This window comes from Triturus cristatus, chromosome 12, assembly GCF_964204655.1.
Source record: "Triturus cristatus chromosome 12, aTriCri1.1, whole genome shotgun sequence".
Taxonomy (NCBI): Eukaryota; Metazoa; Chordata; class Amphibia; order Caudata; family Salamandridae; genus Triturus; species Triturus cristatus.
This window is the reverse complement of record NC_140595.1, coordinates 25,622,240-25,766,418: the sequence shown is the minus strand read 5'-3', so window position 1 is coordinate 25,766,418 and position 144,179 is coordinate 25,622,240. Positions and strand designations below refer to the sequence as shown.

General features: G+C 46.8%; 1 protein-coding gene across 3 annotated transcripts; it reads right to left on the bottom strand.

Annotated features, from left to right (window-relative positions):
* Positions 1 to 38,452: 38,452 nt before the first annotated feature.
* MEF2B (myocyte enhancer factor 2B) lies at positions 38,453 to 139,869 on the bottom strand. Of its 3 annotated transcripts, none has more exons than XM_085638257.1 (9): positions 139,584 to 139,869; positions 66,910 to 67,374; positions 64,136 to 64,339; positions 60,848 to 60,976; positions 52,654 to 52,822; positions 44,342 to 44,487; positions 42,790 to 42,904; positions 41,869 to 41,995; positions 38,453 to 40,931 (listed from the first exon to the last, which is right to left on the bottom strand). In XM_085638257.1, exons 2-9 carry the CDS (start codon positions 66,961 to 66,963, stop codon positions 40,601 to 40,603), a joined length of 1,275 nt encoding a protein of 424 aa, XP_085494383.1. In that variant the 5' UTR covers positions 66,964 to 67,374; positions 139,584 to 139,869; the 3' UTR covers positions 38,453 to 40,600. The 3 variants fall into 3 exon arrangements, with proteins under 3 accessions (XP_085494383.1, XP_085494385.1, XP_085494384.1); XM_085638259.1 differs by having other exon boundaries at positions 52,705 to 52,822; XM_085638258.1 differs by having other exon boundaries at positions 66,910 to 66,988.
* Between the last annotated feature and the right edge of the window lie 4,310 nt (positions 139,870 to 144,179).

Here is a 144,179-nt window from a genome sequence, read left to right as displayed (position 1 = left end):
CCACAAACATCACAGTCCCTCAAACACTAACCCCACACTCCACAAGCAACACACTCCCTCACACACAAACCCCACAAACATCACAAACGAACCCCACAAACATCACACTCCATCACACACGAACCCCACACTCCACAAGCAACTCATTCCCTCAGACACAACCGCACACTCCACAAACATCACATTCCCTCACATACAAACCCACGCTTCTCCACAAACAGCACACCCTCACAAACGAACCCCACACTCCACAAACATCACACTCATTCACATACAAACCCACACTCCACAAACACCACACTCCCTCATATACAACCCCGCACTCACCCACAAACACCAGTCTCCCTCTCGTGCAACCCCACACACATGACTCCCTCACATACTAACCCCTCACTCTACAAACATCACACTTCCTCAAATACACACCCACACTTCCACAAACACCATACTGCCTCATATACAATCACACACACATCACTCCCTCATATACTAACCTCACACTTCAAAAACATAACACTCCCTCAGATGCGAACCCCATATTCCACAAATATTACTCCCTCACATACAACCTCACACACCTCCACAAACATCACTCCCTCACATGCTAATCCTACACTCCTCAAACATCTCACTCCCTCACATACAAACCCATAAACACCACACTCCCTCACACACGAACCCCACACTCCAAAAAGATGACATTCCCTCACAAATAACCCCACAATTCACAAACATCACTACGTCACATACGAACCCCACACTCCACAAGCATCTCACATGCGAACCCCACACTTCACAAACATCACTCTCCCCCACATACGAACCACACACTCTACAAACATCTCACTCCCTCACAAACAAACCCACACTCCTCTACAAATATCACGCTTCCTCACACACAACCCCACACTCCTCCACAAACACCATGCTCCCTCACATACACAAACATATCAGTCTATCTCACCCTGGTCATATACACCCGACTCTCAGTCGCATGTACGCATAACGCGTTCTCACGGACACATACATGACGCACACCAAACTCTGCCTCGCATACAGCTTCTCACATACACACCAGAAACACTACACGCACACATAACTGTCTGTCACACACACCAGTCTTTCACGTTCACTCAAACCAAACTCTCTCGGTGCCACTGCTCTGCACCAACCCCAGGTCCCAGAGAGGCCCCCATTGGCTGGCACTTTTACAGGTGCTGCACGGACTGGCCCAGGGCACCCTTAAACCTTATACAAATCAGCAAATAGCCCCTGCATGGTGGACTTTGTTTCCAAACTTTTGACTGTAGCACGTGTCTGGAACTCAAAGAAAGTAATGGATCTGTTCACACATATAATACATTTCGGGATCGGGAAAATCTGGTCAGAGGAAGGAGCGTTCACCAATCACGGCGAATAACGCAAAACAGGTTTCAGATATTTCTGTCGCACCAGTAACAACGGAGGAGTAGGCCTGCTGTGACGTTTCACTTTTGAAAAAAAAAAAAAAATCTGTCTCTTGGATTACTCTTTTCGTGACTTGTGAAAGTAATGTGCCTTTTGTTTGCGCTGCGCCAACGTCCCGCTGACTACGACGTCATCTGCGCAAAACCCGAAACTTCTGCGACTATATGGCGAAGTCCTGTCCCCTTGCACCTTCCGTGTCCGGCTGCAAACACCACAGCCTCGCGCTGCGGAAATGATAAAAACCCCGCGAGGCCGGGGAGTTAAACCCCTCGGTGGGAAGTACCAATGTGTGTGCAACTTCCGGAAGTCCTGATTTCGTTTGACAAATGTGCAAGATTAAATGACAAATGTTTACAAATGTGTCATTTCAGTCCAAAAACCTGACCTGGATTTCTGGGGCCCGCTAATGCACTTGTTTCTATCGATCAGGAACTTGTAGGAGTGATGGAGGAAGTCCTTCGTTGATTTAAATATATGTATATTTCAATGTTGTTGATTTTCGATTATTCATTAGGGCTAAATGAGTAATAACGCATTTTAAACTGAGATTATGGTTTGGAATAATTCATCAAAATGACCACACGCTTCCCACCGAACACAGTTTACGGACAGGGCATTTCTGACAAGTAAAATCATTTCGAAATTTATTGCATTACCCCCTAGCTGTTTTATTTTCTCTGTGGTAATAACTATTTGTTTTGAAATAATTCATATGTGTCTGAGACAAACTTTTCACCCTCAAGAAAAAAAATGTTTGCGTTTACGATACGTTTTTGTCTTTCTTTAAAACAAATTGTTCCCATCCTCTAGGAAGAGGCGACATTATTTACTTTTCGTTTTGAACGTCATTAGAAAATCCCCTCCTCCTGGTTTCCGTCCCGAAAATTACACCCGCGCGTTTGTTATTTATTGTTCCAAGTCTGACTGGTTTTAAGTGCAAATGTGAACTTCACCCATTGTCTTTAATACAATGAGAGCCCCGCGTCTCCTTGTGTAAAGTGACGTTCTGGGTGATACAGCGCACTTTGCATGCTTTTTTCAGTATTGTTGTGCAAACATTAGTTTTAGACAGGCCAATATCTGTCTTCTGTTTACAAATGTCCGCTCTCATCTCGTCTGCTGAAAGCACAAGTGGGAAAAAATCAAGTGAGCTCTTTTTCACTACAGGAAAACGGTAGTTTATATATATACACACTCAGACACACAGAAACGTGTGTCTGAGGAAGGCACACAGCCGGGCTAATCTCCCACGCGCCTTCGCAATGAGCCTCATGCACTCACTATACGTAACGCACAGTTACTGGGGCGGGGGGGTCAATTCTCTACACGACTCCAGAAAGCACACAGGCCTTGCGGAAAAGAGGGACACATTCTGCTGCAGGGGTGTGTGTTTATCAGTGTGTGTGAGTGGAGTGTGTCTATCAGTGTGTTTGTATGTCAGTTTGTGAGATGAGTGTGTGTATCAGTGTGTGAGTGGATTGTGTGTCAGTGTGTGTGAGTGGAGTGTGTGTGTCAGTGTGTGTTTATCAGTGTGTGTGAGTGGAGTGTGTGTATCAGTGTTTGTGTCTATCGGTGTGTGTGAGTGGAGTATGTGAATCAGTGTGTGTGAGTGGAGTGTGTGTATCAGTGTGTGAGTGGAGTGTGTGTCAGTGTATGTGAGTGGAGTGTGTGTGTCTATCAGTGTGTGTGAGTGGAGTGTGTGTATCAGTGTGTGTGTATATCAGTGTTTGTCTATCAGTGTGTGTGAGTGGAGTGTGTGAATCAGTGTGTGTGAGTGGAGTGTGTGTATCAGTGTGTGAGTGGAGTGTGTGTAAGTGTATGTGAGTGGAGTGTGTGTGTCTATCAGTGTGTGTGAGTGGAGTGTGTTTATCAGTGTGTGTCTATCAGTGTTTGTGTCTATCAGTGTGTGTGAGTGGACTGTGTGAATCAGTGTGTGTGAGTGGAGTGTGTGTATCAGTGTGTGAGTGGAGTGTGTGTCAGTGTATGTGAGTGGAGTGTGTGTGTCTATCAGTGTTTGTCTATCAGTGTGTGTGTCTATCAGTGTTTGTCTATCAGTGTGTGTGAGTGGAGTGTGTGAATCAGTGTGTGTGAGTGGAGTGTGTGTATCAGTGTGTGAGTGGAGTGTGTGTAAGTGTATGTGAGTGGAGTGTGTGTGTCTATCAGTGTGTGTGAGTGGAGTGTGTTTATCAGTGTGTGTCTATCAGTGTTTGTGTCTATCAGTGTGTGTGAGTGGAGTGTGTGAATCAGTGTGTGTGAGTGGAGTGTGTGTATCAGTGTGTGAGTGGAGTGTGTGTCAGTGTATGTGAGTGGAGTGTGTGTGTCTATCAGTGTGTGTGAGTGGAGTGTGTGAATTAGTGTGTGTGAGTGGAGTGTGTGTGTATCATTGTGTTTGTGTGTATCAGTGTGTGTGTGTCTTGTTCTCGGATAAAGACAGTCTGTTCTGCTCGTTATCTCCTCACCCCCCCCCCCCTCCGCCTGAACGCCCCCCACCCCGCCCGGCGCGGGTCCAGCCAGAGCCCCATTTTCCCTTTTGACAAAGTGTGGGAATGCATTAGAAATGCAGACCTTGCACTTGGACAAAGGTGGTGGGGGGGGGGGGGGGGGGAGAGGGTGTTTCAGACGCAAATACACGCCATGTGCTGTCCGTCTGCGTGGAGCTGGGCGTGTGCGCATGTATGAGACCGTGTGTGTGTCTGTTCGCTCGTGTCTGGATGAGTGTTTGTGTGTGCCTGGATTTTGTCTGAGTTTTTGTGCGTTCCTGTTGTGTATGAATGGTTGCCTCATGATTTAGCAAAATGGAAATACCTTCTAAAGTAAACATTGTGTGTGAGTCCCCCTCCCCCCGAGATATGCATAGGGTGTGTTGTACGGGGTGCTTTAATCGGATGCGTCCTCGTTCTCCAGTGGCCACGGGGGCAGTGATATAATATTTCATAGTGATTCACTAAGCCTTGAGCTGAGAAGGTTCCAGTGTCACTGCCTGGCCCTCAGACACGGCTCCATCTTAGGGTCAGGCCTGAATCTCCCTCACAGCCCAGGAGAAGGGTCTGAAAGGCACATTTTGCCCCGCTGCCTGGGAAGAGCCCATTTCAGAAATAAAAGCAGCAAGCACCCTTTGAAGCCCCGCCCCCGACTCTGGCTCTCACTCCAGATGTACACCCCCAAACCCAGAGACATGCTGATTAGCATATATTCAAATGAGGCATGCTATAATGTATTCTATAAATCCTGCCAGCCGCCGCCCAATCATAGAGCCCCCCCCCCCCCCCCCCGCTTTCACTGTTTTTCCCTCTCTGCCTGGGGGGCATGTCTGACTCTTTCTGTCTCCAGAAATCCATTAGGGGCAGGAGCTGTTGTCTGTACCCCCCTGTATGGGGTGGCACCCCCCCCATACACCCCCTTGCCAGTCTGACGTATGCTCACAATAGTCATTTGGGGGCATGTTTACACCATCGCCCCCGCCTGTGGGGCGCTTGCCTGGGCACCAAAGGCTGCGTGTGCCTTCTGGGGTGGCAAGGGCGGGGGGGGGGGGGCACGCACGCCCCCTCACAGAGAGCCTCAGACGCCGCAGCCCCCGTCAGGAAGCTGAAATGGGAAGCCGCGGGTCTCTTATTGAGAAATCAGCGCCTAGAAGCCAATTTATTAAGGAGTTAGGTATGGGGGGGGGGGGGGGGGCGGTCAGGCTTCACCATCAATGTGACGTAGCTGCCTCGATGAGCACTGAACACAACTACTACTAGCACTATAAAAAACACCATCACAATAATAGTAACGTATGTAGAATACTCGAAAGAACATCAACTGCTACTTTGAAACAATAGAAACTAAACATTAATAACAACAACAAAACACTCCAAAAAGACAAGAGCAACAACCTCGATAATATTAACCCCACCACATAATAATGACAGGGACAACGCGGGGAAAATAACAACACCAAGTGGGAAAAAACAAAAGCAACAATAATAAAAACATCAGTCATAAGAATAACAACGAAAATACCAACAGCAACAATCACCACAACAATGATACGGACAATAATGAAAATAACAATACAGGCGACAATAATATATAATTATAATTACAACAATATTAACAACATCCACGACAAGAATAAATGATAGCATTAGGAATAATAACAGATTCAATAACATTAAACCAACAACTTGATAAAACCCCTTATAATGACAAGAACACAACACCAGCATCGAGACAGCATCAACAACATGAATAGGGATATACAACAATAACATAATTGCAATAAAACCATAACTTCAAAAACTCTATAAACAATCACAGTAAAATATGATTTTCATTTTTAAAATGTTACTCAGAATGTTTTGTTGTTAGTACTGTGGTATCCATAGCAATTTCAATTTCAAAACTTTATTCGACAGCTGTCATAAAAGCAAGTATACATCCTAACACAACACAATAAATACTACAGGCTAAAAATCATTATTTTTGTAAAAACTCATTAAACCATGAAGCTGTCGGTTACAAAGATTTAAAAATTTAAGCAATGATGAATTAAAACACTTCAAAAAAGGACATAATTATAAAAGTTAATCATACATTATTCGATGCCATAAAATTCATTGGCTAGCTTCTGAAGGCTTTAAAGTACGAGTACGTATAATCCAGGCCCACCCTAAAAATTTTGCGACAGCAATTGCCATACAGGGTGAGCAATCGGATTCAAGTATTCTTAAAGCCACTGTGTAACTACGTGTTCCCAAGTTTATGCACACTGGTTTTAGCCACTTACGACGAGGGCTAATATACAGGGGACATACGAACAACAGATGGCCTATATCCTCCGTCATATCTTTACAACAGTGACACTTGATATCCCGAATAGATAACCATTTGTGAGTGAATGCTTTTACAGGAAGAGTCCCAATTCTGAACTGGAAGTACAGTTTTCTATCAAAGGGCCTTTCTATGATATCCCAATTAGCCTCACAAGATGGTAGGGGTTTAATATCTAGGAAGCGATCCGTTAACTTTGGGTTTGAACCAGAACTATGGGCAGACATCAAAATCATGTCCCAGTACATTTGTTTAAAAGTTGACTTTGGAGGGAAGCTTGAGCCATTTGAGTCGACCCATAGGTGGTCTAGTTCCAGCTTTATTAACAAACCTCTAATTTCCTTATGCCATAAAATGGAGTGGAAACGATCTGCCCTTATAATATCCTTCAGGGCAGAAGCATAGTGGGCTAGTTCGGGAGTTGTCATGATCCTTCTCCAGTACAATAGGGGACGTAACCGTGCTAAATCCTCTATTTTTTTCCTGCCAAGATCATATGCAAGCGGAAGAGTGGGGGTGGTTTTGGGAACCCCAACTAGACAGCGTATAAACTTGTTCTCTGCCAATGTCAATTGTTTCAAGTTGGTAAAACCCCACAGTTCCGAACCATAAAGAGAGGCGCTTATGACCTTCATGTTGTAGATTTCAAGGGCAGGAATAATGGGCTTGGTTAGAGAAGATTTATATTTAGAAACAATTGCACCCGCCAGCTGGTGAAATTTTAAAACAGCCATATCAATGTGACTTTTCCAGCTCATGTTACACTGAAGAGATATTCCTAGATACGTGAATGCCTCAACCTGTTCTAATGGAATGCCATTGAAATTAATTACACCTTTAAATGTCTTCCGCTGATTCAGGGACATTAACTTGGTTTTGGAGGTATTTATCTCAAGTCCACGCATTTGACAGAAATCTCCAAACGCATTTAATGCCTTCTGGAGCCCAATCGGGGTCCTAGAAACTATCAGCGTGTCGTCAGCAAACATGAGGACCGGCACGCGAGCCCCTGCTAATACCGGGGCATCCTTGGGGGAACAACTAAGATGATCTACTATACCATTGATGTATAAAGAAAACAACGTGGGTGCCAAGACACACCCCTGTCTGACACCACGCTCGACAGGAAATGGATCTGTCACCTCACCCTGTGCCCCCCACCTAATTCTTGCGTAATTGTTCTCATGTAAGCGGACAAGAAGCGTTAGGAGTTCCGGCGCCATCCCTGCTTCAGCGAGAACCCTCCAAAGTTTGAAACGAGGGACTAAATCAAAAGCTGATTTTAGGTCTACAAAGACCGCATAAAGTGTCCCATTGGTCAAGGTCACGTTCCTCCAGTAAAGAGCTAGAAAATAAAAAACCTGATCCACAGAGCTGGTACAGGGTCGAAAACCAGCTTGATGGGGACAAAATATCGTTTTCTTCTATCCAAGATTGTAATTTATTTTGCACTAGACGACCTATAAGTTTTTGAGCTGAGTCTGTAAGACTGATAGGTCTATAATTACTAGGTTGTGATTTGTCACCCTTTTTAAAAACCGGAATTATTTCCGCACCTTTCCATGAGGTGGGGATAGGCGCACCCTTTGCCACAGAATTAGCTAGCCATTCAAAATATTGACACCAGGATAATCTATCACTTAGAAACACATCGGCTGGAATGCCATCCATTCCTGGGGCTCTACCCCCAGTCACGCAATCTAGTGCTAGGTTGACATCTTTAGTTGTAAATAACTGACTTTGATAAAGTGGGGGGAAGTGAACTCTCTCCTTCAGATGGGTTGCAGGCATATTGCGGTCTAAAAAAATCAACCCACTTGTGTTTGGCAACATTATTTTGGGGCGGTTGAGCTGACCCTCCTCTGTCCCACTTAACTATAGCCCAAAATTGTTTTTGATCTTTAGCTATACAAGCAGATTTCAGATCACGCCACTGATCCTCGTCCCACTGTTTTTTGGCCACTTTCTGAGTGTGCCTATATACCTCTCTGGCCTTTCTCACGCCTGAGATATTTCTGGATCTAAGTTCAGCACTAAGGTTCTGGCGAGCTGCTCTACAAGCTTTGTTATACCATCCCACCTCGGATATTTTTGTTTTATTAACCTTATCTGGTTTTATAGTCTTCGTAAAGAACCCTTGAAGTTTGATGAAGAAGTGGTTATGGACCTCAAGCATAATTTGGGGGAAATTTTGGTTGGCAGAATAAATGTTTATGTTGGCCACTTCATCTATAACCACTTTCTTAAGATCCTCCAACTTCTCTGAGTTCTCAATAAATCTGCCCCATCTAACGTGGCACATATTGTTCGAAGCTACAATATCCAAGGTAGTTATCCCTCCCCCTAATTTAGGTTCTCTAAACCCCTTAAATGCTTGGAACTCCATACAGAGAGGGTTGTGGTCACTTTCTACCCTAGTCTTTATGGTCATATCAATCAGCCTATGCCATTCTCTAATATCCACCAGAAAGTAATCTATGCGACTGGAGGACCTACCATTGTCAAATGTTTTTGCTCCCTGGCGATCAGACGGAGTACGCCCATTTACTGCTCTAAGCCCTCTCTCTAAACATAAGGCTTTGAGTTGGATGGCTACTGCTGACCATCTTTTAACTACAGGAAGTTCCAACTGGGGGACACCCCATTTACTGTCCTCCTCGGCAGCAAGAAATTGGTCCTCGTGTCCAAGTGGCTCAAATGTGGTATTGACATCACCTCCCACAATAATAGACAGCTGAGTTGGAAGTGCTTCCAGCTGGAGGTCAAGAGCACTGATTACCTCGGATGTTTGTCCCCCAGCCATCCCTCTAGCATAGATATTAAAAATTGCCACTCCATGGCCAGAGGCCCATGAAATAATCACTGCCAAAATGTCATTTGATAGAAAGTTATGTTGTTTAATTTTGCAGCATAGTGATTGGCGAATCCAAATTATCAAACCCCCTGATGGCCGACCTTTGTTTTTTTTAGTAGCGGGTACCTGAAAATTCAGGAACCCCAGACGATGGACGGGGACCAATGACCAGGATTCCTGAAGAAGGATGATGTCAAACTGGTCAATAAAGCTACACCATTCAGGGGATGTTAACTTGTTACCAATTCCGGCAAGGTTCCAAGAGAGAAAAGTCAACCCTATCTCAGCTACTGGGAGACAGGGAGGGTCTTGGGATGTTGATAAACTTTGAAACTCACCCTCCATCTCAGACTCATACTCAGCGTTAATAAGTGGACTGCCTAGTGGCTCTGTTATTGTTACCCCAGATCCTAAACTATCACATTTATCGAAAGAGTTAGAGCAGGTCAGTTGGACTAGATCGATACTCTCAAGCTGTCTCTCTAAGTGGTAAGATACTCCCCTCATTTCTGATCGGGGGATAAAATCAACATTCAGTGAAATAGAACTCTGTACTATAGGTACCCCCAGTCTATCAAATTTGGCTTTGTTCTTTTTCTCCAGTCTGACATCCCTTTCAAGTCAATCGCATTCATTCAAATCAGATAAGACCCCAAACCTATTTTCTAAGCTGATACCCCAATCGATACTTAAGTTACTCCTACAACATTTGTTAATGACAGGGATCCGTTTTAGTCTTAATCTTGACGGATTCACCTAACTTTTTCCCTTACCATAGAAATATTCTAGTGTTAGCGGAATTATAGCGGTACCCCTTCGTTGAGGGGGAAATATATTTGCCAAGACATTAGGGAGTACACCTGCATTAGAGAAATTAAGAACTATGCAGTCTCCCGCAAATTTATTCGGGTTGTTCCCTAACCATGCTACTCTTCTTGCCATAATAATTTCCCCTGCTAGTTGTTGTTCACCCCACGGAGACATCTTCATGTTTTTTATCATCCAATGCAACGATTTCCTAATCAGGGAGGATGTAGATTCCACTTTACCAGGCAACAGGGTAGGTGCATTAGCGAGGACTAATACGAGAGGGGAAGCCTCGACTATGCATTGAAATGAATCTCTCACTTGATGCAATACAGTAGGTCTTAATGAGGGATCTTCATTGACTGCATGCTGACCAACCTTACCTGCTATGAGTTGAGTGGGGGGAGAGCTTAATGTCACTATCGCTTCAGCCCCTACCCCACACCTAGGGTGCTCCACATTTAGTGCAGCTCTACTTGGCACCAGGGTTGATATGCTACCCACCTCCCTGTCCACCTCCCTATCCACCTCCTCCACTGTCTTATTTAGAAGATCACTCAGTCTTGATACCTCTGCCGTGAGTTGATCAATTTTAGCAACCAACGGTTTTATGATGCACTTGATCTTTGAGTCAATTATACTGGCTATTTTTGTATTATACTCTGCCTCATCCTCTTTCACTTTGTCACCTTGAGATCCGTCTACCTCGACCATGTCCAAACTTTTGGATGTAGTATATGTCTTCTTTCTGCCGGAACGTGGCCCACCATTTTTACCCTGGGCCTTTCTACATGCTCTGACCGCTCTAGGTACAGGCACAGGAATGTAAGCCGGGGACTTTTCTACTTCAATATCTACGTCTATGCCTGGATCTACGTCTACATCAACATTGGTTTGTAAGGTGACGACAGAAGACGCACTTTGTTCAAAGATGTCACTGGCTAGAACCTCAATGTCAGTAATGATGCTACTATTAACCTGCAATGAAGATGCTTGCGAGGATTCTGACAAAGATCTCATCGTAGGAGAAGTAGAGCGACCACTCAACCCCAATGACGCCCTTCTCTCATTGTTAATTTTACTTACAACCTGTACCAAATAATTGTCCATAGTGTTGGACACAGGGAGAACCTTTTGTTTAGACATACCCCGCAAATTAACTAGCTAATAGCACACTAGTACTCTATGCTATTTGTATCAACCGATATGTAACAAAATTGGATTAAGAGGCAAAAGTACTCAATGGATGACAATACCACAGGAGCTATATTGGGCTCCCGAATCGATCCTCACGGACAAACGTTAGGTAAAATAATCAATAACCTGGCCCAGCACAATCCCAGCCTGTCCCGGACTGTCACAGACTGTCCGCCCTTTGTCCGGGCTTCGTCCGGCGCCACCCGCGCGCGGTCCCGCGACGCGGGGGAAGGGCTGTGCTTAAGTGCGCCTCAGTGCGCGGAAGCGGCGTTGGCGGCTTTCCGGCCGCTAGGGAACCTGGGGGTTGTAGTCCCTATCCTCCTCTCTGCGGCCGCGTTGAAGGAAGCTGCGGCGGCGGGAGGGGGGAGTTGGCCCAGCGACCAGTGCAGGAGTAGAGAGCCTGTTTCACACAAATGTCTGCCCCTTCGGTAAGTCGGAGACACCCGCTCTGCCGGGGAAGTGCTGTGCTTAAGTGCGCCTCAGTGCGCGGAAGCGGCGTTGGCGGCTTTCCGGCCGCTAGGGAACCTGGGGGTTGTAGTCCCTATCCTCCTCTCTGCGGCCGCGTTGAAGGAAGCTGCGGCGGCGGGAGGGGGGAGTTGGCCCAGCGACCAGTGCAGGAGTAGAGAGCCTGTTTCACACCAATGTTTGCCCCTTCGGTAAGTCAGAGACACCCCATAGCATAGTATCCTGACTGTTGTTTTTATTGTGATTGTTGTTGCTGTGATGTTTTTATCTTAGGTTTGTCCGTACCGGTGACGTCAGTGATGCTGATCCGTCTCGTGGACAGCGCTTCCGTCAGCAGCCAGTGAATCTCTGCTCCGAAGAGTTGTTTTTGCAGGAAGTGGGGCTCATTTTGTTGACTTTGTCGATTCTGCAGCCACAAGGTGTAAACAAGCCTCCACAGCACGTGCTTTAACCCACGGAGCTATCGCCTCAGTCACAGAGGGACAACACCTTCCGCTTGAAAGCGGTGCGCCACGAAGAAGGGCCTGCAACCACATTACCACTAGTGACGCGCATTTTATCACCCCACATCAGGATGAAAGGCTGAGCTGGCATTTCAAACTCTGACCTAGAGGTCATACACACGTCATCTTCAGACCTGCGCTGGAGAGAGGCACTCTGAAAACATGGATGTTTTCAGGCCGGATTCAGGGCCGAACCTCAGAGGGTAAAACGAGATATTCCAATTAGAAGCCACCAAAAATCATTGCGAAAACTGCAGAGTATCGCACCTGCGTGGCGTCACTCGGCAGTGACGTCATACTCACGTCACGGTGCACGTCAGGCGAGCACAGTAATGCTGGTGGTGGTGTAGGCCCTGCTCCGAGTGACCCGGAGAGTGAACGGGCCCCCATCATTTTACCTACTCCACTGCCTGACCCTGGATATAACGAGGGGCTTCACCGTGGAAGCAGTGACCTATTACACTGCCTTTACACGTCACCCACCGTGCCATGGTGCAACGAAACTTGAGGGGCCCCACCTGCAAAGTACATGGAGTCTCCCCCCCCCCCCCCCCCCACCTTCCCGACTAAGTTAGGAGCCCTCAGGCCAGGGGCCTGTGCACAGTGCTGGGGGGGGGGAGAGCCTAGAGCATGCGGGATGTGGGGGCCAATGTAACGCCACAGGGACTGCGACCCTTAAGGCACTCGCCACGAAATGCGACTAAAGCTGACACTTTTTTAGGCCGCGCCTATCAGACCAATTGTGGAATCTCCTAAGACTTACAGTGGCACTTAGAGCCATCCCATTGCTTAGCACTGGTTGACTTTCTTGTCACTCTCATTTACTTGCTTCTTATTGGATGCTGATGGCTTGACTTCTGCAGCTTCAGTTTTTTATTTCCGGAACAAAGCGTTGTTACCTTACATTGGACTGGCTGGCTTGTATCTTTTCACTGCTCAATCCCCATGAGAGTGCATGTGTTTTCCAGCTTTTGCCAGCTTTCTCCCTCCTGTGCTCCTCTTCCTGACCTTCTCTCCTTTCCCTCTGCACACCTTGTTGCTCTCTCCCTCATGCCCTGCTTTGCACCTCCCTCCCCAATGCTTCCTCCACCCCTTGCTGTTTTAATTTTTTTTTGATGCACTGTTTTTGAAGGACCCTTCAGCTGCCGGTGCTCTGCTACATCAAAAGCAATTTAGTGCACTTAATATTACTTTTTTACGTACCAATCTTACTGGTGTATGCCATCTTGGATTAGTCAATTAAAAAATAGAAAAAAGGCGCGTGCATGCGCGGTGACACGTGCCCTCCTACAGAATGGTGTGACTGGCAACAGCACTGCACCATCGTGCCTTTTTTTTCTTTTTCTTTTTGCCCATGCTCGGGGCACGGGCAAGAAAAATTGTTTTTTTTACCTGATGATGCACAGCTTTGGCAACACCACTTAGTCCAAAAAATGACACACTGTTGGCTTTGCCAATGCTATTTTTGTATGAAATGCTCACCATTTTCTCTTGTTTAGAGATTATGGGGTGGCCTGTGGTTGATAAATTGTTACTCGAATAAGAATGTTTGTATACATTTTTAGCACAGAAATTCTGCATTTGTTTGCTTATATAATCTTGTAGGAAAACCTTGAAGCACTTGTAAATACTCTTGAAGTGATGGAGTTGTGTAATTACTGTTTTAAGTTTAGATTTGAAAGGTGAACTAAAATTGGCTTTTGCTAATTCTGACACCATCTTAATCTGTATTGACGTAAATATACAGGCCTCGCAGGTTACATGCGGGCCTGGTGGTAAATAGGATTGTCACTTCTGTAGCCGAACTACATTTCAGAAGCACCATATATGTGTGTGAAAAAAATAAATAAATGAAATAGCATGGAAGAACATTTTTTAAATTTGTATTTGGCATTATTTGAGGTTGGATGGACGGTAGTGGTAACGCTGGCGTATATTACTTTGGAGCCCACTGTAACTCTAGCTACAAAGAGAAATTCAGACCTCACTGCACACAGGTTTGCCCCTTCTTTTAACTCCACAAGTTACAAGCTGGTGACAAAATGAGTGCTAAATTCACTAAAGATTTAGGCAAAGAAGTAGCCAAAAGGTGCCTGATTGACTTATTGATATTAAAATATAAATGTTTTCATTTTGTTACACAAATTAATTATTTTCGCCAAGTAGACATTCTTCTTGTGTACAAATGTCAACAGTTAAGAGTGCTCACATAGCTTTCAGTCTGTGATGTCGGCTGTGAACTCACTGTGACCTTCTTCAGGACAGTAACTAGGGGTGGGGATAAATTCCGCTCCATCGGCAGAGTTGGGGACATTTTGGTCGCTTGGTGTTACGCAGAGTTCTGGACAAATTCCGCCAACCGTCACATGGAGGAGTTTTTTCTCACGCGATGCTCACCAACGGTAAATTGGCGATCGAGATTTGGCATCCCCAAGCGCAATTTTTGGTCACTAGGAGGGCAGCCTGTGAGATTACTCCAACACGATTGGTCGCTACCATTCACGGTCGAAAAGCTGCCGCTCGAGAAGGAAATGTACGCGAGCGGCAGGTAAATTGACTTGAGAAGCAGCGCCCTCTGGAGGGCTGCATGGTGCAGTTCACACTGATTTTTCAGTGTAGAATGAGCTCCCGGTGCTAAATCACAGTGCAAGAAGTGCAACGTGCCAATTTTTGCCCGTTCACAGAACTCCGCAGAACCTTGCAGAGTTTTCATATAACTCTGAGGAATTCCTCAGTGCAAACCTCTGCGTATTCCTCCGCCACTAACTGTAACCATCCAGAGTACCTCACCTGCATCCATAGTTCACAATGACTAGAAATTCATTACATTTAGTTAATCCGCTTTTATTCCCTCATCAAGAGACCCACCATGACTACATAGTTCACCAATGGCATCATCGTTAACATGAACAATGACGTCACATATGAAATATGAAGTCCAGGTGATCAGAATTAAGAAGGGCTGGGTTTCATCCACAGATAGAGTTTGATGCACACACCGTCGAGACGGAGGAGTTGGACTTTGAAGGGTTTGTGGAAAATGGCAAGGAAGGGTTCGGAGCCTCCTTTGCTCGGGCGAGCATTCCACAGGGACAGGCTTACAAGTAGCAGGACTTGTGCTTGGAGAGGACACAGGGTGCTGTAGGGATGAATAGTTGACTGAGGGTATTGTTACCGGTGGAACCTATTGTGAGAGATTTGGGGAACGGAAGCGGGTGATGTGGTATGATCTGCCTTAAAAGCTAATGCCTGATTTAGACTTTAGTGGATGGGTCACTCCGTCACAAACGTGACGGATATCCCGGCCGCCGTATTACAGGTGCCATAGGATATAATGTACTTGAAATACAGCGGACGGTATATCTGTCACGTTTGTGATGGAGTAACCCGCCACGGTCTAAATCAGGGCCTAAGTCTAGAAACTGAAGTAGTTTGCTGTGTTTGAATGACAGCCAGTCAAGTTGGCAACAGTTGCGAGAAGTTTGCATGTGTTACGGGAGGGTGAAGAGTCTGCCGAAGGGCTAGTATGGTTGTTGCATGATTAAAGCGTAATCTCCTCCAATGGTACCTGGTCAAGAGTGTTGGAGACCATAACTGACTAATTCCAGTGATTTCACGCGCTTGAGCCAGAACCATAACTCAGTTTTTAACTGTGTTTTAAGTCAATATCGTTTTTTTTTTGTGATGTTCTTATTTTCTCCCCCTTTGAAGGCCAAGCTATGCCGACAACAGCACGAAAAACAAAGAGACATCAAGAAGGCAACATGGTGGACGGTGCGAAGTGTGGCATGTGTTGTGCGCTTCGGAAAGCACAACTGGTGAATTTCAGTGGTTTTGAGTTTGAGGCAGAACCACAACTCAGTTTTTCAGTGTGTTTTTGTGTGTGATATCTATCTGTCTGTCTGTCTGAAAAAACAAAGGTTAGAGTGACTTTATAGACAGGTAAGGTAAGATCTTAACTGATGTAAAAACACACAAAAAACAATTTGCCATAAAAACCAAAGGTTAAAGTAACATTGTAGTTAGGTAACAGAATGAGCCAAGAACGCATCTTTATATCAGTAGCGGCTGTTATCCGATGAAAGTGGTGGGGCAGCATGGGGAGGGGGTCACACAATAACAATAAATACAAATATAAAAGACCCCTGCTGCTTGCTCACCACTCGCCGCCTCAGTGCTCTTCTCCTGCTATGCAAAGGCTCCCAGACTGCCAATCCAGACGCGGCTCTTGTGCTTGTAATACCAGCATAAGAGAAGCGCCGGGATTGGTCTGAGCGGGCTGAATTTGTGCTCACAGAGAGACTGGGAGCCTTTGCCTGCTGTTCTCTCTGCCCAGCAACGCAGCTCGAGTTGGAGAGATCTGATTGCGTATGCCAGTTTGGTCGTCCTAAGACAGCCGACCAAACAGGCATGCGCACTCAGCCGTGCTCACCACTCCTTCTTCAGTGCTCTTGTCAAGATAGCTCCACCCCTAAGACTCGATAAAATGATAACAAAATTGTTTAATTATCATTTTTATTTTTGTGTCTGCAGCTGCTGTCGGGGGCAACGTCATAACGGAGGAGCCGCCCCTGCCTTATACACACCAAAAACAACGACATTGGACATGTTCTGGTTTATTCAACTAACTACAACTTGCTCCGCCCTCATGCACTGCTTATGACGTCAAATCTTACATCACTCGTGATAAGTTAAATTACATCATTGATGACATCAATAAGGACATCTCAAAATACATTACTGATGCCATCACATTGCCACGATGCCCTGTTTTTCAGTTATTTTTAATCTCCCCAAAAAGTTAAAAAAATATAAAGAACTTTTAAAAAGGGGGTAGTTTTTAAAACTACCTTAATTGGTATAGAAATAGAAAAAAACCATCTTTTGTTTGTCATGTCAATCCCCAACTGTTCAGGTAGGTTGCTATGGACCTGTGTACAGAAGTAGTAATGTTAGATTTGCAAAAAAGGGGTTTCAATATGGGCATCGACTGTTTGGAAACCCAATAATATTTTTATAGCTGACCTATGTACTAAAATGACCATAGTTGTGTTAACTCTGTATATGATTTTATTTATGTGGAAAAAATGTATATGTGATTGAAGGAGTGGGAAAGTGTAGCATAAATTATGTTAATAAATTGAGCACGGCATGTGTGATTGTGACATTATGGTGATGAAACACCATTGTCTCAGGAAGGTATATGTGGATGATGTAAAACTCCACCAACCATCAGTAAAAAGAAACTGTCTAGCCGCAAGAATGCAGTAACCGCATTAGCAGTAAATGTGAATAGCGAGGCAACAAGTTCATCACACACCGGCAAATCCTGACCTCTGTTCTGTGCCCCACCCCGGAAACCCGGTGTGGTACAACTCACAACTACTACCTTGCACACAACTTCAGTGGAGCTACCCTGTATGATCGAGATGGCTGAAGTGCGACGTAAGGAACCTAAAAGTGTTTGTAAATGTATATGTTAATGCTGTGAAGTTGGTCGCTGGAAGGGTTTGAGGAGATTGGGAGGAAGAGCATATGTGCCATCACCTGTGACAAATACAGGTGATATTTCTTCAGATTGGCTTCCATTCTGAACGTAGTGCATCGGCTATACATTAAGCATGGGCGAAATTTCCATTAAATGTCATTTCGGTAATGCCTCATGGCTCTTGTTATGCAAAATTCCCAAAATTATGTAATTATGCCATTTCATGTTGTTATGCACCATTCACACTGAAAAGTTAGTGCAAACATATGGGAACAATGTAAACAAGCAGACCACAAGTGACTGCTGTTTCCTGCGCTTGTATTTTTTGCACTAACATTTTAGTGCAAAATGCATCATCACATCCAAAACTGACTCACTCTAAACTATAACACCAAATGACAGTTTTGCATGTAACATACTTATGTGTAATTCTGCATATTTTTTTCAAAAATGTTGCATTATTGGTGTAATTCCTCACTCAGTCAGACTCCCAATTATTAAAACAGAAACCTCATATACTTTTGGTAAAGTAACAAGTATCTAGTCGTTACTAGGTGTCCCTCACGAGTCAAATGCAAAAGTATTGAAATTATTACATCAAGCTGCAGTTCCACTAGTCGTTACTAGGTGTCCCTCACGAGTCAAATGCAAAAGCATTGAAACCCTTTCATGAAGCTGCAGTTCCACTAGTCATTACTAGGTGTCCCTCATGAGTCAAATGCAAAAGCACTTGACTTGAGGGACACCTAGCAATGACTAGTTTAACTGCAGCTTGATGTAATCATTTCAATTCTTTTGCATTTGACTCGTGAGGGACACCTAGTAACGACTAGTGGAACTGCAGCTCTTTGTAGAACTATTTTGATATTGGATACTATAATATTCACTGCCCACTGCTAATCTCGTCCCATAATGCTTTGCAGGGCCTTTGGTTGGGATTGTATTTTTGCCCATAACTGTGCTTGGGGTGGTCCTAAGAGGATGGGACCACCACTGAATCATTCGGAATGATATGCTCCTTGTGTTCAAGGCATCTGCCTGGTCCTCCCCCTAGGTTAGAGGGGACCCCAAAATCATCATCTCTCTCATTGCCTGATATTTTTTATTTACAAAGTTCCCTTTTGTGCATTGGTTATATGCTTATTAGCATGTAAAGTTGCGTTAACAAAGCATTTGTGGGTGCAGTTTAGTAGCTGATACCGCTAGGTGGAGGAAGGAGTTTAAGCCTGGCTACCCCTGAATTCTGTGTTTTAACGGAATGCTGCGAACAAATCTCCGCATTGCGCAGTCACGGTTCAGGCCATTTGGTGTTTGTTGTGTAGTAGAGAGTAATACGTGGGTATGTTTGAGATTCCATCCTCTACATGCGCATGTAGCCCCAGTGTGAGGTGTCATTACTCATCTAGGAGTCACTTTATGCCAAAATCCTGAACAAACAACCAAGGTGTATGAGGTGATAGAAGATATGGCCGTCACCTCTGCTTCCAACAGAGGCAGTGTATACGCCAGTGGAGCAAGCCCTGGCATTGACATGGCGACAAACTGGTGCACTCCGTGGGTATACACCTCTAGGCCTAAGAGCTTGAAAATGAAATTTGCAGTGTGAGAAGGGGGCGTGGCTTGGAGGGAGCAGGGCTGTATGCCGAGCACTACCTAAGTGGCCGGTCTGCCTCCATCCCCTGCGCCCATCGACCTTCTCCCCTTCTCAAAAAAACAAAAACAAAAGGCTGCTGCCGTTGTCCTGGGGTGTTTTCACATCGTTTAATGGACATTAACTGCTTACAGCCTCAAAAGACTAGCTGGAAATCCACTCTTCGCAGTGGCTTCCTGCTCACCTTGCCTGCCACTATGTGATACTGGCTCCTCGCGGGTGACCGGGTGAAGGGAGCTGATATTGTGTCACACACAGTGGCATTGTGTGAGTTGGCAGGACTGTATCTCCGTATCTGGTGCCAGTAACAAGAGTGGCTTGCCTGTGAGTAGCCTACATTGTCTAAGGGGTTTCCTTTTAGTGGACAGGGGCTTGCTGTACAATCCCAAAGTGCTCTATTAGGAGGTAGTGTTGTCGAGCAGCCTTAGGCGTAACGCAGAGGAGGGCAAGACATTCGCAAAATACACCCAATGATCAATTTCTAATTTCTAATTTAAAACTCTTGAACTCTGCGTTCTCTCTTTTCTTGCATACTAAGTAGTGCTTCGATCAAGGGGGCATGTAGTAAGGACTCCCTTAATACGTACATACATTGTTAAGTTAGCATAACCACGTTAGAAGTAAGAAAGCCATCTTGCTGCTTTTGCACACGACACTGCGTTCACATGTTATTGCTTAAACAAACTGCTGACTCGAGTTTTGCCTCACACGAGAGCAATCTGTTGTTACCATCCCGAGCTCTGCGCAGCGACCTTGGTCTGCACACGATGTGACAAACAGTCTGAGTTGTTAGACAATGCATGTTTTCCACTCTAGGTTGATCGACCCACTATTTAGTCATAACACACGAGCAGCTGCACATACCTGAAAGTTGGTGCTTTTAATATCACAGACATCATGTTTATTATTAAGACCGAAGACGAGCCTTCCTGCGAGAAGACTCCTGATGCTCCTGTGATGTGATTTCACTAAGCTGATCTTTGAGGTATGGGGTCCCGTATTCAAGCATAAGAGACCTTCTGTTAGTCTAATAATAATATTAGCTTCTTAGTAAAGGGAAGGTGGTAGTATCCACTGTCATTATAACATGATCACCCCTTTTATATTCTATGGAATTGTAACTATGTAGATGGTTTTGATTTTAATGATTTGTCTGCTTGTATTAGCAAAAGTACTGCATCTTAGGACACGTGGTCTATAAAAATAAACTCTTTTTATTTTCACCGTGTCTCTGTTGATTCTTGTTGTGGACTGATGTGAGAATAATATACGAACAGGTATTTCCGATTCCCACCATTCCTGAGTATTACCTTTCTTAACAGCTCCCTAGCGCAGGGAGTAGTGACCCCTACGCTCAAATCAGCCACCATAGTGCCCATCCTAAAAAAACCTGGCGCTGACCCATCCATCTCAGCCAACTACCGCCCCATCTCCCTGCTGCCCTACTTGGGCAAGGTGCTGGAACGTTATGTCACCACGGTACTCAGCACCCATGTAGAGGCCAATGGGGGATTGGCTTCCCGCCAGGCTGGCTTTCGACCTAGGCACTCGACTGAATCAGTCGTGGTATCAGTCCTGGACAACCTCAGGAAGGGTATGGATTATAACAAACACCAGGCCCTGGTACTCCTCGATCTCTCGGCCGCATTTGACACGGTAGACCACACCATCTTACTGTCCCGTGTCAAGGCGGCTGGAATTGAAGGAGCAGCCCTGGTGTGGCTTTCCTCCTTCCTGAGGGACCGCACTCAGGCGGTCCGGCTCGGAGATTTTACAACCATCCCACTCCCCGTCACGTGTGGTGTCCCCCAGGGTTCTTCCTTGTCCCCCCTACTATTCAATCTCTACATCTTCCCCCTCATCTTCGCTCTTCAACAGCTGGAGGTCACCGTGTTTAACTACGCGGATGACCTCCAGCTCATCTTTGATCTATCCTCTTCTCCCCTCTCTGTTTCCAGCTTCCAGTACACCATGACATTTATCAGGGACTGGATGAACCATAACCATCTCAAGTTGAATCCGGACAAAACCGAGTTGGTTCTTACCGGAGGTTCTTCCAGTCCCTGGAATTCTCTCTTCTGGCCCCCTACCCTTGGTCCTGCCCCCACTCCTTCTACCACGGTCAAAACTCTGGGGGTTAAAATGAATAATCAGCTTACCCTCCACTCTCAAATCAGCTCCGTAGTCTCCTCCTGCTTCCTCACTCTCCGAACTATCCGCACTGTCGCTCGCTTCTTCTCCCCCTAGACACTCAAAATGATCATGGCCGCTCTAGTCATATCACGACTGGACTACGCCAACGCCCTCTACAACGGCATACCAGCATACAGCCTAAGGAGGCTACAGGTGGTCCAAAACCAAGCCGCCCGACTGGTTTTTGGTCTCCCACGCTACCACCACTCCACACCCCTCCTCAGGGAGCTTCATTGGCTCCCGATAAAGGAACGTTCTCTGTTCAAAACCGCCTGCATGGTTTTCCAGGCTCGTCAAGGCACCGCACCTGCTTTCATCTCCTCACTAATAACAGAATATGTTCCCTCTAGACAACTTCGTTCCTCTTCCAAGTCCCTTCTCCAAATCCCACGCTTCAGACGTAAAAAGTGGGGTGGGTCCAACTTTTCCACCTTGGCCCCCACTTTCTGGAACTCCCTTCCAGACCACCTACGTGCGTCTACCCACTATCTATCCTTCCGTAAGGATCTAAAAACGTTTCTTTTTAATCAGGCATTCCCTGTGTAAACCCCCTCTCCGGCCCAATCCCGGGCTCCCTTCTGTCTCTGTAGCCAATCCCCTCCACTAGCGCCAAGAAACCGTTCGGTGCACGCTGCGCTTTATAAATGTTTTAAATTAGAAATTAAATTAGAATTCTTTAGTGTCCTCATCCATTGTCTTGGTTTTGGGATCAGAGGTGTCTACCTTTGTTAACCCTAACTTAGCCAGGATAGCCCCCAGCTTACCCAAAGTGGTTACCCACAACTTGAGTAACCCCACCACGACTAACAGGGTCAGGGGGCCTAGCTTGCTATTTGACGTGGGGTCAGACCACTATGCCAAGAACAGTGCAGCTATAACGACTAACACCCAGCAGAGGCCACTGACAGCTGTTAGTGCCCAGAACCACGCCTTTAGCTCTTCACTGGCAGTTGAAGGTGCTAACGTACAGGCTTCTGTGGGTTTAGGTTGCCTGTCTGCTGTTTTAGAGTAGGGTGTTACTACCTCCTGCAGCAAACGCCCTCCTTCCACTCTCTCCTCCGTTAGCTGAGGCCCCACCATCTCTTGCGTAACCGTTGCCTGGCAAGTCAGGATGTCTTGTGGGTCAGGCGGGGCTTCACCAGTGCCAACTGCGGAGTTCTCCACTGGTGGGGTGGAATCTACGTGGCTCACTGGAACTTTGGCTAAAATGTTCACACCTATCCTACTCTTTCTCTTTTTCCTCTGTTTTTGGGGCTTACTTGCACTAGCTGCAGGTTCAGCCCCCCAGAATCCTTGGGTGAGGACTGGCACTGGACCACTACCTCTTTTTGGCTCAAACCAACCTCTGGGTGGTCATTCCCAAGGAGACAATCAATCAAGGGGGAGGTCTTTCCTGAATACCACCTTTCTCCATCTAAGGGACCCAGCTATTTCTAGGAGCACTAAAGCTACAGGCCTAACAGTGACCTCCCAGGGGACAGTCCTTACTCTTTCAGTCTCACCTGGGACATACTGGTTTGAGAGCACCAACCTGTCATGCACCACAGTGTGACTGGCACAGGTATCTCTCAGGGCAGTGGCTGGGTTTCCATTCACCAGTAGGTGGTGGAAGTATCTACTCCCCTCTGGAATCTCCATCTCACCTTTTGGGCCCACTTTCCAGTTAAAGGCTAGGAGGACCTCCTCGTCTGGGGAATCATCCTCGAAAGCTACACTAGCAACCCCTAGAGGTGCACTAGTGGGTTTGTTTTTAGGATAGGGAGGGTCCTTGGCTAGATGCCCTGTCTGCTTACAGTTAAGGCACCAAACCGTCTTGGGGTCCCAGTTCCTACCCTGGTGCCCACTTTTGTTTTGTGAGGTGTCTTGGGCCCACCCACCTGGACAGATGTTTGGCGGCCTAAAGAGGACTCCTTACGTTTATCTCTGTCTTCAGAGCGGTCCACCTTCTTTTCTCGGGGTACTTTTTGGCCTCTTGGTCACCCCCACCATGCCTAGTTTTGGACACTCTGGTTCTTACCCAATGATCAGCCTTCTCCCCAGTCTCTTGGGGAGAGACTGGCCCCAGGTCCACCGGGTACTGATGCAACTTCTCATGAACACAATTACTTAACAGATGCTCTTTCATAATTAAATTATAAAGCCCATCATAGTCACGCACATTGTTACCTTTCAACCAACCACCCAGTGTTTTCACTGAAAAGTCTACAAAATCTATCCTGGTCTGGCTCTGTGTTTTCTGAATCTCCCTGAACGTGATCCTGTATTCCTCAGTGTTGAGTCCAAAGCCCTCAACATGCGTGTCCTTCATGAAGTCATAAGACTCGGCATCTGCCTCATTCAGTGTCAGGATCCTGTCCCTACACTTACCTGGGAACAGCTCCCAAAGAAGAGAGCTCCAATACTTCTTGTTCAGCTGTCTCAGTTTACAGGCCCTCTCAAAGGCTGGAAACCATATGGTGATATCATCACCCATTGAGTATTTTGGGACAATCCCTTTGGGGATTTTAGCGTCAAAACCTTTTTCCCTACTTATAATTTTTCTGCCCCCGGAGATGGGTCCTAGGCCCGCCTCAGCTCTTTCCTTTTCTGTGGCCAGGAGTTTAGCCTCTAATGCTATCCTCGTGTTTAGGTTCTGAAGATCTGCAGCTTCAGGGTCTATTTCTTCTGAGACGCTGCTAGGCGTGCTCTCGTTGATATTACTTTCTGTTGGATAGCTGCTGGAATCATCTACATCCTCCACTTCAGCATCTAAGTGGGAGGGGGGCTTCTCCATCAGCCATGGTCCTAGCATTTCCTGCAAGACACTTTTGCAGATGTGCTTTTGTGGGTCTAAGCCCCATGGTGAGGTTCCAGGCTTTGCAGAGTGTCTTAAGTCTGTGAAACGTAAGGTTCTTGTAGGGGTCCAGGTTGAGCTCCTGGGAAGAACCTGCTACATCAGCCATGTTTTTAATTTAGGTGTCATCTTTTTAGAAAAGTGACAAAAATGCTAAATACTCTCTAAAAGCTCTACTTTATTCAAAAGACTTTTATTTATTTATTTAATTTTAAAGAGTTTTACTGGGGGACTTAACCAAGGCCCTAAAGAGCTATTTTAAACAATTTAGAGAAATTTAAAATCAGATTTTTTTTTTTACCTAAAAACTATTTTGGGATTCCCTAGTGGAATCACTTATCAACCAAGTGGAACAGCAAATGTTGAGTGTTCTATCCCATCGCTGCCACCAATATAGGAAGCTGGCTCAAAAAGTTGATATACTGTGTAAAGAGTTCAGGGGACAGGGGCTTGCTATGCAATACCAAAGTGCTCTATTAGAGAGTAGTGTGGGTGAGCAGACTTAGGCCTAACACATAAGAGTGCAAGACATTTGCAAAATAAAAACAAGTATTAATAAATGACACACACAACTCGAGAGGAAGATCCACACCCATTAAAAAAAATATCAAGCGCCTCTATATATGTTTAGGCATCAGAGAAAAATCGTTCAGGTAAGTACCTTTTTAAATATAAATTGTTTTCACTTTAAAAAGTGGACACCTAGTGACATTTCTGAGTTCTGCAATGTTATCCTGTGGAAGAAAGAACAAGTTCTGCAAACAGGTGCAGTACAGCGACTTACAGGACTAACCTCCAGGAGTTAAGGTGAGTGGTGGGCACGGTCCAAGGCAGCACCAACAGTACACCACCAGCGGCACGGGGCGGTCCAGTGCAGGGTACAAAACAGCATCGGGAGCCAAATGCAGATCAGTGGGGATCGGACTCTGTAAAAAGAGGCTGCAGGCTCTGCCTAGGAAGCCAGTCGTGTTGAACCAGCAAGTGGGATCAGGCCTTGCGATGCTCAGGGATGGAAGGGGGGGGAGACACTGTTAGTCCTCTTCTCCAAGGCCCAGGAATTACAGGTGCAGGGGGGTCCTTAGGCTTCGGGTTAGCAGTCGCAGTCAAGTGGTTCGCATGCAGAGGATGCAGGCAATGTCAGGGAGTCCAGGAGTGAAACCATGATGGTCTCGAGCTTTGGAGGGCTGGGGAACCTGGTTGGCACCGGTGGCCAACTTCAACTTGGGCTGGAGGCGAATGGTGCAGTGGTGGCTTCAGTTGTCGGGTTTTGGGGATTCCGGAGGCCTCAGAATCTTCTCATTTGGAGTTTATTCGTAACAGGTCTGCTGCTCATGGGAGGTCTTGAGTCGTTTCAAAGTCAGGCAGTCCTAAGTCCCCGGAGTCAACAGCTGCAGGATGAGTCGTCTTTGGCAGGGCTGGGGCCAGGTCAGCTGCTTCTTCTCTTTTCTCTGCTTTCGCAGCTCTCCGGTGTCCTCTCTCTTCTTTGGTCATCAAGATGTACTTCTCTGATGCCAGGGCTCCCCTAAATACTGAATTTAGGGGTGTTAGGGGAGTGTGGGGTAGTAGCCAATGGGCTACTGACCCTCAGGTCACTAAGCCCCCTATATGACCGTTTCCTGTGGGAAGTGGGCATAACCCTATCCCACAATTCCTAAGTATGCCATCACACAGATGGCTACTTCTGAAAATTCACGTCCATCTCAGTGTAGCTCATCTTGGGGGTGATACTATCCTGGAGGTGGCACAACTACCTGACTAGTCAATTTTCCTGTCTGTCCAGGTGCCCAGAAGAGCTCTCGACAGGGGGGGGGGGACGTTCTTCCTCTCCTGTGGTGGGAGCCAGATTTGCATTCAAAGGACGGCAGCTTCTTTGAAGCTTTCTGGCCCAAGGAGGCTAATCAGCAGGTCATCCTGCGGGAGGGGGTGTTGCTGGTAGGTTTTAATGGGTCTGTGTGTGTATATTGGTAAATCCTACACTGATATTAGTGTGGGTTTACAAATATGAGATGATTGATATCAAACCAGTGTCCAGCACATGTTATTAATGGCTTCCCTGGTCACTTGTACTCGCACTAATAGGACTGACCAGTGCAGGGCCATATCTGCTCATGCAGGTATGCCCCCACATGTCATATTCAGCGCCCTGCCTTAGGGCTGTCATGTGTGCTGTATGAGTAACTAACAAAAATTATACACAGTGGAAGGGGGCAATACACACAGATGTGTGTGACATGTTGTGTTTTCACTTTTATCTGCACCAAGACATGCATTTAGCAATGGCAGTCTGCATGAGTTTGGTGAAGGGTCCCTTAGGGTGGCACAATTTGTTCTGCAGCCTTTAAGGCCCCTTTTTAGTACCTCGGGCCCTAGGTACCAGATTACCATTTACTAAGGACTTACAAAGGGTGCTAAAGGTTTTGCCAATTGTGGTAACATTTGTGCATTTTTTAGGGAAAGAGCACTGGTATTGGGGACCTGGTTAGAAGGAACTCAGTACACTTTAGTCAAAGTTGCATCAAGTACCAGGCAGAAAGTGTGGTGGCGTGGGTACTGCAACAAAAAACTGTTTCCAGCCCCCCTGGAAAGACCCAAGAGCCATAAAATGGTTTGCTGCCCGTACTGTGACATGGGAAAGTATGACCTGGGAGCGGACTGCAGCTGAATGAACCTCCTGCTCCCAGCATGCAACTCTGTCAAGGCTCGCTTCAGGGGAGAAACGATAGTTGCCCATCACTGTTTCTCTGAACATCCCAAATATCTTGGTATTTTGCCCATAACCCCTCTCTCTTTTCCTCAAATAAATCTTCCTCTAAATCAAGGGCAAAACTACAAATTAATTCACCGACAGAGTGAACCCAAAAAGGTTTTATGACATGTGGTTTCATTTCTTATGCAGGCAGCCTGCACGTGATTGGTTGATGTCACAATAGGTTTCTCCTGAAGATAAGTGGTAGAGTCCTGAGTCGTAACTCTCCCCACCCAGCTGGTTTGGTCCATGTATTGGAAGTTTTGTTGTAATACGTTTTTACATAAATAGCTTAGTATAAAACGAAAACAATAGCTTTAAAAAAAATTATAATAGACATATATATATATATTTTATTGTAAAAGCCTTTAAATAATACTTTCCAATTCTTTTCCTGGTTCTACCAGTGTCATTTGCTGCCTCGGTTTCTATGAAAGTGTGCAGCAGTACCGGTGATTGGCCAGGGGTGGTGCTCGACTTCAAGGTTTGGATGGAGTCCATTTGAGCCTGTTGTTCACTATTAGACCGGTCACAGAAATGGAAATGTATCCTGTAAACAACAAGTGTCCCACTCGTTTCTGGGTGTGTTTTTGTATTAGCATGCCCCTGCCTAAATCCCTTTTTAAATTTCCATGAACTGCAGCCTTTTTGTAGTACTTCCTGTTTTTCAGGCACCCCCGCTTGTCCTGTCCACATTTATTATAAAACGTGTATCGATTTATGCAGAGGTTATCACACAGAAAAGAAAGGAGCAGCGGCGCCCTCTGGCCAGAGGTCTGTGAGTTGCATGTTGTAGTTTGTGAGTAGTTCTACTGGAGGACGTCTTTACACACTTGAAAGTGCAGTTTGTGAACAAGGCCCAGGAACCTTATCTTGAGAGCGACAATTCAGGTTCGTTCTCCAGGAGCGCCAGGTGTTTACCTTCCTTCGACCAGTCCCTGCGGTTGTGTCTTTGCTGCTGGATGAAGTGTGTGGGGGGCGCTGGGTACCCGCCTCTGTCACATCCCTCTGAAGTGTCTTACAGCTGCTCCGCACTGTGTGTGAGGGACAGTAAGTGTTACCGAAACTGGTATTGCTACCGTGCGGGTGTTTGTGAGGTAGAAGGTGCTGTTGTACAGTGTGTGTGTGGTGGAACATGTTGCTGCTGTGCAGTGTGAGAGAGTGGGCGGAAGGGGTTCTTGCTGATGTGCGGGGCACAAAGTGTTCCTGTTGCTGTGCAGTGTGTGAGGGGTGGCAGGTGTAATTGCAGCTCTGCAGTGTCTGTGTGAAGGTCAGAAAGTTTGAGGGGTAGAAGGTGCTGTTGCTGCTGTGCAGTGTGTGTGTTTCTGACGGGGGAAAGTGTTACTGGTGTGCAGCGTGTGTTTCTGTGCAGAATGTATTTTTGTGAGAGAGGGAAGGTGCTGCTGGTGTGCAGTGTGTGAGAGTGGGCCAAGCTACACTTACTATTGAGCAGCGTGTGTGTGTGTGTGAGCAGGATGGAAGCTGTGTTTGTTGATGTTGTGTGTGTGTGTGAGTGCTATTGTTTCTTGCCGTACAGTATGTATAGGGGTGGAAGGAGTTACCACTGCTGTGTAGTGTCTGTGAGGGAGCCGGATGTTCTTTTGCTGCTGTGAAGGGGCAATGAGGGGGCTCAGTCCCCCCGCCCCCTCTGGACCCTGCCAGAGGGTGTTGAGGGGGATCTGCCCCCCACCCCATGGCCCCAGGACCCTGCCAGAGGGTGTTCTTGGAGATCTGTGCTGTGACAATGAGGGGGCTCTACCTGCCCCCAGGCCCCCAGGACCCTGCCAGAGGGTGTTGAGGGGGCTCAGCCCCCCATGGCCCCAGGACTCTGCCAGAGGGTGTTGAGCACGGGTCTGTGCAGTGACAGTGGGGGGGGCTCTGCCTGCCCCCAGCCCACGGGGACCCTGCCAGAGGGTGTTGCAGGGGCTCTGCCTGCCCCCCAGGACCCAGCCAGTGGGTGTTCCTGGGTCTGTGCAGTGACAGTGAGGGGGATCTGCCTGCCCCAGCCCCTTAGGACCCTGCCAGAGGGTGTTGAGGGGGCTCTGCACCCCAGGACCCTGCCAGAGGGTGTTGAGGGGGCTCAGCCTCCCATGGCCCCAGGACCTTGCCAGAGGGTGCTGAGGGGGCTCTGCCCCCCTGCACCCTGCCAGAGGGTGTTCCTGGGTCTGTGTAGTGACTGTGAGGGGGCTCTGCCTGCCCCAGCCCCTTAGGACCCTGCCAGAGGGTGTTGAGGGGGCTCCGCCTGCCCCCCAGGACCCAGCCAGTGGGTGTTCCTGGGTCTGTGCAGTGACAGTGAGGGGGCTCTGCCTGCCCCAGACCCTTAGGACCCTGCCAGAGGGTGTTGAGGGGGCTCTGCCTGGCCCCCGGGACCCTGCCAGAGGGTGTTCCTGGGTCTGTGCAGTGACTGTGAGGGGGCTCTGCCTGCCCCAGCCCCTTAGGACCCTGCCAGAGGGTGTTGAGGGGGCTCGGCCTGCCCCCCAGGACCCAGCCAGTGGGTGTTCCTGGGTCTGTGCAGTGACAGTGAGGGGGCTCTGCCTGCCCCAGCCCCTTAGGACCCTGCCAGAGGGTGTTCATGGGTCTGTGCAGTGACAGTGAGGGGGCTCTGCCTGTCCCAGACCCTTAGGACCCTGCCAGAGGCTGTTGAGGGGGCTCTGCCTGCCCCCCAGGACCCAGCCAGTGGGTGTTCCTGGGTCTGTGCAGTGACTGTGAGGGGGCTCTGCCTGCCCCAGCCCCTTTGGACCCTGCCAGAGGGTGTTGTGGGGGCTCTGCCTGCCCCCCAGGACTCAGCCAGTGGGTGTTCCTGGGTCTGTGCAGTGACAGTGAGGGGGCTCTGCCTGCCCCAGCCCCTTAGGACCCTGCCAGAGGGTGTTCATGGGTCTGTGCAGTGACAGTGAGGGGGCTCTGCCTGCCCCAGACCATTAGGACCCTGCCAGAGGGTGTTGACGGGGCTCTGCCTGCCCCCCAGGACCCAGCCAGTGGGTGTTCCTGGGTCTGTGCAGTGACAGTGAGGGGGCTCTGCCTGCCCCTGCCCCCCAGGACCCCGCCAGAGGGTGTTCCTGGGTCTGTGCAGTGACAGTGAGTGGGCTCTGCCTGCCCCAGCCCCCCAGGACCCCGCCAGAGGGTGTTGAGGGGGCTCTGCCCCCTGCACCCTTCCAGAGGGTGTTCCTGGGTCTGTGCAGTGACAGTGAGGGGGCTCTGCCTGCCCCCAGCCCACCAGGACTCTGCCAGAGGGTGTTGAGGGGGCTCTGCCCCCCTGCACCCTGTCAGAGGGTGTTCCTGGGTCTGTGCATTGACAGTGAGGGGGCTCTGCCTGCCCCAGCCCCTTAGGACCCTGCCAGAGGGTGTTGAGGGGGCTCTGCCTGCCCCAGCCCCCCAGGACCCCGCCAGAGGGTGTTCCTGGGTCTGTGCAGTGACAGTGAGGGGGCTCTGCCTGCCCCAGCCCCCCAGGACCACGCCAGAGGGTGTTGCGCGGGCTCTGCCACCCTGCACCCTGCCAGAGGGTGTTCCTGGGTCTGTGCAGTGACAGTGAGGGGGTTCTGCCTGCCCCCAGCCCACTAGGACCCTGCCAGAGGGTGTTGAGGATATATATATATAGAAAAGGGAGTATCACGGAAAAAATACGTACAATTATTCATAGAGAGAGCACATTTAATTACCCTTTCAAAATTATTAAATAATAATAGCATACATCTGGCATCATTTACAGTATATCACAAGGAAACAGGCGTTTATACAAAGAAAGATACAGACACATATATCACATACCATCAATACAATATATAACAACAAACAATTAACCCAAACAAAAACATTTTTATGAGAGTGTCCCCTTAAGAGGTATCAGGCGGACCACTCGGAGGTAGTCAAACTGAATAATGGGGAACACAAGCAATGTGGGCAAATATAACCCGAACTTTGTTAGATGTGTCCCAGCGGCAGTCTGTAAATCACTGAAACTCAAGTGACTCCTCCATTCAATATCTGTCGACGTGACCACGTTTCAGCCACAGTGAACTTCAGGCCTCTTCAGGACAGGGGTTAAATGGCAAATGTATCTTCCAAATTTAGATCCAAAAATAAGCTCACTCGCAATCGATGGGAGCGTTCTAGTAGAGACTTAATTGCGCTTCAAGATTTTGCCTACGGCAGTGATCGGGACACCGTTTCACCGACTGAATCGCGCTTCACCACTTTGCCTTCGACAATGATCAAAGCACCGTTTCACCAACAGATTCTAAAATAAGAATGGAGACAACTATTACGTGTGCTCCGTTTTTACCAAGCCTCTCTAAGGCGGTCTGTCCGGGGAGAGGGGGAGGCAGAGGGTGTTGAGGGTGTTGAGGGGGCTCTGCCCCCCTGCACCCTGTCAGAGGGTGTTCCTGGGTCTGTGCATTGACAGTGAGGGGGCTCTGCCTGCCCCCAGCCCACCAGGACCCCGCCAGAGGGTGTTCCTGGGTCTGTGCAGTGACAGTGAGGGGGCTCTGCCTGCCCCAGCCCCCCAGGACCCCGCCAGAGGGTGTTCCTGGGTCTGTGCAGTGACAGTGAGGGGGCTCTGCCTGCCCCCAGCCCACCAGGACCCTGCCAGAGGGTGTTGAGGGGGCTCTGCCCCCCATGGCCCCAGGACCCTGCCAGAGGGTGTTGAGGGGGCTCTGCCCCCCTGCACCCTGTCAGAGGGTGTTCCTGGGTCTGTGCATTGACAGTGAGGGGGCTCTGCCTGCCCCAGCCCCTTAGGACCCTGCCAGAGGGTGTTGAGGGGGCTCTGCCTGCCCCAGCCCCCCAGGACCCCGCCAGAGGGTGATGAGGGGGCTCAGCCTGCCCCAGCCCCTTAGGACCCTGCCAGAGGGTGTTGAGGGGGCTCTGCCCCCTGCACCCTGTCAGAGGGTGTTCCTGGGTCTGTGCATTGACAGTGAGGGGGCTCTGCCTGCCCCAGCCCCTTAGGACCCTGCCAGAGGGTGTTGAGGGGGCTCTGCCTGCCCCAGCCCCTTAGGACCCTGCCAGAGGGTGATGAGGGGGCTCAGCCTGCCCCAGCCCCTTAGGACCCTGCCAGAGGGTGTTGAGGGGGCTCTGCCCCCTGCACCCTGTCAGAGGGTGTTCCTGGGTCTGTGCATTGACAGTGAGGGGGCTCTGCCTGCCCCAGCCCCTTAGGACCCTGCCAGAGGGTGATGAGGGGGCTCAGCCTGCCCCAGCCCCTTAGGACCCTGCCAGAGGGTGTTGAGGGGGCTCTGCCTGCCCCAGCTCCATAGGACCATGCCAGAGGGTGATGAGGGGGCTCAGCCTGCCCCAGCCCCTTAGGACCCTGCCAGTGGGTGTTGAGGGAGCTCTTCCTGCCAGCCCCCCAGGACCCGGCCCGAAGGTGTTGGGGGGCCTCTGGCCCCCAGGCCCCTAAGGCCGCTGCCAGAGGGTGTTCTCTGGTCTGCCCCGTGTGTAAGGGTCCCTGGGTGGTCCCTCTCACCCCAGGGGTCTGTTGGAAGGTGTCTTTTCTGCAGTGCATGCGAGGGAGCAGTGAGGCGCGCCGCCTGCCATCACATGACGCTGCCAGCAATCACTGCCCCCGACCCTCCGGCTGACAGTCTAGACGCCCGGCCCGTCGCCATCCATCACCCAGCCCGCCTGTCACTGCAGCCACAAATTGTGGCGATCTACATTCGATGTCGTCTTGTCTTTGTAACATTATCTATTTTTTTTGTTGGTATGTGCTTGTCTTCTTTCAAGTACTGGCTGCAGCGACCGTCGGCCCCACAGGGACAGTCTCGGGGATGAAAGGGGGGGGGGGGGGGGGGCTGGACATGCTGGCGAGCTGGGAAAATGAAACTAGCTCTCGAGCACCTGTCCATGTGGACATGGTGAGGCGGCCGCAGCTATCACCCAGGGGCTCCTTATATGGTGAGGTTGTGAGCCCATAGCTAAAAATGCTGAATGTAGAACTACAAGTCCCACAAAGCAACATGCTCTTGTTTAAATAGAGAAGGTGACGCGTGAAATGTGTAACTTGGCAGCTATGAAGATCAGAGGTGTCACGCAGACCTGCCAGACCACCAGTCCAAGCTCACAGAAGCCCCCCTCCCCCAGCTGAAAATTAGGGGCACATCCATGGGCAGGCATGTTTCCTCTGGAGAATGCTGCTTGTCGATACTTGGTCTCAAGCAAGCGCTCGGACAATGCGTTACTCTAAAATAAGTGAAGCTTACATTTGTTAAAACCAGATATCTCTAAAAAATGGCCAGCCATCGCAGCCCGTGTGGGTTTAATCTGTGGGCGTGGCTGACATGCTTCATATTGTAGCGCCTTGAAAGATGACAAATAGAACATACATTTGTGCGCTATTCTGAATTAAAAAGAAAACACCTTTTGAGGTAGAGCGCGTCTCCACATTATTACCCCGACAAAACAGTTCAAACTCTGAACTTTCCATTTCTTAGTTGTGTTCAGGTGTGCATGGCCCATTGGTTCGGTAGCACCCAACCAAAACTACACCTCCCAGAATGCACTTGGTTCTTCAATTAAAGCCCACTACTGGGAATGAAGAGTCCTGGCTACATGGGGTCATTGGATAAATACACAAATTCACTGCCATGTGCAAGACGCCAGGGGTGTCCCCCCGCAGACTCTGCAAATACACAGCCCCCCCCCCCCCCCCCTTCTGCTCCCCAGAGAGAGGGCAGGAACGCAATCTGTAAACCAACGACTGCACGGGCGCACACCGCCACGCCCAAGACAGGGGGGCTCCGGTGTGTTTTACACCATTAGGTAAGATGTTTTTAAGTCAATTTATGTTTGAAGAGGATGTGGTCTGGGAGTAAAATTACCTACTTTGGAACCTACATTCTAATGAGCTGAAAATGGTTTGACTGGAAAAATCAATGAATTTTCCTTTGCTTAAAAAGTATCAAATGTAATAATAAACTGGAAAATATGAAATGCATTTATGTAGTTCAAAACATGTAAATGACGAGCACCAGCGTAGCGGCTGTGCTGGTAGAACAACTGTAAACAAGAAGTGGCAAAGCCAAGAGGTCTGGCCTTGGCAAGTGTACAATATTGTATTTTTCCCATTTTTTTTGCAGACATATACAGTGTACAATAAATAACGAAAACATCGGAAAACTAAAAATAAGTCCAGAAGCAGCCCAACCACATCACCCTAGCGCTGAAGTGCAGTGCTTTCCAAGAGTCTGTGTTCGAGATGAGGAACAACGCATTGCATATAATATATTTTCTCAACCGAAGACCAACATCTCTCAGAGCTGTTCAATAACCATGGCCACGTTCTGCCCTGTTCGGGACTCGTCACGATATACACGTGACCTACTTTCAGCCTCGTCACGCTCCTAAGCTCTCGAGGTGACTGGTTAGAAAAGCAGTCACATGTATGGGGGAAGGCTGGCAACCGTGGAAATACATCTTACGGCTATAGGAGCAGCGTTAAAGGCTTCCTGGCATGTCTGGGGTTAATTCAACAAATCCTTCTCAGTGACTTGCTTGTACTGTCTTGTCTATGTCTGTTGTCCAGATGGTGAATGCAAATTCACTATGCGAAGGTTTGCTGTTAATCTACAAATGATACCTAAGTTGTTATGCAGTAGTGTCCGCTGAGAGATTGCCAGTAACGCGTTGCATGTCGGTCTTGTAGTTTTACTTCTCCCACCCTGAATGAAGGCCTACAGGTACCAGGCTGCAAAGGGAGGAGGTAGCGGCCATAGAAGAACTGAAGAGTTCTAATTCAAGTGTTAGCGGGCGGTTCGAAGCGAGTTTGTGACACTATGTGCTTGTGCGAGAACACAGTACTTACCAAACATACATACAACACAATCTAAATTTGGGGCATTTTTCTCTCGTTCCTTGCCTGGTGTTTGTAATTAATTTCTTTTATTGTCATTTCTGGAGCTCGTTAATTTTTTTTATTATGTTTGTTTACATTTCATATACGTTGGCATGCAGGAAACATAGGGGCGGGAGAAACCATCAAGGGCTGTCTTGGTACACCTAGGGTCCACGGTACCCAGGAGTAGCCAATCACTGGCATGTATAAGGGGGGGGGGGGGGCTGAGGGGCACCAGTCCCGGTGCTGCTCGTGAGACGTCTGCAGACTCTCTCCCTGCCTGCCTAAACCAAGCAATAACTAACATCTGATCAGAGAATCAGCTGCTTTCCAGCAATTTGACATTAATGGAGAACCAGCGCCATCGCGTGCCCAAGTCATATATTACAAGACACTTTAAAAAAAAAACCTGGTTCATGTTATATTCTTGTAAAAATAATGTTTTCAGAAGATTTAAAGTTAAAATGGCGGCGATCCTTTATTTTTTACATATTATGCTTAACTTAATGATATAAAGTAATTTCTATTATAGGAAAAAATGAATAATAGAACTTTCTAGCTACCTTATTCTTATGAAGTAACGTTTAGTAGCTAGGACTGTGTAATGCTTTAGTGTTAAAAATGGATTTAAAGTACTCAATCATTTGCTTGATTTGGGTCTTGTTGTCAACTTATAGCAACTGAAAAGTGACCTACCACTGCCCACATCAAGAAACAAAGTGATGGATGGAATGCTTGAATTAATCTCAGTCAACGGTGGTCGTCGTGGCCGCTGCACGGCCAAGGGCCTGCTATGGCACGGCATTCCATGTGGCAGCATTTTTAATAACTTTCGATCTGTTTGAGCTAGAAACACATTTTTTTTGTGTTGAAACCTGCACATGGATTGTGTTGAAAGTGCAGCAAACCCATAATTATGTAAAAATGCTGCAGCGGCAGAATCATATAATCCCAGTCTCCCTGATTATTGAGCAGGGATTAACAAAACACCATAGACCGAAAGGTTAAAAATAATAACTCCCTTTGGAGATATTTCACATATGATTCACTCACGTATTTTCCACAAGCGACATGCACACAGTATTAGGTTAAAATTCCACTCGGGATGCTAAAGCACTTATTCAAAAAATATATATTTTAATTCACAATAACACAATATATTAAAAACATGTGCAAATGAACAATTACTATAAAAAAAATTCAAGACATATTAAAATCCACCTATATCACATTAATAGCACAATTGAACAAACTCGTTACACAGCAAGAGTTCCTGGAAAGGAATATGGCGAGACAGTTATATTTGTCTCGACACTGTTAATCCTGGAGCAATAGACCGCACAACCCAGAAGAATAAAAGTGTTTGTATTGCTGCTGTCTTTCCACAGATCTAACAAAGTTTTAAGCGTCGGCGCATTTCAGTGGCATAACATCAATCAAGCCACCTTCTTCAGGACAAAAGGTTTGGTTCATTCCTTTCCACAATTGAATGTTCCACACACCGGTGCAAAATCACTCAGTTGAATTTCATTCCATAAGGTTATTTTTCTTCCCTTATGACGATGCACCAAAAGTCTATCGTCTTATTCTCTGTGGGACTCCTTTTTGGTCCTACGTGTGCATTATCACTATTAAATTCGTGGTTCAGAAATGATCAAATCCACCCTGGTTTCAATCCACCCGATTTTTATGGTTAGTTCTGTTTCTGGAGCGCATATCCTTGGCTATTAGGCTCACAGGGTTCGCTTACTCCAGCGTCTTGTCTCCTTTGCGGTTCAGCGTCGACGCTTAAAACTTTGTTAGATCTGTGGAAAGACAGCAGTAATACAAACACTTTATTCTTCTGGATTGTGCGGTCTATTATTCCAGGATTAACAGTGTCAAGACAAATATACCTGTCTCACCATATTCTTTTCCAGGAACTCTTGCTGTGTAACAAGTTTGTTCAATTGTGCTATTAATGTGATATAGATGGATTTTAATATGTCTTGATTTTTTTTTTTAGTAATTGTTCATTTGCACGTTTTTAATATATTGTGTTATTGTGAATTAAAATATATATTTTTTGAATAAGTGCTTTTAGCATCCCGAGTGGAATTTTAACCTAATACTGTGTGCATGTCACTTGTGGAAAATACGTGAGTGAATCATATGTGAAATATCTCCAAAGGGAATGATTATTTTTAACCTTTCGGTCTATGGTGCTCTGTCCCTTTGGTACATAAGAGCCCCTCTCCTTGTTTTCAAGGTTAACAAAACATACATAGAGGATGAAAATAAAGCGCGATGTGGGACGGTGTCACTTTTCGCTGAAAGAGGTCTATTTTTATAAAGTTTATTTTCACACACTTGGGAGGTTTCAGTGGTTGGTGCCTGCATTAAAGAGAGCAAAGACATTTTTCTTAGTGCACTCAATATGCTTGATGGATTCAACTCTTCAATTTAATTCATGGTGTGCTATAGCTTCTGTTACACTGTGTCTGGCAGTGCCCTTAAGAATCCAAGAATGTGTGGGTCAGGAACTCCTTTTCCTTAGATGTGTGCACCTTTATCATGAAACATACAGTTTCTTCTCTTGGTGTAGATCAATGATTTTCACATAATTAAAAATAAAATAAACTCTTAAATGCTTTAAAGCATTTAAGAATTTTTTTGGGAATGTAAAATTGATTTGTGCTATTCATGTATTTGTTTTCAGACCCCTGAAGAAGGGTCAAATAAGACCCGAAATGCATTGGGTTTAGAAGAAACTGCTAATATGGAATATTTTCGCATCTGAGAACATAAGATGCTAGAACTGTAAAGGAATTTTATAAGAAAGAAAAATAAGAATAAAACTTTTTGTTGATCAAATACTTAAATGTATGTGAAAATCATTGATCTACACCAAGAGAAGAAACTGTATGTTTCATGATAAAGGTGTGCACATCTAAGGGAAAGGAGTCACTGACCCACACATTCTTGCATTAAAGAGAGGTCAGAAAGGGTGACCGTGGCAGATGTGCTGACTAATGCTCTGAGAGCAGCTCTGTCATTGTAAAGGCTTGTTTTACCAGCCCTGAAATAAAGATGAAGTATATTGTGACTTGCAGTTCTGCGTCCCAAGGCCTGTGAGTTTGTGAATTGCAGGCATTTCAACCACAAACCCATTTCGTTCATCAGGTCCTTGGTCTCTCTTACTCAGGCTAGATATAAAACTCCCAATAAGTAAATAAATAAACAAATATCAGTCTGACTGCAGCATTCTGAACTCTTTGCAGGCAGCCAATCATGCAGACTGAAAACCCTGAACGCAGAATGTTACACCCACAGCCTAGCAGCTTCAAATACCTGACAAGGCAGGCATTCCACCCCAAGCCAGAAGTACTCACATTCTTAATTCTAAATTAGCCATGCTGACTTAACCTTTGGACGTGTCATTTCAAGAGTGCACGTAGAGCTCAGTAGCAGGGACACAGCCCACAGAGCTATCTCACAACATGTATTATTCTATGTATTTCCAAGTAGCATCTGGACTCTTGGACAAAGGCACTGTCACCAATGCCCCTGTCGCTTATTTGCCTACAGCAAGACACAGATAAGCGTTTTAATTATTATTTTTTATCTGTTTTCAATAGAACGAACCGCACCTAAATCGGGCTCTGGGTCCTTGTACAATTTATACATAACAACAACAACAAAAAAAACGCACAGATATAAAAATACAGTAATAATAATAGAAGGTTAAAATGTGAAAAATCTGAAACAATTGTAAATATCAAGAAGCGGTCAGACTATAAAGACTTCCTCCTTCAATCAACCACCGCTAATCAGTTTGAATTTGAAGTGTACGAGGGCGGGAGCGTCTGGAATAGGGAACAACTTCCGGTCTATCTCAGGACAGGTATGCCCCTGATGTATAAGACATCTGGGTATTTTCTGAAGGGTGGCAACTCTGGAAGGCAGACGCACAAGTAACTGTCATAGCGATAGTGCGGTGGTCCCAGGATTAACTAGCTTCACCAGGGTTGAACCTGGGTTCACAAACCAGTCCTTCTTTCATGATTGGCACAGTAACCACTAAACCCTAACTCATCGTAGGGGGCTGTGTTCATTTAGTGAGAACTGAAACTTGTGACCTGCAAGTTACCTCTGCGGCACACGCTGAACCCACTGAGGTAACAAGACATCATAATATGGACTATGGGCCTTGGTCCAGCCAGTGTATATTTTTGCTGCACCAGGACAGGACTGGACAGGAGTGGAGGGGCTTGTTGTGCATTTTCTTTTTTGGCTTATCCACCCAGCATTTAGTTTCTCAGGCTCCATGGCAGCCTTGTTGCCTTCAGACACAGTCCTAAGCCACGAGGCATGAGAGGCCCTCACAGTTTTACACCCTTAATAAGTAAATTGCAGATGATAATGACACGCGGACGTTCCTCTTCCATTGGTCCCTTACTTTATCAACGTTCCACACCAACGGTGTCTGATTTTACCAATGTTCTGCTTCCAACGGTCCCAGATTTTTATCAATGTTCCACACCAACAGTCCCTCATTTTATCAAAGTTCAACTTCCACTGAATCATGATTTTATCAATGTTCCATACCAATGGTACCTGATTTTATCAAAATTCAACTTAATCGAACCCTGATTTTATGAATGTTCCATACCAATTCTACGTGATTTTCTCAGTGTTCCACCTCCAACGGTCCCTGATTTGATCAAAGTTCAACTTCCGCTGAATCCTGATTTTATCAATGTTCCATACCAATGGTACCTGATTTTGTCCGTGTTCCGCTTCCAACGGTCCCTGATTTTATCAATGCTCCACACCAAAGGTCCCTGATTTTATCAATGCTCCACACCAACGGCCCCTGATTTTATCAATGCTCCACACCAAAGGTCCCTGATTTTATCAATGCTCCACACCAACGGCCCCTGATTTTATCAATGCTCCACAATTACGGTCCCTGATTTTATCAATGCTCCACACCAAAGGTTCTTGATTTTTATCAACGTTCCACATCCATTGATCGCAGATTTTATTAACATTCCACACAAATGGTGCCTTGAATGCTCAATAATCCTGTTCAGGGCTGCTTTTAAACTTTAGTGCAGCAGCGATGCAGGAAAACAAAAACAAAGAAAAGACCAACATGTGTTGATTTATATAAAAGAAAAGTGTGCATTGGCCTTTAAGATCAGGCCCTGTATTTGAGTTAAGTCCTTTTATTGCTGCAGCTGTAGACACGTACGGTCTGGCCTGCACAGAGAATTTGGAACTGACCAGTGCCACTGAAAGGCCGGTGGGCTGGAGTGGAGTCGGTCACATAGCAAGATCAGACGAGGGAGGAAAGTGAGTGAAATAGGAAGACGGCGGTAAGAGTGGAGCAGGCATGCGGATTCAATGGATAAAATACAGTATACTTCTGGCTTTATATAGCACTTAATGTACGAATAGAGGAACTGGGGTAAAAGGAGTCAGTGATGTGCTGTAAATCACACAGGTTGGCAGTGGGTTTCAGACTATGGCCGCGGATTCTTTGTATTAAGGTCCATAAGAACAGCTCTCCGATTGGCTCCCTACTGTTGCTCTTTGTGGCAACACCACCTTCAGTTCCTGATTTGACAATTCAAGATGGCACAGCTGGAAACCAGATGAATAGTCCAATAAAAATAGTGCTGACCAGAACCTCCATACTTCTCTATCTATATACATATGTACAATGCGCTGGCCCACACCACTGTGCCCTCGTAACCACCATCTCAGACAGTCGGTGCCCACTATCTCTGCCAACCATTTTCTTGGGCCTGTGGGCGTCGGGCCCGCGGACCGACCCGCTCTTCGGTCAGCGGACGCGGCATCACCAATGGGTAGTGGTATGCCCTGGTGTACTCTTCGTGGGTGTCCAGGTCCACGGTGGTGCGTGGCTGGTCCGCGGTGGGTGAGAGCCGGCTCAGGGGAGGGTGAGGAGAGAGGGACGAGTGGCAGGCGAGTGACGGAGAGAGGCGCTCTGACTTGATGCTGACGCTGGGGTGGAGGTGCTGCTGGTATTGGGGAGGAGTGGCAGAAGCAATTGGGGATCCCTCGCTGCCCAGCAGCCTGCTGGGTAATCTGTAGAGAAATGTAAAGTAGGTCAAAGTTATACTCCTGTGACAAATGAACATCTCTTGTTCTCTCTGGTTGGGAGTCCACCCCCTGCGCTCTCTAACTCTCTTCCAATTCTGGAAGAACTCTTCTTGTGGAAATGTCTTCAGTCCTGAAGGTTAAACACATGAGACCTCTGCGGTGGTACTACTGAGTACAGACACCAGCAATATTCCGATAGAAAAATATCGAGGACAGAATATCGAAAGGCAAGTGCATTTAGGAAAGTATAAATTTACAATTCCTAACTTCACATCTACTTTGAACATTTATGTACTGTGTGGGCACAAGTATGTGGAGTTAGGTATAGAAAATCTAGAATGACTTACCTGTCAATATTTTTGTTCAATATTTTAGAGAGAAAGAGTGAGAGAGAGACATACATGAGAGATAGACAGAGAGAGTGGCTGTGGAAACTGAGCTGGGTAGTGAGAGAATGAGAGATGGAAAAGATAGAAATAGAGAAAGATGGCGAAGAGATACATTTGGATTCATTTTAAGGTTAACAGCAGTAGTTGTGCACCAGCTAGTCCCCTCACTACCAGTGTGATCTCTGCACACCTGAGCTTGGCAAGCACAACACATGGAGCAGCGGAGTGAGATGGGACTCATTCAACTGATGCAGTAGCCTCTGAGGATCCGCTACGGGCTGAGCGGTGCTTCAGGGCGGTGCACACGGCTTCAGGGAGCCTCATAAGCTAAGACTCACCTGTGGGCTGGAACATGACCCTAGGACCATAAAGCACAGCCATAGGCTCCCTTGGCAATAACAAGGTACCCCGAAGGCGCTATCAGACCCAAAAGGTACACAGAATGTTAACAAGACCAGAAAGTCCCCTCCCCCCCGCTCTGCTGAACACTATCAGGGCAGGAAGGCTGTCAAGGCACTACAAAGAATCTTTACCTGTGTGGCGTGAGCCCAAGGGAGGGCGCGGGATCATGTTGATGCTGCCAGGGTGCCAGTGCGTTGGACTGTGGGGGGACCACAGCCGGGTATCCAGAGGGAGTGGTAGAGTCCGGGTGTAAGTAGTCTGCAAGGGAAAAGGATATATGTCTGTGTGTTATGGCGAGTCGGGCCGAGCAGTGCCCTAAGGTACAGAACTCCCTCTGGTGTCCAGGAATAATCTCACATGCCTCTGCCAGCAGGGTTCTAGTATTATACCCTTATACAATTTTGCGGCTGCAGTGTTTTCTGCTTAACTATGGATTTACCGCTTTTGCACATATAACTTAATCTTCAGATTTTAACCAGAATAACATTTTCTAGTACTCAAACAGATCAAAAGTTACTAAAAATGCAGCGGCATGTGTTGCAGTGCAGTGGAAGGCCCTTTGCGAAGGTTGACTGGTCCCATATCTGTTGCTTATTGCTGTATTTAGCTTTTAAACTAGTACTAATGAGGTGAAACCTTTACTCAGACAGTAGTGAACTGTGTAATAATGACTAACTAATGAAGTGATACCATCACAAAATATGCCTGATTAAGCCGCATAATTAGCCTTTCTTGCCACATAAAAAGTCAAACCTGCCACATAACTTGGTCCTTCGTTTTTAACATAATTCCTTTGGCCCTGACTATGAGTTCAAACTTATTTAAACAAAGAAAAAAATAGAAGGAACACCAATAAAGGAAAAACACGGAGCGGGAGCTCACGTTCAACATTCATGCGAGCCAGGCATACTATGATAAGCACCAGTATGTTGTCACCCTGCTCACTGCCTTATTGAGAGGATCACGCTAGACCATCATAGAGTCATATAAAATGTGTTCGCCACACCTGCCCTTTGGACTTACCATGCATAGCTCCTGGAGGAGACACTCACCTGATAATCCTGTAGAAAAGTATGAATATCCACCCAACCCCATGCTCTGCAGGCTTCCACTTCCTGTTCCAACCACTGGACTTCCTGTCATCAGACCGGGGTACTGGGATCTCTGCTATAGACAGAGAAACATTTTACATAGGGCTTCATTTTTTTAAATATTGTTTTTATTCCTACCAAATAGAAAATGTAACAAAAGTGCATGTCTTTCCAAGACAATGAGATCAATTTCAAACTATCCACATCTAATAAGATAGCTGACAGGGTTTACAGCCTTTTTCCAAGTTCCGTAATCTATACTTTCTGAATCACCAGCACTACACATACTAAAGGCCCATTCCCTCCCTTTATGTGTCTGAGGTCTTGGCCTATGGTCCAATATCTTATAGGGCCATGATCCTGGATATTAACCAAGGGCTTCAGATTCTGGACACTCTCTCACATCATAAACAAGGTCATAGCTTCAATTATGGCATAATACTATGCCAAATCTGTGTATCACCTTTCTGATAAGACATGAGACTTAAGGGTGCTGATGAAAAATAATGTCAAATTTGTATATACGAAAGAGTGTAGTGATGCATTTGAACAAATCAAGACATATATTGTGAACTTCAATGTTTTGAAGCCCTATGACATGAGGGATCACACGATTATGGTTATCAGTGCCAGGGCCTATGATTTAGGAATGTTGCTAATGCAGGAAATGAGGCTAAGGAAAGGGTGGTGAACATTCAGAGGGGTGAAAAGCTGATAAAGTGTAACTGAAAATACATGCAATTCCAGTGGCATCAAAGGTAGGGAGACAAGCCATTGTGATGCAGGAGGGAGTGAAGAGTGAACTACAATAACTCTGTGAGGTGGGTTATAGACCTCATTGAAACAACAGAATGGTTAACACCAATCACAGTGGCCAAAAAAACAAATGGAGAGCTACATCTCTGCATTGATCTTAATCCACTAAACACAGAGGTTAATGTGGATACGTATTCCTTTCTGAACATCTTTAAAATGCTTTTGGTGGTAGCTGAGGCCAGGATTGTCACCCCTCTAGATTTGGCACTAGTCTATCACCATATTTATGTTTATGAAGATTCACAAAGCTTACTGTGTTCATTACCCCTATGGGGACTTCTACATATTCTAAATGCCTTTGGCCATGTCTCTATGACCTCTGTATTTCTAAAACCTTGGACATCCTTATTCAGCGTCCTCAAATGTGTAATATTCTTTCATGATGATGCACTCGTGTATGGGAAGAGGTGGGCTGAGCATATTAAGGGAGTAAGAAAGGTTGTAGGGAGGTTTGAGCAGAAGGGCTCACTCTTCCTCTCTTTTTTTTACTTTTTTTATCTTTCAATTTCTTTCACTCCTTCCTTTCTACCTCCCTCTCTCTTCCACTCATCCTTCTTTCCTTTTCTTTCTCAATAAATATATATATATATATATATTCTTTCTCCCTATTTCGCTCTTTTTCTCTCTCTTTCACAAGCACACACACACATGGTTTCAACTTGTTTGCAGGAGATGATCAACATATTGACCTACTTACTGCTGAAGTGAGGTTGGTCCGGGAGCCCGACAGGCTCCTGCTCAGGTCTACTTTGCTGCTGTCTGTCCCCAGGAAGAAAGGCGGTGAGCTCTTTGTGGGCAAGGAGCGGTTTAGGTTAGTTTGGGAGACTGCAGGATAACCAAGACCTGAAGAAAGAGCAGTAAACGTGTGAGAGAGGGAAGTGGTGATCCAAAGGGAGGTGGAACACTCTCACACCTGAGCTATTCTTAACACATAATGAGGGTTGTATAAACGCTTGTGAATTCCACGTGAAATGTAAACAGAACCTTGGCTACCTTGAGGGCTGCATGCTGGACAGGCACTTGGGCATGTTGATTACCATACATTTAGGGCCATATTACATAAACGTTTCACTAGTGCAAATAAGCAGAAGCAGAATTTGTGCTGCGTGTTGGGGAATGAAGCAAACCATGCATCCTACATAATGAAGTTTGCACAGCAGCAAAGCATCAAGCAAAATGAATTTCCTCTATTGTTGCTCTCTTTAAATGGTAATAATAAGCTATAAAGTTTGAAAAACAAAATGACGTATGGGTCAACATAATTTTATAAATATCTCATTATAAATGCAGAATCATCGTGCAAAATCACTTTACTTTATCAAACCGCTAATTCATAGATCTTTTTTCATTTTTTTTAAATTGCACTGTTTTTGCTTCCCGTGGGTCTCAATGGAAGGAACACAATTGCCCCCTTACTAAAGAGCTTATTTTACAGCACAAGAAATGAAGAAAGCTCATTTTCATTTTTCCAATGAGAAAAATGACACGGTTAGAGGCAAAGTTTGTTAGCTTAACTTTTATTAAATTAAAGGCAAGAACTCTGTACATCTGTTTAACCGATATTTTAAATAGTTTGTTCACGGACTCCAATTTCACAATTACAATCTTTGGTATAAACATATAATGTATGTAGGAGAGTAGGATCTGCACTTATGTTGCCCCCACTTTTTTTCTGATGTATACACTGGTTTCTGGCTATAGTCTGGCTGGGTCCCTGGTAATCAGGGCCCCAGTCTCTCTGTTCTCTCTAAACGACTTGGTGTGCATATTAGATGCACTAGTGATTGGATACTGTAGTACCTTATGAGCCCCTAGTATATGGTACCTTAGGTACCTAGGGTATAGGCACTTCACAGGCCTACCAGGGGCTGCAGCATGTATTATGCCACCCCTGGGAAGCAGACTCAATCTGACACCACAGGCCTGCTACTGCAGCCTGTGTGAGGCAGTGTTAGCACTCCTCACTGAGATATAGGTTTCTATATCTCACCATACACACACATATAAACCTATCAGTCACCCCTATGTCAGGCCCAATTAATCCTGAGGGCAGGGTGCGTGGTTTACAATCTGAGGGGGTGCCTCTGCGTGAGCAGGGCCCCTCTGCAGCTACCAGAGTCTATTCTCTATGGCTGTTTGTGGATGCGGTTAAACCATTGGGTTTGGTGTCAAACAACTTGGAATCATACCCCCACATCAGTCCATGATGTGGGAGCATGATCCCACCCTTCTAGAGGGGACGACATGTAAAACGATAGAAATCCTATAGAGCCCTGGCATCACAAAATGGATGCCACCAGCACAGACACTGGGCTGCCCTCCTGCTGCTGACTGAAACTCGCAGTGGAGGAAGCCCAACAAAAGGCATCCTGTCACAGGGAGATGTCACCACCTTCCAGACAGGATTTAGTGTATTGGGGCTGGGTGGGTGCACTCCTAGAGTGCTTTGAAGTCCTGCACTGGGGGAGCAGTAGGCTCCTCTGTGCATATGCCAGCTCAAACCGGTTAAGGGCTACCTGCCCCTGCTCTGGTGCAAAACTGGACAAAGGGAAGTGGGTGTAACCACCCCCTCCCCTGACCTTCCTAGAGGAGTGGTCATAGAGCTAGTCCTTCCCCTATCTTCACTATAAGATAGCAAGCTTTGCCATTGCAAATCAGATAACCCTGGATGATGCTCTACAAAGAAGAATCCTGGCCCTTCGACGTTCCACTACCTTTGGAAGACAGAAGAATCTCCCTTCGAGTCAAGGAGTGACCCCCCCTGCTTGGCAGGCACCAAAAACCTTATTCAACAGTTGCAAACTTTCCCGCTACCGCCGGAGTTTGAAGTCCCTGCTGCCCCGGAAGTGGATTACCTGACTTCTCGATGGCCATTGTGAGTCCCCAGCAAAGCTATGGCGAGTGGACCCCACAAGTGACGAGGAACAGCAATACCCGGGGACCATGAACTATTGTCGAGTGCAAACTCTTCATGATGTCCTATGGACTTGTGCATTGGACCATATGTGGCCCAAGCCTCCAACAGGTTTTGCAGTGAAAATCAGAGGCTTACCCCATCCCGAGTGACCGTGGGCTCCTGTGAAGCATTTCCTGAAGAGGCGCCCTTGTGATCACTTGCCCATTGGCTTGTGGGTCCCCCGAAGACTTTCTTATTGACTAAAAGGGCTCCGCTGGTTGCTCCAGGCCTGCCCTCACTTTCCCTTGCTGGGTGAGTCACTCCGATCTTGCTGCTCTGCACCATCGACTTTCTTCAGTCTACACAAGATTTGCAGTTGCCAAGGCTTGTTGGTGCCAATCTAGTTGCCGATACTGCCATCAGCTGCAGACGTCATGGAACACTCTGAATCCAGCTGCTGGTCATCCTCGATCTCTCCAGGACCTTGTGAGCGAAGAGTCAAAACACCATCAACAACCTGAAATCACCCGACATCTGTGGTCATCCATCTTCCTGGCCACCGGTCACTGGCATGACTTTGAACACTGTCCCTTCAATTTTCAGGTCTTCTGCATCTTGAATCCACCCTTGGATTCCAATGGACACTTCTTCAGTCGAGGCAAGCAGCAAGTCTTCTTTGGTGTCCATAGAAAACGCGGCCCGACACCAAAAGACACCTATGCACCCGGCTTCCCTGGGTGAGGTAACTCGTGCACTCCGGTGCCCTAGTGTGTGTTGGCTCTCGAAGTACTTACCTTGTACGTGGCTTGCTTGTAGACTTCCTCGAAGTACCCTAGAACTTTAAAAATCAAACCGCGACTTGCACCATTGTAATCAATAGGGAACCCACGTCTGTGTTCACATACTGCACGCGTGTCCCGTGGGCCTGTTACTTACCTGCTAACACTGCAGAAGTGAAGCCCCAGCGATTCCCCTGGTTCTAGGCCTTGTCATTTTGCAAGTCGACATCCTTATACCATTTTTTTAGTATATGGTCTGGTACGCCCCTAGGGCTCTAGCCTTATTTGTGCTTAATTTATTGTGAAACGTTGACATTTGAATGTGTATCTGGCTTCTAATCTCATAAAGAGATTAGTAGAGTGTGTCTAGAAATAAATACATATATATTTGATATATATACCTGTGTGGTGTCCTTTTATTTGGTAATTCAAGAGATTATAAGGTAAAACAAGCTGCTTTACATTCCTCTGAGACTTAGCCTGAAGGCTGCTCTCCACAGCTACCACTAGGATAGCTTTCTTTAAAAGGTAGTCTTAAACCTATCTACCATAAGAGTCCAATTGGACTGGTGCAAGGTGGCCACTATAACTAGTGACCAGCATATGCCAGGCCAACTTCTCACAATGTATTAGCAAAAATTGGGTTATATCATCATTTCCGTCATTTCTGAGGTTTAAATGAAAATAATGGTGTGAATTTGCATTATTTGAAACTTTGAGAAATGTCGCATAACACATTTCTTTTGAATAAGTAAAATTTCATCCAGGACTATTTACAACTTGTGTTCTATGTATTTGTGATTGACACACCCACTGGCCTCCCTGAAGCACCCCTCTTTTGAGATATTGACGATATTCCTGAATCCTGGTGGACTCAAGAGTGCAGATCACTCATCTCTCTAGGACTTTCGGACAAACTGGATGGTCAGGAATTCTCTTAAATTCTCTCCGCGGATCCAACTGCTTCTCCGGGAAACAGTTTGAGGAGCCGCGTCTCATGATTTTAATGTCGTTCCTGGAGCCTCCACGGCATTTGCACATTTTATTGTGCAAGGCAAGGAGATGGTTAATTGAAGTGAAAATAGTCACTTAGGAAGGTATTGAATAATATGTGGCTTGGGCAGAAAAGGGGCTGAAAACCTTTATCTGCCATCTCTATTAATAAATTCTAATACTCACAAAGTAGACCCTGAACTTACTGTCTAGTTGCCCACCGTGTGTGGTTAAGTGTTTGTACTTTCTGACCCCAAAGAGAGCTCCATTTGTCCAATGCCAGGGTTTGCTCGTGGCTGCATCCGCAGGGGTCTTGTTGGAATGGTCCTATTGGAGCCATAATAAGATTGATTTAGATATGGCAGGTCTCTGTCTGGAGTGGCACTGTGGGCAAAAAACAATGGACTGGAATGCGGCAGAGTATTTACCAGCGGCCGAGATTATGCCAGATATTCCATCCATCGTCTTTTTGTTTTCCTCCGTATCAGATGTGAGTGGCTCCAGCAAGGGACTTCTGACTACATTCTGGTACTTGTAGTCATACATTTACAATAAAAAAATTGGAAAAGCCTACACACAGCTCTACGCAATGACAATACAAGGACTAGATAAGCGCCTCACAGCGGGCATAGTACCACTCTAGGTCTCTAAAAATAATATAAAATTATAAAAAATATAAAATATATTCAAATAAGTGCCTTTTTTACATTCTGGATATTTATATGGACAACACATCAGAGCCTCCTCCCTTCTTGATTTCCGCGAGAAGCTGAAGACCTGTCTCTTTGTATAAGCACCTTGGGGACCACACACCTGCACACCTGCCCAAGCGCCTGGATACTCTCTCGGGTGATTAGTGCACTATATAAATCAACATAACATAATGTGTCAAAGGGCTATAAACTGCCCGTTTGCTTGCATCCTGGCGATATAAAGGATGTAAATACGTAAGACACTGGGCGTGGCTCCCTTTATCCCGCTAGGATGGAATCAGGAGCTGGTAAACCTGTAAACTCCAGCAGAGCCAGTAACCTGCGGCCAGGCCAGGTGTGCAGACGTAGAGCCAGGGATCGGGTTCCCGGTCTGTGAGAAGCACAGGGCGGGTTCCCAACGTGTTTTGATAAATCCCTAACAGATGGTATTCTCATGAGACACGCAAGGACTGATTGTGTTTTGATTCTACAGACATTACCCTTACACTGACATGCTTTAATGTCAAGGAGTGGGCTCGCGCTTCAACGAGAAGGGGTGGGGGGGGCACTAAAGATTATTGATATGGGGGGGTAGAGTGAAAGATGTTGAGCATCACTTAAAAAGGAAGCATCACTAAGAGCCCTTTATAAAAGGTGGGATTTACATAGCCCTGGAAGGGTCCTGGCAGGTGTGGATAAATGTGTGTTTGCTGCGCCGTCTCTGTCTACTGCGCATGCGCTGACGACCCTGCATTCTGTTGGTAATGGGAATGGAGCACGACCTTCACAAGGTGCCGTTTGTCTAAGTGCCCCTTGCAGTGCTTAATTAGTAAAAAGGAAGTGCCAGAGACCTCGTCAAGAGGCCACTGCAGCTTGCACCCCCATTGCCCCGGTCTGCGCTGACAATAACAACTACTAACCATGACGCTTCTTCCAGGGTGACAATTTTTACTCATCCGGGCCACCCAAAGCTCTACGAATGGCTTGGGCGGCTGGTCTTAGTCATTTTTAATGTATAAATAATTGTTAAACAACTGTTGTTGTGCTTATTTCAAAATCAGACAGACAGCGCCACCATGTGTTGTGGTGTCATAAGTACCAGTGCTGACATTTAAGTGGTGGTGCCGAGCACCAGAAACCACCAGCTCAAGTTAAGCACTGGCACCGTGTGCATGCCTTTTAAAATTAACCTCTGATGTGTGGTTGCCGCGCTTGCTCCTCAGAAGAAAAGTGCGGTTAAAACACTGATGTTTGTTGGAGATACTTTCTTTGGCCATCTTTTAGAGAGTAAAAGCAGAAGCAGGAATAAATAGAAGTGTTTCTCCCTTGCAGTCTGTAAAGGGGAACTTGGTCTACTTTCAAATGTCACCGCTGACCGCCTCCACTAGGCTGGTTAGACAGCTCATGAGGTTATTGCACCTGACACAGAGAGGGATAGAGGGGTGGGGGCAAAGATGCTGAGCGGCGGGTAGCAAAGTTGAGTAGGGAGGGGGTGGAGGGGCAACCGAGAAGCTGAAGAGGGTAGGTAAAAAAAAGTAGAAGAAAAGCCAAACAGCATAGGGAGCGGCGGAGTGGAAATGGGTGAGTGGGAGGGTAAGTGTGGGTAGGAGCACTGGAGAGAGCATAGGTGGGGGCAGGTGCGCAAGGAGGGGGGAGAGCACAAGGAAAAACATGCACTCGTCGAGTGCTGAGAAAAGATCAAAAAAAGTAGTTCTGTCATGTCTGGTGTGGAAATATTTTTCCCTGTGGACAAAACCTTTCCCCCAAACACCTGTCAATGTCAGGGACGTACCCACCTGTTCCCAATCTGGACAGAGATTTATTCCTGCCTTTGACAGGAGAACATCGCCAATATTTTTTGCAAAAATTCACAACCAGGCATTCCTGTCCTGTAACGTCCACTTCCTGTCCCTGGGATTAGTTAAGTACACACACAACTTCCGGTGAAGAATACCATTGTCGAACGTGAAACTAACTTTTCTCAATTGATAAAGACAGTTTGTATTTGTAAATACGGCTAGTCTGACTTACATATGTAAGTAGCTTTGGGTATCTGCCTCATAAAGTTACGGTTAGTTTCTTCAATGGTTTAGTAATTTGCTTTTTTTGTTTAAAGGAAATAACCTGTTTTAAAAAAAAGGAATTTACTGTATTGTGTCATGCAGTGTTCGTTCCTCTTTGTGTCACTTTTTCACATTTCTGTTTCTTTTATATTTGTACACTGCAAAGAAACCTTCGATTTAATTCACACTTTAAGAAGTGTTTGTAATCAAAATTAAAAGAAAGTGAGGGAAACTGTGTGGAAGTATATGTAATGTAATATAAAGTGGATTTGTAGAGCGCTGCTTGTCACCTGTGAGGGTATCCAGGCGCTAAAATAAAACGCCTACTTTAGACTAAAAGTTTGGATATTTACCATAAAAAGTGGAGAACTTAGAAGATGTCCTCTGTCCTCCCACCGTGTACAATGCTGAGGACTCCTAAGTGGCACACTACAAACAGAATGTTTTGTTTGAGCTTCACAGTAGCAATAATTGGTACTATAGTCGAGCATAATTATTTTACCAACCTTAAATAGGTGAGGCTAAGCACCTCTGGGGATTCGAACCCATGACCTCTTTCTCTACAATATGAATAGCGCACTGATTCAAAGATTTAGGCCCAGATGTACTAAGCCCTGGTTTCAAAATGCTGGTCTCAATTTGCAATCAGTGAAGTATTTTACGAACCGACCTATGTACTAATAGGTCAGTTCGCAAAATATTGAATTGTACTGAGCTTAAATTTGACCTATGTCATGAACATTGATGAGGTAGGTTGCAAATGGCGACCCACTACGACTGGCAGTCTCAGGGATGGTGGCCTGCTGGGGTCAGCAGACTGTGACTGTGATTGTTTTTAAATAAAGTCACTTTTTATTAATGCAGCCCATTTTCCTTAAAGGTAAACATGATGTGTGCACAAAAACACAGGAAAAGCTTGTCAAACATTTTTCAAGAGTATGTGTCATTAATGGAACGACTGTCCACTCTTTAAAATGTTTTTGTTAAAAGATGAAGGGATCCCTTTCTGTTTGCCAGTGGGTTCCCACTACCTTTATGTAGTCTGACATATGGTAATGTTTTGTGATTGGATTTCAGTCACAAAACCTAAATACATCCCATTTCAAATCGGTATTTGCAAGTGAGGCCCTAATTGCGCCCCTGCCATATACTGATTGGATATGTAGTTGCAAACAAACATGTTACAGAATTGCAGTTTGTGCTTGGTGCATACCAAAAGGCTTTTTTTCAATTGCAAACCGTAAGATTTTGCAAATTGGACCATTTGTGAACGCAAAAGACTTAGTACGTCTAGCCCTAAGTTACTTAATATGTAACTTTCATTGTTTTTCTTTTATATAAAAGTTAAAATCTATATTGTATCTTCAACACTAAGGACGTTTTTAGTTACACTAGAAATTTGGGTTTAAAATGATTTAATTTTTTCCTCCTTCATGGCAATGCTTTGTAAAAGTTCTGAATTTCAGATTCCTAAGCATAGGTTTCTACTTACAATGCTGCCACCTAGTGGTGAAGAGTGGAAATATCCTACAAACATGCACATGTATGTACACAAAAGTAGCTGGTTATATCAGAGGTTAATGCACCTGAGGGTGGGGACCCCGGGGGGTGTCGGGGTGGAAGAGGGGGTTTTGCACCTGTAGGTTTGTACTGGAGAGGAAGGCTTGAGTTCGGTGGGAGTCCACTGGGGGCAGCGTCGTTACCAGTCAGCGGGGCAGATGGGAAGGGGAGTCCGTGGCTGGGCAGTGAGCTTGGCTGAAAAAGAAAGATCTGGTTATCGAAAGGGTCACAGGGTACAGCTCCTCACTTTCAGAATGTTATAACTTACTGGACCTGATAGCTCCCAACCGAACCCACATCGAGTTTATGCACGAATTAGAGAGGTGGGTGAGCCACTTAAGGTCATAGTCAGACTCGAACCAGCTGCCCGGCTCTGGCTCATCCGAAGTACAATTGTACCTCAAGCCAAAGATGAGCCATGCTTTCAAGAGGCTTTTGCCTGCCACACACGCTCTGAACTCAGGCGCCAACAATTAAAACAAGCATTGGCATAGCCAATAGGTCTCGCCTTTGGGACCTTATAAGTGTTTAGTTAGTTGTGATTAAGTGCTTTGGGATGGGTGAAGCATGCAGGTGAAAGGGGGAGATTGAGAGCTTAACAGGAAAAGGGTGGGGATGAGATATGGCTTAAGGGCTACAACTGCCACTTTTGGAACCGGGTTGGAGTCCCGATGTTGGTTTAACACCCTGTGATCCTGGGCAAGTTACTTAATCTCCCTGCGCCTAAAGCAAAGTTAACGTGCCTTTGTATACTATAAGTGTTGATCTTGTAAAGCGCTCCAAATCCTTCCGGTTGAGTACAGGCTATATAAAAACTGAGAGAAAGTAGTAAACATCTCCAGAAAACGGACTGAAAACATAGAATAGTTTGATATACAGATGCCACTTGCCTTGAAACGCCGGCTCTCTAATTAGGTACTGATACCCGTATGTGACTTAGAATGAATGGGAAAGGAAAGACAGCATTAGAAATTGAAGAGAGAAAAGAGAAGAGAGTGAGGCAGGCATGGAGCAAGAGCGGGAAGAAAAGGGGAGAGGACAGAGAATGGTTGAGCGAGGAAGAGAGGAGACAGACGGGGGAAGGTGAGAATAAAAGAGAGAGGGAAAGGTGAGAATAAAAGAGAGAGTGAGACATAACAACAATTGATTGAAAAACGAGAAAAGGCCGAAAAGGAAGAAACCGTATAGAAATGTTTTAGTGACTTCTGAATCCGCTCACTGAACTACATTACACCGAAAGTGTGTTCTCGCAGGAAACAGGAGGTGGTTGTTACTTAGTAGAGCATGAGAGTGACCAAATCGAGAAGATTGCTCATCTCACACATGTGTAAGTGGCTTCTTCCTCTTCAGCTGATGCTGGGAGTCATCCGACAGCTACAGCAGAGGCTGAAGCCAGTCATGTTACGCGCATCTGACATCACGATACACTTTAGTGCGAACGCTTCTTCCCTGGTATGTCTTGTTCTTATTTAACAACGCGCACTTCTGCGTCAGGAAGGATGGTGCTATGTGCAGTAAAAGGTTATCTGCATTTGTGCACGCAGTTTTGGACGTAACATGACATTTGTCACACGCAGGCTCGAAATCCTCGCCCTGTGAGGTTAAGAATTTCGCTGACATCAGGGGCTTGGAGTGGAGACAGGCTGCTGCAGGGCAGGGTCTGCCCACAGAGCCTTTTCTAACTCCTGTTGGGGTTGCAAAAGGGCCTTTTTCACGACCCCCGTGTTTCAGGTACTATAAGAGGTTTGTAAATCTCGCGAGATTGGGTACTGCAGTTCAGTCAGGGAAGGACGCTATCTTACAACAGGCATTTAGGGTAACCGCCCAGACATAAGGCCAGTCCTGAAGAGCAGTGATGAACTCAAAAGGCAAAATAGCACTGGAACGTCATCCCCCGCGGGACATTAGACCGGCACAGAGGTGGCTACCAGACTTCCTCGAGTCCATGGGACTGGTGGACGGATGGAGGATACACAACCCAGATAGGACCCAATACACCTTCTTGTCAGGAGCCCATCGTAGTCTATCTCGTATCGATTATATTCTAGTCCTGGCAGTGCAGGCATTCAATATTCGGGAGATCCGCCACTTAGGCAGAGATATCTCGGACCACTCTCCGATCTGGATGAATGTGGTCCTGGGCCAAATGAGTGCTGGGAGAATTGCTCCCATTAATCCGTGGTATTTACGAAACCCTGAAGTTCGAAAGACAATAGCTCAAGCCACAGACCACTACTTCCAAGAAAATAGGGGACGGTAGAGTCAGCCCAAACATTATGGGAAGCCTACAAATCAGTTATCCGCGGGGAAGCCATATCCTTGATCGCGGGTAAGAAAAAAGACAAACAAAAAGACTTAGTGCGGGCGGAAGATGAAATACTTATATTGTAAGAAGGATTAGAGCAGTCAGTGACCCCTGAAAAATGACACCTCTTGAACTTAAAGCAAGATGAATTCAAAAGCATAGCAACAGATAGAGCCAGGGCACAGGGCAGGGAAACGCAGAGCAGAATTTATGAACATGGAGACAAGGCAGGGAAGTTAATCGCATGGCTGGATAGGAAGGAATGGGCTGCCTGTCTAGTACCAGAATTGCATGATGAGGGCACCGACCCTATAACCGACCCGCAGAAAACAGCCGACCGGTTTGCAGACTAGTACCAGACGGTATACCACACAAATGGGCAGTACACAGAAGAAGACAACAGTGCTCTGCTCTGTGATATCAGGCTCCCCACCCTCACAGACGAAAATCGTGAGTATCTTGAGTCCGCTTTCTCGAACGATGAGGTGGCACAGGCAATAAGGGAAGTACATTCGGGGAAGGCATCAGGTCCCAATGGCATACCAATCGAACTGTACAAACTGAGACCAGATAAAATAGCCCCATACCTCCATTCAATGTTTGTAGACAGCAGAGAAAAAAGGATACTACCTACTGATCAAAGGATCGCAAACATTGTTTTCATTCACAAAGAGGGTAAACCCAAAACCAGTGGTGCATCTTATAGACCGATATCACTGCTCTACGCAGAACCTAAGATCCTGGCAAAACTATTGGCTATACGCTTGATAAAAGTGATTGAAAGCCTACCAGTCAGGTTTCATGCCACATCGGAACACCGCCTTAAATCTACGCAGACTACATGGCGTTCTCGGCAGAGCAACAACTATCCTAGATCCAGCAATACTAGTATCGCTAGACGCCACTATGGCATTTGACATGGTAGAATGGCCATATCTCTTCGCTGTGCTTAACAAATTGAGATTCGGACCCACTTTCGTGAGCTGGGTCCGGCTGCTATATTCAAATCCCATGGCTCAAGTTGTCGTGAACAACCGCAAATCACCAGCTTTCCAACTAAGCCGTGGCACACGCCAGGGGTGTTCCCTATCGCTGCTTCTTTTTGCCTTAACCTTGGAGCCCCTGGCGGCTTTTATCCGCAGAGATCCAGTGATCCGCAGTATGCGTTGGTCCCTGGACTGGGAAGATAAGATATCACTTTATGCAGACGACATTCTGCTATATATCACCTCCCCGAGAGCCTCCTTAATATGCCTCCTGGACATCCTTGCAGTGTTTGGGAGATACTCCGGATTAACCATAAACTGGCCCAAGTCCGTGGTCTATGTCCTGCAGGGAGAACCACCCGTTCTCCCGAGGGGCTGCCCGATCCAGATAGTGTTGGATGGTTTCCACTATCTCAGCATTTTTATCACACTGAGTTCCGAGCTCCACTTCACCCACAACCTCTTACCACCGATACAGAGATTGAAAAGTGACATCAAAAACTGGAAGTCTCTGCCCCGTTCATTATTGGGTAAAGCCGTCCTTTTTAAAATGATGGCACTGCCCGCTTTCTATACGTCCTCCAGAATTCAATGGATCTAGTTCCCAAATCGTATTTTAAAGAAATAGAGAATCTCCAAAGAGACCTCTTATGGGATGGTAAACCCCAAATCGCCTTAACCAAGCTGACCCTCAACTGGTACGATGGGGGGCATCAGTCTCCCAGACATTAAAAAGTATTATTGGGCGACCCATCTAGTGGCTATAAACTAGGGGGTGTATGGCCATCCGGACGATCCTGGATATGCCATGGACAGATGGCTCCTCCCAGGGGGGATTACAGTAGAGCACTCTATTCTAGGCCCCGTAAATACCCCCTCACTGGGCCGACCGCACACTCGGTCCATGTATGGCATGTGGCTAACAAACAGCTGGGATAGGACCGTAGACTCACCCTGGCAACTCCACTGTGGAATTCCGAAAGGCTGGGAAATCTGTGGCAATCCAAGGGCTTTGATAAATGGGACCTTATTGGAATCTCCCAGATTAAAGATCCCTGGGTCAAAGATGAAATCCTTCCTTTTGCCTCCCTTCAACAGCAATATCGCCTGGCAAACACTGAGTATTATAGGTATCTTCAAATTCAACATTCCCTGCACTCTCACATTACCAGTAAGTCCCCCCTCCCGGATGCCTCCTCCTTGGAGGATAGACCGCTCGATGGCCACCTTCCCGAAAAAACCATCTACCTGATCTACAAAAAACGAATTAATAATATGGAAGACCTGCTCCAATCTCTTAAGGAGAAATGGATAAGGGACGGCTTAGAACTGGATGAGGAGGACTGGCGGGAGGCGGTCTCCTCACTGAGGGAGGTGGCAGTCCAGGCCAGACTACGCTTAGTACAACTCAAAATTCTACACAGTATTTACACCATAGGGCCGAGCTTGGTCCGTATGGGCAGGGCAGATAGTGGGTAGTGCAGACGTGGGTGTGGGGAGGTAGGTACTTTTATCCACATCATATGGGAATGTGCACACATACAACGTTATTGGCATGCCATACACCGCACTCTATGTGAGGTACTCGCCATCGACCTCCAGCCAGAAGCACGCAGGTGCCTCCTAAACATTTGGGAAGCGATGGACCTTACCTTCTACACTAAGCAATGGGCAACTCTGGCAGTTATGATCGTGAAAAGGAACATTGCACAAAACTGGGGGGCCCATCAACCGCCCACACTGGGAAAATGGGAGGAAGACATAGACTGGTGCATGTACCGGGAGGAAAAATCAGTTTATGTTGCCAGAGGGTGTCCCAGGAAATGGAATAGGGTATGGGGGCCTTGGAACCTTTACAGAGGGAATATTTGTACCCCACCGGCACCCCTGAATGAAAATGAGACTCTTGTAACCCCCTAATTGTCATTTACTGTTCATTGTAACTTGATTCCCTGTGACCTATGTCGGAAATCTGGAAGATATTTTGTCTCTTGCTCATGAGTCAATATGGTGAGTTATGTCGATGATGTTTAATAAAAAGAATTATTTAAAAAAAAAAAAAGCACTGGAAAATATTTTATAATCAGCCCCAAAATTCAGTGAGCGAATGTACCTACCGATCGAGCCTGATGCCCTCCAGTGGAATTAGGGGGGATTGCACCACACAAGAGGATTTGGAACAAGCGCGGCCGCGAAAGCTTTGCACAAAAGTGAAAGCTATCACAGGTCCCATATACGCATCATTCGCATTCACGAGTGATATTTTGTTCAGTAACTGTCCAACTGAACAGGATGCGGGTGCCAGTGTCATAACTTAAAATAACGCCCCCTCCCACCCCCGCAGAATGTGATAAGGGGGCCGAGTCTCGCATATGTCAGATATTCATTGGCCTTGGGGCAGGCGGGCAACTAGAGACAAATTTCGGGGGGGGGGGGCTGAAAAAGATTTCAGGGGGGGCTAATTCCTCCAGCCATCGGTAGAGTGGCTCTAAGATGGGGTGAAAGCACAACAAAAGCCTAATTAACAAGTAAATGGTCTTTTAAAGACCTGTGAAGGACTCGGGTGCGGCTGCAATTAGAGGGTCGCCAGCCCGTGAAGCTGTCTCAGCCGGGCTGACACACACGAAGGGGGGGGGGCCTGAAGTCCGGTGAGCCCAATGGGTGTTGCGCGCCTGCCTTGGGCTGAATGGGTGCCCCCATTTGAAGTGCCTCTGAGGACATCCGTGTTGACTGGGAGCACCACCCACCCTCTCACCTGCGAGCCTCTTCACGCTCATCCTGAGCCTCAAAGTGCGCAGTTAGGGGGGATTGCACCACACAAGAGGATTTGGAACAAGCTAATAAGACAAGCGCAGCCACGAGAAAGCTAAACGAACAAGCGTGGGAGCGATAATTGGAGATAGATGGCGCCGCTGCTGGCTTCCGCAAGGTGAACCCCATACATGCACGAGCGCTCATTGGAAACAGTGCAGTACATGCATGAGTTTCCGAAAAAGTCCTGAGTGATTCCAAGAGGCTTGAGCGCTGCGTTAGGCTTGACCTAAAAGGAGCGAGAAAGAAATACCCCTCTAGTGGCTGGACTGCACAATGCTTAATCAGAAAACCTGGGATTAATCCTGGCTTTCTCATTTGACCAAATTGTGTGATCCCAGGCCAATAGTTTATTTAGCATACCTCCTTGTTATTTGTTATCACACAAAAGAGCACCTTGAAATATGCAATCTCAGATGTACGCTGCACAAAGTCCTCTTGTGTTTGATTTATAAACTATAATGTTGATCGTGTATATTCTAGAATCGAGTCCACAAACAACATGCACAGGACAACTGACTTGACTCGTAGTTCACTAATGGCATTGTAGTCAAGGCAGGGGGCAGAATGTCTCTAACTCACCTAAAGAAATTGTCACCTTTAATAACTGCTTCTCAATGCAGTGATGTAATCTGATGTACTAAAGTGAAACACGTCTGTGTGCTACAGAAATACACTTTTTGGAATTTTGAAGAGACTTTATCATATGTATATATGACGTATGTTGCACGATTTACATTGCAAGCATTTTCAGTGCTCGGCTCGCGCATGCGCTCTTAGAGCCAAGTCAGACCCTAGGCTCAGCATTGTCTCAGTTCTACTCGTTCATTTGTTAACTTGGCCCCAATTAGTGAATTAACAAAGCTCCATTCTCCCCAACATACCTGTTATCTCCTGCCTCATTTAGAAGTGGAGGAAATGCTGTTTTTCCTATGGACAAGCCTACGCTGGCTCAGCCACAGGAAGCCCTTGACTGGTGCTACATCCACCACGGGTCGCCGGGTCACAGCAGCTAAAGCAGTGGTTAATTTGTAAAAAAATAAGTAATGGGGCTCTCGTCAAGAGGCAGCTTGCACCAGTCAATTTTTCCTGTTAGAGCTGCCCAAAATAAACAACTAACCATGAAAATTGGGAGAGGATGTAGCGTAATGGCCAGAGCTGCTGACTTTGGAGCTAGGGAACCAGTTTAGAGTCTTGGCTTGAGCTCAACATCCTGTGATTCTGGGCAAATCACTTAATCTCCCCGTAAATCAATGTGTCCTTAAATGGTGCTCATGAAAGTGCCGGTGTTGATGATTAAGTGCTGGTGCTGAGCACCGGAAACCACCGGCTCAAATTAAGCATGTTTAAGGTGGGGCTTCCGCTACTTATTTATCATGTCAAGGACTGCCATGCGATGCAAAAAGAAAGAAATGTCCCTAAGGCACAGGGAGAAAACTCCCTGGGAAGGGAAGGCTTTTTTGATAATCAGAAATAAACCCCAACTTTGGGGTTGTTTCTAAAAAAAACCCCAACAAATAGAAATGCAAAGTGCACCTCAAAATTGTGGGGGCTTGCTTCGAATAACATTTTGCGAAATGTGCTTCCGCCCCAATGGCTGACACAAAGTGATCTCTAGGCTGGACAGGTGGCTCTCCGCAAGCTGGGGGAGAGACCAAGCCTTCGCCGGCTAGGTGGCCATCTTCTAACACTAAATGATGCTCTAATTAACCCCTAATCTCTTGGCTGATACCATTAGGAAAATAGTAATAATTTAATGAGTTGAACAGCAAATGAGCTGCTCATGTGTGGGCCCAGATACATTTAGCAGATACAGTTCCCTCTAAAGTGCCTTTTCCACCCAAGAACCACCAGACCTCTTTGTCAATCTCTACCCAATAGGAGATTAAAGGGGAGTTTCCAGAAAACTAGACACTGTCCAGGTCTGGAGAATAGACTATTAGAACAGTGAAATAGTGTCCAGAAAACATACATTCTTTTAGCTTTTCCTAGGGTTTGATCACTTGCAATGTTGTGATTTCTTTGTGGCCTCCATAACAGGCCCCGTGCTTTGATTCCCCCCAAAAGACCAGTGCTTCTTGTGGGTGTAGCCGAAACATTTCAACTTCCTTGACTTACATCGAGCCGGTGGCGAGCCGTGGTTAGGTCCACCCCTTCGTTCAATTTCCGGAATTTCTCCAGGTGCTCTAGTCCCGCTTCTGCTTCCAGATCCGGGCTGTCAAGCCCCACCCCTTTCCGTTTGAGGGTCTGCAGGGAACGGAAACAAATCAGACTAAAGCAAGTGGAATGGTGATCTTTCCCCCAGAGAAACCTTCTACAACATTAGCATCCACCATACACATCTTAAAAAATGGGTGCAGCCAGTATAACATTTCCTGAAGTTCTCACATTATCTTAAGTCCTCCAAAAGCAATGCATTCTTTCAGTAATACATGTACAAAAATACTCTCTGTATAGAACTTAATATTGCTACGCAATGGCCTCCCAGGACCGGAAAACAAGCATCTTGGGGCCGGATTTGGGGTATCTCCCCTTATCAGCCAGGCTAGCTTGAATTCAGTGGCATATCGAGCACTGGACCCACGTCTGACATACCTTTCCCACTTAGGGTGACTATAGCAACACAAAAAGATGGACGGAATACGGAACATTGTCAAACATTCAACCCAGTCACAGATCTGATTAAAACCCTGGCTAGCCTGGCTGATGAGGGGTGATACCCCGAAACCTGCCCCAGGATACGGGCCATTGTGCCATACCTACAGTCCTATGCACATGGCCACTCCACCTGGCATCTTCTACATCCCTTCGCGGTGGGGTGGACTCTCGTTCTCAAACTATCTTTCCTGTGGTATCCCTTTTCTGTAGCAAACGTGACATTGCTCACAATATGTGAATGGTCATCACTATCCCTCGAGCTCTTCTCCTCGCTTTCGTCCTGCTGGGGAGAGGCTGGATCTAGATTCGGTATGAACTGGGCTTCTAGTTTCCCTGGCAATTGGGAGCCTCCTACCCTCGTTTGCTGCCTAGGTGTGCTCGCATGTTTTGGCTTTGGTTTTATTGGGGTGACCTTGGGGTAGCTTTTGGTGAGTGTGGAGGGGTTCCAACTTCAGGGTGCTCAAATCCCACTGTGGCTTCTTGTAGCTGGGGCCAAACTGAGGTGGCGTAGTGAGCAAAAGAACGATGGATTAAGCCAAGATCTCTTGACTGGGGGTAAGTAGTTGAAAAGTTTCAGCGCTCCGTCCATCATCTCCTTGTGTTTGCTTTGTTTGCCCTAAGTTGGCAGGGTATGCCCCGACATGTCCAGACATGGGTCCCTTGCTTAGTTTGCCATGGAGTCAAGCTAGCCTGGCTGATGAGGGGTGACGCCTCGTAACAGGTCCCAGGGTGCTTGTTTCCGGTCATGGTGGACCTGGCCTGGCAGTTCGGGCTGGACTGTTCTTATAGGAGCAGGGTCAAGACTGATTTGAATATGGCTGGGTCCAAACTGGGGTGGAATGGTGAGCAAAAATAAATGATGGATTAAACCCAGATATTTGTTACTGGGGTGAATGTTTGACAATGTTCAGCATTCCGTCCATCATCTTTTTGTGAACTTAATATTGTACACACACACAAAACAAAACTTGAGGTAACAACAGGGCCATGATGTAGCACAATCTTTAAAGTTTTGAGTGTATGTGAGTATACCTGTAAGTGATTTCAGTACGTGTGTTTATGCATGCCTTCATGCGTGTACATGAGCATACATGTTCCTGTGTGTGTTTACATTTCTGTGTTGTTGTCACCACCTGCATTTGCGTGCATGTATGAGCTTGTATATGTCTGTGTGGGTAGACTTTAGAACACATCCAGATGCATAGAGTGTAATATCTTATTTACCATCACTGTTTAGATTGGCACGGGGTCATGCCTCGTGACAGGCAGAGCCTTGGGTGGGTCATGATGTCCAGATCCTCCTTCAAAAATACCACTCTGCATATCTGCATATATGGGTCATGTCATGGCATTTGTTCCAGTGAAAACTAGGTTGCACAGTGCAGTAAAATCCCACAGAAGGTTTCCCCCCCCCCCGCGGTAAAGTTGTAATTTCATGGAATTGGACACTTAATGAATGTGTGGATGTGTATTTGGCCACGTTTATTGCCACTGCCATGGCATGAACAAATAAATAATGGAAGCGTGCACCAAAGCTTTTTAGATGTGAGCGGTTGTGTCAGAAAGATGTCCGGGGCCTCTTTGAATTCAGGATGATAAAAGAAATACCTAACATTGATATGTATAATTTGACTGAGAACTGCTTCCCTGTTATGCTCTAATCGGGGGTGGGCGAGGTCCAATTTACAGAACTTTCACCCACGGTGGCCAGCAGGGAAAGTTGCTGTGCTGCGTTGAGTGAAACGTAGAGAGCAGAAATGCTCCATATTTATAAAGATATGAAGCTTTTTAGCTCTGTCCTTGCTCTGGCACACTGTGTGCAACCTCGTGCCAATGCAGGCACCCGTGCATTGTGCTACAAGGCTTAACCTGCGTTACATCCAGGATATCTTGAGCACAAAAACAATCCTTAGAGGCATTGTCCTCTTTCTATGTGTGCCACAGACTGCAGCACATGTGGAAAGAGGAAATAAGTAGGAGAAATAAAGATTTGACTTCTTGTTAAGCCTCACTTGGGAAGGTGTAGCATTTTTACATGTTTTGACGCATTTCCAGGCATACAAGTCTTTGTAAATCTGGTACTGCGCCAAGATCCAGGTGTGGATGTGTGGGAACGCCCATCCTCCACCCATGGAACACTTCCCAAGTTGAAATGTAACGTAACGCAGCACAAGCAGCTGTCTTGTGTTACATTTCTTTACAAATCCAAGTAAAGCCCCTCAAATAAGGCCTTGTGTGGCTTTGTAAATATTACTGAAGCCTTTGCGTTGTCCTTGAGTTACCTTGTGTGACTTAAGAACAACACAAAAACTTCATAAATAAGCATGTCTTTGAGTGAAAACACATGTTCTTATGGCCAAAAGGAACCTGTTTTGCGTGTGAGTTACTGTAGATCACATTTCCTACCCAGAGCAGACAAATGCTGTTTTCGTCCATGTTATTGTCTTTTATAACCATTTGTTTTTATATCAGGACAGGTTTGCAGTCCCCAACCCACTACCTCCCTCCTTGCCTTTTTACCTGTACAGTAACCTGTTCCAAATTACCTGATCCCATATATCCTTTCCTACTGCACTAATATCTCCCCCCACTCCCACTTCCGACCGTCTGGTGGTATCCTTACAGTGCCACATTTCATTGTAAATCAGGGCGATTGCGTTGAGTTCAACGCGTCTTGGGTGTTGGTCACAGCGGGTACCATACCACATTCCTGATTGCGCATGCAGCATCATCCGACCGTACACCTACCTCCAGGATGTCCGAGTTGGTGCGGCTCTCGTGGGGCTCACTGTACTCTGTGTACTTGAGCAGCACTTTATCCATGTCGGTGCTGGCGTACTGGAAGAGCCGGCTGGTACTGTTGAAGATGATCAGCGCAATCTCACAGTCGCAGAGGACACTCAGCTCATACGCCTTCTTCATCAGCCCAAACTTTCTCTTGGTGAAGGTGACCTAAAAAAATAACACATCATGAAATCACCAGGAAGGGGCACACCTGGCCTGGAGCCTCACTCAATAATGACCCTAGGTAGAGGGGTGTCTGCCAGAGGGGTGACCGGGAATCCTGATTTTTGATAGTAAGAAGACACTGTGCCTCCTATAGCGTAACCGTGGTTGTCAAATGAACACAATTGTGTTGTGATAATTGGTCCTGAGGCAAGAAATTGCTGGTGGAAAAGAGGACACATTTGGTTCTCAGTAGAAGCAAAACAACCAAATATATTTAGGGTAACATATGACTATTTCTGTGTAATTATTCTTTCAGAGCAGTCCGATATGTGTGTGCGTATAGCGACCAGGTCTGTTCCCAATTGGGTTAGTCGTTTCTGGATTAAACGCTGCCAATCCATACAGTCATTCAAACCATATTTCATGGGATTCATTATGAAGATCCATTTTTGATATTTGGAGGGAGACATTCAGCTGAAACTCTCATCCCGATTGCTTAGGAAGATGCACTAATTAAATTCTATGTTATATCATCCTTGGTTTGTTGATTGTTTATCTGATACTATGCTCTGCAAATGGTTATACAATCTGTCTCAAATCCAGCTCCACTCCTCTCCACTCACCTTTGCATTAAATTAATTGAATACAAGTTCCTCCCGCTCCTTAAAACAACAACTGGAAGCACACCAGCTCTTAATAAACTTTGCGACCTTAGATTTGATGGGTTGAGGCTGCCTAAAGGTCCTTTTCAGGGCTCTGTCTGAGGAAACTATGGCTGAATGGTGGCCTTCTAGTCGTCAGTGGTTTGACTCTGAATGTCCTGTCCGTGGGCAAACTATTTGTAAATTTGATCACGCAGTGATTCCAAGGACTTTTAGATGATGCAGTTTTCCTTTATAGAATCAAAGATGAGCGGCAGTGGTGTGTCAAATTCAGCCCTTGAAGGCTAAAGCCAAGCCTGATTGTCGGAATAATCACTGGTGCATTTAATATTTAAATTCATGGTTGGTAAATTTGTCTAATGTGGATTCCTCTAGCTTTGTTGAGGCACTTAATGGATCCATGCTGGAGCCCGCCAGGTTTAGAACTTGACGTAGGACACAGCTCTCCTTGGTAAATAGCAGCTGATCGTCCCTTGGTCTTAAGCAGAGGTTGCATTTCAAGTTTGGACACTCTAGACTTATCAGAATTATCCTACTGCATGGTAATTCTAAAATGGACTGAGTGTATCACAGGGGGTGTGTAGTCACTTCTGAGGGAGTTTCCTTCCTAAAATGTAGGGAATCAGCGGACTCTGGCTTTCAATGTGTAGCGTAGAGCCTGGAACGCTCCTTTGGGGTGTACAACCAGGATATTAGCTTTTGAACTTCTTTTTCAATAAGTAGACAAAGTGCTTGAAAAATGATTTTCAAACTAATGATCTACAGCATTCCTGATAACTGAAGGGGCCATTTAGACATGTGAGTAAGTACCAATAAGAACTTAGATAAAAAAAATAGTTACAGAAGTTTTGTTTCTCCAAACTTAATAAAAATAAAATCATATTTTGTAAAGTTTAACTGGTATATATCACCTAAACTTTCAAACTTAGACCCTGGAAACAAGTATATGTATATTTTTTCAGAAAATGTCATGCATTTAAGACTATTTGTAATGTCATTCTTAAGTTACACCTGTTGGAAAGGGACATTTAGTAAATGAACCATATTGGTATGACCCAAGAACAGGATTAGATGTAATTTATGAGATTAAGTTATGTATAGTTTAGTATCTTGGGAAATCAATTTGTTTGACCCACCATGGCTGTCAGCTGCCATAAGTCTGATGGTGCAGTTTTCATTTTTATTTTATTTTTATATTGGGACTTTACATCTTATGGGACAGCTTGCTCGGTGATGAAGATTGTCCTCAGGAAACTTTTCAAAATTGGTTCAAATCTTTAATAGAATTGAAAAATTCAATAAGAGTGTCCCTTTTTTTCAATTGTCAGGATAAAATCTTGCAAGAATAGATTATGCAGGAAACAACTCAACAAATATTCAGTTTTAGCAGAAGAAGAGGCTTGCAATTTTTGTTTTCAGCAAAATTACTTTTCAAAATCTTTCTTGTAATCCTCCCTGACAGGTGAAATGTTGCAGCAGGGAGCAGCACTACTTTACCCTCTTAGGAGATTCCCAATGCTCAATTTGAGCCGGTGGTTTCCGGTGCTCGGCACTGGCACTTAATTGTCAATGCCGGTGTTTGTGACAGTCTGCCACAAGGTGGTGCTCTCTGGCTAATTTAGAGATGACCACAACAACAGTTAATTATTAATTTAAAATAAATGAAAATAACTATTTCCTGCTGCCTAAGCCATTCTTATTGCTTTGGGGGTCTGGAATAGTCCTAATTGTTACACGTGTAGGAGTGTGATGGTTACTAACTGTGTAACTGTGTTGTTACTATCATTGGCAGCATGGCGGGGGCAATGTGTGGTGCGAGCTGCAGTGGCCTCCTGACGGGAGCCCTGGCACTTATTTATTTATTTATTTACAAATTAAGCGCTGGAGATTGCTTGCATGAGGTCCTCTTACCTGGCGGTTGCGCTGGTCCAGAATTCGAGAAATCTGTATCTTTTTCCGCCCCATTTGGACGTCTTGTTTCAGATATCTTCTGAGAAAAGGGAAAGAAAGCCAGGGAGACAGAAAGAAAGAGATGCACACTTGTGGGGGGCATGAGCGATGGGCAGAGAGAGGGAATGAGAAAGTGGAAAGGAAATCTAAAATCTAAAGAAATCTAAAGAATGAGACTGAGGCAATAAAACGACCGGGAGGCAAGAGAGAACCAAACGAGACAGAGGTAGGTCAGAGAGGGGAAGAGAAAGGCATGGGGTGGGGAAAAGTGCAGAGAGAGAACCTGAGGCACAGAGAGACAAAGAGAGATAGATAAGGAGAGTGAGAGGAAATATGAGACAATGTTGTCACAGGATGTGACCGACAAGATCAGCAAACCGAGAAAGAGAGTGTAAGAGAGAGATGAACAGAGATGATAAAATAGACCTAGGCGTAAAAGGTATGAATTAATATGAGATCAAGAGGGGCAGAAAGGAGGAAATAAAGAGAGGGAAGGAAGGAGGGCGAGCGGGAGAGACAAAGAATGGGAGACAAAAAGAGAACAGAATGGGAGAGAGAGAGAAGGGAGACAGCGAGAGTAAAAGGAAAGAGAATGAGGGATGGAGAAAATAAGGTGTGAAGGGAGTGGAGGATGAGAAAGGCGGAGGTGATAGAGAGAGAGGAAGGAAGAGGTGCGCAGAAGATAATGAATAAAGGGGAAGCGGGAACATTAGAAAGAAAGAGGGTCAGAAAGAAGAGGACAAAGAAGAAAATGAAATGAGACGTTTTAAACACAGTGAGGTCTTCACATCAAGGCATTTTGGAGTGTCTCAAAGGGTGTTCCTGAAGTACACTTTTACATACTCCTGTAGCATTCTTTTAAACACTCCTACATACTTCTGTATGCACTCTTGCTTACTCCTATAGTACTCTGATGTACTCTTACATACTCCTGTAGTGCACTTTTACATATTCATACATACTTCTGTAGGTCTCTCTTATGCACTCTTACATGCCTTTTTGTAATGACCGTAAAACGGTTAAAACCGGTTTTAACTGGGAAAACTCTGGAACATCCGTTTACATTGAGTAGGAATAGATAGGATGCGCCTTGTTGACCTATACTAGCAGGGGGTCTTGGGTTGCATCTCGAAGGCAGGTTAGAGTCCATAAAGAGTACTCCTGTATACTACTGCCAATACCCCTGTATGCTACTACCCATACACCTGTATGCTACTGCCCATACTCCTGCATACTACTACCCATACCTCTGTATACTACTGCCCATACTTCTGTATACTACTGCCCATACTTCTGTATACTACTGCCCATACTTCTGTATACTACTGCCCAGACTGCTGTATACTACTGCCCAAACTCCTATACACTACTGCCCATACCTCTGTATACTACTTCAAATACCCCTGTATGCTACTGCCCACATTCCTGTATACTACTTCCCCTACCCCTGTATGCTACTGCCCATACTCATGTATACTACTGCCCATACCCCTGTATACTACTGCCCATACCCCTGTATACTACTACCCATGCCCCTGTATACTACTGCCCATTCCCCTGTATACTACTGCCCCATCTCATGTATTCTACTGCCCATGCCCCTGTATACTACTACACATGCCCCTGTACACTACTGCCCCTACCCCTGTATACTACTGCCCTACCCCTGTATGGTACTACCCATGCCCCTGAATACTTATGCCCATTCCCCTGTATACTACTACCCCTACTCATGTATACTACTGCCCGTACTCATGTATACTACTGCCCATGCCCCTGTATACTACTACCCATGCCCCTGTATACTACTGCCGATTCCCCTGTATACTACTGCCCATGCCCTTGTGTACTACTGCCCCTACTCATGTATACTACTGCCCATGCTCCTGTATACTACTGCCCTACCCCTGTATGCTACTACCCATGCCCCTGTGCACTACTGTCCCACCCCTGTATACTACTGCCCATGCCCCTGTATACTACTACCCATGCCCCTGTATACTAGTGCCCATTCCCCTGTATACTACTGCCCATTCCCCTGTATACTACTGCCCTACTCATGTATACTACTGCCCTACCCCTGTATGCTACTACCCATGCCCCTGAATACTACTGCCCATTCCCCTGTATACTACTACGCCTACTCATGTATACTACTACCCCTACTCATGTATACTACTGCCCCTACTCATGTATACGACTGCCCATGCCCCTGTATACTACTACCCATGCCCTGTATACCACTGCCCATTCCCCTGTATACTACTGCCCATTCCCCTGTATACTACTGCCCTACTCATGTATACTACTGCACTACCCCTGTATGCTACTACCCATGCCCCTGTATACTACTGCCCCTACCCCTGTATACTACAGTGCATACCCCTGTATACCACTGCCTATACCTCTGTATACTACAGTGCATACCCCTGTATACCACTGCCTATACCCCTGTATACTACAGTGTATACTCCTGTATTCTACTGCCTATACCCCTGTATACTACAGTGAATACCCCTGTATACCACTGCCTATACGCCTGTATACTACAGTGCATACTCCTGTATTCTTCTACCTATACCCCTGTATACTACAGTGCATACTCCTGTATACCACTGCCTATACCCCTGTATACTACAGTGCATACCCCTGTATTCTACTGTCCATAGTCATTGAGGGTCTTTGTGACTCAGTGTTATCGACTTCCATATGGAGACGCTTCGCGTGTGCACGGAGGTGCAGCGTTGTACAGTGGGAGTACATGCAGTGGAGAGGGAGGACGGATGTCCTGACACTAGGAGGAAGTAGCAGGAAGGCGGGGCTCCGACAGTCACACTGCACGATGGGATGATGCAGTGCAGAGGCCCGAACCGTGCACACTTCCAACAGCGGAGACTGGTGCCAGCCGCTATCCCCCTTTATGTGCTGCAGAACCCCGCACACCTGGAAAGAGGAAACAACGAGCAGAAATAAATACATTTCTCCTCGTTACGCCTCATTTGGGAAGGCGAACATTTTGACGCTATCCCAGGTTTACGGGATTTAGTAAATCTGGGATCGCATCAAAATCCATGTGTGGAGCATGGGACCGCCCATGCTCCACACATGCAGCGTCTTCTCAACGCAAGTAACACAAGGTAGCAATTTGTGCTGCTCTGGATTTACTAATCCACGCAGAGCCAGGCACGGCGACTTTGCGTGGGTTACTAAATCCCACTGAAGGGCTTGTGTTGTCTTGCGTCAACTTGCGTGAAGGAAGGGCAACGCAAGGCCTTTGTAAATATGGGCGTGGGAGTCCTGCACATTGTACACTTCCTGCTGCAGAGACTGGGTGCCTTACACACTGCAACATGCAGTGATGTCACCCGTGGGAGTCCTGCACATTGTACACTTCCTGCTGTAGAGACCGGGTGCCTTACTCACTGCGACATGCAGTGATGTCACCCGTGGGAGTCCTGCACATTGTACACTTCCTGCTGCAGAGACCGGGTGCCTTACTCACTGCGACATGCACTGTTGCAGCCTGCGAAGGCCCTGCACATTGTACTCTTCATGCATCTCAGAGACTGGGTGCCTTACTCACTGTGACATGCAGTGATGTCACCCGTGGGAGTCCTGCACATTGTACACTTCCTGCTGCAGAGACTGGGTGCCTTACTCACTGCGACATGCAGTGATGTCACCCGTGGGAGTCCTGCACATTGTACACTTCATGCATCTCAGAGACTGGGTGCCTTACACACTGCGACATGCAGTGATGTCACCCGTGGGAGTCCTGCACATTGTACACTTCCTGCTGCAGAGACTGGGTGCCTTACTCACTTCAACATGCAGTGATGTCACCCGTGAGAGTACCGCACATTGTACACTTCCTGCTGCAGAGACTGGGTGCCTTACTCACTGCGACATGCAGTGATGTCACCCGTGGGAGTCCTGCACATTGTACACTTCCTGCTGCAGAGACTGGGTGCCTTACTCACTGCGACATGCAGTGATGTCACCCGTGTGAGTCCTGCACATTGTACACTTCCTGCTGCAGAGACTGGGTACCTTACTCACTGCGACATGCAGTGATGTCACCCGTGGGAGTCCTGCACATTGTACACTTCCTGCTGCAGAGACTTGGTGCCTTACACACTGCAACATGCAGTGATGCAACCCGTGGGAGTCCTGCACATAATACACTTCCTGCTGCAGAGACTGGGTGCCTTACTCACCTCAACATGCAGTGATGTCATCAGTGGGAGTCCTGCACATTGTACACTTCATACATCTCAGAGACTGGGTGCCTTACTCACTGCGACATGCAGTGATGTCACCCGTGGGAGTCCTGCACATTGTACACTTCCTGCTGCAGAGACTGGGTGCCTTACTCACTGTGACATGCAGTGATGTCACCCGTGGGAGTCCTGCACATTGTACACTTCCTGCTGCAGAGACTGGGTGCCTTACTCACTGTGACATGCAGTGATGTCACCCGTGGGAGTCCTGCACATTGTACACTTCCTGCTGCAGAGACTGGGTGCCTTACTCACTGCGACATGCAGTGATGTCACCCGTGGGAGTCCTGCACATTGTACACTTCCTGCTGCAGAGACTGGGTGCCTTACTCACTGTGACATGCAGTGCTGTCACCCGTGAGAGTCCTGCACATTGTACACTTCCTGCTGCAGAGACTGGGTGCCTTACACACTGCAACATGCAGTGATGCAACCCGTGGGAGTCCTGCACATTGTACACTTCCTGCTGTAGAGACTGGGTGCCTTACTCATTGTGACATTGTCAAGAATTCCTGTCATGCGAGGGGAGGAAAACGGTAACCAGCGAAAACGGACTACATCTCCCAGGATGCTTAGCGGTTGAGAGGTTATGTAAACAGGAGAGCTGTTACATAACTCAAGGAAAACACGCCCTTATGTAAACAGGAGAGCTGTTACATAACTCAAGGAAAACACGCCCTTATGTAAACAGGAGAGCCGTTACATAACTCAAGGAAAACACGCCCTTATGTAAACAGGAGAGCTGTTACATAACTCAAGGAAAACACGCCCTTATGTAAACAGGAGAGCTGTTACATAACTCAAGGAAAACACGCCCTATAAAGGGAGGAACCGGGAGGTACAACGCTGTCGGATATTGTGTTTACACCGACGTACCTGCTTAGTGAAGAGCAGTGTTCCGGAGTGGTGCTCCAGTAAGGCAAGAACGGAGGTAGGTCGAGTCGTTACTCCCTGGGCCGTGTCTTGCCCCATCGTCACCTGTGAAGGACCCGGAAGCTCTACCGGATAACCATTGAGCTTCGCTTTTTGACTCGGCAGTGGCGCTTTTGCTGGTTGGAGTCGTAACTCCCAGCCCGACCAGAGATACAGGGACAGCCAGCTGTAACGCACACCAGGAGGTGTTTGCCGCGTTACAGACTCGGAAGTCCACAGGATCGATCGAGCGGCTGCTCTCGGTTCAGTCTTCTTTGCTTGTGATTGGGGTATCGGTGACGCATCACCAGGAGGTGACTCCGCGTCCCGGTGCAGTCTGAGGAAGAGGTTGAGCGGCTGCTCCCTTCAGGTAGAGACCCCGGCTGGGTGTTTCCCTGACTCCTCGATTCTCCCCAACACTCTTCGTGCCCCTCACAGCCTACCGATCCGATTGGCATTGTCGGCCATTTCATTTCTGCCCTCTGTTGGCATACGCCGGGATCGGCGTATATGCAGAGGACGGCTAGGACCATCCGTGCTGTGGGCTGGTAACGTACTTAGCCTGGAGGATTCCAGTGACTATAACCTTTGTTTATTCCTTGTATTATTTTTGCCTTCATTAAAATAACTAAACCTTCACAAGTGGTTGCGTTCTCATTATCGTGTCTGTTAAACGATCCTGAGACGTTCAGGGCGTTACAAAATATCCGACCTTAATAACACTAACTGTCTCCCGGTCGATAACAGACATGGCAACACTTGATGATGTGCTGGCTGCTTTAGCGACCGTGCAAGTTGAAGTGGCTGCCTCTAGGCAAGAAACAGCCGATGTAAAAGCCAGACTGGATGCTATCCAATTGGACCCGCTCACGCCCAGCACCTCCCTCACGAACCAGACCCCTGCGGTAGTAGTGGAAATGCCGGTAGCCGTCCCCTTGGCAACACCAGAGAGGTACAGTGGGGATCCTAACACAGTGCAGGTATTCCTCACACAAGTGGCGCTACATTTATCGTGCAAACCAAGGGCGTTCCCCACGAGTCAGGCTCGTGTGGCTTTCCTTATATCCTATTTGGCTGGAAATGCGGCACAATGGGCCGTACCTCTGGTGAGCAGGGACGACCCCATCTTATGTGATTGGGGTGCTTTTCGCGAGGAATTCCTGAAAGTCTTCGACAGAAGGGCTGACTCGTACACGGCGGACCGTGAAATGCTTGAGTTGAGACAGGGATCCAACGACCTGGTGCAGTATCTCAACGCGTTCCGAAGGCTGGTTGCGGAAACCAAGTGGCCTGTTGCTAAACAGACGGCGCTCTTCCATCACGGGCTGTGCGATGAGCTCAAGGACGCCGTGGCTCATATTGACCCACAACCCAAGACATGTGAGGGCCTTATCAACCTGGTATTACGGCTGGAACATAGGCTAAGTGAAAGAAAGGGGGATCATGGGAGAAAAGGAAACTCCCTTCCATCCTATGTGACAGTGGGAAGTCCTGAAACTTCCACCGCATCCAAGGGAGAACCCATGGACATCGGCGCAATACGAGTGAGCCTCACAGCCACGGAGAAAGAGTCACGCCGTAAACAAGGATTGTGCCTATATTATGGCAAAAAAGGCCACTACGTACGTGAATGCCCTGCCAAACCGAAGACGTCACGTTATCGGGCCAACCGGTCGGTAACAGCCGTGGTGGACGTACCGGCGGAAAACTAGAGGACTCCCAGACCAAAGAAGGGGCATCTCGGAGTCACTCATCCATCCCTTCACTTTCCAACTCGGTCACTAAGGGACAACGACACCTGTTTCTCACGGTGCACGTGGGAGTGCATGACCAGTGGATACCCGTTGTGGCCATGGTGGATTCAGGGGCCACTGGCATGTTTATGGACCACAACGAGGCATGCAGGCTAGGGCTAGTGCTTCTTCCCAAAGCTGTACCCGAAGACGTCTATGCTGTAGACGGAAGGCGATTGGTGACGGGGCCCATCGGGCAGCACACGGGGGTCCTTCCGATGAGATGTGGGAGGAACCATTTGGAACAAATCGATTTTAACATCATCCGAGCGCCCCAATATGGCGTCATATTGGGATTGCCGTGGCTACAGAAACACAACCCCTCTGTGGATTGGCCAACACATCGCATCGAACTGACGTCACCGTATTGCATCCTGCATTGTGGAATAAGAAAGGAATCCCTTGACGCAGATGAGAGCGGGAGTCAGGCGGTGGCTACAGCGGCAGAAAAAGATGTGTCTCTCCCCCAGGCTTATCACAGTTTTGAGGATGTATTTGATGAGGTGAAGGCGGAAGTGCTACCACCACATAGACAGTTTGACTGCCAGATCGACCTGGTGCCAGGGGCCAGCGTTCCCAGCGGCAGGCTGTATGCCCTGACGGAGCCTGAAAATGTGCATCTCCGGGGGTACCTGGATAAACTCCTCAAGCTAGGATTCATCCGCCCGTCCAAGTCTCCGGCCGCCTCGCCACTCTTCTTCATCCCGAAGGCTAATGGGGAGCTGAGAGCCTGTGTGGACTTTAGGGCATTGAATGCGATAACCGTAAAGAATCGGTACCCCTTGCCTCTCATCAGTGTACTTCTGGAACAGGTCAAGAAAGCTCGTATCTACACCAAGTTGGATTTGAAAGGGGCATACCATCTGGTGCGCATGAGGGACGGAGACGAGTGGAAGACCGCCTTTAAGACCAGGTTCGGCCTTTTTGAGTACCTCGTCATGACGTTCGGTCTGTGCAACGCCCCGGCAGCCTTTCAGTACTTTTTGAATGAGGTATTCAGAGAGGAGTTGGATATCTACGTGGTCGTATATATCGACGACATCCTCATCTATTCGTCCAGTGTGGAGGAGCACGTACACCACGTCAAAACTGTGCTCCAAAAGCTGAGGGAAAACATGCTGTTTTGTAAACTCAGCAAGTGTGACTTCCACGTCACATCCGTGGAATTCCTCGGAGTGATGCTGAGTCCAGAGGGACAGGAGATGGCAGAACGAAAGATCAAGGCGGTGAAAGAATGGCCGGTGCCCCAAAGCGTGAAGGACGTCCAAAGTTTCATTGGCTTCGCCAACTTTTACAGGCGGTTTATAGATGGATTTTCAGGATTGGTGGCCCCAATCACACAGCTACTGAGGAAGTCCAAGGAGTTTGTCTGGTCCCCTGAAGCGAACAAAGCCTTTGAGGCCCTGAAAAGCGCCTTTGGTAAGGCGCCGGTGTTGGCTCACCCCGATCCGGATCTCCCCTACGTGGTGGAAGCGGACGCATCGGATGTGGCGCTGGGGGCTATCTTGTCCCAACGCAACCACGACACAGGGGTGCTTCATCCCGTTGCGTACATGTCCCGCAAACTCAACGACGCCGAACGCAACTACCATATTGCGGAGAAGGAGCTTCTCGCAATCAAGGACGCCTTCACCGAATGGAGGCATTGGTTGATGGGGGCAAGACATGTGGTATCAGTGTACACGGACCATCGGAACCTACAGTTCATGACGGCCACAAGACACCTTTCTCCCAGACAGCTGCGGTGGATGATCTTCTTTGCGGGGTTCAACTTCCGCATCACATATCGGCCGGGGACGGAAAACCGGAAGGCGGACGCCCTGTCCCGTCAATCTGCAGTTAAGGAACCATTGCCTGCGACCGAGCATTCCATCATTTCCCCGAGGATGGTATTGGGGGTTATCCAACCGGATACTTTCCTGAGGGGAATAAAGAGAGGGATCAGGTCATTCGCATGGCGGAGGTGGCTCCTCAGTCACAGAGAATGGCAGCTGAAGGACGGGATACCCCTGAAGGGTAGGTGCCTATTGATACCCACGCCTAGGCTAAGGAAACAAGCATTCATCTGGTGCCATGACTCTCCATGCGCAGGTCATTTGGGCTTTGAAAAAACGGTGGCTAGCATGGGACGGCATTTCTGGTGGCCAACCATGAGAGTGGATGTCAGGAGGTGGGGACAGGAGTGTCCTACGTGTGCTACCATGAAGGCCGACCATGGCCGAACCCAAGGGCTCTTACATCCACTTCCGACCCCGGATAGACCATGGGATAGCATATCACTGGACTTCGTGGTGGGCCTACCGGTAGACCAGGGGATGACGGCAATACTGGTGGTGGTGGATTACTTGACGAAAATGGGGCACTTCATCCCCTGCAAGAGAGTCCCTACGGCCGGGGAATTGGCGTCACTACTCCTAAAGAATGTGGTACGACTGCATGGATTACCTGGGGTGATCGTGTCGGACCGGGGGTCGCAGTTTACTGCGCAATTCTGGAAGACTTGGTGCACTGCGCTGCATGTTAAGACCGCCCTCTCCACCAGCTACCACCCTCAAACGGACGGCCAAACCGAGCGCCTGAACCAAACGCTCAAACAGTATCTGCGATGTTTTGTGGACCAGGGCAGGGAAGAATGGGTCGACTTGCTATGGGTTGCAGAGATAGCTTATAACAACGCCACTCACAGCTCCACACAGGCATCTCCATTCTATAGCAACTATGGCCAACATCCCAGGTTCTTGCCATTTCTACATCCGTTCAGAGAGGACAGGATTCCCGCCACAGCGGACAGGGTGGCACACATAAAAGACACGTTGATGCGCTCAAGGGCTGTCCTAAAAGAGGCCAAGAGAAGATACAAGGCTGCGGCAGACAGGAAGAGAAGGCCCGGGCCACTGTACCGCACTGGAGACTACGTCTGGATATCCACAAGAAACATGAGGTTTCGAAAGAACAGTGTGTTCCATCCCAAGTACATGGGCCCCTATCGAATTACCAAGTGTATGGGTCCCGTGAACGTGAAGGTGTGCTTGCCCCAGTCATTGCGGATACACCCTGTCTTTCATGTATCATTGCTCAAACCAGCGCCCTCCAAGCCGTCTGGGACACCTAGGCCGGTAGGCGTGGAGTCGGAGGTGGAGTATGAAGTGTCAGGCATACGGGCGTCCAAATGGCGCAGGGGGAAGCTGTGGTACCTGGTTGCATGGAAAGGCTATGGCCCGGAGGAGCAGTCATGGGAACCGGCTGAAGGGGTTCATGCTCCGCGCTTGGTCTCCTTGTTCCATCGGCGTTTTCCTGCCAGCGCTGGACCCGTGGGGAGCCGCTGAGAGGGAGGATGTACTGTCAAGAATTCCTGTCATGCGAGGGGAGGAAAACGGTAACCAGCGAAAACGGACTACATCTCCCAGGATGCTTAGCGGTTGAGAGGTTATGTAAACAGGAGAGCTGTTACATAACTCAAGGAAAACACGCCCTTATGTAAACAGGAGAGCTGTTACATAACTCAAGGAAAACACGCCCTTATGTAAACAGGAGAGCTGTTACATAACTCAAGGAAAACACGCCCTTATGTAAACAGGAGAGCTGTTACATAACTCAAGGAAAACACGCCCTATAAAGGGAGGAACCGGGAGGTACAACGCTGTCGGATATTGTGTTTACACCGACGTACCTGCTTAGTGAAGAGCAGTGTTCCGGAGTGGTGCTCCAGTAAGGCAAGAACGGAGGTAGGTCGAGTCGTTACTCCCTGGGCCGTGTCTTGCCCCATCGTCACCTGTGAAGGACCCGGAAGCTCTACTGGATAACCATTGAGCTTCGCTTTTTGACTCGGCTGAGTCAAAGCGCAGTGGCGCTTTTGCTGGTTGGAGTCGTAACTCCCAGCCCGACCAGAGATACAGGGACTGCCAGCTGTAACGCACACCAGGAGGGGTTTGCCGCGTTACAGACTCGGAAGTCCACAGGATCGATCGAGCGGCTGCTCTCGGTTCAGTCTTCTTTGCTTGTGATTGGGGTATCGGTGACGCATCACCAGGAGGTGACTCCGCGTCCCGGTGCAGTCTGAGGAAGAGGTTGAGCGGCTGCTCCCTTCAGGTAGAGACCCCGGCTGGGTGTTTCCCTGACTCCTCGATTCTCCCCAACACTCTTCGTGCCCCTCACAGCCTACCGATTGGCATTGTCGGCCATTTCATTTCTGCCCTCTGTTGGCATACGCCGGGATCGGCGTATATGCAGAGGACGGCTAGGACCATCCGTGCTGTGGGCTGGTAACGTACTTAGCCTGGAGGATTCCAGTGACTATAACCTTTGTTTATTCCTTGTATTATTTTTGCCTTCATTAAAATAACTAAACCTTCACAAGTGGTTGCGTTCTCATTATCGTGTCTGTTAAACTATCCTGAGACGTTCCGGGCGTTACAGACATGCAGTGATGTCACCCGTGGGAGTCCTGCACATTGTACACTTCCTGCTGCAGAGACTGGGTGCCTTACTCACTGCGACATGCAGTGATGTCACCCGTGGGCGTCCTGCACATTGTACACTTCATACATCTCAGAGACTGGGTGCCTTACTCACTGCGACATGCAGTGATGTCACCCGTGGGAGTCCTGCACATTGTACACTTCCTGCTGCAGAGACTGGGTACCTTACTCACTGCGACATGCAGTGATGTCACCCGTGGGAGTCCTGCACATAGTACACTTCATACATCTCAGAGACTGGGTGCCTTACTCACTGCGACATGCAGTGATGTCACCCGTGGGAGTCCTGCACATTGTACACTTCCTGCTGCAGAGACTGGGTGCCTTACTCACTGCGACATGCAGTGATGTCACCCGTGGGCATCCTGCACATTGTACACTTCATACATCTCAGAGACTGTGTGCCTTACTCACTGCGACATGCAGTGATGTCACCCGTGGGAGTCCTGCACATTGTACACTTCCTGCTGCAGAGACTGGGTACCTTACTCACTGCGACATGCAGTGATGTCACCCGTGGGAGTCCTGCACATTGTACACTTCATACATCTCAGAGACTGGGTGCCTTACTCACTGCGACATGCAGTGATGTCACCCGTGGGAGTCCTGCACATTGTACACTTCCTGCTGCAGAGACTGGGTGCCTTACTCACTGTGACATGCAGTGATGTCACCCGTGGGAGTCCTGCACATTGTACACTTCCTGCTGCAGAGACTGGGTGCCTTACTCACTGCGACATGCAGTGATGTCACCCGTGGGAGTCCTGCACATTGTACACTTCCTGCTGCAGAGACTGGGTGCCTTACACACTGCGACATGCAGTGATGTCACCCGTTGGAGTCCTGCACATTGTACACTTCCTGCTGCAGAGACTGGGTGCCTTACACACTGCAACATGCAGTGATGCAACCCGTGGGAGTCCTGCACATAATACACTTCCTGCTGCAGAGACTGGGTGCCTTACTCACTTCAACATGCAGTGATGTCACCCGTGGGAGTCCTGCACATTGTACACTTCATACATCTCAGAGACTGGGTGCCTTACTCACTGCGACATGCAGTGATGTCACCCGTGGGAGTCCTGCACATTGTACACTTCCTGCTGCAGAGACTGGGTGCCTTACTCACTGTGACATGCAGTGATGTCACCCGTGGGAGTCCTGCACATTGTACACTTCCTGCTGCAGAGACTGGGTGCCTTACTCACTGCGACATGCAGTGATGTCACCCGTGGGAGTCCTGCACATTGTACACTTCCTGCTGCAGAGACTGGGTGCCTTACTCACTGTGACATGCAGTGATGTCACCCGTGAGAGTCCTGCACATTGTACACTTCCTGCTGCAGAGACTGGGTGCCTTACACACTGCAACATGCAGTGATGCAACCCGTGGGAGTCCTGCACATTGTACACTTCCTGCTGTAGAGACTGGGTGCCTTACTCACTGCGACATGCAGTGATATCACCCGTGGGAGTCCTGCACATTGTACACTTCCTGCTGCAGAGACTGGGTGCCTTACTCACTGCGACATGCAGTGATGTCACCCGTGGGCGTCCTGCACATTGTACACTTCATACATCTCAGAGACTGGGTGCCTTACTCACTGCGACATGCAGTGATGTCACCCGTGGGAGTCCTGCACATTGTACACTTCCTGCTGCAGAGACTGGGTACCTTACTCACTGCGACATGCAGTGATGTCACCCGTGGGAGTCCTGCACATTGTACACTTCATACATCTCAGAGACTGGGTGCCTTACTCACTGCGACATGCAGTGATGTCACCCGTGGGAGTCCTGCACATTGTACACTTCCTGCTGCAGAGACTGTGTGCCTTACTCACTGTGACATGCAGTGATGTCACCCGTGGGAGTCCTGCACATTGTACACTTCCTGCTGCAGAGACTGGGTGCCTTACTCACTGCGATATGCAGTGATGTCACCCGTGGGAATCCTGCACATTGTACACTTCCTGCTGCAGAGACTGGGTGCCTTACTCACTGCGACATGCAGTGATGTCACCCGTGAGAGTCCTGCACATTGTACACTTCCTGCTGCAGAGACTGGGTGCCTTACTCACTGTGACATGCAGTGATGTCACCCGTGGGAGTCCTGCACATTGTACACTTCCTGCTGCAGAGACTGGGTGCCTTACACACTGCAACATGCAGTGATGCAAACCGTGGGAGTCCTGCACATTGTACACTTCCTGCTGCAGAGACTGGGTGCCTTACACACTGCAACATGCAGTGATGCAACCCGTGGGAGTCCTGCACATTGTACACTTCCTGCTGCAGAGACTGGGTGCCTTACACACTGCAACATGCAGTGATGCAACCCGTGGGAGTCCTGCACATTGTACACTTCCTGTTGCAGAGACTGGGTGCCTTACTCACTGCGACATGCAGTGATGTCACCCGTGGGAGTCCTGCACATTGTACACTTCATACATCTCTGAGACTGGGTGCCTTACTCACTGCGACATGCAGTGATGTCACCCGTGGGAGTCCTGCACATTGTACACTTCCTGCTGCAGAGACTGGGTGCCTTACTCACTGCGATATGCAGTGATGTCACCCATGGGAATCCTGCACATTGTACACTTCCTGCTGCAGAGACTGGGTGCCTTACTCACTGCGACATGCAGTGATGTCACCCGTGGGAGTCCTGCACATTGTACACTTCCTGCTGCAGAGACTGGGTGCCTTACTCACTGTGACATGCAGTGATGCCACCCGTGGGAGTCCTGCACATTGTACACTTCCTGCTGCAGAGACTGGGTGCCTTACACACTGCAACATGCAGTGATGCAACCCGTGGGAGTCCTGCACATTGTACACTTCCTGCTGCAGAGACTGGGTGCCTTACACACTGCAACATGCAGTGATGTCACCCGTGGGAGTCCTGCACATTGTACACTTCCTGCTGCAGAGACTGGGTGCCTTACTCACTTCAACATGCAGTGATGTCACCCGTGGGAGTCATGCACATTGTACACTTCCTGCTGCAGAGACTGGGTACCTTACTCACTGCGACATGCAGTAATGTCACCCGTGGGAGTCCTGCACATTGTACACTTCACACATCTCAGAGACTGGGTGCCTTACTCACTGCGACATGCAGTGATGTCACCCGTGGGAGTCCTGCACATTGTGCACTTCCTGCTGCAGAGACTGGGTGCCTTACTCACTGTGACATGCAGTGATGTCACCCGTGGGAGTCCTGCACATTGTACACTTCCTGCTGCAGAGACTGGGTGCCTTACTCACTGCGATATGCAGTGATGTCACCCGTGGGAATCCTGCACATTGTACACTTCCTGCTGCAGAGACTGGGTGCCTTACTCACTGCGACATGCAGTGATGTCACCCGTGGGAGTCCTGCACATTGTACACTTCCTGCTGCAGAGACTGGGTGCCTTACTCACTGTGACATGCAGTGATGTCACCCGTGGGAGTCCTGCACATTGTACACTTCCTGCTGCAGAGATTGGGTGCCTTACACACTGCAACATGCAGTGATGCAACCCGTGGGAGTCCTGCACATTGTACACTTCCTGCTGCAGAGACTGGGTGCCTTACTCACTGCGACATGCAGTGATGTCACCCGTGGGAGTCCTGCACATTGTACACTTCCTGCTGCAGAGACTGGGTGCCTTACTCACTGTGACATGCAGTGATGTCACCCGTGGGAATCCTGCACATTGTACACTTCCTGCTGCAGAGACTGGGTGCCTTACTCACTGTGACATGCAGTGATGTCACCCGTGGGAGTCCTGCACATTGTACACTTCCTGCTGCAGAGACTGGGTGCCTTACTCACTGTGACATGCAGTGATGTCACCCGTGGGAGTCCTGCACATTGTACACTTCATGCATCTCAGAGACTGGGTGCCTTATTAATTGTGACATGCAGTGATGTCACCCGTGGGAGTCCTGCACATTGTACACTTCATGCATTTCAGAGACTGGGTGCCTTACTCACTGAGACATGCAGTGATGTCACCCGTGGGAGTCCTGCACATAATACACTTCATGCTGCAGAGACTGGGTACCTTACTCACTACGGTATGCAGTGATGTCACCCGTGGGAGTCCTGCACATTGTACACTTCCTGCTGCAGAGATTGGGTGCCTTACACACTGCAACATGCAGTGATGCAACCCGTGGGAGTCCTGCACATTGTACACTTCCTGCTGCAGAGACTGGGTGCCTTACTCACTGCGACATGCAGTGATGTCACCCGTGGGAGTCCTGCACATTGTACACTTCCTGCTGCAGAGACTGGGTGCCTTACTCACTGTGACATGCAGTGATGTCACCCGTGGGAATCCTGCACATTGTACACTTCCTGCTGCAGAGACTGGGTGCCTTACTCACTGTGACATGCAGTGATGTCACCCGTGGGAGTCCTGCACATTGTACACTTCATGCATCTCAGAGACTGGGTGCCTTATTAATTGTGACATGCAGTGATGTCACCCGTGGGAGTCCTGCACATTGTACACTTCATGCATTTCAGAGACTGGGTGCCTTACTCACTGAGACATGCAGTGATGTCACCCGTGGGAGTCCTGCACATAATACACTTCATGCTGCAGAGACTGGGTACCTTACTCACTTCAACATGCAGTGATGTCACCCGTGGGAGTCCTGCACATTGTACACTTCATACATCTCAGAGACTGGGCGCCTTACTCACTGCGACATGCAGTGATGTCACCCGTGGGAGTCCTGCACATTGTACACTTCCTGCTGCAGAGACTGGGTGCCTTACTCACTGTGACATGCAGTGATGTCACCCGTGGGAATCCTGCACATTGTACACTTCCTGCTGCAGAGACTGGGTGCCTTACTCACTGTGACATGCAGTGATGTCACCCGTGGGAGTCCTGCACATTGTACACTTCATGCATCTCAGAGACTGGGTGCCTTATTAATTGTGACATGCAGTGATGTCACCCGTGGGAGTCCTGCACATTGTACACTTCATGCATTTCAGAGACTGGGTGTCTTACTCACTGAGACATGCCGTGATGTCACCCGTGGGAGTCCTGCACATTGTACACTTCCTGCTGCAGAGACTGGGTGCCTTACTCACTGCGACATGCAGTGATGTCACCCGTGGGAGTCCTGCACATTGTACACTTCATGCATTTCAGAGACTGGGTGCCTTACTCACTGAGACATGCAGTGATGTCACCCGTGGGAGTCCTGCACATAATACACTTCATGCTGCAGAGACTGGGTGCCTTACTCACTGCGACATGCAGTGATGTCACCCGTGAGAGTCCTGCACATTGTACACTTCATGCTGCAGAGACTGGGTGCCTTACTCACTGCGACATGCAGTGATGTCACCTGTGGGAGTCCTGCACATTGTACACTTCCTGCTGTAGAGACTGGGTGCCTTACTCATTGCGACATGCAGTGATGTCACCCGTGAGAGTACCGCACATTGTACACTTCATGCTGCAGAGACTGGGTGCCTTACTCACTGCGACATGCAGTGATGTCACCCGTGGGAGTCCTGCACATTGTACACTTCCTGCTGCAGAGACTGGGTGCCTTACTCACTGCGACATGCAGTGATGTCACCCGTGGGAGTCCTGCACATTGTACACTTCCTGCATCTCAGAGACTGGGTGCCTTACACTCTTATAACGGCGCAGCATGGGGGCATTCAGCACAGGACTGGTGAGGGGTGGGTCACGGTAGGCAATATTGGTTGTACCTCTCAACTGTGCACAGGGAGGTGTAGGAAACGGGGCTTTTGTTGCAGTTACCCTCCCACTTTTTGCCCCCTTTTTAGCTCCTAGGTGCTGATTTTAGACTCTGACAGTGCACGGGGCCTGCTCACCAGGCCTCAGCGCCATCGCTCCTTCCCCAAAACAAGCTGTTGCCTTATTGTGCTGTGATTGGCCAGGAACTTTAGCGCCCCTGTACGTTCCTGGTAAATGGTACCACAGATACCGAGCGCATGAGTGCTACAGAGAGTCACAAAGGGCAGTAAGGAACCCACACACACATTCCACACAGACTGGCATTGCAGGCTGCGCGACATGGCGAAAACCCTCTGAGAAAACATGACATGACCCGCTCCTGTGTGTCACGCCAAAGTCACTGCATGTAATATAATGTCACCCCCACAGCGGGCCTTGAGCCCTAAGGCAGGGTGATTTATATTTTATGTGAGGACATATCTGCATGAGCAGATATGCCCCGGTGATGTCGAGTTATTTTACTAGACATTGCAAGTGATCAAGGAAGCCATCTAAAGGCATGTACTGGGCACTGGTCAAACCAAGTGTCCGACCTACATAATGGCTTCACTGAAACATATGGTGTTTGGTATCAAACACCTGGTATTGATAAACCCACACTGGCTGCAGTGATGGATTTATTAATACACGCACCCAGAGGGTTCCTTAGGTGTTCCTTAGGGGTACCCCGTGAAACGTACCAGCCCTCGAGTGTGCTGGCTGACCAGTCCAGTCTGCACCGCAGACGAGTTTCTGGCCTCTAAGGGTGAGAGTCCAGAGAAAGTGGTCATAATGGGGCGTAGTTACCCCAGGGGTAAGTAGCCTAATGTAATCAGATTCCTGCCGACCTCAGAATAAGAAGGGCTAAAGCAACAGGAGTGAACCCATGGACCAAGCTGAGATCTGGGTGAAGTGGCTGGAGACAGTCCATTGCAAAAACAACAGTTGGTGGACAGAATGCAGAACAATGACCTACATTCACCTCAATACAGAAATCTGGGCCTGAATCCATCGTTTTTTTGCTCACCATGCCGTTCCAGTTTGAACCCAGCCATATGCAAATCAGTCTTGACTCTGTGCCTCATGGGTACAGTCCAGCCCGAACTGCCAAGCCAGGTCCTCCCTGGACTGGAAACAAGCATCCTAGGACCGGTTTCGGGTTTTCAGCCCTCATCAGTCAGGATAGCCTGACTCCAGTGGTATGGGGAGCATAGGACCCATGTCTGGGCATACCCGTCCCACTCGGGGTAACAAATGCAAAAACAACAGTTGATGGACAGAATGCATAACAATGTCATACATTCACCTCAGTACAGAGATCTGGGCCTGAATCCATAGTTTTTTTGCTCACCGTGCCATTCCAGTTTGAACCCAGCCATAATTGTGTGTCTTTTGGAGACAGTCAATGGCACCCGACGGTAACCTGCGGATCGGGGCTCCGACCCAGGTTTCCAGCTAGAGCCTTGCCTACACCCTGGCCCACTACGAACACTTATCACTATGCTCCCTCATCTCACGGTCTACTTTAACTTCGGGTAAGCCCGCCACCCCCCACCTTGCGCTCGGCTGACGCGCTTGCTTTCCGCTCTTGATTGCCACACTTGCATTTTGCCACTGACCCGGCTCCTCCTTGTTTAGGGGTCGCTTGTGAGAGCAATCACCCCTCTCCCATTGAGACCCAACGGGCTCCAACACACCTTGGACTGCCATATCCTGCTTGATCAACTCTCACCGATTCCTCGCAGCCCTTTCCCTCACACCCTTGGTGCCATCTCCGTTGGTCACAAGCCTCGCTTGTCCACCTACACTTTCCTCCTCATCCCTGATACCTACATCTCACCATGCCCAGCACCCTTCATTTGGTAACCTAGTCCTAATGAGGATCCTAATCTACATAGATCGAAACGTCGTCGACATCCCTGCATAACTTGTGGCGCAATATACTCCAGGCAAACACAAGGAGATGATGGAAGGAGCGCTGAGACTTTTCAGACACTCACCCCCAGTCACAGATCTGGGTTGAATCCATCATTGCTCTTTAGCTCACTTCGCCACCTCAGTTCAGACACAGCTATATGCAAATCAGTCTAGACCCTGTGCCGCATGGGAACAGTCCAGCCCAAACTGCCAAACCATGTCTTCCTTGGACTGGAAACCAGCATCCTGGGGCCAGTTTCTGGATAACAGCCCTCATCAGTCAGGCTAGATTGAATCCAGTGGCAAGGTGAGCAAGGGACCCACGTCTGGGCATGCCCTGCCAACTTAGGGCGAACAAAGCAAACACAAGGAGATGATGGACGGAGCGCTGAAACTTTTCAGACACTCACCCCCAGTCACAGATCTGGGTTGAATCCATCATCATTCTTTAGCTCACTTCGCCACCTCAGTTTAGACACAGCTATATGCAAATCAGTCTTGACCCTGTGCCTCATGGCAACAGTCCAGTCCGAACTGCCAAGCCATGTCTTCCTTGGACTGGAAACAAGCATCCTGGGACCGGTTTCGGGATAACAGCCCTCATCAGCCAGAATAGCTTGAATCCAGTGGCAAAGTGAGCAAGGGACTCACGTCTGGGCATACCCTGCCAACTTAGGTTGAACAAAACAAACACAAGGAGATGATGGACAGAGCCCTGAAACTTTTCACTCACCCCCAGTCACGGATCTGGGTTGAATCCATCATCGTTCTTTAGCTCACTTCGCCACCCCAGTTCAGACCCAGCTATATGCAAATCAGTCTAGACCCTGTGCCTCATGGGAACAGTCCATCCGATACTCTGGTTCCCTAAAATGCCTAACCTTTTATTAATTTATGTAAATACTTACCTGTGAACCTCAAGTACTCTATATTTATTGTCACATTTCCACTTGCGCCATATATCGCTGTTCACTTGTCACCTGCGCCGTCCACCTCGAGTGTCACGAGCACTTGTTTGCCCATAGTTCGTCGGGTTACTCACGTTTTTATTGCTTACAGTGCTGTAATAACTGTCGCCAATCTGCCGGTACCTTTTTAGTTCTTGTTCCCTCTTGTGTGTATTCAATATATGATGCCTTTGGCACATTTAACTAAACCATGAGTCTCCCTACCTTCCTTTCTTGCAATGTTTTGTGCATGCTTACCCACTAGTCGTGCATATCATACCAGTTGAGATATTGTTGCTTATATACTCTAAGAATAAGAAGGAAACAGAAGAGCCATGAGAAGCAAGGGCTGTGGAGAAGGAACTGACCTGGCGCCAACCCTGCCGGCCTGTCTGCTGTTCCCGCCAGGTTGCACTAAAGTTGTCTCGTCCTGCAGCTGCTGTGCCTCCAAAAGCTTGAGGGGGAGTGTCTGCCTTCAACAAAGTCCCAGGAACTCCTATGGAATAGTAGAGATGTTTCCCCGCACGCACTCCAAAAGAACTGTGAGGACTCTGGGCAGCCATAATCCAGAAACTACAAAGCATCACTGCCCCTGCGCCCCCTAGCTTGAGTTGAAGCGGGCCAACAGTGCTAGTGTGGTCCCCCGACCCTCCAGAGACAAAGCCCACAGTGGACTCACCTATGCTGCTCTGTGCAGACGCCCTTTACCGCGAGTGTCTTTGATGACAAAAACTCAACGCCTCAGAACACCTCTGCACCCAGCTGCCCTTTCCCTAGGAGAAGAGGACCAAAGGTCTCCCCACGTCCCCGAGCATCGTGAGACTTGAGCCCCCTTGTTAGTTGAGACTGACTGGTCGCCCAGTCCCAGCTTGTAGGCTCTTTGAAACTGGACCCCCCTCCCATAGGATACCAGTGGGCACCCATCGCCGGAAAGCACCTCTGCTCCCTGCCACCCCAATGCCGCCCGAGGTGACCTGTTGGTGCTGCCTTGGACCTTGCCCCATATGTACCTTAAGTCCAGGAGATTCGTCCCATAAGTCGCTGGTAGGTGCCTGTATGCAGTGTGTGTCTCTCCTCCATAGGACAACATTACTGCTTCAGAAATTGCCCTGTCGATGTTTTAGAACTATAAATATTCATAGCTTGAAAAGTACTTGCCTGATTCTGATGATCTTGGTATCCAAATTAATATAAAAGTATGTGTTATTTGTATAAATTGGTGTTGGATTTCTTTAATGAGTGTGTGTTTCACCTACTGCCTTTGTGTGGGTAATAAACGCTTAGCACTACCCTCTGATATGCCTCACTGCTCGCCCACACTACTGCAAAAGAGAGCATTTGGGGTGTCATTTGTGCCCCTGTCATTCCTTTGGGGTTTGCTTGGACTCCTTGCACAGTGTACCTCTTTTTGGTCCACTACATAAAGAGCCAGCTTCCTGCAGAAGGGGGAGCAAAATACTTTATCAAACTGCTCATCTGCCCCTTTACCCATCCGCTGCACCCCTTCAGTACACCCTGGACAGACTCTACAACTGCGCACCCAGCTTCTACAAGCAACGCACAGGTTCTGCCCAGGACCTACAATCCTATCATGTGTGCAAGGCTCTCGGTCTGTGTCCTGCAGCTATGTTTAGCACAGTTCTGTTTTTCAGATGGACTGTTCCCATGACCCCGCACCCTGCCTCCTTCCTGCAGATCCGCCCAGGCCTGGCACCGAGGGCTGCAAGCGCTGTGCCTCTCTGGTGGCGCGGCTGGGAGATGGGAAGGTTCCCAGCAGAAACCAGGAGGTCCCAGTGGGGACTGGAGGGCGCAGGGCGCATTCCACAGCGGTTCTATCTCTGGGTACCTGTGTCAAAGTATGTGCTCTTCTGTGTGTAACATGTATTTGTAAAGTGCACATTCACCCAGAAGGGTATCTTGGTACTGAATAACAGATGTTTGTTACCCAACTCAATGGTACTCATTTTATCGGCCTCAGAAGGATGAAAGGCTGAGTGAACCTGCCAGGATTGAACCTGTGACCATGAGGTTGAACACAGGCCCCCTCAGTGGACTCTTAAGACCACTAAGCCACCAGACCCCTTCCAGTGCCAATGTGTGCCCTTCAGTGTATGCCAGTGGCAGTGTGCCCGTCTGTGTGCACCAGTGGCATTGTGCGCCTTGCTAGGTGTACGGTGCCAGTGTGTTCCCTGCTATGTGTACGATGTCAGTGTGTGCCCGTCTGTGTGTACAAGTCCCAAAGAGTGCCCATCTGTATGTACCAGTGTCTGCCGTGCTGTGTGTACGGTGCCAGTGTGCACCCTTCTGTGGGGACCAGTGCCAGTCTGTCTATCGGTGTGTACCAGTGTCATTGTGTGCCAGCTATGTGTACCCTGCCATGTGTTCCAGTGCCAGTGTGTCCCCTTCTGTGGGTGCAATGTGTGCCTATCAACGGGTACCAGTGGCAGTGTGCTCTCTTCTGTGGGCACCAGCGCCAGAGAGTGCCCTTCTGTTTGTACCAGCGGCAGTGTGCCCTGCATATACCAGTGCCAGTGTGTGCCCTTCTGTGTATACCACTGGCAGTGTGCCCTTCTGTATGTGCCAGAGTGTGGCCTGCCATGTGTACAGTGCCAGTGTGCCCTGTGTGTACCAGTGGCAGTGTACGCCCTTCTGTGGGTATCAGTGGCGATGTGTGCCCTTCTGTGTGTACTAGTGGCAGTGTGCAGCCTTCTCTATGTACCAGTGGTAGTGTGCAACCTGCTGTGTCTGCCAGTGTGTGCCCTGCTATGTGTACAGTGCCAGTGCGTGCCCTACTGTGCATACCAGTACCAGTGTGTGTCCTTCTGTATGTACATGTAGCAGTGTGTGCCCTGCTATGTGTACAGTGACGGTGTGCCCTTCTGTGTGTATTACTGGCAGTGTGCGCCCTTCTGTATATACCAGTGTGTGCCCTGCTATGCATACGGTGCCAGTGTATCCTTCTGTGTTTACCAGTTACAGTGTGCCCCCTTCTGTGTATACCAGTGGCAGTGTGTGTGCCCTTCTGTGGGTACCAGTGGCAGTGTGTGTTGCCTTCTGTGGGTACCAGTGGCAGTGTGCCCTTCTGTGTGTACCAGTGCCAGTGTGTGCACTGCTCTGTATATGGGGCCAGTGCACACCCTTCTGTGGGTACCAGTGGCAATGTGGGCCCTTTTGTGTGTGCCAATGTGTGCCCTTCTGTATGTGCCAGTGTGGTCCCTGCTATGTGTACGGTGCCAGTGTGCCTGCTGTGGGTATCCAGTGGCAGTGTGCACCCTTCTGTGTGTATTACTGCCAGTGTGCACCCTTCTGTGTGTGCCAGTGTGTGCGATTCTGTATGTACCAGTGCCAGTGTGCGCCCTACTATGTGTACGGTGCCAGAGCGCCCTTCTGTGGTTACCAGTGGCAGTGTGCCTCCATCTGTGTGTACCAGTGCTAGTGTGTGCCCTTTTATGTTTACTACTGCTAGTGTGTGCCCTTATGTATGTACTAGTGGCAGTGTGCCCTTCTGTGTGTACCAGTGCCACTGTGTTCCATTCTGTATGTGCCAGTGTGTGCCCCGCTATGTGTACTGAGCTAGTGTGCTTTCTGTCGGTATCCAGTGGCAGTGTGCATCCTTCTGTGTGTACTACTGCCAGTGTGTGCCCTTCTGTGTGTGCCAGTGTGTGCCCAGCAACTCCCCAGCAGGGCTCACCAAACAAAGGTGCACGTGGTGCCTGTGGGAGGGGGAAGGCGGGTGGTGGCCCAGAGTGAGGTGGCAAAGGTAGTTCGGGAATTAGGAGCAAGTGGGTGGAGTGGTGCATGTTGATTGAGTGGAGGAGATGACTTGAGTGCAAATGGTGGGCATGGAAGGATGGAAAAGGTAGGTGTAAGTGGAGGAGGGGGTTTGGATGTTGAAACAGTTGAGTGGAATAGGTGGGTGGAGAAGGTGAGTTGAGTGGTGAAATGATTGAGTTGAGTGGAGGTTGATGGAGTGGTAGAGATGTACTCAAGCGGAGAAGAGGTGTTTGAGAGGAGGTGGTGGTTGAGTGGAAGAGGTGAGTGGAGTGGAGGAGTTGGGTAGAGTTGAGGATATGAGTTAAGTGTTTTTGTTGGTTGAGTGGAGATGGTGAGTGGAGAAGGGGGTGAAGTGGATTGTGCAGGTGGAGTAGTTCACGTTGGCTGAGTGGAGGAGGTGGGCAGAGTTGAGGATATGGGTGGAGTGCTGAGTGGGTGGGTAAAGGACGTGGGAGGAGTGGTGCATACTTGTTGAGTAGAAGAGATGAAGTGAGTGTGACCCGTAGGTGTAGCAGAGTGGAGATTGTGGCTTTAAGTAGAGGAGATGGGGTTGAGCGTGAACTGATTGAGTGTAGGCGGTTGATGGAGTGGTGGAGATGAGGTTAGGTGGAGAAGAGGTGTTTGCGTGGAGGAGGTGAGTTACATGTAGGAGAGTTGGGTGGTGGAGAGTTGAGTGGAGGAGGAGAGTGGATTGGTTGTGGTCGTGTAAGAGGAGGTCGTTTGGTGGAAGGGGTAGGTTGACTGGAAGAGGTGTGAGTTTGCCTTTTGGATGATGTCTACTGTTGCGGTGGATTTTTCTGGCAGAGTGGAGTTCTAATCTCAAGGTTGTCTGCAGATGTGGTTTTGTGGCTGCTTTTTTGTGGGTTGGTCTTGAGGTTGAGTTTTGATGTGGTTGAGTGTTTGAATGGGAATGTCTGGTGGATGAATGGGCGGCGGCCTTCCAGTTAGATGAAGAAACAGAATTTAGGGTGGTGTCAATAGCATCAGATGCCCCAGGTCAGGAATGAGGTGCCTGGCAGTGGTGTTGTGGTACCCTAGTATCTTTGATGCTGATGACACATCTGGAGTAAGTTGGCAGAGCCTGAAGTAGCCTACCACTAATGCCTTCAACGTAGATGTAAAGTGCTCCCTTCTCTCTTCCGCGCGGACAATTGAAGGTGAGAGGATGTTCCATCTCTTAGGTCCCAGGGGGTAAAGAGTGTGAAAACAGCAGGTATGTTTGCAAACTGAGTAAGAGCGGCGGATGCGGAGGGGAGGGCACACCTAGCGTCCTCGTACTAACCGCAATACCTCATGGAGACCTGGTCTGCTGACTGCCTCCTGACGTCAGCAAATACACAAGGCAGGCAATTACAGGTGCCTGAAGGAGGGGAGCAGGTGGGTCCGCCGGGCTCCTGGGGGTTGCAGGTATCCCTCCCCCAATGCCCCCCCCCCCCAAGAGCTGCCTTGATTTTTCATTCTTTGATGCTAATTAACCCTTTCCGGCAGGATATAATCCTTACCCTCAGGGCTGCAGCACTGTAAATGCACTGCTTATGACCTCACAATATTTATACCAATAAATAACAACAACCTAAAAGTGAACTGTAATTAAAGAGCGCGTAATCGAACTAATTAATGATATTACATTCATAGTCGTCTCTGTCATAGTGGTACGGGTAATGTGATACGTAAACTCATTTGCAAGGTGATTTACATATTTGTAATTGCATCCGTTTCATTAAGGGTGAGGGCGTGAGCATTGCATCTCGCGTGTGAGTAATGGATTGTGCTCCTAACCATAAATTCACAATTTAATTTTTTTCCGTTTTAATTCGTAACCACTACTCTAACTGTGGATTTTTTTTCGGGTGAATTTCTCAGGTTTAAAAAAAAAAAACAAGCTAGATGCTATTACAAAAATTAACCATAACGTCACTTTAACCTTTGTTTTTGTCATTTAATATATACTAATGCCAGACCTAAAAACGGTGTCTGCAGTGACGGCGTGCCGGTGTGGATGCACAGATCTCCTGGCCATGGAGAGGGTTTCTGCAACTATGCCACCCTCATTGGTGTGTCGCAACTTTTTGAACACCGCTCCATTCCCTGCTCTGGGTGCTGGGTAAGCCGCCGTCTGTGGAATTATCCACCAGTGGCAAGCGGAGGATTTTGAACTTTGACTTTGACTACTATATATTAATACCGTACAAGAATGGGGTTTTTCATAAACAGGAAGAAAATGGCGCACCACTTATATATACGTGATTCAAAAAGTAAGAAAACAGTTAAGTATGGTGCTAACAGGGAGGGGAAGACTACTATATATTAATAGCCACCTTTTAGGTTGTTTCCGTAAAATACCGATACATTTTTTTGCATAAAAACATCCTTGGCATCAATATGATTTTCCATTTTCTTTGCTGATATTCGCTTCACGGACATGAGGAAAGCCCAATTATGCTTTCTTCATAAGCGAATGCCCCCCCCCCCCCTTTACCATATTAACTTTGAAGCTTTTAAATACGCCAGTCATAGTAGCTTTTTATTGTTCCTTGTTTAGACAGCTTCTTTTTTGTTTTCAGCTTATTTTCACTTCACAATACACTGATTTTCTTTAAATGTAGACATTTAGTAGGCACTGTAAAGAATTTATTCTACATGAGAGACCCTACTTTTCTCCTTCTTCAGAAATATTTTATGTTTTGGCTCATGTTCAACACATTGTAAAATGTGTCAGGACTTTAGGGCCACTGTTTCACAAAGCATTGCTAACAAAGTTTGGAACACACCAATAATCAAATATATTTAAATAACTAGACACATTTCTAATCTGGGCAGGGGTATAATCACTGATCAATATTACATCTGACCTATTATGAGAGGGTAGCCTGAAAAAAGGAGGTGAAACCCCTGCAGCCGATGCCTCTTACAGGGAAATTGTATATCCCCTCCCTGTTGTTTTGTGCACCAGTCTCACCACAGCCCCCCTCTGTCCAGGTAAAGCCCTTTCCTGAACGCAGGCCCTGACCAGAGTTTGTACAGAAGTCTGTCTACCCCTACCCTCTCAGAGTTGGCCCATGCAAGAAGCGCGCGGCTTGCATCAGCCGCCAGGTACGCGTCCTCCCAGGGCAGCTCATTACAAGCCCCGGAAGCGGAGGAGCAGCGCACCTTGCAGAAGGGTCTCACCTTGGCTAGTCGTCACAGGCCCATAGGCCTGGCTCCCTAGGGACACGCACAGCTGTCTGCCTCCCCACAGGGAACCAGCCGCCTGGTCCATTCCTAACGAGCTAAAGGAGGCCCTCGCGACCATACCACGTAGGTAGGATCAGGGCGGAGAGAGATTGCGAATTCACAATTTACACTGGATCCCTGGGCTGCCACCAGCTCTCTGTGTGCCCCTGGACATGTTGTGTGTCCGCCTGTCGGACAACTCGCCAAGTAAAAGTGACCTCACACTGTTACCAAAACTGCTCTAGGAGGAAAAACGTTCTACAGGCAACCGGGACATGTTAATTTGGCAACACGCCAACTCTAAAAGAGCTGACATGACTGCAGAATTTAAGGTCTAGCAAAGGATGGGCAGCACAATTCCATGTCAACAACTACTCCCTCACACCCTGCAGTCAATCATTTTTATTTAAATGAACTAATTATCACCTCACAACCTCTAAGAAAAACAAACTATTTCAAGTGAGTTCCCTCAGAATCTGATCTCTTTGTAAGAGCCATTCCTGGAAAGCTGCTGTAAAGTGCACCTAAAAACCAATCCCCAGCAAACATCACCATAATCAATTGTTCCCTTGATAAGGACTTAATTCCTAAACCTTTTAAATGGTCATAGTTAGACCACGATTAAGGATGTCCACGTGGGGATAAAAGTCGTACCCAATATTAGCCAGAAGTGGGAAAAATTTGAATTCAGATGGAATTGGTGAAATTCATGATTTTTCAAGATCATGAAATTTCAACAATGGTTTTTTTTACTCCACCGCATATTCCACGGTTATCAGAGCAGAGAGAGTAGCAGAGGCTCCACTGGCAGAGAGGACTTACTCCACACGCAAAGCAAGCCTACAACACAGCCAGACCTCATGTCGCGTTTGATGCAGTGAAGCTTGCGCATCTACTCGAGCTGTACTACTCATTCATCTATTCATGACCAACTACTCATGCATGCGTCTACTCATGCTACTTCATAAACTACTCCTGTATCTGCTAACTTCGTAGTTTAGAAAAGAGAGAGAATGAGACTACACAGGGAGAGAGGGCTTACCCAACACTTTGGAGCGAGACTACAGCCCAGCCGGGACACTCCTCAGTCTTTTTGTAGTGTCTGAAACAACATGGTATACTACTCATGCATCTACTCATGACATCTTACTAATATGTATTCTCCTGATAAATTACTCCTGCAACTACTAACGGCATACAGCTCTTTCCTCACTATGCATTCTTCCACTCATGACAATCTATTTATGCACCTTCTCCTGATAGGGTACTTATGACATGCTGCCCTTGCCTACTCATGAAATGCTACTCATGCGTCTGTTTATGACACACTTTTCCTGCGTCTACTCATAAAATGTGATTCATGCATGTTGGACCCGGCCCTTTTTTGCAAAGTTATGCCCAGACCTTTAGCCTTCCTCCTGTGTTTTTCTGAATTCGCTTTTGCTGGTTTTAGAACTCTGGGCACTTTACCACTGCTGACCAGTGCTAAAGTGAAAGTGCTCCCTGTGTAAATTGTATTGGTGATTAGTTTATCCATGACGGGCATATTTGATTTACTGGCAAGTCCCTAGTGGAGTGCACCAGTTGTGCCCAAGGCCTGTAAATCAAATGCTACTAGTCGACCTACAACTTAATGTGCCACCCACATTAGAAGCCCTGCAAACCTGCCTCAGACCTGCCTGCAGTGTCTGTGTGTGCACTTTTAACCTGCCATTTCGACCTGGCAAGCGCACTCACTTGCAAGGCCCAAACCGTCCTTTTTACTACATGTAAGTCACCACTAAGGTAGGCCCAAGACAGCTCCATGGGCAGGGTGTAGTGTATTTAAAAGGTAGGACATGTACTGTTGTGTTGTACATGTCCTGATAGTGAAATACTGATAATTGCGCTTTTCATCATTTTCGAAGACTATCTCTCTCATAGGGTAACAAGGGGATTGCCATAAAAAATCTTTTAAGTGTAATTTCCCATTGGGAGCAGAAAGAGATTTGGAGTTTGGGGTCTCTGAACTCACAATTTAAAAATGCATCTTTTGGTGAAGTTGGTTTTTAAATTGTGTGTCTGAAAATGTCACTTTCAGAAAGTTTGCACCAAACTAGCAACACCGCGACTCACACGGGACCCTTTCTTCCGGAGGATATGCTTTTGAATACACTTAGGAAAACATTTGGTTGAACACAGGCTCTTAATATTAATCATTTTGCGAATCACATCCGCTTAGGACTATGAAGTTTTGTCAGCTACTGGTTTTTGCTGACGGTTTGAATCAATGCCATTCCAGCAGTGCTTGGATATTGACGAGATACCCCTGACAAAGGGCTACTGTTATAGCCCGAAATGCATTGGGATATACCACACAGCTAGTCTCAAAAGAACAATAATATCCAAAAATGGAAAGGGATGTAAACAACATATAAAAAGACCATGTAAAGAAAAGACAAACAAAAACAAATCTCTACAACACAAACAATACAAAAATACAACTGGCACATATAAGTAACACTAATATACTAACAACCAAATGACAAAAAGAACCAGTAGCACAGTAGCATCATTCAGCAGTACAATATGATTAATAATACCGCAATACCATCAAAAGTGCAAATGTTGTCATCTTCCCACAATCTAAAAAACACACAACACATGTAAAATGTTTTGCATCACTGTGCAAATACAGCACATGACATTTATAACAAATCGACAAGACATCACATTAGGTGATGACCCCACCCATATTATTCAAACTGGATTCCCAAACATGATTCTTAATCGAAAGTGCTGTGTTATAAAAAAGAAGATTCATTGTGAAATTTATAACATCAAATGTTACACGTAATGATGTATTTAGTGGAGAGGTAAACTATGGAAACTGTAACATATTTCTCATAAGCGTCATTTAAATCATAGATATCCCATACTTTTTTAAATTGTTTTTATTTTTTTTAACTTACAAACAAAGAAACAGTGGATACACGATACATACTGGATGTCAGACATTTTCAATTGGTTTAGGGCAGAAAGTACAGCATTGATTTCCTCGAAAGAGAGCATAAGGTTAGAGTCAATTTTCATACATTTACAGTTAGTGGGTCATACATGGGTTATCCACGCCTATCCACAATAGGTCAGGGACTACAGTTTTCATGACACTCTCCCCGATCTCTCTGTTATCAAATCCGGTCCCTCCACCTCATCTCCCATTTCTAAGCCATGGTATTCTATCCATGGAGTTTAAATCTTTCGGAATTTTCGCGGGCATCCCCTTGCTTTATATGTTATTTTTTCCGCCACCATATATAGATCCAAGCAAGTTCTCCATTCCTTAAGGGTAGGGAGTTGGTGGACACCCCCGTACCGAGCTATATCTCTCTTAGCTGCCATGAGACCCAGATTGGCCAACATGAGTTTGTTACGCGGTAAGTCTACCTCTGTAGGGATTCCCAATAGGACATGGCTGGCTTCTAACTCAATTTGAGCTTCCAGTATGTTGTTTTATTCCCTCAGTATCTTGGTCCAGTATATTTTAATCAGGCTGCACTCCCATAGTGTGTGTATAAATGTGACGCGTTCTGTGTGGCATCTAAGACATTCCGGGGTGTCCGCTCTTCCCATGTTGTGTAGTCTGCTCTGTCAAAGTAAGTCCTGTGTAGGATTTTGTATTGGATAAGGCGCAGTCTTTGTTTTATTGCCACTTCGCGTGGTGCATAAGGGCGGCTTCCCAGTCAATGTCTTCCATTGGGCCTGTGGTGAGCTCTCATTTAGTTCTAAGCGGACCTCATTCGTCGGGCATGTTGTTAATCAGTGTTCTGTATGTCAACGAGATAGCACTGGTAGGAATCTTCTCCTGAAAAAGTCTGCCCCCTAAGGAGGAATATTCTGGCAGTTTCGCGGCATCCAGCCCCTCCGACCGCCAGGCATGTCGCAATTTAAGATGGGCGTAGGTTTGGGTGTCATGTAACGGATATGTAACTTCAAGTTTGCTGAAGGGCTCCAGAGTGCCTTTCTCTATGACGTCTCCCAGTTTGGAGATCCCATCAAATCCCTCTGTCTAAAGCCTCTCAGCTTTCCAATCTCAGATAATCTTGTTCCTTCCCATAATGGGGTCGCTCTCGTAGGTTTCATGTCCCACTTCATTTGCTTTTCAGCACTTTTCCATGCTTTCAGCACCCTCTGGGTGGGCAGTAAGAGTCGACTACTACCCTTACCTCCATCGATATAGTGTAGTTGTGTGTGGTCCCGGAACTGGAGTCTTTCCAGTATATATGTGGGATGGTCTCTTGCGACGTGGTTCCATTTATTAACTACAATGAGATGGGCCGCTCTATAGTAGTTTCTATTGTCGGGTAATGCCAAGCCCCCATTGTATGTGTTCCGCTGCAGCGTTTGCAACGCTATTCTTCGATGTGCCACATCCCACAGAAGTATACGTAGCTCATTATAGAGGGTTGCAAAAATGGTCTCTGGTATTTTACAATAGGTGTTTTTAACACATAAAGTAACTGGGGGAGTGTGACCATCTTTTACATAGCGGCTCTACCCATTATCGTCCGAGGGAGTTTCCTCCATCTCTTGACATCTTCTGAAAATTTAAAAGGACTCGTTTGATATTATGCACTAAGCTGGTTGCTACGTCAGTGGTGATATAGAGCCCAAGGTAATTGAACGTCTCCGGAGACATCCGCAAGCATCTCGGGTAATCAGGGGTTCTATGATGCCTCCCACTGGATATAAAGTGGATTTGCTCCAGTTAATAATATACCCTGCATTACGGCCATATACTTTAAATATTTGTAAGATTTTTGGGAGGGTCTGTAACATATAATAAAATATCGTCTGCATACAGGGATATGCGTTCCTCCTCTAAAAGTTTTGACCTATCTACAAAACCGCCCAGCCCCTGATGGGATCTAACGACACACGCCAGAGGTTCCAGTATCAGGGCAAACAGTACCGTGGATGAGGGATATCCTTTTTATTTTTTCCTCATTAGCCTCTGACCCCAGCAAACTGGTAATCTGCAGGTCTCCACTGTTACTCACTATGGAGAGGTAGGTTTCTAAAATTAGGAGTATTGCCATTTCGCCAACCTACCAGTGGTACATCTGCATCCGACCCGTTGCTAACCTCTTGCTATTTGTAAGAGGGTGGTCATGCTCTCTTCCGATTTAAAAAAAACCAGAGAGCAGAGTTGTGGACAGAATCCACCTCCAAACACTTTTACCTGTTGACCCAACGATACGGAGGGGGATCCGGCCATCTCGGTCAAGGAGCTTTCCGCGAGGCCTAATCATAGGACAAAGTATATGAAAAGGAATGATCTTTACCAATTTCATAGATGAAATAGGATTTTCATTATGCAGTATGTGCTGGATGCCATTTTAATAAACAGTCCCAAGTTGCTTTCTTTTTACTGTTTTTTAGTCTAGCTAAATCCATTATCGATGTTTTATATACTGATGAAAGCCATTCTGAATATATGGGAGGCGAAGCCTCTGCCCATTTTTTTGCATATTTCTCGTCTAGCCAGCAGAATTGCAAAGAAAAGAAAGCTCCTTGAGTGTCCAGTGATTTCCATTTGAATACCAAAGATTATTAGGCTAAGGGTGATGTGAACTGGCTGTTCTGAAATAGAAGACAGAGCGGAAGACACCTTTTGCCAGAATTCAAAAATGTCCGGACAAGACCAGAACATGTGTGTGTCTGGTACACTTTCCTTATTGCATTTTTTACATCTTGCTGGTGGATCATTAGACATCTTGGAGAGTCTGGCAGGGGACAAATGAGCTCTACGCGTTGTGAATTAATGATTTCTCCTCAGCCAAGCTGGCTTCACAACGGAAAACAGGATGTTGTATGAAATCTGCCATAAGTCAATATTATCCCCATCCACAGTCAGCTCATCCCATAATTCACCGGCTAATCTGAAATCTCCATCTATTGCACCCTCAATTGCCCAATAAAAAAAGGCTACCTCCTTCTTGCCAGCTGGCTTTTTGACCAGGAGTTCTTCAAGATCATTACCCAAACCGATCGGCTTTTTGTGATTCTGGGACCAACTTTTTAGCTGTATGTATTTAAATCTTGACATACCACCTTCGATTTTATCATTTAGAGTTGCCCAAGGCAGTAAAGAGCCATCTTCAGTTAAGTCTCCCCATGTTGTTAAGCCTGCTGATTTTAATGGTATGTCCAGCACATCTTTAAGGCAACTAGGAGACCCTGGGCTGTCCCACCACGGGGCTAATCTTGAATAATACTCCAGTCCCATTAATGTTTTTATTCTGGCCCACAGTTGGGCTGCTCCCCTCACTTTCTTGAAGAATTTTTTATCTCCGTATTTGAAGAGGAAGCCTTCTTGCGGGTGCCCCGATTGCTCAAGCATTGCTTTAAACATTTTCCCCCTATCCGAATCATCTGGGTGTTTTAACAGCATTCTTGCATAGGTTAATTGAAATGCCCACGCATAATACTGGATATCCGGGAGTGTGAGACCACCCTTTTCTCTTCTTCTTCTAAGTTTTTTCCAAGAGATCCTGGTTGCCTTGTAGGCCCATACGAATGAGTTTATAGCCTGCTGAAATTTGTCAATAAGTTGCTTGTCGAAATATAAAGGGATAGTGTTGAAGAGAAAAGTTACTTTTGGTAAAATAACCATTTTTATCAAATTTACTCTACCCAAGATGGTTAAGGGGAGATGAGCCCAAGATTTCATTTGATTTTGGCTCTCTTTAAGAATATTTGAAAGATCCACCTTTGCTATCTCCTCGATATTGGAGACAATTTTGACCCCCAAGTACCTCATGTCGTCATTAGTTTGGTGGGCACCCCTCGGCAGGTTCCACGTCATAATTCCTGTTTTTCCAGCATTAACGTCGTAGCCCGACACTCTGCCGAAGTCCTCTGCCAGCCTAATGACTTGAGGAAATGATGTATCCAAATCAGTTGACAAGATTAAAATGTCATCTGCATTCAGGGCTACCTTTCTCTCCCATGAGCCGCTCTTGAATGGTACTATAGTTTGTTCCTCCCTAATACTCTGAGCAAATGGCTCTATATACAGATCGAAAAGAAGGGGAAAGAGAGGGCAGCCCTGTCGTGTTCCTCTCTTAATACTAAAAGGCTTTGTCAGGTTACCATTAACTGCCAGCCTTGCAGACGGATCACTAAATAGAAGTTTTATAGTTCGACAAAACTTTGGGCCAAAATTGAATTTCTCCAGGACTGCAGAGAGATTATTCCAATTTACCCTATCGAATGCTTTTGTTGCGTCAAGGGTCATGGCCGCCAATGGAAGAACAAAACTAAACGAGAAATCAATCGCTCCTATCAGATCATGAGTAAGGTCAAAAAGATTTCTGCCCTTTAAGAACCCTTTCTGATCTAAGTTAAGGAGATCTCCAACAACTGCTCCTAATCTATCAGCCAGGATTCTAGTATAGACCTTATAGTCTGAATTAAGGAGCGAGATGGGTCTATAAGACCCGCAATCTATAGGGGATTTGCCTGGTTTCAAGATCAAGGTGATGTTTGCTTCTCCCCACGAAGAAGGTGGTTTAAACCCTTCTAAAATGACTTTATTAAAAAGTGTGGTCATATATGGAATTATGACTTCTCCCACTGATTTATAGACTTCTACAGGAAGACCATCCGGCCCTGCTGCTTTGCCAGTTTTACAAGCTGAGAGAGCCTTCCTAACTTCCTGCTGCGAAATTTCTGCCTCTAGATTTTGCCTCTTTGCAAATTCCAAAACTGGTACATGAATTGGACTTAACCAGTCTGTAGCTGCAGTTTTGTCTATACAGTTATCTTCATCATATAGTCCCTTAAAATACGTGTGGAAAGCATCTCCTATTTTATCCTCATTAGTTGTTATTGTATTAGAGTCTACATCTTGTATCTTCCAGGCTAATAATCTGCCAGCCCCTTCACCATATTCAAAATGTGCTAGTTTACTGACCGCCCATCTGCTGGAAATCCTCGCCTGAACTATACTTTCTAGACATACTTTGAGAGATTCTAGCTTATCAATATAATTTTGAATTAGCTCCTGATCTACTTCTTGGATTATATCCTTTACTACCTCTTTCATTTGATCCTCCAATTGTGAAATTTCCTCCCTATACTTCCTATTTTTATATGAGGTTCTGTTTGTAGCCAGTCCCCTCAAAAAGGCTTTTAGAGTGTCCCACACAACTATAATATCGGCAGAGCCAATATTAATATCTAAGAAAGATTTCATTTCTTGGGACAGAAAAGTAATACCCTCTATATCTAAAAGAATAGTTCAATCAAAAGACCAAACTCTTTGTTGGGGTTTCCTTATTAGATCCCATTCCATCCAAAGCTGCATGATCCGAAAGGCGAGGAGTCAGGTAGTCTATATCTTTGATATTACTTCTCAAATCATTACTGATTAAGATATAGTCTATCCTGGATTTGTGTCTATATTTTTTATTATAAAAATACACTCCCAATTGGGTACCAGACCTCTCCCTCCAGATATCAATTAGAGCATTTTGCTTCATCATAGATTTTATAAAGGCTCTAGATCTAGACGGAATATTAGCTCTACTATTTGGTGATTTGTCCCATTGCGGATTTAAAACTATATTAAAATCCCCAGCAAAAATCATTTTATCAGGGAATTCTAATAAATGTGAAAAAATAGTTTTTAATGTTGAGGGGTCGTCCTGATTAGGACCGTAATATCCGACTATAGTGAAAGGGGTGTTACCTACTAAGATCCTTGCTATGAGTCATCTGCCAATGGAGTCTGTCTTCGTGTCTTGAACGATAACATTGGCTTGTTTCTTGATTAATATAGCAACCCCCCTAACATTGGAGAGCTGACCAGAACAGAGACCGTGTTCCACCCACCTAAGCTTACAGCATATTTCAATAAATTCTTTTTTAATAAGGCGGGTTTCCTGCAGAATAATTATTTGTGCTGGTGAATCTCTCAAATATTGCAATATTCTTTCTCTTCTGCATCTGACTCTGAAGCCATTTATGTTCCAAGATAGACATTTCATCGTTTTAATGTCAACCTCTGCTCCCTCCCCAGTGCCACCTCCACCTCACCCCTTACGCCTGCCCCACCCCCCTTAGAGAACCCAACCCCTATTTACCTGGAGTCTCCAGATTTTGCCGGCCAGTAGCCTCTTCTCTGCCTTTCAGTTTATTATTTATTTATTGTTTGTATTTTTTTTGTGACAGTGCTTGTGTATATATATACTTATCAAATATAGGATTTAGTTCATAACATTTCAGCAAATACTTGACCGTAAAGAGACACTACTTAACTTATGGTGGGTGACTACCTACTATGCGTAATTCACCATAGTATGAGGGGAACTTATTTAAAGCTATCTAGCAGGTCGTCTGCCTCCTGCACTGTTCTTACATTGTGCATCTTGTTATTCAGCATGATCCTCAGTTGAGCTGGAAACTTGAGTTGGACCACTGTCCCCAATTTCCTGAAGTCTTCCATTCTCCTCCCCAACTCCCACTGGCGATCCAGAGTGGCACGCGAGAGATCAGACCCAATCTCAATGATGAAGTCTTTTGATTTCAAAGATTTTAATTTAAGAGCCGCCATTAGGATTTTTCAGTATCAGGGCAAACAGTACCGTGGATAAGGGACATCCTTGTCTAGTGCCCCTCTGAACAGGCCAGCTCGCCGAGGTCACCCCATTAACTCGGACTTTAGCCTCAGGTGCAGTATAAAGGAGTGTCAGCCATTCCAGAAATACTGGACCAAATCCAAATTTTTCAGGAGTGTGTCTCGTGAATGGCCAATGTACTGTATTGAATGCCTTTTCGGTGTCAAGTGAGAGGATCAAGTGCGGGCTGTCTCTGTCGTGAACCATATCCATCCAGTTAGCCAGCCCTCGTAAGTTGAAACATGTGGCTCGCTTAGGCATAAAGCCTGATTGGTCTCTGTGTATCAGAGGGGTAATGACCATCAAGAAGCGCATCGCCAGAATAGTGGCCAGTATCTTTGTTTCTGTATTGAGCAGTGATATGGGTCGATAGGACCCGCACTTCTCTGGAGGTATCCCTGCTTTGTGGATCACCACCACCGTTGCTGTTCAAAGATAATTTGAGAGTACCCCTTCCTCTTTCGACGCTTGGAACATATTTAGTAAATACAGGGCCAGCAGACGGCTGTTCTGTTTAAAGAATTCTCCAGGTAGCCCGTTAGGACCCGGGGTTTCCCCTGACTTTTGCCAGCCTATAGCCTCCATCACTTCCTCGAGGGTTAAATCTTCGTCTAACCTGACTCTCTCTTCTTGGCTATTTGTGCCTCGCTCGCCTGTGCTCTGGCTTTATAGAGTTCCACGTAGTACCGGGCGAAGGCCCCTGCGATATCCTTAGGTGTGGTGTGTGTTTGACCGCACTCTTGAATGGATGTCAACCATCTCGCCTCCATTTCTTTCCTACTCAACCATGCCAGGAGCTTCCCTGCTCTGTGTCCCGTCTCGTATAACCGGTGTTGGGTGCCCAGCTGGAGAGCTTTCGTCTCTTGAGTTACCAACGCCTGATATTCCCTTTTCATTATTTCTATTTGGTGATGTGTAAGGCTATTTATTATGGTTGTGCCGCTACTTTCCAAACGTAACCCTTTACATTCTAAGGCCTCTAACTCTTGGGTTTCTTTTTTTCGTGGACAATTATTGTTGCGCTCTATCTCTGATCACTGCCATGAATGCCTCCAATAAGGTGACCGCCGACTGCACTGAGCCTTCATTTTCGTTAAAGTATAGTTCTGCGTCTACCCGGATTTCCCCGGCAACCACCCGGCCTTGCAAGGCCCATGAGCTCAGTCTCCAGTTCACTCCCCTTTCCCTGCTTCTTCCTCCCACTTTTAATAAAAGCGGCAAATGGTCCAAAATGCCCCTTGCCAGATACTCCACCTTATCTATGTTCTCGATCTCCCCCGCTGGAGCGAAGAGGTAATCCAATCTAGAGAACACCCTGTGGGCCCCCGAGAAATAGGAATAGGCCCGCATGTCTGGATGGTGTCATCACCAAAAGTCAGTCAGCCCAAGGACGTCCTGAAATCTTGCCAAGTGCGTGGGTCCATGTGTCCCGAGGTGGACCTGTGTTCGGTCCGGGGGGGGGGGGGTCAAACACATTATTAAAATCTTTCCCTACAATGTGTGTGGCGGGTTCTGAGTGTACTAGTAGCTCAGACAGTTTGTCTAGTGTACGTTGCTGTAATCATGGGGGAGCAGAGACACTAATAAGCAAGAATTTATCACGATTCCAAATCCCCTGTACTGCCACATATGTCCTGCCGGGGTCTACCCATTGTTTGGTGACACGGAAAGGGGCGACTTCTTAATGAGAATCGCATATATCCCATACTTAATCCAAATTTGTACTGCTGAATGATGCTACTGGGTCTTTTTATCATTTGCTTGTTAGTATATAAGTGTTATTTAAATGTGCCAGTTGTATTTTTTGTATTGTTGTTTACAGCCCTGATGTAATTCAAAGATATCTATTTTGAATGAAATGCGTTGGCTGGAGGATTTATGTGCACTGATGGATTTTTTTGTGAAGAAGCATATATAATAAAATTAAAATAAAAAACAAGAAGGAATATTTATCAATACTGCCTTATTTGGAGGAGAACACGTCTACCAGTGCACCTTTCCATTTTTGGATATTACTATTTTTCTGTCGGACAGTAGTACAAACAACGGCTGATTTAGGAACTGCAGTGCACGGGACTTTGATTTGTTGAAACAAGGGGTGAGGTGCAGTGCTTACAGTTCGCCGTTGTGGTTTTGAAGCTTATGATTTTTTAATAGTCTCTAAAAAATGTCAAGACTAACTTCCATTAGGGTGGAGCCCCCTCATAGAGTGCAAAAAAAGCTTAATAAATCAGTTTACTCGGTTTTTAAGCTAGTATATTATTTTGAATCATATTGGAGTGCAACACAATATCCTTATCTCTAGTAGAAAGTTGACATTTTCTTGCTTAACCATTCTGTGCCACTGTTCGTCAGCAGAATACACGTCGGGGTTGGCTGACAGTTGGGCTCTTCTGCATTTACTCTAGACAGTTACATACATGAAGCTGAGGTGTGCCCTGAAAATCCCAATGGGCCATCACCAAGCTGATGGGCCTTCCTGAGCAAGAGTGGTGGGAGGAGCTGCACCTGACACCTGAAAAGGGCTGTGCCTGCCCTCACACCTAGCTGTCTCCACCCCCCAATAGTGTGCCTGGAGCCAGGACATGGAAATGCAAGGTTTTGTGCGCTATAAAGACTTTCCTTTGAAGTTGTCCTACTTAATATGCAGAAACTGGTATACATACTGGAACTGTGACACCATAACTTCAGAACACTTCTGGACTGAGGACATTCTGCCACCAGGAAGAAGAGCTAGAGAAGCTGTCAGGAGGGACTGCCACTTTGCTGTTTGTTTTGCTGTGTTGGCTTGCTGCTTCTGTCCTGGTAGTGAAAGGACTGGATTTTGCTTTCTCTATCTAACTATAACATGTGTGAAATCTATGTTTTTTTCAGTGAATTTGCAAGGTTTTTTAAATGCTAATTCCTAACTATAACGTATGTGAAACCTATGTTTTTTTTAGTGAATTTGTAAGGTTTTTTAAATGCTAATTTATGTATGTATTATTATATTTTTTATATATTTATTTTACAATAAACTACCTATGTATATAGTTATAGATTGACTGTATCCTTTAATATGGAATGGCTCAGCTCTTTTATTTGGAATTTGGATAAAGTTGAACAGCATAGTTAATATCTTCTATAAACTTATAAACAGTTTAAAATGATTTTTTTTTTTAAGGGTTTTTCACGGTGCGCGCACCGTGCGCGTACACCACGATTTTTTGAAAAAAAAAAATGTTTTTTCCACCCTTCGGGGTCCTTCAGGGATCCCCTGACAAAGGCTAGGGGGTCAGGAACTCTCTACCCTGCCCCCTTTTCACGTTCTCCACCTTTCTTTTTCACTGTCACACACAAAATGGCGTCCGACACTTCCTGATTTCGACCGATTGGAATGTTGACTGACATCTAACCACCAATCAGAATTACGCTCGCGGACATTAGGTGCGCGCACTGTGCGCGCACGGTGCGCGCATATAGATATTTATGTACTTTTAACTGCAATTTTCTCAGGAACTACTGAACAGATTGACACCATATATGCAAAAGACACATGCCTGACCTGAGGGCTACCTCTTTGCCAAATTTCATGTAATTGTGTTCAGCCGTTCGGGCTGTACCTTTGACTAAAGGTCCTATGGGAAAATGCATTGGGAAAACGCGTTTTGGGACCCCCCTTTTTTCTCAGCCCCCGCTTGACGAATCACCCCGAGACTTTCAGGGTAGGATCTGAGCGGAGTGCCCCATTAGTTTTCCCTTAGTTTTGAATCTTTCACGAAGATAAGTCAACCGGCGCCAAAGTTATTCAAAATAGAATTTTCAGATTTCCCATGGGAACTCGGTCCTAACTATAACTATCCCTGGCGGCCGCCTGTAGATATATATATATATATATTATATATGTATGTAAATATATATTTATATATATAAAACTGTAAATCTTGTAGAAGTTAGCTATATTCAAATCCTGCACACAGCGTGTCGGATTAAAAGATGTTTATTAGCAAGGTGTTTCAACCATGCCGGGTCTTCGTCACGGCCTGTTCCCTTTAAAAGAAACAGCTGTGATAAACATAAAGGAAATACTATGAATGAAAGGCAGGAGAGAATGCAAAAAATGCACACACACTGTTTGTCAAGATTTTCGAAAACAAAAATAAATGCAAATACATAATATGAAAAAATCATATTCAAATAATAGTCATCTGGATACCTGTTTAGAAAAACTTGTCTGCTATAATGTCAGCAGTGACATACAGCATACTAGCCACGTGGCTCCTTACAAACAACAGCTCCCTGTGTTATAAAATAAACAACTGCCATTGGACTAACATTTTGAGCATATTGAATCAGCAGCAATGAAAAGCCAAGTGGCTGATTTGACTGTTAGAACTCAGTTACATATTCAAAATTATCTAATTAGAATCATTAGACATCTCCAGTTGAAAAGCAAGACTTAAGAAATAGACCAAGTTTTGTGTCCTGCCAAAACTGATTTCTGACACCATACTCATACAGCAAGTGATACCCGAGAGTGTATATAAAAGCTAAATATATCTCAAAGAAATCGCACAGTTTCTCATTTCTATATGAGATTCCCTGAGATCTAATAGGGCATTCATTTAGTCCCATTTCTATGTCTGTGTCTATCTCACTTTTTCGTTCTGAAAATCTGGTCACTACCTACCGATGAAGATAAACTACTCCTGGTGTAAAGCCTGCACGACTGAGGTTCCAGAAGGGGTGGCGTGGAGGCGATGACGGTCACTTGGACGCACCAATATGTCTGGTCCGAACTGAGCAGTAGAGGCACTGCATGGACTGAACTTTATCTACAACTAAACATAGTGGTTTAGGGTTTGGAGCTTTCAACAGTGTGTGTCAAAAGATTCTCCCAGTCCTAAAAATATCAGACCCAAAAGGAGACCTCATCCGGTTCCACGTGTTAAACACCTGATTGCAGTTTATATTTTGTTTACAAAAAAAAAAAAAAATCACTACCGAACAACCAGGTTGTGACATATCAAAACAAGAAACCCCATTGGCTCTCATTGAAGCCCTGCGCTCCTACCAGGAAGCCACCCTCGTCTGCTCAACTCCTCAACCCAGAGCCCAGCTACAAAGAGAGGCCGGTCCCACCCAGTGCTGGCCCAAGGCTCTGGAAGGCTCTCAACCTCTCCTTGAGAGCACTGGAGGACTATTAGAGCAGAGCGGGTCTGCGAAGCCCTGTGGCGGTAAACCCACCTCTCCGCATGCGCCCCTGGTCAGTGGTGCAAGAATCACAAGTTAGTAGCAAAGTCCAGAAAACCAAGCCCATTGCACAAGTGTACACTAGTTGTGCGCACATAGGATTGCTGCTTTTGCTATAACCAGGGCCACTGGGAAAATGAAGGCTGGCTACATGTTCCTTGTAATTGTAGATTTACTACACTTGGCACCTATGCCAACCTCTGATGCATAATTTGCAGATCTCTGCAAAAACATGTTTCTAACTCAAATGGATCAAGGTTTACTTAAAAAGTGTGCCGCACATGAATCAGCGCACCGGCAGGCACTTTGTGATGGTTCACCGGGCATCTTTCAGTTATAGATTGGCACTTGTACTGAAAGTGTTAACTTGGTATAAACAAGCATTTGCAAATCAGTAGGTCCCGCATTAGTAAAAGTTAGAGCTATTGCTGTTGCAAATTATAATGTTTCTATTCCAGACCTGGCTCCGGTGACGTTGGAGAAGAAAGATGGCGGCACGAAGCAGTAATGCTTTACAACGAGCCGTGCATAACTAAAGAAATGTGTGCAGCCGTCACCTTTAAAGTTGTTCAAGATGAAGCACCATTATTAAAGTTAAAGCGCGGCATGGCAGGCTATTATAAAAGAAAAAAAAAAGAAAAATGTTTCAGCTATGTTTTTTGCAGCTGAAAGGTGCAGATAGTCACTCAGAATCGGTGTTACTGTCGGCTATGAGCTATGTGTGCGACCTGGCTCTGGTGACACCAGAGAAAAAAAGATGGTGGCAGGAAGCAATTTTGCTTTGTTTGTGGTGATTTTAGTTTCCGTTTCTAATTTTTATTTATTTATTTTTTTTACGGCGAGCCGCGCGCACCTATAAAAAGGCACGCAGCTGCCATAGTTAAAGTTTTTGAGGATGAAGCACCATTATTAAAGTTGAAGGGTAGCATGGTGCGGTGTTGGAAAAAAATTACATTGTAAAATTTTATGTAGGTGAGCGGCGCGGCATAAAAGAAATGTGCGCATCCGCCTTCTTAAATTTGAAGTGCAGTGTGTTATATTGTATACAAAATATAATATTTAAAGCGCTATGTTATGGCAAACGATATTTGTAAATAAAGCAGCCTCACAAGAGGTGCTGCCAACATATTTTAAGTTAAAGTGCATCATTGCAGACTCTTTATGTAAATATAAATCTGGCGAAAAAGCAAGATGTCCAAAGCAGCTGTACCCAAGGAAGGTGAGAGTGTGGTAAACAAAAAAAAGAGTGCTCCGACACTAGGACATACCATGACAAGTAGCACTACATGTAAGAGGGGCAGTCGTCATGGGAGTTTACAAAAGTAAACAAGCATTGGCATAGCCAATAGGTCTCGCCTTTGAGACCTTATAAGTGTTTAGCCAGGCAACAGTTGCATAACTAAATACTTATAAGGTCCCAAAAGCGAGACCTATTGACTATGCCAAGCGGCCGTGCAAGTGATTGCGATCAAACATCAGAGAGGCCGTGCGGCCGTGAAAGTACTCGCGTCAAGCGCGGCGCACGCGGCCGCGCACATGCACTGTAGCTCTAGGCTGGCCCGGTAGCATTTTTTGGAGCCCTCTCAAAAAGTCTCGCCAGACCAGCGCATGCGCTGGGTCAGGCGAGGCCTAAAAAGGAGGAACTAGTGACCATATTAACCAATGAAAAGCAACCTTTTTAGAAAGGACAGTATAAGGAGCCAATTAGAAAGATGGGTGTTGCTTAATGCCCATATCCTGAATACAGCATGTCTCAAAGAGACAGCACAAGCGCTGCCTAGGCGAGACCTTGAATTCAGAGCGGGAGCTCGACAGTGCTGTGAGGCCTGTGCCAGTGACAGCACAGTGCCATACTAATCTCTAGTGATATAATAAAAAACGTGAGGTGAACCTCTTGCCCAGACAGTGTTAATGTCCGCAGCCACTGGACATGCGAAGGACATTCCTCTACAAACTGAATATAACCATGACAATCATCATTTCCAACCTGTTTGAATCTCGTTTAATTAAATATGACTCAAACTGGTTAACATAATTATTATTGTCTTTTATAGAAATATTTGCTTCCTTATTTATGTAAATTCATGTTACACGGTAGCGACTGTTCTCAAAACAGCAGTTATTTCAAGAGGACAGCCTGGGTACAAAAACTGACCATTCATTTTAATTCTCTTTTTAAGGTGTGATAACTTGAATCTTACAATGTAATTTTCAGTTCTGTTCTGCCCGGCAGTTTCTTCATCAAAAGAAGAGTTTCCAGCGGCCCAAAGTGTGGATACAGAGTAAACCCGAAACTGAAGACCAGTTCATAAAAAAACTGGGAGACACCGAGACAAATGCACACCTTTTATTACAGGATATAGACATATGTAGGCTACTATTCAGCTGAGTGCAACACTGTAAGCAGTGCTTAATTTGTGCTGGTGGTTTCTGGTGCTCAGCACCGGCACTTGATTGTCAGTACTGGCACTTATGGCTGGCTGTCACATGATGGCGCTGATGGCCTGATTTAGAGATGAGAACAGCAACAGTTGTTTATGAATTCAAAATACATTACAAGTGACTAATACCTGCGGTTGAGCTGTTTTTATAGCTTTGGGGCCTGGAAGAGTCTGAATTGTCGCACTTGTAGGAGTGTGATTGTTAGAAGTTGTGTTGCGACTGTCGTTGGCAGTGCTGGCAGGAGCAACAGGTAGTGAGAGCTGTGGTAGCCTCCTGACGAGGGCTACGGCCCATATTGTTTTACAAATTAAGCACTGACTGTATGTTGTGTACAAACTGCTTCACTCTCCGGGTTTGAAAGGGCAATGTTAATACCATGGTGTTAATGTCACTCTGTGCCAGGCCCAAGCATGTGCTGGTGAGTGACAGTGTTCAGCAGGATGCGGTGAAAGCGTGCACTTCTTTCTTAAGAATCCTTTCAATTTGGCAAATCGTGATGCGCCTTTGCCACATAATTTTAGTGAGTTGCAGGTCATGCACTCTGTTTTTTTTATTACTCGCGGCTCAGGCCTTTATTGTGCCAGTTACTTTGCTTGTCAGGTAGTTGTATGTCCGTAATCATGCCCCCATCATTTTTTTTGCATCTTTTAAATAGCGCGAACTCGACCGGAAGGTATTGGAGCGCTTTACACGAGCACCGTATTTACATTACATATTCAGGCACGGGGAGATGAAGTGATTTGCCCAGAATCACAGGATGTGCACGCGGCCCCGAGGCTCGAACCCTGGTTTCCAGCATCAAAGTCGGCAGCGCAGCCGACGGACCACATCAGAGGTGCATGTAATCATGCATACGATTGCTTGCTAATTATGGTAATTGTGGACTATCCGGTGATTACTGGGCCTGTAATGATGCCCTCTTGGGAAAGTGTCTTGGCAGCAACCGCGCCCCATCAGGCAGTTACTGTTTCCGGGAGCAAAATACCGTGCCAAAACAGTGACTGCAAAGATATCATGAAAGAAGGAGTATATAGAGGTAGGTAGAGAGTTACTCTACTTACCACCACATCTTTGCAACCTGAATTCAAGCAGTTAAACTGCGGAGCAATGAACAGTAACCCGGCATTGGCCGCCACCAGGACTTCCCAGTTTTGCAACCCTAGTTTGGGGGGGTTCACTAAACATACATGACCTGTGTTCCTTGACCAATGTAGCGCCACAGACTCGCTTCCAGACACTACAGTTGCTGGAGACATCCCCGGAAGGGGCTGCCCTGAGGAGTTTTATTTCTGGCTGAAAGTTTGAAATCCGTTTCTTGATGGAATGGAATGTGTTTTTCTTGTGGGTTCTTGGGTAGTTTAATGCCCCCCTCCCCCGGTGTACCCACCCTAGAACACAGAGTAGGAGGAGCAGCCTGCGGGGTTTTACTCTAGAGCCCAGCCAGTGGAGACAGGTTTGGTGTATTTTCGAAAATCAGGATTTGATTTATATTGAATTATCTCAGCCCTCGTCTGCCAGAAGGGGTCGGTGACTCCCAGAGGGGGTCGGTGACTCCCAGAGGGGGTCGGTGTCTGCCAGAGGGGGTCTGTGTTTACCAGAGGGGGTCGGTGACTCCCAGAGGGGGTCGGTGACTCCCAGAGGGGGTAGGTGTCTGCCAAAGGAGGTAGCTGTCTGCCAGAGGGGGTCGGTGACTCCCAGAGGGGGTCGGTGTCTGCCAGAGGAGGTAGCTGTCTGCCAGAGGGGGTCGGTGACTCCCAGAGGGGGTCGGTGTCTGCCAGAGGAGGTAGCTGTCTGCCAGAGGGGGTCTGTGTTTACCAGAGGGGGTAGGTGACTCCGAGAGGGGGTAGGTGTCGGCCAGAGGAGGTAGGTGTCTGCCAGAGGGGTCGGTGACTACCAGGGGGGGTCGGTGTCTACCAGAGGGGGGGCGGTGTTTACCAGAGGGGGTCGGTGACTACCGGAGGGGGTCGGTGTCTACCAGATGGGGGTCGGTGTTTACCAGAGGGGGTCGGTGTTTACCAGAAGGGGTCGGTGACTACCAGAGGGGGTCGGTGACTACCAGAGGGGGTCAGTGTCTACCAGAGGGGGTCGGTGTCTGCCAGAGGGGGTCGGTGTTTACCAGAGGGGGTCGGTGTCTACCAGAGGGGGTAGGTGTCTGCCAGAGGAGGTAGGTGTCTGCCAGAGGGGGGGTTGAGGGGAATGGGTGTCTGCCAGCGGGGGGCGGTGTCTACCTGAGGGGGTCGGTGTCTTTCGGAGGGGGTCGGTGTCTACCAGAGGTGGTATGTGTCTGCCAGAGGGGGTGGGTGTCTACCAGAGAGGGTAGGTGTCTACCAGAGGTGGTAAGTGTCTGCCAGAGAGGGTAAGTGTCAACTAGAGGGTGTCTTCTGAGACCTTGAGTAGAAGGTACCAGGATAGAATGTGCACACAGTGGGTCTGCATCTTACAACTGATCTGTTTGCACCTGGGGAGGGGTATTTTTGTCTCAGTGTTGAAGGTCACTGACACAAGTCAGGCAAGGTCGAGCTGCTCTGCTCTTTGCCCCTCTCCCCCCTCTTTCAACGCCTTTGTTTGCTCGTCTCTTCCCCTCACACTGAGCAGGGGTTGTGGCACAGTGTTCCTCTTTCTGGTGTGCCTTGGAGACGTCATTTGTGCATTCCCTGGGAGGGCTCAGTTCGTTACTTACAGAACGCAGGGCATCACCTGGGACTGCGCCAATTAGAGGGGTGTGGAGAGAAGAGGGGCGTGAGACTCCCATGCAGAACAGCAGGAGGGGTGCGAGAGGCTTCCATTCTACAGGGCAGTTCTTACACAACAGCGTGACGTGAGCACCACTGAACCCCAACATGCCCCTGCTTCCTTGGGTAGTATTTTTTTTACCTTCACAAACATCCCTGCCAGATGGCTGCCTTAAATTTGGCAACTGGAACTCAGGTGACCACAGTGTAATGTTTCCCTTCACTGTGCAGTGTGACTATACTGCATTACTTTACTAACTTGGTAACTACATAATATGACAATATATAACTAAGGCCCGATTTAGAGTTTGGCGGACGAAGTACTCTGTCACAAACATGGTGGAGTACCCTCTGCAGAGTCGGGGGGAACGCCATTGTTCCGATGACTGCCACCCTGATAGCGCCTCCGTAGCAAAGCTTAATGCAATGGCCCGACGGAGTAGGGGCCATCAAAGAAGGAACATCAGACCGCCTGCCCTATTTAGAGAGGATGGGACAAAGTTTATTTTTCTGCCTATCGCTGCAGTGCTTTTTGGTTTTCATTAACAAACTCCCGCCTTCGGAGTTTGTGTTAGAAAATCAAAAACGTTTGGACTGCAGCCGCCTTAAAGATGGCGGCCGAGTAACTTCACAGTACCATTGGAACCACGCTGACCTCATTTCCTCTGAACGCAAAAGACACACAATTGATGGACGGAATGCAGAACAAATCAAAACATTCTCCCCCAGTCAAGAGATCTTGGTTAAATCCATCGTCTTTTGCTCACCATGCCACCCCAGTTTAGACCTGGCCATATGCAAATCAGCTTTGACCCTGTGCCTCATGGGAACAGTCCAGGCCGAACTGCCAAGCCAGGTCCTCCCTGGACCGGAAACAAGCATCCTAGGACCGGTTTCGGGGTTTCACCCCTCTTCAGCCAGGATAGCTTGATTCCAGTGGCACATTTCTCTGAAGGCACAGAGAGAACTGCTGTACTTGGGTGGATTCAGCACTTGAGTGGATTCAGCACTTGGGTGGATTGCAGGACCTGGACCCCCTGCTGTTTGAGGCCGAAATGTCGAAGATCATGGGGGATTAGCTGTAAGAGAAAATAGCTTTGCTCATCATGGCTGCTGCAAGCGGTGTCTGTGGGGAAAAGAGAGAAAGGACTAAACTTGGCACATGTAGGTGAACACTCGGGAAAAGTTGTGCGCTGCTGAATAGAAGGCTGTGAGAAAGCAATATGTAAAAAAAGGCCTGATTTAAAGGTCTCTTGGTTCGCCACCCTGCTTTACAGGTGGGTGGGCCTAAGTATGTCGGCAACGGAGCCTACTTCGGCTCCTGCACTGACATGCTCCTCCAATGGCCCAATGGAGTACAGACTGGCGGATGTGTCTATAGAACACCGTCCACCTGATTTAGAGTGGATGTTGTTATACATGTTTTTTACTATTTGCCACCACCAGGTAAAACCTGACAGTGAGGGACAGTAAAAAAACATAATGACACCCCCACACCATAGGAGACAACAATCATTATACAGAGGGGTTAATTTGTTTTTGCTTTTTAAAAATAAAATCCCACTTTGGGATTTTTATTTTTAAAAAGCAAAAATGTTTAATACATTGAATGGAGCTGCCATGACGAGGTTTCTGCCAATGAGCAGAGATGCCCGTATGGCCAGTGGACAACCCTAAATGCGGAGTATGGGTACTCTGTCAGGGCGACGGAGTATTTTAATATGCCGTCTTGACGGAGTACACACCGTACTCCATGATTTAAGTCGGGCCCAAAGTTTTTCAGCGAATCACTAACACCAACACAGCCTCGTTAAGAGCAGTAGCTTCTGTCACTTTTTTCTACCTGAAACCTTTTCTTTCCCAGGTACTCACACTATTCACTATATAAATTTACAACACTCCATGTCTCTGGACGTTCCATTTTTTGCAAACTTTGAGGGATATCCCAGTAAGTGAAGTTTCTCATTTTGTTATCACAAAATAAATGAATAGATTTATATTTTACCTTCATTGCAGGGTATGGATTTTTTTTTCCTTCAGCCCTAGGGCATTTGCCCAAGGCAGTCTGTGTTCTGTAGCACTGGACGTTATCTGGATCCATAATGGCTCAGTCTTGAAAATATCGACTATTTACCCTCGTTCTGTGGGTGACAAACATTCACTATGGGGTTACAAGTCTGCTGTTCTTAGTTCTTGGCTTCGTTTCCCAAATTAAAAAAAGGTATTGTCTCACAAAATGAAAAAAATCTTTTCAGGCGTATTTCTTTCCTTTTATAATTCACTTTCTCAAATTGAAATATTTCCGGAGACTTTCCAGCTCCAATTGGAAACCATCTTTAGAAATCCGAGTTTGTCTGTGCCAACTGGGGATTGAAAACCGTCTTGTTTGAAGTTTTAAAATGTGTAAGTGTCAACAGAAGCAGGGCCTCTTGTGACTGTTTCTGGCAGTTCTTTCTGTTTGTGTCGCAGTTCTCCTCCGCCTCCTACAGGGGCAGCAATTTGCCACCGTCTGCTAGCTAATACTGCTGAACCCATCACCACCATCACAAAGGTGTCTGCATACCACCAGTCGGGCTCCCCCATTTTGTTTACTTCTATGTCCGGCCCATGCGGTATTTCCTGGAAACATGCCAAAGTTATCCCCCTGCTAAAAAAAACAATGCTAGATGCCTCTCAGCCGGGTAACTTTCGTCCAATACCTCTGCTCCCATACCTTGCTAAATCAAGGAATCCTACATTAATACCACAGTGACTCATTATTTGGAATCCAATTTGATTCTAAGATATGTCACAAAATGGGTTTCGCCCCAGACATAGCACTGAATCTGCATTACTTACAGTCACGGAGCAGTTACGGTCCACTCTGGACGAGGGCAGAGCCTCAGCACTGATCCTGTTGGATCCGAGCGTGGCCTTCGACACGGTCTCCCATAAGATTCTGCTCCATCGGCTTGAGGAGATCGGGGTCAATGGCCAGAACCTCGCCTGCTTCTCATCCCTCTTGGCCGATCGTTTCTTCCAGGTCTCGGCCCCTCCTTTTTCCTCCTGTGTTCACCCTCTACGCTGTGGTGTTCCTCCGGGATCTGCCTTGAGCCCCACTTTATTTAACATTTACATCCGCCCTCTGGCCATCATGGCCAAAGCCCGGAACATCCCGTGGGTGTCATATGCACATGACACCCAACTAGTGTTCTCCTTGTCAAGTAATTGTAATCAGGACCGGGTGAAACTCCAAGATTACCTTGTGGCCATTGCTGAATGAATGGCGGATAACTGCCTTCAACTGAATTCTTCCAAGTCAGAAGTGCTCCTGGTGGGCCGAGATACCCATCTACGGGGCAATCACTGGTGGCCTGCGACCCTTGGTACCCCCCCAACCGAAACCCGTAGTCAAGCACCTGGGAGTTTTGTTGGACGGCGCTCTCTCTTTTGAGGAGCACGCTAAGACAGGGGCCGTCACTTGTAAGCCAATCTTGGGACTCTTTGACGCACCTATTCAGCAGATGATCGTCCAATCCACTGTGTTGGCACGACTTGTCTACTGCAATGGGTTGTTACTTGGTGTCAAAAAATCGGTGACCAAAAGATTACAGCGGGCGCAGAACATGGCTGCATGCATGCTTTTTGTGCTACCTAAGTACTGCCTTGTCTCAGACCGTTTATGCTGACTCCACTGGCTACCCATAGAGCAGAGAGTCTACATTAAGACCCTGTGTACGACACACAAGATCCTGTATGGTCTGGGTCCGCATATTTTGAGCGAGCTGTGCTCTTTGTATGTCCTGACGCGAGCCTTGCGCTCTGCAAACCTGTATTTGGCCTGTTTCCCGCGGGTGCGCAGGGCAAGAGCAGGGGGGCGCTCATTTAGGGCACTTGCTACAAAACTTTGGAACTCAATCCCTCTTGCTGTTCTGTGCAAGACCATTGGGCCTTCAGGAAAACGATGAAGGCGTGGCTCTTTCGCAATCACTAGCTTCCTCGCCTTACCGCTCTGTTATACTTAGCGCTGGGAAGCCTCGTTACTCGGGCAGGCGTGCGCTCTATAAGTGCTCCTAACATAACATAACATTTTGCTTTTTTGGGCGTGATTAATAGCTTGGTGGATGGGAACTCTGTCACAAATGTAGTAGATTTTCAATATATAACTCCACAATTAATGCAGCTCGGTAGAACAAGACTACCTACTCCTAAAGCCAGTAAAACACTGTACATCTGACATGGAGAAGTCACACAGTGGCGGACACTAATACCAGGCTGGTTGATGGAGATGAAATGGTGATGTTTTATGGGATGGTGGCCTAGCCTCTGTCCGGGTCAGCAAAGTTTTACTCTGTTATTACCAGGCTCCTCCTGGGGTGTCTCAGCAGAGAGGCCCTAGCTGTAACGGGCAGACATTTTCTGTTTTTTTACTCTTATTTAGCCTGGATGGAAAAAGATTGTTAGTTTGGAAAAAGCTTCCTTGGGCCACACTTTGGCAAATGCCATTGGGTGTCGGGTAGGGGTGGCAAGGGCAGTGCTTAATTTGAGCCAGTGATCTGCGGTGCTCGGCACCGGCACTTAATTGTCAACAGCGGTGCTTGTGACAATCTGCCACAAGGTGACACTGTCTGGCTAATTTAGAGATGACCACAGCAACAGTCAATTATTAATATTACCTGCCGCCTAAGCCAATCTTATAGCTTTGGGGGTCTGAAATAGTTTGAATTGTTACTTGTAGGGGTGGGATTGTTAGTAGTTGTGTTGTTGCTATTATTGGCAGTATGGCAGTGTGTGGTGCAAGCTGTTGTGGCCTCCTGACGAGAGCCCTGGCGCTTACTGTTTTACAAATTAAGCACTGGCAGGGGGCATAAGTGGATGTGGTTTGGAGGGGTTAATGACTTCACAGAACAGCTCAGATCCTCCTCGCTGGGAGTTCCTGACTCCTCCCACCCCTACAGAAAAGTCAAATTACCCCAAGTCAGGCGTGACTAATACACACAGCCCTCTCTTTTTCTTTCATTCTGGCTCCTGCAGGACTATTTTAAATGAAATGGCAAGTATTAACCTGCAAATAATAAGACCAATATTATTGTATTGTATTGTAATTGCATTTATATAGCACTTAGTACCCCTGATGAGGCGTCAAAGCGCTTCTACGGCAAGTTGCACACTACTCCGGAACCCATAAAGGATTAGTGGTGAATTAGTATAGTGAAATATGAAATTAATTTGAGTGGTGGATATGTTAGTCAGTTATTTGGATTGAGAAGGATAGAAGAGGGAGGGACCTAGAATGTTTTTTTTGTGGAGTTTATAGTATGATCTGCCCACACCTGGCACGTGTCAGTAGAGATCTCTCCCCAAGGAGCCCCTCACCAGAGCTTCATCTCTGCCCCTGCCAGGAAGGGCCTGGGGGTGAAACCGCACAGACTCACAGCTGCATGGATTCTAAGAACGAAAGCAGAAGTGCACTTCACAACCCTGCCTACTAAGCACTTTCCACTGTTTGCTACTTCCGGCTTCAGCCTTCCGAGGGGAGCGACGAGGCAGAATGAAAAAGCACCCAGCACTGGGGCTGTCCCCGCTGCTCATTGGATCATGGCTCCCATCCCCCGTATCTCATTGTCCAATCCCCAGTTTTTCCACAGGAATTGTCACAGTGCTAGACTCCCACTTCTGATTGGATAGCACCGGTGGCCATATTTAGAGCACACATTCCATTGGATGAAAGAACATCTCCTTTCTTTGACTGGAACCAAACCAGAGATCATGGGACAAGGTGGGCCTGACAGGGACAAACTTCCCTGTGATTGGACCAAGAGCCTGGGTCCCCACCAACCACGCTTCTGAAAGCTAAAGACGTGGCAACTAGTTTGAGCTTGGATCAATCAGGGTTTATATAGCGCGGCTACTCACCAATGAGGGTCTAAAGGCTCTGTCTATCATTCAACCCACAAGTTAATGCTGTAGTCAGTGGCATTAACTGACAACCTTTCTTGCTCAGAAAGAACCTCATGTTTATGCAATCAGACCATTGAATGCAGCTGACAAGAGCCCCCACTAATGGGGTGGGGCAGACCCCACTGACCATCTGGGCCCCCCTTGACCTGCTGCAGGGGCTATCAATGTAACAAACTTTCCACAAACCATGGATACAGACCCAGAAAGAGGGGGCGTGCCCCTCTCAAGGGTCCTCAGTGCCATCCTGAGTGACAAAAGGGGTTTAGTATATCGCAGTAAGCCCTTGCGGTTGCAAACCCAGTGATTTGGAAATTCAGGGTTTGCAACCCCAAAAAGGGCTTTGTTCATCTGGCCTGAGACTGTCTGGTGGTCAGTGAAATACTCTAAAGACCTCCAACAATTCCCCTAACATAACCCAAAGGCCAGCTCAACCCCTTAACTTAGCCGAGGCGAAGAAACCTTACACATAGCAACGTCACATCTTCTAAGAGAAGGTGCTCCGAGGTCTGCGACATGCAAAGATTCATCCCTGAGAACTTCTGAGACCACAAACACCTCCAGGGCCTCGCCTCAAAAGCACCACAAAAGACCACGCAAAAACAGGAACAAGGCTTGTGATGCGCACGTGCACCGGAAGGAACAAGAGGCTACATGACCAAGAAACGAATGGCTCAGAATGGAATCCCTTGAGGTGAAATCCATGCTGCCCTTGCACAGAGGGACATTTTAAAGTTGGTATATACATTAATCTGTACATTAGACAACACTGATCCAGCACGCCAACCATTAACAAATAGTATCTTACGCTCGCATCCTCGTGCGCGGACAAAGGAATAGGAGCGGTTGTAATTAAGATTACCAATGTAATCCAGACATTACTAATGGAAAGCCCTAGTACAGAGTGCGGGTGAGCTGCTGGTGGTTCTTGATGCTCTGCAGCAGCCCTGATGCCTGCGTAGCTTCGCACAGTCCCTACTGAGAAGCTTTCTCCATTTTGGATTGGGGATCAGTGTTGAGTCTGCCATAGGCCTCTAGTGATGCTGTGGTCATGCTGGAGACGGCTGAATATGGAATGCTGTGCTACGGAGTCCCACCAGGGACATCTAGAGAGCGTCATAAGGTGGCAGGCGGGGCCATTTTCTGACAGTACCCCCCACAGGCCGTGACTGCCTGTGGTCACCTTACACCGCCCTTGGGGCCTGCACAGGCTGCAAACATGTTATACCACCCTAGGGGCGTGCATTGGATATAAACACCTTACGCCTTCCTTGGGCCTGTGTTGGCTGTGAACACCTTACACCACCCCAGGGCCTTTGCTGGCACCGTACCCCACCACTGACCCTGCACTGTATTCGGCTGTGCACCACATACGACCCCCTGGGGTCCGCCTTAGCTGAAGGTGCCTCTCATTCTGGTTTTGGGGCTCCTCTGTTTTCGCTGAGACAAGTAGTGGTACAGACAGTGCTTAATCTGAGCCAGTGGTTTCCGGTGCTTGCCACCGGCACTTAATTGTCAACACCAGAACTTATGACAGATGCCACATGGTGGCGCTACTTGTGTAATGTACAGATGAGCAGAACAACAGTTGCTTAGTTTATTAATTTATTATACATTAAAAACAACCAATACCTGCTGCCCAAGCCATTCTTTCAGCTGCGGGCCTGGATTAGTCTGAATTGTCACTCTTGCCGGAGTGCGCTGGTTGGTAGTTGTGTTGGTGCTGTCATTGGTAGCGCCGGCAGGGGCAATGGGTGGAGCAAACTGCGGTGGCCTCCTGACGAGAGCCCTGGCACTTTTTTTTTAATACAAATTAAGCACTGGGTACAGGTCTTTTGCACAGGGCCCCAGAGTGTGAGAAATACCTTTTATCGCCCCCCACCCCCTTTGGCGCATACACACAGCAGCAATTGGCACTGCATACATTACAGATGCCCCTCCCCCTCACGCGGCAGACACGTTTTCTACTTGACGCTTTAATTGCAGAGTGCTGGGGGACTCCGCGCTCCCAGAGGACTAACACATGATCGCAGGCCCCTTACAAAACCCAAGCAATTGACAATGCCCTCGGGCCTTAGCCTTAGACACAAAAATCACACACAGGTGAGTGACTGACTGAGAACAGAACCAGGACACAACGCCTGTGTCAGGTCATCGCAGGCCGAATCTGACTCGGCACGACCCACAACCATCTGCACCAGGGCTTTAAGGGGGCCGGGTCCTGACGGTGCTCAGCACAGGCAGTTCTAAAAAGCAGGTGTCGAGATGGGTCTCTATCGGGCTCTCCATTTTTGCCGTCACCCTTAGGATGACAAATAAATCTTATCTCTGCAGCAGTGCCCCCCTTCATCCGTCTCTGGTGTAACTTAAAGAGACTTGTTATAGTTCTTTTACAGTCTCATCATTTCAGAACTGAAGCATTTTATATATTCTATAAAACGAAGCCATAGTTGTTGCTTATTTATCTTATGCAATTAACAACCATTAGCAAAGACAACACCCTTGGCTTGTTGTAGGTGTGATGTTACTTGTATTATATAACTGGGTGCAATGACCGAAGCAGCAAAACACCAGCCAGGTGGCACACTATGCCAAGCACAGATCTTTAGCTTACTTTTTAAGCCACGCCCTAATTACATTGACCACGCCCCTTTGAGAGACTGCCCAGTATTTTCATCCCCCTTAAAGCCCTGATCTGCACCTCTGATTCCTGAAAGTGCAACAAGTGTGTAACAGTGGCACAATGCGCAACGCACTAATGCCCTATATAATATAATATATATTGTTTTATAATTGCATTTATATAGCGCTTACTACCACTGACGGGGCATCATGGCATGACACAACATGACATGACCATAGTATTTTGAGTGTGGACAAGTCTTGCGGGTTCTAGGGAGTTCTGAGGAATATCACGAACCCGACGTGGTGTAGGAAGCAGGGGGCAGGGCCCATCCGCAGCTGGGGTACACACCCCTCTTCTCTGTTCCTCCACCGTTGCTCTTGTCCACACCTCATCAAGGTGCCTGTCTAAAACTTTAAGTCTTGAGATGTTGCCTGTACAGAATTCGAATCTTCTCTTTGCCTAAAATTCCAAAGTTTGGCTTTCTAGACACCCAGGGGTCTGCCTCTGAGGATCTGTCATGAAATGTTTCTTATTGGCTGAGGCACAGATCACCTGATCGCAGTTTCCTGATTGTAATGTGATGCGGGGCCGACTTTGCTTCTGAAGGCCTTGGAGGCGGTACAGAGGGTGCTAAAGTTAATCCTGAGTGCACTGGAAGCATGCAGGGATTGAAGGCCAGGCTGCAGATGCTGTATTTTCATAGGCTGATGCAGAGTTGGGCTTTGTAGATGGGCAACTTGTCCATAAAGTTTTTGGGTGAGTCCAGTGTAGACCAGTCAGACCCTTACTAGGGACCTCGAGGATTTTCCTGAGGAAGGGTAATTGTACATTAAAGCTACTAACTTGTAGTTGGTTAGGGGTTCCTTTCGCTAGGATGTTGCTGACGTAGACCAGGCTGAAGATCAACAAACAGTTTCCTCCGGTGTCTTCCGGGTGGGACAAGCATTATTCAGCAGGCTCATGACTGCAAGGGTATGTTGGCTTGGAACAGAGCTGCCGGAGAGGGGAGCATTTATCTATGCACATATAGAGATTGATCGAAATGGGGTTTCTGGTCGGTTAGGGTACGCAACGAAGTCAGGCAGAACCCACCACACTAGTCAGGGTAAGCTAGATTCAGGCCTAGGATAACCTGTGCTCACCCTCTGGTAGCTTTGGCGCAGAGCAGGCATGCTTATCATAAGAGGAAATGTGTCAAGTATTTGTGCAACACACACAAACACAGCAACATAATGAATACACCACAGAAAGACTCAATACACTTTTCAGAAAAATAGGGAATATTTATCTGCATAAAACAGGACCAGGCTCAGAGTCCTAAAGCCAACAAAAAAATACAGAGAAAAGTAGAAGGCAAAAGGTAAAACATTGAAGAAAAGACCACCCTAACGATAACAGGCCTAACGGGGTGCACTTGTAATCTGTGTAATACCAACTTGAGCGGGCACAATATAGGTTTCCACAACTAAGTTGTATGGCTCAATTTTCAGCCAAATATTTTTTACGGAACAAGATTTGAGGTAGAGGTGGAACGGTGATGCCTTTGGCAGCTGTTCAGATAGATTTGAAAAGTAGAAGAGACCATGTGGGGGTGAAACACTAGCGCATTTTGCATGTAAAAGTGAAAAGAGGAAGTGTTAGAACAGAAGGATGCAGCGAGAGAGGAAGAGTGGTGGGGTGGTAAATTGGTCACAACTGCGGGCATGCGGAGTCACAGAAAATGATGCGCTGGGCTGAGAGTGAAATGAGTGCTTGATGGTGAGGTTAGGCTCCGGCAGTGAAAAGAGAGCTTAATAGTGAGACGAGGGCATAAGAGAGAAATGAGAGCTTGATGGTGAGATGGGGGTCTGAGATTAAAACGAGGGCTTGATGGTGAGGCGAGGGCCTGAGTTTGAAACGAAGGCTTGATGGTGAGGTTGGGGGCCTGACCGTGAGGTGAGGACTTGACGCATAGGAGATAATCACTTATACTTGGCTATTGATAGTGGTTCAATACTAGTGATCAGCAATAGTGAATGTTGTAAAACCAGCAAGAGATCTTTTATAGATCACTATTGATAGTGGTTCAATACTAGTGATCAGCAATAGTGAATGTTGTAAAACCAGCAAGAGATCTTTTATAGATCACTATTGATAGTGGTTCAATACTAGTGATCAGCAATAGTGAATGTTGTAAAACCAGCAAGAGATCTTTTATAGATCACTATTGATAGTGGTTCAATACTAGTGATCAGCAATAGTGAATGTTGTAAAACCAGCAAGAGATGTTTTATAGATCACTATTGATAGGGGTTCAATACTAGTGATCAGCAATAGTGAATGTTGTAAAACCAGCAAGAGATCTTTTATAGATCACTATTGATAGTGGTTCAATACTAGTGATCAGCAATAGTGAATGTTGTAAAACCAGCAAGAGATGTTTTATAGATCACTATTGATAGTGGTTCGGTACTAGTGATCAGCAATAGTGAACGTTGTAAAACCAGCAGATCATTTATTGATCACTGTTGATAGTGGTTAGATACTAGTGAATAGAAATGGTGAATGTTGTAAAACCAGCAAGAGATGTTTTATAGATCACTATTGATAGGGGTTCAATACTAGTGATCAGCAATAGTGAATGTTGTAAAACCAGCAAGAGATGTTTTATAGATCACTATTGATAGGGGTTCAATACTAGTGATCAGCAATAGTGAATGTTGTAAAACCAGCAAGAGATCTTTTATAGATCACTATTGATAGTGGTTCAATACTAGTGATCAGCAATAGTGAATGTTGTAAAACCAGCAAGAGATGTTTTATAGATCACTATTGATAGTGGTTCAATACTAGTGATCAGCAATAGTGAATGTTGTAAAACCAGCAAGAGATGTTTTATAGATCACTATTGATAGTGGTTCAATACTAGTGATCAGCAATAGTGAATGTTGTAAAACCAGCAAGAGATGTTTTATAGATCACTATTGATAGGGGTTCAATACTAGTGATCAGCAATAGTGAATGTTGTAAAACCAGCAAGAGATCTTTTATAGATCACTATTGATAGTGGTTCAATACTAGTGATCAGCAATAGTGAATGTTGTAAAACCAGCAAGAGATCTTTTATAGATCACTATTGATAGGGGTTCAATACTAGTGATCAGCAATAGTGAACGTTGTAAAACCAGCAGATCATTTATTGATCACTGTTGATAGTGGTTCAATACTAGTGATCAGCAATAGTGAATGTTGTAAAACCAGCAAGAGATGTTTTATAGATCACTATTGATAGTGGTTCAATACTAGTGATCAGCAATAGTGAATGTTGTAAAACCAGCAAGAGATCTTTTATAGATCACTATTGATAGTGGTTCGGTACTAGTGATCAGCAATAGTGAACGTTGTAAAACCAGCAGATCATTTATTGATCACTGTTGATAGTGGTTAGATACTAGTGAATAGAAATGGTGAATGTTGTAAAACCAGCAAGAGATGTTTTATAGATCACTATTGATAGTGGTTCAATACTAGTGATCAGCAATAGTGAATGTTGTAAAACCAGCAAGAGATCTTTTATAGATCACTATTGATAGGGGTTCAATACTAGTGATCAGCAATAGTGAATGTTGTAAAACCAGCAAGAGATCTTTTATAGATCACTATTGATAGTGGTTCAATACTAGTGATCAGCAATAGTGAATGTTGTAAAACCAGCAAGAGATGTTTTATAGATCACTATTGATAGGGGTTCAATACTAGTGATCAGCAATAGTGAATGTTGTAAAACCAGCAAGAGATCTTTTATAGATCACTATTGATAGTGGTTCAATACTAGTGATCAGCAATAGTGAATGTTGTAAAACCAGCAAGAGATGTTTTATAGATCACTATTGATAGTGGTTCGGTACTAGTGATCAGCAATAGTGAACGTTGTAAAACCAGCAGATCATTTATTGATCACTGTTGATAGTGGTTAGATACTAGTGAATAGAAATGGTGAATGTTGTAAAACCAGCAAGAGATGTTTTATAGATCACTATTGATAGGGGTTCAATACTAGTGATCAGCAATAGTGAATGTTGTAAAACCAGCAAGAGATGTTTTATAGATCACTATTGATAGGGGTTCAATACTAGTGATCAGCAATAGTGAATGTTGTAAAACCAGCAAGAGATCTTTTATAGATCACTATTGATAGTGGTTCAATACTAGTGATCAGCAATAGTGAATGTTGTAAAACCAGCAAGAGATGTTTTATAGATCACTATTGATAGTGGTTCAATACTAGTGATCAGCAATAGTGAATGTTGTAAAACCAGCAAGAGATGTTTTATAGATCACTATTGATAGTGGTTCAATACTAGTGATCAGCAATAGTGAATGTTGTAAAACCAGCAAGAGATGTTTTATAGATCACTATTGATAGGGGTTCAATACTAGTGATCAGCAATAGTGAATGTTGTAAAACCAGCAAGAGATCTTTTATAGATCACTATTGATAGTGGTTCAATACTAGTGATCAGCAATAGTGAATGTTGTAAAACCAGCAAGAGATCTTTTATAGATCACTATTGATAGGGGTTCAATACTAGTGATCAGCAATAGTGAACGTTGTAAAACCAGCAGATCATTTATTGATCACTGTTGATAGTGGTTCAATACTAGTGATCAGCAATAGTGAATGTTGTAAAACCAGCAAGAGATGTTTTATAGATCACTATTGATAGTGGTTCAATACTAGTGATCAGCAATAGTGAATGTTGTAAAACCAGCAAGAGATCTTTTATAGATCACTATTGATAGTGGTTCGGTACTAGTGATCAGCAATAGTGAACGTTGTAAAACCAGCAGATCATTTATTGATCACTGTTGATAGTGGTTAGATACTAGTGAATAGAAATGGTGAATGTTGTAAAACCAGCAAGAGATGTTTTATAGATCACTATTGATAGTGGTTTGGTACTAGTGATAAGCAATAGTGAACGTTGTAAAACCAGCAGAAGATCATTTATTGATCACTGTTGATAGTGGTTAGATACTATTGATACTACTGATCGGTCCTGATGAATGTTGTAAAACCAGTAGTTGATCATCTAAAGATTACCGTTGACAGCTGTTTGAGACTAGTGATCAGCAATTGTGAAGGTGGTACAATCGGAATATATTATTACTTCGGATGCAGGTTCAACATTATTCGTAATATCTGTCAGCACTGGTGAGTGTTGTAAATCCAGCCGATGATCATTTATAGGTCACTATTGATAGTGGTTTGATACTGATCACACTTGTGAATATGGTCACCTAGAATATGAAATAAAACAACTCAACTCTCCATCGCACCAATGGTAGTAGAGTTAAGTGTTTTTTTGGCGCACTATTGTAGCTGCTCTGTGCTAGTTCCAACCCCAACTACAGCTAAACTGAAAGACAGTGGCTGGTCACTGTGAGTATAATCACAAGGAAGTGCACAGAAGCAATTGAGAGGAGTAGTTTGATTTACTCATGCCTGTGTTTAATCTAATGAAAATGAAGAAATGCAGTGACAGGCCGTTACTCAAAAGATGTTAAGCATCAGCAGTAATGTTCTTGTTTCCGTCATACTGTCATCTGGACTCACAGGACTGCGTGTGCAAACGTGTACTCTATCTTTTCATGTCCCGCCTTCACGCTGAGCTTTCCTCAGTCTGCAGATGCTGAAGCGGAGAGTCTTATAGGTCACTATTGGCTGACGTACGGCACTATCCATACTTGTTATTTGTACTGGTGAATATCATAGGACCAGTCACTTAGCCCTACAGATCACTACTGACGAGAGTTGGGCACTAGTGATACTAACACTATGTACTAGATTATAAGACCTGATTCACAAAGGTAAACTTACACTTTTGTGTAAGTTTACAATGCTTTGCTATTCACAAAGGTATTTTACAAGTAGTATCTTTATGACTGCGGAGTCTCTGCAGATAAAAAGATAGGACAGTCCTGTCTGTTTACCTTTGTGAATAAAGCCCTAAGTGTCACAGATCCTTTCACTGAACCCTACAGATTACTATTGACTGGGGTTGGGCACTAGTGATACAAATAATATGTACTGGTGATTATCACAGTTCCACACACTGAACTCTAAAGATTACTATTGACTGGGGTTGGGCTTTAGTTATACAAATAATATGTACTGGTGAATATCACAATTCCACGCACTGAACCCTACAGATCACTATTGACTGAGGTTGTGCCCTAGTGCTACAAATAACATGTACTGGCGAATATCACCGTTCCAGTCACTGAACCCTACAGATGACTTGTGACTGGGGTTGGACACTATTGACACAAACAATATGTGCTGGTGGCTATCACAGATCCAGTCACTAAACCCTACAGATGACTATTGACTGAGGTTATGCACTATTGACACAGATACTATGTACTGGTGAACATCACAGATCCAGTCACTGAACCCTATTGAGTACTATTACTGGGGTTGGACACTATCGCTACAAATAATATGTACTGGTGACTGCCACAGATCCAGTCACTGAATCCAACAGATTACTATAGACTGGGGTTGCGCACTATTGACACAAATAATATGTACTGGTGACTATCACAGATTGAGTCACTGAACCCTACAGATCACTATTGACTGAGGTTGGGCACTATTGACACAATTAATATGTACTGGTGACTATCACAGATTCAGTCACTGAACCCTAAAGCTTACTATTGACTGGGGTGGGCACTAGTGATACAAATAATATTTACTGGTGACTGTCACGGATCCAGTCACTGAACCCTACAGATTACTATAGACTGGGGTTGCGCACTATTGACACAAATAATATGTACTGGTGACTATCACAGATTGAGTCACTGAACCCTACAGATCACTATTGACTGAGGTTGGGCACTATTGACACAATTAATATGTACTGGTGACTATCACAGATTCAGTCACTGAACCCTAAAGCTTACTATTGACTGGGGTGGGCACTAGTGATACAAATAATATTTACTGGTGACTGTCACGGATCCAGTCACTGAACCCTACAGATTACTCTTGACTGGGGTTGGGCACTATTGACACAAATAATGTGCAGTAGTGAACGTCATAGATCTAGTGACTGAGCCCTCCAGATAGCTGTTGGTAGACACCGGATACTCCAGATAGGAGTGAGCAGCACTTGTGAGCGCTTCACACTCAGTAGGTGATCCCAGTTCATTAGTTTTGATAGAGTTTGGGTCCCATCGATCTGTTCTGGTGGGTGCTGTAAACCTTGGAGATCACTTTGACGTCTTGTGATGCTTGTAGCGCCGCGGCCTCAATGTGTGATCTTGGCTTCTCAGGATGGGGCAGGCTTGCTGAGGTCACACCATTCTATTTGTAGCCACTCTCCGTATCGGTCCGAACAGACTCTTCCGCTGAGCCCCTCTCGGTTGTCGCCTGGCGGGATGATGTAGCTGGCCAGGCCTTCCCCGGGGGCGGCCATCACGTCTACAACCCGCCCCCACTGGTGCAAAGAAGCGACTTCTCCATCTGAGTTCAGGGAAACCGAGCGCGAGCCAAAGTTTGCAAATGCTGCGGTGTGGGGGAGGGGGTCTGCCCAGTCTGGGACCTGGCTTTTTTTAGATTTTGATGTTTTAAATGTTTCTGAAAGAGCAGAGGTTCCGTGGGAGTGGAAGTGGGGGAGGGGCGCCACTGTTCAGTATCTCAGTAGGTACAAGCTAGGGAGCATTCTGGTGGGCGACTCCAAGATTGGTTGGTCTGGGGCTGAATCAGTCATATTGCAGAAGGTGACATGGGGTGGTCACTGCGACCTTCCCATCAGCCTGTAACGGCCGCCATTTCTTTAAGTAGCAATGCTTGTTTTCTTCTGATGGTGGGCACAGGCAAATAACACATGTATTTGGAAATTCCTAAATTTAGAACTCGGAGTTGAAATTCCGAATTTAGTAGCATATTTACTACACCAACTCCTCTTGGGAGAATATACTCTTTCTCCTAAACCAGCGTGTCATTTAAATTACGCTAGATAATTGGAATAATTTCAGAAAAAAATCTGCATTACTCTTTGATGCAGAATTACCAATAATAACACGATTACGCCTGCTCTCAGTACTAAAAGTAATATAGGGGAACACAATCATACCGCGAGAGTACATATAGCGACCACGAACAGCCACTCACTATTTGTGTTCCGCTGCATTTAGAATTATTTCTTAATGCAAAATGCATCCTCGTGAGGGTGTATTTTATGCTAAGAAAATAGCGCTAGATGCCGGGAGTAATTTGGCAAAAAAATCCTACCTCAGTAGCACATTTAGAACTATTTCTTAGCGCAAAATTTATTTTCACGTCCATTTTGGATGCAAGGTGGCATTTTGCGATAAGAAAATACCAATAAATGTAAGGGGTAATTTGGGAAAAATCCTACCCCAAGAGCACATTTAGCACGCACCCGCGGCTGCCCGTGCTCTCTATTCGCTTTCTGTTGCATTGGGCATTGTTTCTTAGCCCAAACTGCATTTGCGCACCAGTTTTGGACGCGAGGGGGCATTTTTTGCATAAAGAAACAGCAATAAATGCAGAATTACTCTTCTAACATAATTAGATAAAGTTTTGTCTAGTGGCAGCTTGGACTCCCCATAAAGTAGTGCAGAGAGTTATTATGCCGGCTGAAAAGAACAGACCTGCATTTTAAGTGGATAGCTGAATGGATGAATAAAGCCAGCCTTTACCAGTGCTTTAAAACAAATGAAATGTATGTGAGAGAGGGGCTATAGAGAGATGAGGGGCACTTTTGCCAGGTGGTAGTGAAGGAATCTGTGGTGGAGGTCTGTGTGGGGGAGTGGGGTAGAGGGGCGCCAAAGAACTTTGGTGCACCGGGCGCCCCCGCCTCTAAAGCTGGCCCTGCTATTAATCATAAGTTGTGGATGGTGCGGTGGGATTCCTAAACTGTGAATCTGAGAGTTTTAATATTGGCATCCCAGCTTCACACAAGTGTGTGATCTTGAGCGAAGCATGTCTCCCTGTTCATGGGAAGCCTTATTTGCCAGAACTGGGGCTAAGAATAGGTTAATTAAACCAGGTCTTAAACGTTATATAAAACTCCACTGCATCGAAGGCAGAAACTAAACCAGGGTCAGTTTTGGTTTTCTAGGAGTTTACAATAAAAAAAAAAAGTGAAACATTAGAGTATCAAAAAAGCAGAGACAAAAAAGTAAAATATTAAAAACAAAGTAGTGATAACAAATGCATGCGTTAGGGTAGTGGTTAGGGAGAAGTTTACAGCAAAGTTGAGGGCATGTTAGAGGCTGGGGCCCGAGTAAGGTACAGTGTGAGATATTTTAACATAAGATCCCATGAAAAGTCCCATGAAGAGCTCCCTTGAATCTTTCGCGGTTGAGCCCGCCTGGGTTCCTAGGTGCATCTGGGTGTGGACTCGATGATGACGCATGCCACTAACTGAGTCCCAGGGGGACGCAAATGTGTAGACGCGGCTCATCACAGTGTGTTCCCTCCCCTTTCATTGATTGGGGTGCATTTATTGGAAGCAAAGTGGGTGCACTTTAAGATGCTTCTGCCCTCTTCTTGAACAGCCTGAGAGGTGCCAAGGATCTTGGAATCACACAGACTCCTAAAAAAGGCCATGAAATGCAGCGTCACAGCATAGCCCTGGCCTTTCACTGGCCCGTGAAGCACAGCAAGGCCTTATGCAGTGTCCATCTTTACTAAAGCTCCTTGAGCCTCGGCAAATGGTAGGAAAGCGCTATATTACAATCCAGTCCTCTTACTAGTCTCTGTGAACTGTAGGCGCTTTGACAATCTGCTTCTTTGCTGCTAAGCGCTTTTCGTTACTCAGGATTCTTAAACAACGCCTTTTTCTCGAAGCCGCCTTCTATTTCTTGACAAAAAGAGTGCATTTTGAGACGGGACACTGGCTGGCCACTTGCTCCAGGGCACTGTTCAGGTGGCCTGTCCATTAACACCCCCAGGTCCAAACTCCTAGATTCTTGAACACCATGGACGCTTACTGCCTTTTTTGCTACTCACAATTGCTCACTGATCATTTCGGAAATGCATAAACACCAAATGCACAAGTTAGCAATATGCATACGTCATTTCCTTCCCTTTTAGGATATATGCATACATCAGCAGAGAGTATCTTCCACTGTTCGTGGTCTCCTTTGGGTACCTTTTGATGTTCTGTCTGGTAGAACGCATCTCAGGAAGCGAGGGGTCAACAAAATTTAAGAGAGCCCACCACCATGGATTGCATAGAGCTGGCGCTGAGGTACCCTGGACCAAAGATCAAAACCTGAATTGTCAAGTCAAAGTTGGGAAAATAAAGTTGATGAAAAGTCCATTTATGCCTCACTGGAGCAGGTTGGAGATCTGCGGTGGCTGTTCCTTTCCTGGAGTGGTTCCGATGCCGAAAATGATCGACTGGAACGTGGCCGCCATGAGTATAACAAGTGATCGACTGGAACGTGGCCGCCATGAGTATAACCAGTTATCGACTAGAACGTGGCCGCCATGAGTATAACCAGTGACCGACTGGAACGTGGCCGCCATGAGTAGAACCAGTGGTTTCAATTAATTCAAACATTCCATCCATTACTTTTTTTGTTTTTCTACATAGACCTAAATAGGATGTTTGTTGAAGAGTTGGTGGCTTCTTTTTAACATTCACAAAGTGGAAGGATTCCAAGGTGGCCCTTGTTCGTGAATGAGTTTTGCGAAATGCAATTTGGAAGGGAGTCCCTAGACAAGCCTCTCCCAAAGTACTAATTGGTGTCCATTTCTAAAGCAATATGCGCTTTGGTAAGCCATTACAGAATCTCAAAACGGGTTTACTGCATACCAAACACCCATCTGGAAGTGCAAAGCCTCTAGTTTTGCACCTCCAGGGCTGTGACCGCAGAATGGCTTCGTTCTTCTGGCCGCTTGGGCCCTCCAATCAGGCGATGGTTTAAAAAACCAGAAATGTTATCTGGCCTTGTTGTTTCTGTGACCATCCATCCACCACTAAAACAAGTCCCCGGGAGCCAGGAATGACGCACTCACATTGACAGTTGTCACGTGCCCTCCATCTGGGCACCATCTCCCCATATCTGCCCCTATAACACTGCCATAATCTGATTATATTCTTAAACAAAAAGAGAGAGGGGCTCAGTATAACCCAAAAGGAAATAGAGCGCCAACTTACTGAGAAGTAAAAAAAGTTTTTCCTTTTGGAAGAAACAATGTCAAACTCATTCAATCGCTCTACTCAGTCAGAATCCCCACATGAGGTCTAAACAGATCGCTCCAACCGGTGAAACACTTACAAGCAAGAAACACTAATTGTATCAAAGCAGACTATTTACTTGCATCTTAAAATATTTTCATAGAAGTACAATCAATATAAAATATACATTTCATTTTTTTTTTAAAAACAAAAAGACAAAAATACAGTTAAAAACACTTAACATATAATAATACAGGAGAAAAAAAGATAAAAGACAATAAACTTTGTCATATCGTTGTTAATTCAGACCCTCTATGGGCAACATGAAGTAGGGATTCCCTTCCCTATTTCCAATAGTTTGTTGGCCACTTCCAAATTTAACAAATGCACAATGCGTCGACGCGTTTCGGAGGCTTTCGCTGATTGCAGCCTCCTTCTTCAGGACAATAACTATTTGTTTCTCCTTATCCAAAAGAGTCACCTGTGCAAACGCACATGGGTGACCTATTTGTTGGATTAAAGTCTTGAGTGAGGTTGTGTCAATATTTCACAATTCCCCAAGCTGTAGGGTAACTTGTAGGTATAGACAAATTAAATTCTTTGTTGCGTGATTTTTTGTCACTTGGTCATAAAACAATTTTCTATACAGTCCGGTTTACCCCTCTAGGTGTTGTGTATGTTGATTGACACCGTTATTCCACCAAATGATTCGATAATCGTTCTACAACGGTGAATACCGCACCTCTTTACTGGGGGGCTGGTGGCATTCGAAATTCTTTTCCAACACCGGGTAAATGTCGCTCGTGGCTAAGACAGTCCAACGGCCGGCGTTCCCGGGTTGCCCTTCCGCGTCTGTAAAATCGCGGACAGCATCAAAGAAGACCTCATGTGGGGATTCTGACTGAGTAGAGTGATTGAATGAGTTTGACATTGTTTCTTCCAAAATGAATAATCTGATTATATTCATCTTTAAAAATCTTGGCAAATTCAGTGAGATAAACTGCAGCTCAAGAGGGGTTGTATCTAAATACAAAACTTAAAAAGAAAAACTGTAAGTAAAGTTGCCCCTGTTATGTTATGTTATCGGGTTTTTATAGGGCACACGGCTACTCAAGATTGTCCCGGCGCTAAGTGTGTCCTTAACCCCACTTAAGCACTGCTCATGACCTCACATGACATCACACGTGCAACCCAATTTCAAACTATACTGATGACATCACATGTGAAATCACAAGTATTCTGCAGTTCACGGTGTATCACTGACGCATACCACAACCGGCGACACACGATGTGCTACGCAAAACTTGATGATAAACCGTAAGTCTAAAGAGGGGGTGGTTTATAAAGGTCCCCTGAACCCTGAAAAAGTATTATGGTGCCATAATGTACAGGACTGGAGCTGTGTGATGTTTATTTTACTTTAAAAGTGTACACATTTCCATTTGTAGATATCAGTCATTCAATGAATGACATAAGTGTTGTTTTGTCCTCTGTTGCGTCGTATTGTGATGTGGCATGCCATGGTGTGTTGTACTGTTTTGGGTGTGGCATGGGGTAATACTTTACAATGTATCACTTTACATTTGTGTAGCACACTCTGCCTTTGGTGTGGCCTCACAGCGATGGTTATTGTTGAGATATTCATGGATGGGACATAAAGTCTGTGAGTTACACATCTGTAGTCCCTTCCTCAAGTGCAACTCAAAAGCAGGCTTGTACTGCAAGTGTAATGTTTATTTAAGTGCAGTGGCGTAGCAAGGTCAGGTGGTACCCGGTGCAGAATATTTCTTGTCACCCCCGGCTTGACAAAATGGCAAAAATATGTGTTTAAAACACAAATTTGTGCCATTTTGTCACCCCCCTCGGTGATGACACCCGGGGGGCCCGCACCCACCGTACCCTCCTTCCGACACCACTGTTTAAGTCTTTATTTAAATATAGTACCTTGGAGGTCTGCGGGCCGTGAGACAGTGTGCACCACTGAGGCACACAAGCAGCAGGGTTCAAGCACACTGAGTAACTTGTAATATCTAAAGTACTTAAAAATGTTAACATGTTTGTACTTTCTATGTGTAAAGCGCTCTGAAGTCTTTGGGCCATGTTTGTGCTACATAAAACTCCCCAAAACAGCCCAATTGAATGTAACATAACAGGACTGCGTGAAGGATAACATGTAACATATGAACATACCGTACCGTAATGTAACGTAATATACAGCGTAGAACATGATATAGCAGCACACGTCCCATACCATCCAGTGCCCTAATGTAAGGGTGACAGAAGCTGATGACGTAAAGTAATACTCCACAGAAGATGAGCGTAACATAACATACCGTGCCATGCATTACCGAACATGACCACACCTCACCACATCATATCAGAATGTAACATAAGACTGTGTAATGTGACCCTCGCGGGTGAGTAGTCGCGCTCTACAAACTCCTGGTTGATTGATTGAATGTAACAGGACTTAGCTCAGCGTATCCAGTAACAAAGATGCACAAACCGTGCCGCAGTATTCTATACCGTAATGGAATTCCATGTAATAAAACGCAACATAGCATAGGATAGCAGCATAAAATATCACACTGGACCATTTTGTAACATATTGTTGTCTTGCAAAATGACACAGCATAGCACGGCTTAACATAACACATAACATCCCATACAATAGTATACAATAATGCAGACGTGGCCCATGCAGATAAGAGCGGTGCGGCCGGGTTGGAGGGGGATTCGACAGGCGACCACGAGGGAAAATGAAATAAATAACCAGCTTTGTTCTCAAATCCTTGATGATGAAAGTGTTTGTTGGGGAAACATCCATTACAACGCAGTCATTACATCGCACTGCTTTTATAACGCGACTGTTACAACGCAACTGCCTTTACATTACATGTCACTTCAATGCATGTCACTACAACGCATGCCATTACAATGCATGCCATTAGAACGCATTCCATTACAGCACATTATAAGGTAAGTAATGGAAAATGTTAAGTTTTAGGGTGGGAATGGGTTTTGAGGTAGTTGGGAATAGTATTTTTTACCCCTACGCTATCCAGCACTTTCCCTACTGTTGCACTCACTGGAGTGGGAATAGTAATTTTTACCCCTACACTATCCAACACTTCCCTACTGTTGCACTAGAAATATTATGCATTGTAATGGTATGTGTTGTAATGGATTGTGTTGTAATGGTACTTCTAAAAAATGTGTTGTACTGGCATGCGTTGTAAGATCATGTGATGTAATGGTAGTTGTGATGTAAGAAACGCATTGTAGAAGTATGCGTTGCAATTGTTTGCGTTGTAACGTCATATATTTGTTTGTTGTACACACATGGCTCGCGGTGGCACACAAGATGGACCACTCGTGCTGTATCCCAGTTAAGAGTGTGGCCTCCGTTAGAGTGTGATGGGCAGCACGGCAGCCGTCTGGGTGCTTATGCATTGTAATGGTATGCGTTGTAATGGTATGCGTTGTAATGGTATGTGTTGTAATGGAATGTGTTGTAATGGTACTTTAAAAAAATATGTTGTAATGGCATGCATTCTAAGATCATGCTATGTAATGGTAGTTGCGATGTAAAAAACGCATTGTAATAGTATGCGTTGTAATTGTTTGCGTTGTAACGTCATATATTTGTTTGTTGTACACACACGACTTGCGATGGCACACAAGATGGACCACTCATGTGCTGTATCCCAGTGAAGAGTGTGGCCTCCGTTAGAGCGTGATGGGCGGCACGGCATCCTTCATGGTGCGGGATCCTGGCTGGGCTACTGCCCCACCAGATTTTTAGTCCTCCGCCTGCCCTGCTAGTTTCAGGTCGCAGCGCTGCGGAGGAGTTTGTTTTTGAAAAACAAAAAACGAATGACCTCGACACCCTGGGGTGTTGCTCTGTAGGGTCACGGTTACTCATTTCTCTTCTGGAAGGCCAGGGATTTCCTGGGGGCCCCAAACTCATAAACAAACAGCAGACCGTCTGCTCTAAATAGGGTGGAAGGCGCTATGCATGCATCTACACCGGAGGCCAGAGCGCCACCCGACGGCCAGTGTAGGACTTCCACGGGCGGAACCAACGGAGATGCTGACGGTGGCAATATGGCGGTGTGCCGCATCCTAAATAGAGCGGGCGGACAGGGTGTGTCGCCATGTTAGTGATGGAGACCCCTGGCTCCCATGGCATAAGTCGCGCACAATGACTTGAGAAGAAATAGCTGCGCCGGAGCAGGTTGTAGCCGTTCCAACAAAAAACATCACATGAACTGAATCAGATTGCAGCATACCCTCCATGTCTCACTGTGCGCGCGCGCGCACACACACACACATACATATTCTGCAGCACATCTCTCTCAGAGAGCTACATAAGCACTCCGCACATGCAAAAAGAACAATTGATGGACTGGAAACTGAATAATGTCAAACACTCACCCCAGCACAGAGATCTGGGCCTAAAGCCATAGTGTTTTTTTTTACTAACCAAACCAGTTTGGACCCAGCCTTATGCAAATCAATCTTGACCCTGTGCCTCATGGGAACAGTCCGGCCCGAACTGCCAAGCCAGGTCCTCCCTGGACCAAAAACAAGCAACCTAGACACCACACACGCACACTCACACACACCACTGCAGACATAAAGCACATACTCAAACTTTGTGCTTCACCATCACTGTCTCACAGCAGAGGTCGAAGTGGGCAGGAACTATTGCCCATGCCGCTTCTAGTTTCCAAAAGGCAAGCCTCCCATGTAATGTGATCTAACCAGACAACCTGTTTCTGAAGAGTGTGGTTCGGCCCTGACATGTCTGAGGCTGAGACGCGACCGAGCTGATAAGTTAATGCAGCGCCTTCCATGACCCACGTGTAGCGCAGGTCACAGGTACTAATCTCGGTCACAAAGCTCAGTGGGTGAATGCACCTGCTATAGCGGTCTATGTGCAACCTCTAGGGCTCGGGTTGTGAACCCGCGCAGCCGTCAGTGTCTCGTTGTTGAGTCAGGTACCCAAGTCTTCCACAAGAACACACACGCACTTCCTCTGTACAGACACACCGCTGCACGTACTCCGTGCACACGTGCACTCTTCGCTACAGAGTCCCTCTGCCGCAGATACACTCGACAGGCAGGGTTTCTGCTGCGCGCGCACTGCACGCACACACGCACTGCTGGACACACGCACTATGCGCGCACACTTTCAGAGGCACATAGACTCCCCCCTGGGTCTGACTTTTAATCCTTTGGGGCGCAGGGTCTCTCTTTACCTCTGAACGGCCCTGTGCGTCCGGTACACGGAAACCACACACAGCACACACGTCGATATTCTCACAGGCACGCACCCACATTTACACACACGTTGTGTACAAACACGTGCAAACACACACAGGTAGTACTCACAACACACCCAGGCAAGACGGGTATACGCAGCAGGCATATCACACAAACAGATTGGCACACACGCTAAAACATACACACCGATATTCTCACAGGCGCCCGCACATGACACATAGCATAAACACACGTGCAGAAACTGACCGGTGTTAACAACACATACAGGCAGACAGGTACGCACAAGCAAACATACGCACATATACACAACAGATATGCACACGTACGCACGGGTCAGTACACGCACCTGCCTGTGGTGTGGTCCCTTCCTGGCACACGCCCAGGGCGGGGCACGCACATGGGGGGGGGGGGGGGGGGGTTGATGCTACTCACCTGCTGCGCTCCGGTGCACCCCCACAGCTCTCCTCCTCGACCCCACGGCTTGTCCGGGCTCAGCACCCCTTGCACACTCCCAGGTGCCCGGACAGGTCTCCACCCACGCCGGTGCCACCCGGGCGCTCCCTGCAGACTGGCACGGATTTAAGTCGCCGACAATAACCCCCACGAAACTTCTGCTTTGCTCGTCAACTTGTTAATAGTGTTATTTGTAAAGTGATATCATATCTTAAGGTGTCTGTGAATATAACGAGAACACACAGAGACGGGGGCATGCTCGGGAGCCCCGGTGATGCCCAGAGTCAGCAGGAGATGCTGTTAGGGAGCGAGGCATCACCGAGCCGTGCCCCTTGGCCCCGCCCACATCGACTACTTTGCATGTCCAGGCCCGCCCCGTCCAAGGCCCTCGGGCTCAAAGGTCCCTCCCCTGCACACAGCACCTTGTGCTCTTGGCTACTTCCGAGAGGTCCCGTTCCCAGGGGCGGGGCCACCCACAGAGATTTATAAATATATGCATATATATCCGTAGACCCGGAAGCGCCCAAAAAGCCTCCCAAATAAGTTATTTATACACTAACACGAGTTCAGAAAGGAATTACGCGTACCAGAAGAAGGAATATCAAAGCAGCGTGCGCCCTGAAGCCCTGGAGGTGGCTTAGCCTACATAAATGAACATAACACAACGAGTAACCTAATATACAAAGTGCCGTAATATAAAGTGTATGACATACAACATATGAAATAAACGAGCACATGAGGTACACTCAACAAAGTATGGCGTAGCAAGCTAGAGCATACCAGAGTGTAGCATGAAATAGCTCAGCAACACATGATGTGAAATGTCTATTATTTGCACAGAATGAACTTAGCCAATAGGACCCGGACCCCCTAGTATGATCCAATCCCCCCCCCCCCCGCTCCCTAGTTAACCACAAACACCACTTAACGCTTTTAGAGTGTGGGTATAAAACGGCCATGTTTAATTTTCATAACACACATAAACATGACAATTAATAATGCATATTAATAACAAATATTGCATACTTTTATTAACCAATATTGACAATTTTAATATCTACAATCAAATCATAATCCTATCTTCAGAAATGAACATATTACTTGCTCCCAGCACCGAGGGGCCCTCCGGTTCGACTCTCCCAATTGAGAAACACGCAAGGCGCGACCCACCTGCGTCCTTGAGAGGTGGGCTCCAGCCCTCTGGACCTTGACCGCCATTACCTGTGGCCCACCCCTCTACCACCAGGCTGCCAAGGAGGCTATAAGGGGATAACCAGGGGCCGCTGCCCCCTGCCCTAATTCGTGACCTGGCGCCCTTGCCTCCCCAGCTGGTGTCCCCATTCTCCCAGCGGAGAGCTTACCGTCCCTCCCCTCAGTGCTGGCCTCAGGAGTATGTAAGGAGGACTCCCTTTAAAACCTTGCAAGTCACTGCTCTGTGGCCTCTTTACCGCAACAAGGGTGACCAGGGCCCAAAGGTCCTTCACCCTCCCCCCTCGTGAATAAGTTCTGTACAAAGGACCAGATTCCTCTGATCCACACGTCTGTTCCCATGTCCGATAAATGTATGCCATCGTGATGAAACTTCAGATCTCCAGTGATCAGTCTGTGCGGAATGTGGCACTGGCGGCCCCGACCTGTGCACAGCCGTGCCAATACCCAGTTGAGGCGTCTTACTGAAACGTTCAATGCCCGCGATCATACCCTGGAGTCCCAGGTCCGGCGTGGTATCATACACAACCAAGCTATCCATGCCTGTGGAAAAACTCGACCTAACCAGGCAAACTCGGTCAGCAATGATTTTCTGACTGCCTGTCGCCCAAGATCCAGCATGTCGTTGCCACCCAAATGCAAAATGATCCAATCCGGGTACTCCTGTCCCTCGTGCGCTCTTGTCTCCTCTACCAGCTGCCACAGATGCCGGATCCGCAGGCCCCCGGCGCCAGCCAAAGAACCCTTTCAAGCCCGGCAGTTTCGACACTCGCTGCTGTTGTAACCGGACCGTGGCGCACCACACAAACGAGTGTCCCAACACCTAAACCACTTTTGAGGGCATACTAATGACGGAGAGAAATGGAAAAGTTAGATTGATCCGGCCAGTGTATCAATGCTTCAACTCATAATAATTCAGGGTGCACATAGCGTTTGAAACAAGCTGAAGACCAACGCCCTACCCTTTTCACTGTCTCTACTGGTAAACCTGCGCCTGCCGCCAGGGTTGCTGCCCCAATCCTGAATGAGTGCGAGGAGCAGCCCCTAGTTTCCAACCCTAACATAGTCATGGCCTGCCTGAACACAGCCCTGAATTGGTACTGGGACAAACAATCTCCCTGCTTGTGTATGAAAAGGGCCCGGCCCTTCTCCGCCGGGCGGATCTGTAAATAGGCTTCCATCCTAGTCACTGGGCATATTGATGACCCGGGTGCCGGGTTTAGCCGAATGGTGCACCCTTTTCCCAAAGGATCTGTTTTTGACCTGCTCAGAACCACTACCAGCGCTCCCTGCACTATCTTTGTGTCCTGCAATTGTAACCCCCCTGCTTGGTCAGGCTTGGAAGACCCCACTGACTTCCCCAGCCGGAAAGCCCCATAAAAGGCTAAGGAGAAGGTGGCACCAAATAAGATGCTCTCATAATTTGAGCAGCGTACCGCTCGCAAGGCCCTAATATGTCCCCCAGTGTGTTAACATCTAGTGGCTTTCTGTGGTCCTTCTTAACCCCCTCGAGTCTGGCCCAACCGGACAGCGCCTTCTTGACCAAAAATGTAGCGCCAGGATCGCGTTCGCCTGCCAATTTAGCAAAGAAACTCACTGCCGTAATGTGTGCCCTAGCATAGGAAGCTGGCCTGCCCTGATCCCTTAATTCCTGTAAAAAATGGCTTATGGCTTCTGGACTAAATAGGCACCCTAGTCCTGCGCGCCGCACAAACATTCTGTACGCCTTGAAATGCTGTTGGTAAGCGCTCCGGGTACGCTCGCTCAATGAGGCACCCACCAGCCCCGCTAATGCGGGGCACTAATCCTCCACAGCAATGTCGGGAACACTGTCATCTGCTCTTCTGCCTGTAGATGGAACCTCCAGAAATTCTGCAACTTGGAGCGAGACAAAGCATCAGCAGCCTGATTCAAAACACCTGGAATATGCGGCGTCCTAAACAGCAGATTCAGCTTCAAGCAAGCTAACACTAAATGCTTCAACAGTCTTAGCACGTGTTTGCTGGACGCACCTTGCCTGTTGATGGCCTCTAACACTGCCATATTGTCAGACCAGAAAACTACAGATTTGTTTTTAAAAATTGTTCCCAAACTGTCACTGCTACAACAATAGGAAACAGCTCCAAAAAGGCTATGTTTCTGGTCAGACCGCTCTCATGCCAAGCTGCCGGCCAGTCCTCCCTGCACCACCGTGACCCCAATACGGCTCCAAACCCCACACTACCAGCTGACTCTGTGAGTTAACCCAATTCTGTGCTAGAAATGGTCGGCGCTGGCCATACCACTTTACCGTTAAACTCGCTCAAGAAGCTGCGCCACACCTTTAGGTCCTCTCGCACCTCAGCCCGCAGTCGCACATGATGGTGCTTCTGAGTCAACCCTGCCATTGCCCTCGCTATTGACCTTGAGAAGGGGCGCCCCATCGGGATGATGCGCAATGCTAAATTTAGCTGACCCACCAGCACTTGGAGCTGGTGCAATGTCACTTCCTGTCCAGCCAAGGCTGCATCAATTGCCCGTGAAAATACCTGCACCTTGTCCACCGGCAACCTGCATTCCCCTACTACGGTGTCTATCTTGATGCCGAGGAAGGACATGCACCTTGCAGGACCCACAGTCTTACCTGGGGCCAATGGCACTCCAAACTCCTGCAACATCTCCAATAGTTCCCCTAGCGCCTGACCACATTCCTCGGATGCCGGGGGACCCATGACCATGAAATCATCCAAGTAGTGGACAACATCCTTGCGACCAGTCCTAATGGTAAAGAGCCATTGAAGCATGAAGCTGAACATCTCAAAGTACTTGCATGACACTGCACAGCCCATCGGCATACATGTATCATAGTTGAACTGGTGTTCTAGGCGAAAACCTAACAAATGGTAATCATCGGGGTGCACAGGCATGAGCCGGAAGGCTGACTCAATGTCTGTTTTTGCCATGAAGGTGTTGGGCCCTAAGTCACACAGCTTCTGTAAGGCTGTGTCAAAGGAGGAATAAGTTACCGAGCACAGTGACGGATCTATGGCGTCGTTGCCTGAGGCTCCCCTCGGCGCCGATAAGTTATGAATCATCCTGAACTGGCCTGGCTCCTTTTTGGGGACCACCACTCCCAGCGGTGAACACACATAACCGGGCAATGGGAGAGCAGAGAATGGGTCCTATCCGCCCCAGTGCCCTCTCCCTACCAACCTTCTGGGACACAACTGAGGCATGCCTGCGAGCTGACAATAGACTGTTACAATGTGCCACCGGGGGCACTCCCTGAGCTGGAATGCGAAAACCCTTGGAAAATTGTTCTGGCTACATTCCTGTCAGGATACTGATTCAGCCAGAAAACCAGCTTCCCTATTTTTACCGGGGTGG

Excerpts from the sequence above, each read along its gene's own strand:
- MEF2B (XM_085638257.1), bottom strand. The coding sequence starts at position 66,963 with ATGGGGCGGAAAAAGATACAGATTTCTCGAATTCTGGACCAGCGCAAC. Across the intron at positions 44,488-52,653 it reads CCCGGGGTCCCCACCCTCAG|GTCTTGGTTATCCTGCAGTC; the intron begins GTGCATTAACCT and ends CTCTTTCTTCAG. Across the intron at positions 41,996-42,789 it reads CTTTTCTACAGGATTATCAG|ACTACTTACACCCGGACTCT; the intron begins GTGAGTGTCTCC and ends TTTCCCTTGCAG.